Source organism: Hibiscus syriacus, unplaced genomic scaffold (genome assembly GCF_006381635.1).
Source record: "Hibiscus syriacus cultivar Baekdansim isolate YM2019G1 unplaced genomic scaffold, ASM638163v2 tig00013142_pilon, whole genome shotgun sequence".
In the NCBI taxonomy this organism is placed as follows: domain Eukaryota; kingdom Viridiplantae; phylum Streptophyta; class Magnoliopsida; order Malvales; family Malvaceae; genus Hibiscus; species Hibiscus syriacus.
In genome coordinates, this window is record NW_024062297.1 from 199789 (window position 1) to 343967 (window position 144179).

The 144179-nt window shown below is 34.7% G+C and overlaps 1 protein-coding gene across 1 annotated transcript; it reads right to left on the reverse strand.

The window, feature by feature from the left end:
• Positions 1-39854: 39854 nt before the first annotated feature.
• On the reverse strand, positions 39855-101809 carry LOC120205810. The gene is given in 64 exon segments (XM_039205607.1): positions 39855-40297; positions 40554-40838; positions 40947-41105; positions 41284-41640; positions 46841-47062; positions 47451-47577; positions 47675-47817; positions 47905-48091; positions 48786-49316; positions 50200-50384; positions 50480-50632; positions 51408-51494; positions 51634-52090; positions 52587-52663; positions 52754-53584; positions 53723-54220; positions 54328-54458; positions 54915-54969; positions 55277-55483; positions 55583-55849; positions 55951-56125; positions 56247-56410; positions 56567-56722; positions 56919-57237; positions 57350-58054; positions 65358-65442; positions 65553-65848; positions 67044-67147; positions 69925-70140; positions 71402-72073; positions 72265-72540; positions 73134-73201; positions 73204-73275; positions 73337-73458; positions 74110-74294; positions 74504-74617; positions 74704-74835; positions 78603-78923; positions 79012-79452; positions 80409-80477; positions 80609-80749; positions 80832-80930; positions 89492-89588; positions 89766-89875; positions 89967-90194; positions 90297-90521; positions 90600-90720; positions 92239-92306; positions 92634-92729; positions 93377-93490; positions 93723-94074; positions 94186-94278; positions 96170-96328; positions 96512-96672; positions 96859-97059; positions 97193-97294; positions 98455-98572; positions 98732-98832; positions 99178-99228; positions 99781-99828; positions 99915-100010; positions 100668-100771; positions 100930-101011; positions 101628-101809. Coding segments are annotated over 64 exon segments (12798 nt in total). The 5' UTR covers positions 101643-101809; the 3' UTR covers positions 39855-40132.
• Between the last annotated feature and the right edge of the window lie 42370 nt (positions 101810-144179).

Here is a 144179-nt window from a genome sequence, read left to right on the forward strand (position 1 = left end):
ATATAACATAAGGAAAAAAATTAAAAGGAATAAGAATCAGAAGAAGAATAAATGTTACACATGCAAAGTTACAACTAAAATAAAATAAAACTTACAAGATTCGATGAATAAGGTGCGATCCAAAATAAAAACAAAGTAGAAGAAAAGAAATTGAATGAAGAAATAATTCTCTCAATAAACTTTTGTTGCCCCCACATTGTAAAATAAGAGTGCCTATTTATAGGCTCCTAAAACCCTAAAAGTAAAAAAGCCTAGCATGTTTTCATTAATGCTAGATACAATAATTAAGAAAAGTAATATTGAAATAATGAAAAGATCTGAAATTACCCTAAATAAATATTTGAAAGTAATATTAAGGCTATATACACTAATAAGAGTGCATATCAAATGTATGATTGAATTGTTTCAAAATGTGTTACAAAGCTAAATGAAAGCAAATTCTATCTCAAGAAGACATCATGCCCTGAAAACGTTTGGATCTTGCTTGAAAATTTGTTGCAAGTCAAGTAATTTCCACGACTTTAAAATCAACTTCAATAAAATGTTTGGGCGTTGGGAAAAAACTAGGCAAATGAAAATTGGGTTTGAAAATATTCGTATAGTTCGTCTTGGTCCCAAAATAGTCGAATATGAAAAATTCAATATAACTATTGGTTAGTGTGTCTGTGAATGTTAAAGTTAGTTTGGATGATTAGTTCCTCTGTTCGAGGAAGTGAAGTTGAGGATGACTCTTCCTGTGTGAGTTAAGTCAATTTGTGGGTGACACTTATTTGCCAGTTAAGTGGAATATTAAATGTTCTTTGAGTCCAATATCCTTCTTCGTGAAGTTAAAATTTAACTTGAGAACTTTGACTGGAAAATATCTCCTCGCTATTGATTTAATATAGATTGAAGATGATTCTTTTGATTTTGAATTTTGTTTCAAACCCAAATATCCTTCATCCTGAGGTTGAAATTTGACTTGAAAATCTGTTGGAAAATAGATCCACACTATTAAGTTAAGCTATTGATAACTCTCCAAAAGAGTTATATTTTATATCCTTCTTACTTAGGTTAAGTTTGCACTGTAGCATTTTTAGGATCATATTTATATTTATTTTAGAATATTTTACAACATTAGCATATTGAGAGTGAATTGCAAGTACTTAGGCCGAATTTAATATTTTTTTACTGCAAAACTGATGTTGTGACATTGTTAATGTTGTAGTTGTTGTTGTACTCTAATGTTAGTTTTAATTGTCACACCTATTCTACAGCACTGCTGAGTCACCAGGCAACAGGAGAAATTTTAAGAATTGATAGCTATTCACAGCTGTTGTAGGATAAAGGCTGGAATTTAAATTTAATGAATTAGTTTTCATAAAAAGGGGAACTTTTCTATTGGTGGAAAGTTTGACTTTGACTGGCTATAAATATAACATTTTATACACACTTTAGGGCCTAAAAACCTCTAATCATCTTTTATTTTTTTCTCTCCTACCATCACCACGGCCGCCTAATCCATTTCATTGAGGAGTGTACCAGTAGCATGGAGTGATTGTGTAGCAACGACGACCGATCGGGAGTCAAGCTTTCCTTAGTATTCTTTCCTTTAAAAGGGGAGACACTTTTCTAAGTTTGAATTATTTATTTTTATGTTGTTATTCGGATTTGAACACAAAGTGTTCAAATGAAAGGTCAACCTTATGATTTTGCTTAAAACAATATTCTTATGAGTTGAGTTCTTTTTAAGATATGTTTTTAGAGACGAATTGATCCTTATGTATGTCAATCTTCATTGTTTTTAGAAATATAAATCGTTGAGATTACATGCTGTTGAGCTCTAACGAACGACTGAAAATCACCAAGAATGGGTGAATTGGCCTTTGAAAAAATTATGGTGGATGCAATCGAAAATAAAACTTTGCATAATGATTTAGTGTGGTTCGACTTCTAAACCAAGACTACGTCCACTACCTTAGTTATCCACACTGAGGATTTCTCAAACCCACTAGATTTACAATCCTTTAAGGACAGGTGTAACCTTACAATAACACACAAGGTTTGTACCCCAAAACCCTACTTACACTCTCTCCCAAAGAGAAATTACAAATTTAGCAAACAAAAGAAAACCTTACAAAGGAAAATGTGTTTGCAACTAATTAAGAACACACCCAAATTACATTTAAGCAATAATAAACAAGAAGCTCACAAGTGTATTACAAAGAATTTGACAATTGAACACTAAAAACTCTTTTCATGTTGAATTCATCTTGCAATAGGGTTTCTTGTTCTTCTCCATTTGAATCTTGGTACCTTTTATGTCTTCTAACATCAATCTAGCCGTTTGGAGTCGTTGAGGATTAAATAGATTCATTGATTTCATTAATTTTGAGCATTCAATGTTCAACTGCACATTTGGTATTGAAAGTTGGTATCAAGACCAAGCCTTCCAATGGTCAAATTTATAGTCGTTGAGCCTTTAGTATCAAGATTGTTTGAATCAGTATCGATCGATACCCACCCTTTGGTCTCGAGACTGGGGCCTTGGTATCGAGACCAAAAACAATCTAGAATTTGGTATCGTGATTACATAATTGGTCTCGATACTGGATGATGTTTTGGCTAAAAATTGAGTGTTTTGAGCTTTAGAAAAATGTTTATAAAATGTGGATTAACTCAAAAAATATTTGGGATTATTTTTCACACTTAAAAATACTTTAAAATTGTCTATGAAAAATTATTTATAAAATTGAGAAATTTCAAATTTTAACAACTAAAATCATTTAAAAATAATGTTATATCAAAATCAAATGTTGGTTCAACAATCTCCCCCTTTTTGATATAACAAAACCTTTTGTGAAAATTTGCTCTTACAAATTTGCCTTGATATAATAAAATTGATAAATTGCACATTTTAACAACTTAAATCATTTAAAAATAATGTTCTATCAAAATCAAATGTTTGTTGAACAGTCTTCCCGTTTTTGATATAACAAAACCTTTTGTGAAAAACTGCTTTTAGAAATTTTTGTCATATTTTGTGAAAAAAAGTCTCCCCCTTAGAAAAACAAGTTTTGACTAAAATGATTTTTGGCTAGCAATTTTGCAAATTTTACACGTATACATATTTCTCTCCCCTTTTTGTTATTGCAAAATCAAATTAAGCTTCAAAAGAGAAAATATGTTAGTGTAATAGGGAACTCAAATATTCAACATAAATTAATAAAAAAATCAAATTATGCTTATCATAAAATAATTAAGTTCAAAAGCATAATATCAACATCAATAATTCAAACATAAATCAATAAAGTACTAAATTAATCAACTTTCAAACATAAAATAACATAAAGTTCCAAAATAAGTCATAAAGTGCATAAGTCCAAATTTAAAAGCAAATGTCCTAAAAAGCCAAATAAATGCCTACTTTTTTGAGGCGGTGGAGAAGGAGAGGGAGGCAGCAAGTTATGACGTATTAAGCGAACGCCATTCTCAAGCGTATCCAAGTGACGATCTGTGGTAGACGTAAACGAGTCCAAGCCATGATCCATGGAAGCCATGTGAACACGTAAGTCCCTGATGTTTTGGACCATGTAATCATACATGGTCTTCATCGATATCTCCTCTTGAGGGGGGGAAATGGTTTCTCTTCCATTTCGTCCTCTTCCTCCTAGATGTCATCCATGTTTGGTCTAAAAGGATGCCACTCACCAGACATGATATTAAAATCCCAATTAGCCTTGTGGGCCGATTTGATGTTGATAACACAAACAAGTAGAATACAAGGATCAAAGGTGGTAGACACTAAGTTTATCCTTAAAGATGTAGCTAAGAATGCAAGCATAGGGAAGTGTCCTAAAGTAGTTGAACCCTTTATGAACAACATCAACAAGTTTTAAGAATATGACCTTTGCAAAGTTTGGGCGAATGTTGTTCTTAATGTATAAAACCACCAATAGTCGCAAGTGCGCATATAGGTATCCTTACAACTAGAAGGACGAAAGAACCAACTAATGAGGAGTAGTAAGAGACAATCCGAGAAATCAAGATTAGTAGGGCTATCATATGGGAATCTCTCGACATTAGTAATGAAAACTTATTTGAAAGGAGCATTATCGCTATCAATGATATTAAGTGGCCAGTGATGGAGGATGGACTAAGAGTAAAGGTTTGACCCATGAGATAAGAATCGATCCCTACTATACGATCCTCATTTGCTTAGGCATGAACAAGAATGACATTCGTGAAGAAAGCATAAATGAGGTTTAGATAAACCTTGAGAGGAATGAAAAACAAGTTCAATCATCCCACAAGATGAAGGTTTCAAAATAGGAAATTGATACACTCTGGACATGAGAAAATTAGGGTCTATGGTACACTCAGAATGAATTTTACTATTTTTTGTAAAAACTATTAAACAAGTAAAGAGCATCGAGATTCCTAAAACAAGCGTTTTCAAAGCTAAAAGGATTTAAAGATTAACCTTGGAGGATATCCTAGTAGGACGCCTGGGATTTGTTCTAGGAGACATTATGTATAAAAATCGAGGCTAAAGATAAGTAAAAAAAATCTTTTAGGAATTTTATCAAACACTTAGTGGACAATCCAAAAACAAGGGTTCTAGGCTAAATATAGTGAATGGGTTGACCTCCTACAAGAAAAACATTTAAAATGAAACCCAATAAACCAATCAATATCATCAATTTTGTTAAAAGATGCATGATTTTCAAAAAAAAAAACCCTATTTTAACCCATTTAAAAGAGATTTGTGTGATAATAATAAATTGTAAATAAAAGGATAGTGTTCAAACACATTATAAACAAATTTAAAGATTAAAACTATCTTGAAAACATGATTATCATGAAAAATTTAGCATGAATTTCGGAAAATAAAAGTGAATTTAGAATTAGTTTGTAACACCCATAACTCGTATACGCGAACCAATACGAGTTACGGATGGCACATCAGAAATTCAAAACATTTGTTTAATTGAACTGAGTAAAATTTTGTTTTAAAACTTGAACAATTATTATAAAATAATTATTCAGAGAAAATCATAATATTTATTCGTACTATTAATTATATTTAATACTAACTATATTAAGAAATTTCATACATTTTATTCTCGTATACATGACAGCTAAAACTTTTCGAACACAATAAGATGTCATCATTGTTACCTGTAAATATTTCCTTGGTGATTGATGCCAAGCTCAGCTTTTTACTCCTTTTCTTCCCTTTTTCCTACGCGTTAAAATCATCACATGCTAAGTATATACTTAGTGAGGCAATCTTAATATTTGAAGCAATGTATCAAATAAATTAAAATGAATAACCATATTTAAGGCCATATGATCACTTTACATGTATTCCAACCATGTTACCATATATTAACATGATATAACCGGATATTAAGTTTCTTACAAAAATACTTTCCATTTATCTCATAAGCTCGTAAGCTTATTTGCATGTTTACTATTTATTAACCAATAAACCATAGCCCAAAGTATAACTGTATGAAGACCCCAGTATAGGAGTCAAATATTACACCGCAGTGCTGAGGTCGAGCTTTGATGACCTAATAATGCATCGTAGTGCTAAGGTTGGGCTTTACCCACCTTGTACACCATAGTTTTTTGTATCGTGTGTCTTTGTTAGACACTTTGAGGCCTGCACTATGTGCCTTCTCTAGACACTCTAGTGCTACCTAATTTGCAGCTGCTAGAGTCTATGGCATGCCATTAATACCATTGACCCTCAATAACATACTTGGCATATAGTCTACTTTCATTTGATCCATCCATGGGAAAGTATATCAATATCATTTAACATTGGGTAGTTCATACCCTAAATATCATTCATGATAAATATCATATGTAAGGATTAGTGATCAATCCATTTATATTCAACCTTTGATATATTTAGAGTATGTCAAATATATGATAAATGACATAAATATCAAGTCAACATAAACAAGGTAGACTTATTACCAGTCCTACCCAATGATGTATAAAACATTCATTTATAATGTTATGCATGCATTGCACTCATTTTTACATTATTTGCAAGTCAAAATATAAGCCACACTAAGCTTTAACTTGATCATTTGTTTCTAATTTGGTCAAATCCCTAAATTTGGCATAATTTCATATCCTGACAGTTTGCACTACCTTTAAAGAAATATTATTTTGTATTAATATAATCCTTTAAAAAGTATTCCATTTATACCAATGGAAATTATATGCAAATACAAATCTATCCATATAAATAACTCCTTCTAGTTCTATTTGTACAATTTATGGTGAATTTTCAAAGTTGACCGACATAATTTGTTTTGAGCAGAATCTGCTCTGACCCATCTTCAGTTAAAAATTCATATCTTTTCGTATACACCTTGAAATCAGTTTTCGTTTGTCCTAACCAAAATTATACTGGAATATTAGTCCAAAAATATAAAAATCATCCTCTACTAATGCTTTTATAATTTATGGTAATTTTCTAAACTTACTGTCAAGAACATAAATTCTAATCAGGATTCACCTATTTGCATTTTCAACTTGTTAACAAATTCTATTAACTCACCAAATGCACATATATGCATTCATCACAAATAACATAACATTTTAGGAGTCACTCCATACAACAGTAACTCCGTCACTGGCTCATCGCAAGCCAATGTTTGTTCAATAACATCAGTACAAATTAAATTTGCACTCACCTGTTGTCCTTAGCTTGCAAACTTCCCTTAAGATTTCACATTCCATCCTTAAGCTTTTCATTAGCTTTGATATTGCTTGATCTTGATTTCAAGCACTCAATCTAAATGGACATCATTACAAAACATACACAAATTCAAACCAAATGTGAGAATCTTACTAACATAGGCATACTTTGGAAAAAAATTCCTAATAAATTTTTTCTCATGCTTATTCGATATAATTTCATGTCACAACATAAATGTTGACCTTAATACTTCTAATTGACCACTCAAGTTCCATTTAATCCAAATTCACATAACATTTTCACTTGAGCTCCCAAACTTTCCATATTTGTGATATAATCCTCAACTTTTACAAGTTTTCCAAAATAATCAAATTTCACATCCTAACTTCAATTTAAAAACTCAAACATTAATTTCCATCATAGTGCATCAACTACTAAACAATTACACAACCATTCTAAACTTTTCCAAAATTGTTGATTTTATCCCCCTAACTTTTCAAAAATTACATAATAGTCCCGAATTTTTTCTAAGGCTTGTTGAATACTTCCTACAACATTTTCAGCCCTTACATAAATTTTCCATAATTTCCTCAATCAAACATACCATGGTCGAATGTTTTAAGCGTTTAAAACTAGGTTTTCATGATTTTGCTCAATTTTGATTCGGTTCAAATACGAAATCAACTTCCAATCAATATTACTACATCTCTACCATCAAAACCCTAATCAACTCTCATCAAAACACAAAGTTCTACAATTTCTTCATTTGGCCGAAAATCATAGAAGCATTTCTAGGAAGTTTGAAGATGTTTTAATAATAAATCAAGCTAGAAAATGAATCTACAACCTCAAAAACATCAAAATTCATCATCAATTTCATGAACTCTAGTGTGACCACAAACTCTAGGATTTAGGATCTTTGAAATCAAGCAAGTTTAGCAATCATAAACGGTACAAAAAGATAGCATTTCTAGCGTAAAACACTTTTCTAGTTCACAGCATAATCCAAAATCCAAAGGAAATGGCTCAAAAAAAATTCTTCATCTTTCTTTATAAATTAATGAATTAAAAATTCATTAAATGCTAAGTTACCAATTTACCCTTAAAAATAAAATATATTTACTAATTTACCCTTAATGAAACTTGATATTTACCATCAAACTAAGACACCGCAACCTTATCATATTCTTTAAGTCAAAGATGAACAAATAAAATCTTACTTCAATTTGCCCTTTCCTTTTTTCAAAAATCACAATCTTGCCACTTTAATCCAACGGTCCAAATTAAACATGGAATTAAATCCTAAAATCCAAAGATTTATATTATTTTCTATCATTTAAAAATGTGGAAATAATTATTTTTAGATCTAATTTATCATCCTTCAAAATTTTCCAAAATTTATATTCGATCCTATTTACCGAATATTTGCTAGACTTTATCACTTTATAGCTTTTAATACCAAATCCGTATGAAAAATATGATTCCCACATAAATGTCATTCTTCTGGTAAACTACTCATTTACAGGACCGGATTACACATATTTTTAAAATTACACTTTAGTCCCTAAACTTTTTTAAAGTTTTACTTTGGCCACTTAACTTTCAACTTTTACAATTTGGTCACTAACCAATTCCATTTATGGAATAAAAATTCTTTTTCGTAAAACTACCACTTAGGTCCTTAAACTTTTCCCAATTTTTACTTTGTCCATCAAACTTTCAAAATATACATTTTGGTCACTAACCAAAATTTTGGGGTATTACATAGTTACCTCCAATTTTTGAAGAAATATTTTGATGATGATGAAGATAATCCACTATAGATGATGGAGTGAGGATTTTGGCTCAAATTTGCAACAAAAAAATGAATAGAGATAGGAAAATTTATAGAGGGTTCTCGGGTTAGGGTTTTAAAATTGGATAAAAGAGATAATTTTGATGGAAAACAACCCTTTTTAACACGCACAGTGACCCCAGTCTCGATACCGAGACTGGCGATCTTGAGACTCACAGACAAGTATCGATACTACACAAGCGGTATCAATACTTATTTTGGCTACTGGATTTTCGATTTTTGTACTGATTTACTCGTCTCGAGACTGACAACATGGAAATGCTAAATTTGGCATTTTAGTCCTTCAAAAGCTTATAGATGAAGCACATAATGATTTTAAGACTATACAATGCACTAGAAACTTATTTAAGCACTAACAAATATAATTTGATGCTAAAATTTAGTGTTCTTCTAGGTACTTTACTAGAGTTTATATTATGGACTTTTTAAAGAGTTTTCTACTTAGAACAAACAAGGTCCAAAACATACCTCAAGGATTAATTAAAGCCAAATAACATTAAATTAAGCATATAAGGACATAAAAATATAATTCATGTAATATTGATTATCCCTTACTAATTTTAATTAAACATAAATTGGGGACACACAATAATGCACAAAAACACATGTAATCACATAAATGCATAAAAATTGAATGAAATTAAAACATTTACCACTTGAATTAAGATTGATTTGTTAAATCTCCTTTTCTTCTAGTGTCATTCCTTAGTGTGTCTAGAGCCTTTTAATTCTTTGACATTGTTCACCATTGCTCCAACACACCTACAATAGACAATTAAGCAACTTTTGGTACCCAAATCGTTTTGGGTCTATTAATGATAGTTTGAAGCAATTTAGTCCCCTTAGGTATCCATGAAGATAGGATATCCTTGTCTTTAGTAGTAATGAGTCCTTTTGGGACCCATATACTTTTAACCATTTTTCCTTTAAAAAATTTAGGGAATAAAAATGTCTAATGTAAAAACTATTTTTGACAAAATTTGATTTTAAGTAATGTTTTCTTTCAAATTTATTTTTAATTTTGTTAAAATTAGTCTTTTTTATCAAGATCATCAATTTCTTTTGATGATCCTCGTGAACTTTGGAAATAACATTTTGCAAGTCTAATTGTTTTTCTCAAAAATATTTAATTTCTCTTGCAAATCCTTGACTTTGCTTTCAAGTTCACTATTAGCCTTAGAAAGTGAGTCATTTTCAATTTTAAATGAATATTTTTGTGTTTTGAAATCTTAACTTCACATTCTAATACTAATTCATCGTAGACATCTTGTAAGTCATAAAATGAATATGAATTTGAATGAGATAAGTTTGAGGATACCTTTAAATCTTCTTGGATGGCCATGAGGCAAAAGTTTGCTACTTTTTCATTTTCATCATCAGTGATATCTTCATCACTCCATGTAGTCACAAAAGCCTTCTTATTGCTTGATCCCTTTTTCTTTAGAAGATGACATTCATATTTGACATGCCCCTTTTTTTGGCATTCATAACACTCTAGAGAACCTTTTTTCTTGCTCGATTCATGTTTATTGTCTTCTTTGGATGTCATGAATTATTTGAATTTCTTGAAGAGCTTGGTCATCTCTTCATCTTCAATCACTTCTTCACTTAAGTCTTGATTACTCTCATTGGTGGATTTGAAGGTGATTCCAACCTCATTCATTTTCTTCCTTTTTTCTTTGAGCTTCACCTCATAAGTGAGTAAAGAACTAATAAGCTTACTAAGGGTGTATAACTCCAAATCCTTGGCTTCTTTAATGGAATTTTCTTTGCCTTCCCATGTTGTAGGCAAAGAGGCAAGCATCTTTCTCACCATATCTTCATTGGGATATACCTTCCCAAAGTTCTTCAAATCTTTGATGATCGTGTTAAATCCATATGACATTGTCTTGATGTCTTCATCAGTCTTCATTTTGAAGTTCTCATAGTTGAGAGTGAGAATGTCGATCTTTGACTTCTTCACTTGGCATGTTCCTTCGTGGGTCACATCCAATTTGTCCCAAATATCCTTAGTATTAGAGCATGAAGATACTCCACTACACTCGTCCGGGCCATGAGCACAAAAGAGGATGTGCATGGCTTTGGCATTGAGTTGGGCAAGCTTCTTATCTTCACTTTTCCACCCCTTTCGATTTCTTGGAGGCAGGGGAGAACCTTCTACGATGACATCCCAAACCTCAAGGTTGATGGATTGGATAAACAACATCATCCTATTTTTCAATAGGAAAATTTTACTCCATTGAAGTAGGGTGGTCTATGGATAGAGTGAAAATCCTGAAAGTAGTATTGATCGGATGTGGAAGTCATCTTCTCTGTCGCTTCAGGAATTTGATAGAGAGCTTCAAGGATCTTTACAAGGTTGTCAACCCATCAATTTAACCCACTCTAATACTAATTGTTGACTCTAACGAACAATCAAAAGCCACCAAGAGGGGGTGAATTGGCTTTTGAAAAATTTATGGTAGATGCAATGAAAAAATAAAACTTTTTACAATGGTTTAGAGTGGTCCGACTTCTAAACCAAGTCTACATCCACTACCTTATTTATCCACACTATGGATTTCTCAAATCCACTAGATTTGAAAACCTTTAAGGATAATACACACAAAGTTTATACCTCAAAAACTTACTTACACTTTCTCCCAAAGAGAGATTACAAATTTAGAAAACAAAATAAAACCTCACAAAGGCAAATGTGTTTGCAACTAATTAAGCACACACCCAAATTACACTTGAGCAAGAATAAACAAGAAGCTCACAAGTTTATTACGAAGAAATTGACAATTTAGCACTAAAAACTCTTTTGATAATGAATTGATCTTGCAATTGACTTTTGTGTTCTTCTCCATTTGAATCATGGTCCCTTTTATGTCCTCTAACATCAATCTAGCCATTTGGAGCCATTGAGAATTGAACAGAGCCATTGAAATAATTAATTTTGACCATTTAATGCTCACTTTCACATTTTGTATCGATACCAACAAGTTTGTATCGAGATCAACCTTCCAGCGGTCAAATTTATAGCCGTTGAGCCTTTAGTATCGAAACTGTTTGAATTAGTATCGATACCCACCCTTTGGTCTCGAGACTAGAATCTTGGTATCGAGACCAAAAACCAATCTGGAATATTGGTATCTAGACTACATAATTTCTTGAGACTGGATGATGATTTGGCTAAAAAATGAGTGTTTTGAGCTTTAGAAGTTTATAAAATATGTATTAACTCAAAAAACACTTGGGATTATTTTTCACACTTAAAAATACTTTAAAATTTTTTATGAGAAATTATTTATAAAATTGAGAAATTGCAAATTTTAATAACTTAAATCATTTAAAAATAATATTATATCAAAATTGAATGTTCGTTTAACACATGTTACTTTAGTTTCAAGATCGGTGTTCATGAAAGTAAATTTAACCATATGTAGATGTATGTTGCTGATTGTCTTTGATTTATTAGTTGTTTTATCTATTGCATTAATGAAAGTTAATTCCAATTGGTTAAGTGTTTAATTCTTGGAGAAGGATTAATGTGTTAATTGTTACACGACTCATAATTGTATTGTCGCAACGTAATGATAGCTACCTTATAACAACAATATTATTTTGTTACCTTCTTAAAATACACATTACTTAACTTACATTTTTGCTATCAACAACTCTTTTGTGACATACACAATATCTGGGTTCAACATTCAAAGCTTTTATAGATTCCATTTTATTACTTAGATACGATAGTGTATGCTTTCACTTTACTGTAGAATTATCATAGCATCAACTATGTCTTAGATGACTCCTCCATTGCGAGTTAAGACAATCTTGGATGACTTGAGGCTGATATCCTTCATAGTCAGGTTAAAATTTGACTCATAATTTATTAAAAAATAGCTTTTCATTGTTAAGTTAAGCTATGTTGTAAATGAATCCTCTATTATGAGTTGGTCAATCTTGAATGACTTGAGCTTGATATCATTCGTCGTGAAGTTAAGATCTGACTCAAAATCTAGGCTGAAAAATAGCTCCACGTTGTTGAGTTAAGCTAAATTGTAAACGGCTAGTCCATTGCGAGTTAAGTCAATTTTGGATTACTCGAGCCTGATATCCTTCAACGTGAAGTTGAAATTTGACTAAAAAACTGTTAGAAAATAACCCATCATTGTTAAGATATGTTGTAGATGATTTATCTATTGTGAGTTAAGACAATCTTGGATGACTTGAGACTGATATCATTCATCTTGAAGTTAAAATCTGACTCATAATCTTTTGAAAAATAGCTCCTCGTTGTTGAGTTAAGTTATATTTTAGGTGACTCCATTGTGAGTTAAGCCAATCTTTGATGACTCGAGCATGATATCCTTCATCGTGAAGTTGAAATCTGACTCGAAATCTAGGTTGGAAAATAGCTCCTCATTATTGAGTTAAGCTAAATTACAAACAACTTCTCCATTGCAAATTAAGTCGATTTTGGATGACTTGAGTCTGATATCCTTCATGGTGAAGTTGAAATCAGACTCAAAATATGTTAGAAAATAGCTCCTCATTGTTAAGTTAAGCTATGTTGTAAATGACTACCCCTTTACGAGATAAGTCAATCTGGAATGACACGAGACTAATATCCTTCTTCGTGAAGTTAAAATCTGACTCGAAATCTTAGTTGTAAAATATCTCATCGATGTTGAGTTAAGCTAAATTAAATATGACTCATACATTGTGAGTTAAGTCAATTTTGGAAATACTTTCAGACCCAATATCCTTCTTTGTAAAGTTGAAATTGGATTTCAAAAACAATGACTAGAAAATAGCTCTTAACTATTGAGTTAATCTAGATTACAAACGATTTTAACTCTTCTTCTAGTCCAATATCCTTCATCATGAAGTTGAAATTTGACTTTAAGACTTCGTTAGAAGATAGCTCCTCACTATTGAGTTAAGCTATGTTGCGGATGACTCCCCCATTGTGAGTTAAGTTGATCATGGGCGTCTTTTAAGTTCAATATCCTTCATCATGAAGTTGAAATTGAATAAAAAATCTACAAAATTTTTAATGTGTGTAATGTTTATGAATGTAATGTCCTTAAGTATGACTAAAATGCACGTGCAAGTGTGTTTTGTTTTATAAAATTCTCAATATTCTTTTATCAATCTTATCCTCTCCAATCTTCAGAAATTTTTATGTTTTGTAAACAACTTCAATTATTGCTGCCTATGGAATCGTGATTTTTTCTTGAACCCCAATGAAGAATCTCTTTAGGTAATGGGAAACACTAATATAATTGTATTTTTTCCAAATATTCATTTTCTTTTGACAATCATAAAATAAGGGCCATCAAAATGGAATTTGAGCCATTCACATGGGTCTCGTATCAAAACCCCTGTTAGGCTTTAAAACACATACATTTTCTAGATTTTTTATACAATAATACATAATGATTTCTTCCAAAGTGAATAAGTTACTCATACTTAATTCCTACTCAAGATGTGAGAAAATTAGGCTTTCAGAAAAAAGAGGCATCTATTTCATTTATAAGTGAAAATATTTTTTTAACAAGTACATGGCAAACATTTTGGAAAATTGAAAGCAATAAGGTGCAAATAGGTGCCACAAATATCAATGATATGGACTCTTTTAAACTGGCATACCATCGAATGACTCGTGCGTAGATTCTACCACAAGGACCTCAAAAGTTGTGATAATGTGTTAAGGCTGTGGAATTATTTCCCAAATCGTCAAGTCTCATAAGATTCTAGATGCCACATTCAATTTCAATCTGATGATATCATCTTGACTATGGTATTTCGGTGCACGAATCCTGGATTGTTACTCAAGTCGCCCTCATAAGTTTTCAACTTGAGACCTTATTTGGTTTCAAGACGCCATTTGCGGGTTTTCATCTTGAACTCCTATTTATATCTTTATTTCATTTTTTCAAGTCATTCATTAATTTTTTTAAATGGAAATCAAAGATGTTTTATTTGATTATAGTCTCTTCCACTTAGAAATTCATGTTGTCGAAACAGATTTTCACCAAGGGGGAAGTGAGTCTCGTTTCGAAATAATTCTTTGGTGACCAGCTAATGAAAAAGGTGGTTCGAGGAGTCGCCACCAATATTTGATTAGGTATGATTGGGCACCCAAATACGTATTTGCCATTTTAATAAAATATTAATTTTAATTAAAACAACAAAGTTGTAGTATGCGTTACCAAAATTCAAGTTCGGATGGTTACGTGTGGGGAAGGATTAAAACTCCCACAATGCCCTAAATCGGTTCGATTAATTAATTGTCTTTGCAATGAAATTTACAGGTTCAAGTCTAATTTAATTTAAGATCCCCTAAAATAACATTCTCTGAGTTTTTGGATGAAACATAATAATATTTAATTATTTTCTGTCAAGAAGAATATATCACTCATACCTTGAAGCAACTGATTCTTACTCAATCGAAATAAATAAATATTAAAATTCCATTATAAATTTCACTATCAATTTCAAAATAATAACACTCAAAATAATTTTAGGAGTGAAAACGATAATATCTAATTATTTCCAATTGAGAATAAATGACCTTTTGTGTATTAAAACAATCATCTATTACCCCAATTGAAATAAAGAGAGATTACTATTCGTTTTAAAATTCAACAACGATTCAAGTGAAAACAATAATATCTAATGATTTCCAATCGAGAATAAATAATATATCATACCTTAAACCAATCTTTATCTCAAACTGAAATAAAAAGATATTATTATTCTCAATATCTATTCGAATGTTATTGTTTACAAAATCTATCAGAAAACACATGCAAAAAAACAAATAAAAAAAACATAATAAACAAGTAATTAATTATTTACCACTATTTAACGAAAATAATGATGTTCAATTATTTAAATATCTCGAGACGAGACCTTAGATTCAATCTAACAATCTTTTCTCGATGAATTTAATTAACATAACATTATCTTTTTCTCGATCTCCAAATTTTAAATGAATTCAATTTAATTCATGTCACTAAATTGGATAGACATTCATTTTAAAATTATCGAAAGTAAATTTCTTATACATTAAGACAGTCACTTTACGACAATATTAAAATGATCGAATATTACTCTTAGTCAATTTATTTTGAATCGAGTCAAGGTATGCTTATGAGGCTATCATACAAAATTAATTAGGACTAAAATGAATTAATATGCAAACAACATGAAAAAATTAAAATATAAATAAAAGTAGGACTAAAACATAAATAATCAAACTATCAAGCCAAAATTAAAATAAAATAGAACATAAAAAAAATTCTACCCATTTCGGAAACCTAGCTACTTTTAAGAAGCCATCATCAAATTGCTTCTTTACTTCTTCTTTAAATTTTAGTAGCATTTCGGGTCGCATCCTTCTTAGCTTTTGCTCTAATGGTTTACATTCTGGCTTTATCGGTAGTTTATATACCACTAACTCAGTATCTAAACCTGGCATGTTCTCATATGACCATGAAAACACATCTCTGTACTCTTGGAGCCACTCAATCAAACTTTGTCGTCCCTCAGCAGATATGATGGTGCCAATTTTTATCTATTTCTTATCTTCCTCAGAACTCATATTCAAGATTTCAACGGGTTTTCATGAGGCAGAATCTGTTTATCTTCTCTCTCTACCATTTTTAGCAGTCAGAAGGTAAGTCACCTCCCTCATCATTATCATAACCCTCAACTTCTACCTAACATATAAGCAACTCAAAATCTATCTCCAGATCAGAGTCATCAGCATTCATACTATTGATACCGGAGGTCCTGAAGGTATAACGAACGAGAGTATATATATACATATATATATACAGCAGACTCTATCCCATATCAAAATAGAATGAAATAATAATATATAATAAATAAAGAATAAAAAATAAAAAATGCAAGGGAGAATGTTTGTCATTTTGTGAGTTAACAGGAATGCATCTTTCATTAAATATAACAAAAATAGATAGATTAACCCCTTACAATAGATCACCTATTGCCACGGGGTTTAGACAATAGGAAAGTTTTTGTGCATTACTCTGAAAAAGTTTTGTAAACTATAGATAATTCTTTTACAATCCAATTATTTAGCACAAAGCCTGGTGGTACGAGTTAGATGCACGTAGCTCTTTCTTCTTCGATCTCTTCATCCGATATCATATTTATGCCCAAATCCCTTAAGGCATTCTAAATAACTGGCTTTTTAGATGACTAGACCCTGAAACATATGGCCCCCAGATATGAAAGTGTCACGCAGCAGTGGAAAATCATGGGCTCCCAGTTAATATCTTCCTCGACTAGCTTGGCTTTCCTTCTTTCTGGTTCTTCTGAACACCTTTTAATTTTTCCCTAAAGGTCAGGCTATATCCCAAGCCAAAATGGTCTTGCTTGATGATGGTGCCACTGTATAACTCCTTCATATGGGACTAATGGAAGTTTACTTGCTCTTCTTTGAAAATCTTGAACCAAGGCCTCAAGTTCATTCACACACTTCATCAAGTTTTCAACTTCCGTACGATTTTGATTGTTTTCTCGACTTTGGTATCGTCGCAAAGCTGTCTCTAAAATCAATACTCTACCCTTAAATTTATCATTCTGGGCCTCACTCTCTTGCAACTGTTGCTCTAGAGCACTCTTTTCTCTCGAGAGTAGCTTTACTTGATGTCTGCTCTACTTAAGTTCTTTACTGCTTTCCCCGACTTTTTTTAACTCACCACTTCCTGTCTCCATTCAGCTGGAGACTTACTTGAGCTAGTGGCCACCTGAGCCTTGACCATTCACTGGTAGGATAACTGTAGATCATCGAAGTCCAATCTGAGTTGATTATCTACTTTTTCGATATGGTCAGCTCAACCCTTTTGGATATCAATTTCTAAGCTCATCTGGTATGAATCATACTTCAACCTCTGTAACATCTCCTTCCACTGCTTCCTCTCGGCCTCAAATCACGCCTAGCTTGTTTTAACAGAGATAATACCACTTTGAGATGTTCTTCCATAGGCTGAGTATTCTCCAGGTTGTCCATCAGGATATTACCATTGACTCTGTTTCTTCTCCATTCGTCGTACTCTCGTTACAGCCTTAAGTCAAAAGTAAAGAGATTTACCCTATGGGTGTGCTTCCAAGCATCGATAACCTCTTTCACTTTATTCTTGTATTCTTATCCTCTGAATGCGAACTCACGCCCAAATAAATCCAAGTTGCCAGAATAAACTGTCTCGACCTATACTACCTGAAAATCAGTAAATGAGCATATCCAACAGAATCCCAATGCCTGGTAACGGAACCCAATCTCTTTCTCTGCATCTATACAGCATGTCTCAGATATCTTTGAAAATGACATCCACTTCTCCTCAATGAAACTACTAGGCCAATCTCGAGAAAGAAAATCCTTCAAAGGTGAAAATCCTCTTAAGAAGACTTGATCGGGTGCCCTCTCGACGTGTTTGAAGTGACTAAGGATCCAAACTAGCAACAGCGGTGCATACCCTATAAGGCATCCTTCTTAAGCATTATATGTTCTTTAATATTTAGATCATGCTTGAATACTTGCAAATCATATGATTATCATGCATATTACATCTTTACTTAAGCATATGTCATGGTTATGTTAGCTTATGCATTCATTTTTAGCTCAATTCGTTTTATTCTTAGCTCATTTTATGCTTAAGCCATGTTTATGCATCATTCCTTAGCTCATTCAATACATATGCATTCATATTCAGTTCATTTACATTTGTAACATATGTTACATCATCCATTCATCATTCTTCTAGCTCAATTCCTATCTAATTACTTGTTTACATACTTTGTCTAGGTACATTGGATGCTAAGACAAGCTATAACAGCTCGGGGTTAAAAGATGCATGCTTTGGCAGATCATATCAGCTCACAAACATCAAAAGATAGCTCACCTAGCTCAATATCAGCTCATTGCAAGTAAAATATAGCTCAAAGAGCTGAAGGGAAGCTAAACTTAGCTAGAAAGTAGCGAAGAAGACTAAAGGCAGCTGAAGTGTTGGTTAGACAGTTCACATCAGTTAGATTGATCGCTAATTTTGAACAGACTCCAAAAATATTTGGGAGCTGAAGTCTTCTTGGAATTTAATCTCCTATCTCTTATCTTTCCAATGCAGTTTTAATCGTATCAATCCAATAGCGGGAGCTCGAGATATGCTTATATTACTGAAGACAGTGCAGGCTGAAGATTTATATGGGATTTACAACCAAATGAAGAGCCATGTTCACACATGATGAATTTCCACCTTCATGAATCCATTTATGGCGTGTACATTCATACAAGGGGCTAAATAATTTTTTCACATTCAAGGGAGATGGATGAATTATTTTCGAGCTCATTGACCAAATCCAAGTGCATGAAGGGAGCCTATGAGTCACGTTCACACTTGGTGCAAGCATTCCAAAGGGGGCCGAACCTACAATGATACCTTCCTCCAAATTCATGCAAGGAAATGAACCAATATTTTCACACCAGGAGAGGATAATTTCGGCTATGAAGATGCATTCACTTAAATGGATGAACATTCATTTATTTAATTAGTCCATGAACTTGCATAGGGTCCGTACATTGTATCTACTAAGGAAGAACATTCATCCATGAAAGTTCAGTCATTAAAAGTTTTGTATTCACACCATGCACTCTTAGGCCTATATATAGCTTTCCATTTCATTTTTAAGAACCAATTTACTTTGTTTAATCAAATATTTATGAGAGTTTCTTTCTTTAATTCTTAAGTGAACTGTATCGACTTATCAAGCTTATGTGTGTGGCGTTACCCCTATCTATTTCAACCTGATACTTCTGGTTCCTATCTCTTTATAGATAATGGGTTCCTTGTTTACAACCCCTTAATGAAGTAATATAAAGTTTGGGTCTTTGTTCTTTAACATTGGTTCTTCTTTGAGTGTTCTTTGAGATACTTCCTTTCATATTCATCTCCATCACCTTCATTCTACTTCCTTTACCATACTTCATCATTTTCTTTAAACATATCACCAAATTATATATATATATATATATATTTCACTTCCATATTTATCTTTCCATTTAATTACTTCCATTCAACCATTTTTTTAGCTTTCTTGTTTGTGCATTATCCTTGTTGCTTTCCTAGATCAAAATAATCAAAGGTACAACCTTGATTTCACCATCCATCCAATTAAGGCTAGGTTGAACTTTATCATATGGTAATCAGAGCTAAGGTGGATTGCAACAATAACAAGCAAAAGGATCATCCTACCATTCAAAAAAAAGAAAATTAAAAAGAGAAGTGCCAAAAGAAAAAAATCAGCAAGTTAATCCCAACATCAACAAGGGATTCCAAGTGAATAAAAACTAAAGAAAGGAAACAAAGAAGCAAAATGCAAATAAGTTTCAAAGGTAACAAGAAACATCATCATTCCAACCGATCCTAAAGAAGTCTTCAAGACCTTTAATTGTTTGTTCTAGAAAGGTGGTGAGTATCTTTGCATAGTAAGCGAACCTTTCTTTCTTTTCTTCATTTTATAAGACCACCCTTCATTATTTAATATTTCTACCTTTCTATTTTTCCCTCAACACTATCAAACTTTTCAGCTGACATCCATAGCACTTGAAAGATCTCGATTTAGTTCTTTTAAGAAATTTGCAAGAGAGGAACGAATGAAAAAAGGCTAAACGAGTGCGTGAGATCAGAAGGGGAATTACAAAAGCCAATTTATATTCCTGAGTGCAAACAGAGCGTTGAGTGGAGCATCATCATTTTTTTGGAGTGATAGTGAGTATTTGTGGGTGATTATTGGTAAGGTCCTTTCATCTTATTCAATTATTAATTTTTCACTAACAATTCTCCCATTTTTCCAATGGAATATGGACAGCATAGGAGGAATACATTTCATACTCGCTTTCTTGTGAATTAAAAAGTATGCCATGTAGCCATTGATGGTGGAAGTTGTGTAAATCTTGCAAGCACATACATGATCGAGAAGTTGGGGCTTATAACGTTCAAATATAACAGTCCATATGTTTTGCAAGGATTAAATGAAGATGAAGAGTTAGAAGTTATAGAGCAAGTACTTGTGCCATTTTCAATTGGGAGATATAAAGATGAAGTCTTGTGTGATGTTGTTTCCATGAATTCAAGCCATCTACTTCTAGGATGTCCTTGGAAGTTTGATAAACGAGCATTGTATGATGGGTTCTTAAATCATTATTCATTCATCCATGGGAGAAGAAGAATCACATTAGTATCAATGCCATCACACCAAGTACTTCAAGATCAACAACAACTTAAGAAAAACATTGATGCTATGCAAAAAAGAACATTGTGAGAAAATAAAGCCATTTGGAGTAGTTAAAAATGAAAACATTGAAGAGATTGAGTGTGAAGAAAAACATGAGTGTGAGAATGGAACTAAAAAAGAACAAGAGTGTAAAGAGAGCATAAGAGAAGAGTATGAAGAAGAGAAATTTCAACAAGGACATGAGCATGAGAGAAACAAATGTGAGGAGAAGGAAGTTTTTCTTCCTACATATCAATTTTTTCTTCTATTTGTTCTTTAAGTTTGCAGGTTATTCCAAGGGACATACAAGATGATTCAAGCACCATTTCTTTTGAAATTCCAAAAGATGTGTCACTTGAAATTACAAAGAACATGTTCATTAACCTTCAAAATACATTAACCTTATACTCAAGATCGAATGAACCTTATGAAAGGGTCAAAACTCATTAAGAGTTAAAACTCATTCATTCATGAATTTAATCCTTTCATTTTCTTTAATTCTAAGTTATCTACTTCTAACTTTGCTTTATTTTTCAGATTGTTGATTCAAAAGCAAAGATTTGAAAATGTGAAGTATTTTGAGCAAAGAAAATGGTGCAAGATGAAAATGAAAGAATTTCCAATCCAACGAAAATTAAAGTTATTCCCTTATATACCAATTATTGATTTAGGGTCAAATCGCCTTAAACAAGGGGGGATAATGTGATCCTACTAAGAACCAAATTCACACTGAACGATCTTACAACTTCGAAGTTCTTCCAAGTTCTATCTGAGGGAGTTCTTCCTTATACCATTGTTTATTTACTTGTATATGCTTTACATGTGCTTTAATATTTAGATCATGCTTGAATACTTGCAAATCACATGCGCACACATTTATTCTTAGCTCATTCAATACATATGCATTCATAGTCAGCTCATTTGCATTTATAATATATGTTGCAGTATGCACTCATCATTCTTCTAGTTCAATTCCTATCTAATTACTTGTTTACATACTTTGTCTAGGTACATTGGATGCTAAGACAAGCTATAGCAGCTCGAGGTTAAAAGATGCATGCTTTGGCAGCTCATATCAGCTCACAAACATCAAAAGATAGCTCACTTATCTCAATATCAGCTCATTTCATGTAAAATATAGCTCAAATAGCTGAAGGGCAACTAAACTTAGCTAGAGAGTAGCGAATAATACTAAAGGCAGCTGAAGTGTTAGTTGGATAGTTCACGTCAGTTAGATTGATCACCAATTTTTAACATACTCCAAACATATTTGGGTAATGAAGTCTACTTAGAATTTAATCTCCTATCTCTTATCTTTCCAATGCACTTTGAATCGCATCAATCCAATATCGGGAGCTCGATATATTCTCATATTACTGAAGAAAGTGCAGGCTAAAGATTTATACGGGATTTACAACCAAGTGAATAGCCATGTTCACACATGATGCATTTCCACCTTCATGAATCCATTTATTGCGTGTACATTCATAAAAGGAGGCTAAAGGACTTGTTCACATTCAAGGGAGATGGATGCATTATTTTCGAGCTCATTAACCAAATCCAAGTGCATGAAGGGAGCCTATGAGTCACGTTTACACTTGGTGCATGTATTCCAAAAGGGGTTGAACCTGCAATGATACATTCTTCCAAATTCATGCAATGAAATGAACCAACATGTTCACACCAAGAGAGGATGAATTCGGCTATGAAAATGCATTCACTTCAATGGATGAACATTCATTTATTTAATTAGTCCATGAAATTGCATAAGGGTCGTACATTATATCTACTTAAGGATGAACATTCATCCATGAAGGTTCACTCATTAAATGTTTTGTATTCACAACATGCACTCTTGGGCCTATAAATAGTTGTTCATTTCATTTATAAGAACCAATTGACTTTGTTTAATCATATATTTTTGAGAGTTTCTCTTTTGTTTTGAAGTGAACTTTATCGACTTATCAAGCTTATGCTTGTGGCGTCACCCCTATCTATTTCACCCTGATACTTCTGGTTCCTATCTCTTTATAGATAGTGGGTTAAAGTCCTTGTTTACCACCCTTTAAAGATGCAATATAAAGTCTGGGTCTTTGTTCTTTAACATTGGTTCTTCTTTGAGTCTTCTTTGAGATACTACCTTTCATATTCATCTCCATCACCTTCATTCTTCTTCCATTACCATACTTCATCTTTTCCTTTAAACATTTCACCCCGCTGTCATATGTATCTTTCCATTTCATTACTTCCATTTAACCATTTTTTTAGCTTTCTTGTTTGTGTAGGATCCTTGTTGCTTTCCTAGATTGAAACAATCAAAGGTACAACCTTGATTTCACCATTCATTCAAGAGAGGCTTGGTTGAACTATATCATACAGTAATCAGAGCTAAGGTGGATTACAACATGAAAAAGTAAAAGTAACATCCTATTATTCAATAAAAAGAAAATCAAAAAGATGAGTGCCAAAAGAAAAAATCAGCAAGTTAGTCCCAACATCAATAAGGGATTCCAAGTGAAGAAAAACTAAGGAAAGGAAACAAAGAATGCTAAATGCATATAAGTGTCAAAGGTAACAAGCAACATCATCATTCTAACAGATCCTAAATAAGTCTTCAAGACCTTTGATTGTTTCTTCTCGGAAGGTGGTGAGTATATTTGCATATTAAGTGAACCTTTCTTTCTTTTCTTCCTTTTATAAGACCACCCTTCATTATTTAATCTTCTACCTTTCTATTTTTCCCTCTACACTAACGAACTTTTCAGCCGACGTCCATAGCACTTGAAAGGTCTCGAGCTAGTTCTTTTAAGAACTTTGCAAGAGAATAACGAGTGGAAAAAGGCTAAACAAGTGCGTGAGATCATAAGGGGAATTGTAAAACCAATTTATATTCCCGAGTGCAAACACAAGCGTTGAATGGAGCCTCATCATTTTTTTTTGGAGTGGACGTAAGGATTTGTTAGTGATTATTGGTAAGGTCCTTTTATCTTATTCAATTATTAACCTTCAAAGTACATTCACCTCATACTCAAGATTGAATGAACCTTATGAAAGGGAAGATTCAATGAAGCTAACCATGGAGAACTTTAAGAGTCCAAACTCATTCATTCATGGATTTAATCATTTCCTTTTCTTTGATTCTAAATTACCTACTTCTAACTTTTCTTTAATTTTCATATTGTTGATTAAAAAGCAAAGACTTGAACATGTGAAGCATTTTGAGCAAAGAAAATGTTGCAAGATGAGAATGAAAGAATTTCTAATCCAACGAAAATCAAAGTTATTCCCTTATGTACCAATTATCAATTTAGGGTCAAATCACCTTAAAGAAGGGGGGATGATGTGATCCTTCCAAGCACCAAATTCACACTGAACGATCTTAAAACTTTGAAGTCCTTCCAAGTTCTATCTAAGGGAGTTCTTCTTTATATCATTGTTTATTTACTTGTATATGCATTATGTGCTTTCATATTTAAAACATTCTTGAATACTTACAAATAACATGATGATCATGCATATTACATATTTACTTAAGCATATGTCATGGTTATGTTAGCTTATGCATTCATTCTTACCTCAATTCATGCGTACACATTTATTCTTAGCTCATTTTATGCTTAGGCCATGTTTATGCATCATTCCTTAGCTCATTCAATACATATGCATTCATAGTCAGCTCATTTGCATTTATAACATATGTTACAGCATGCATTCATCATTCTTCTAGCTCAATTCCTATCTAATTATCTGTTTACATACTTTGTCTAGGTACATTGGATGCTAAGACAAGATATAGTAGCTCGAGGTTAAAAGATGCATGTTTTGGCAGCTCATATATGCTCACAAACATCAAAAGATAGCTCACCTAGCTCAATTTTAGCTCATTGCACGTAAAATATAGCTTAAAGAGCTGAAGGGCATCTAAACTTAGCTAGAGAGTAGTGAAGAAGACTAAAGGAAGCTGAAATGTTAGCTTGACAGTTCACGTAAGTTATATTCATCGCCAATTTTGAACAGACTCCAAACATATTTGGGTGATTAAGTCTTCTTGTAATTTACTCTCCTGCCTCTTATCTTTCTAATGCACTTTGAATCACATCAATCCAATATCGGGAGCTCAAGATATGCACAGATAATTGAAGACAATGCAAGCTAAAGATTTATATGGAATTTACAACCAAATGAACAACCATGTTCACACATTATGCATTTCCACCTTCATGAATCCATTTATGGCGTGTACATTCATACAAGGGGGCTAAATGACTTTTTCACATTCAAGGGAGATGGATGCAGTATTTTCGAACTCATTCACAAAATCCAAGTGCATGAAGGGAGCCTATGAGACACGTTCATACTTGGTGCATGCATTCCAAAGGGGGCCGAACCTACAATGATACATTCCTCCAAATTCATGCAAGGAAATGAACCAACATGTTCACACCAAGAGAGGATTAATTCGGTTATGAAGATGCATTCACTTAAATGGATGAACATTCATTTATTTTTTTAGTCCATGAATTTGCATAGGGGTCGTACATTGTATCTACTTAAGGATGAACATTCATCCATGAAGGTTCACTCATTAAATGTTTTGTATTCACACCATGCACTCTTAGGCCTATAAATAACTTTCCATTTCATTTATAAGAACCAATTGACTTTGTTTAATCAAATATTAGTGAGAGTTTCTCTCTTTAGTTCTTAAGTGAACTTTATCGACTTATCAAGCTTATGTTAGTGGCGTCACCCCTATCTATTTCACCCTGATACTTATGGTTCTTATCTCGTTATATATACTGGGTCAAATTCCTTGTTTACCACCCCTTAAATAAGAAATAAAAAGTTTGGGTCTTTGTTCTTTAACTTTGGTTTTTCTTTGAGTCTTCTTTGAAATATTGCCTTTCATATTCATCTCCATCACCTTCATTCTACTTCCATTACCATACTTCATCATTTCCTTTAAACTTTTCACCAACTTATATATATATATATATATATATATATATATATATATATATATCACTGCCATATTTATCTTTCCATTTCATTACTTCCATTCAACCATTTTTTTAGTTTTCTTGTTTGTGGATGATCCTTGTTGCTTTCCTAGTTCGAAACAATTAAAGGTACAACCTTGATTTCACTATCCATCCAAGTGAGGCTAGGTTGAACTGTATTACTACCCCACATGATGGCTACCCAATCATGCTTTAATAGATCATACCCAAACAAGATTTCTACCCACATACTTCGTTTATAGAAAATCCTAACCTCATGTTATCTAGTTCGCATGCGTATTAGAAAAAGTAAACCTAACCGCATGATCTCTAGTTCGCATACATTTGGGAATTAAAATTAAACTACAAAAATTAAAAGGCTCAATCAAGCTTTTCCATGTGTACTCTCCTCACGGGATTCTTATGATTTGGGTAAGGCTCTATTTGGGTTCTAAGTTTACTACAAGCTGGGTTCGGTTCTAAAGTAAGAGGTCCTCGAATTGTCCTTGTCGATGCCCCTTGGGCTATCGAACCCTCAATCTCGGCCCATCATAGGCTTTTGGATCAAGTTCAATTCGAGGGGACACACCTCCTTATGTCCATACGGAGGTGAAAACAATCATGAGGACTGTAAGGCGTGAGCCCCATGAGCGATTCACTATCCCATACGGAGGTAAAAATCACACGAGGGAGTAGTTTCTCACTCCTACTTAAATAGGACAGAGCAGGGTTTTAGCTCATGTTATGTAAATACGGTTGTGCATTGTGTGAGGAAAAGAAAAAATAACAGAGACAACATCAAACATAAAATTCAAAACCCTAAACAATTATTTACTCTAAAATCATTAGCAAATGAATCAGTACAACTATTTAGTGGTTAATCCAAATCACAAGTGAAAAACTATTCAAACCACATAAGTGATCAAAAATCAAATTAGAGCGAACTTGTAATTTTCATTTGCAAAGATAATTAATTAGTCGACTAATAGCCTGACTCTCTAAAAACTGTCCCCAGTAGAGTCGCTAAGCTGTCGAAATGGTTTTTTCGGAGGGAGGGAAAAGGGGATCTCGTTTCGAAATAATTCTTTGGTGATTGGTTAATGAAAAACATGGTTCGAGGAGTCACCACCAATCTTTGATTAGGTATGATTGGGCACCCAAAAACTTATTTTCCATTTTAATAAAATATTAATTTTAATTATAACAACAAATTTATGGTATTCGTTATCAAAATTCGAGTTCGGGAGTCGGTTATGTGTAGGGAAGGATTATCACCCCCACAACGCCCTACATCGGTACATAGTAGATTAATTAATTGTCTTTGCAATGAAATTTACAAGTTCGAGTCTAATTTAATTTAACACCCTTAAAATAACATTCTCTAAATTTTTGGATGAAACATAATAATATTTAATTATTTCATATCGAGAAGAATTGATCTCTCATACCTTGAAGCAACTGATTCTTACTCCAATCGAAATAAAGAAATATTAAAATTTCATTCTAAATGTCACTATCAATTTCAAAATAATAACACAAAATAATTTTAGGAGTGAAAATGATAATATCTAATTATTTCCAATTGAGAATAAATGACCTTTTGTGCATTAAAACAATCATTTATTACCCCAATTGAAATAAAGAGATATTACTATTTCGTCTTAAAATTCAACAGCGATTAGAGTGAAAACAGTAATATCTAATGATTTCCAATCGAGAATAAATGATCTCTCATACCTTAAAGCAGTCATTTATCACTCAGACCGAAATGAAAAGATATTACTATTCTCAATATCGATTTGAATGTTATTGTTTTGAAAATCTATCGGAAAACACATGCAAAAATAAAACAAATAAAAAACATAATAAACAAGTAATTAATTATTTACTTTAACACTATTTAACGAGAATAAGGATGTTCAATTATTTAAATATCTCGAGAGGAGACCTTAGATTTGATCCAATAGTTTTTTCTTGATGAATTTAATTAACAGAATTTGATCTTTTTTCGGATCCCTAAATTTTAAAATGAATTAAATTTAATTTGTGTCACTAAATGGGATAGAATTTCATTTTAAAATTATCTAAAGTAATTTTCTTATACGTTAAGACAATCACTTTACGACAATATTAAAATGTTCAAAAATTGCCCTTAGTCAATTTATTTCGAATCAAGTCAAGAGATACTTATGAGGCTATCATACAAAATCTTAGGACTAAAATGAATTAATATGTAAAAAATGTAAAAATAAAAATAAAATAAAAGTATGACTAAAACATAAATAATCAAACTATCATGCCAAAATTAAAATAAAATAAAATATACAAGTGACTAAAATAGACATTTTCAATATTAAATTCTAAAATTACATGGAATGAAAAATAAATTAAAATTACATGGCAAAATTAAAATAAATAAAACAATATATTCAGGTTCGAAATACAAACATGCAAAACTATAAGGCTATTTCATAAATATTCCAAAATTTTGCCTAAAATTTACATATATGAGTAAAGAAAGGTAAAATTACTAAAATGGTCCCTAAATATTTTTAAAAATTTATACAGTCACTACACAAGATTAAATGCAAAAACATGCTAAACATATAGGGGCTAAAAAGAAAATATCCCTAAATTTAAATATCATGCATATAAAAGGGTACATTACAGATACAGTCCTTACAAGTGACTAACATGAAAAAAACTAAAAGTAGGGGGACTAAAATGTGATTAGACCAAAAATTGTAAAGCACGAATAAAAATGGGAAATATGATAAAACAGGTCCCTTCTAGTGACCTCCTTGCAAAAATGCGCGTCATTTGCACCCGGTTTTTTAAAAAATAACTTTCTTTTTTTCTATCTCAACTACTTCGGTTACCCAATGCCATTCACCATGAACCACCATCGATCGTCGTCCGGTCGTATCTCCGGTTGCCGCACACGGTGGCCGAAAATCCCAAACTCTCACAAAATCACATAAACGCTCGGATCTAGACCCATAAGCCTATATCTAGGGCTAAAACTCCTTAAAAACAACCCTAATCGAACATAAAATAACCCCAAACATTCGGCTTTTGGACCTCCGACCACCGTGAAGACTCCCTCTGACTCAAGTAACCACTCAATCCTCACGATCCTTGATTTTATTACATGCAAAGCTCTTTTATATTTTTTATTATTTCAAAAACTGTAAAAATAAAAAAAATATACCTCTAACAAATTTCGAATCTCTGTTTCTATTTTATTGCTTTTTGATTTGAAGGGTCTGAACCTTTTTTTACATTTTTGGCCCGAATTTTTACCGCTTGCTTTTCTTATTTTTTTGGATGAAAATGATTACAATTGGAAAAAGTGATTTTTGTGTGTTTGGCTGGTTTTTTTCTGTTTGCTGATTTGTGATTCTGACATTGCAGGGGGCTTGGTTGGTTGCAGCAATGGTGGTTGTCGGTTGGTTGAGAAAGAAGTTGGCCTGGGATTAGGTGAAACAGGCAGTTGCAGGCTTGATCTGGACCGTTGGATGGGTCCAGATCGAATGGTTTAGAGAGCAGTGGTGGCAACTTCATACACATTATGGTGAAAACCCTAATTTTTGAATGATCTAGACCCTTGAATTCAATCTCGATCTGACGATCGAAATTAGGTGGCTGCCTTAGAACATGATGAAACCCTAGTTGGTGTTGGGCTTTCCTCCTTAGGCTTGCTGGGTTGTAATTCGAGCTTGGGGTATTTGTATATAATAATAATAATAATAATAATAATAAAATGATAGTATTTTTAAATAATAATAATAATAATAATAATAATAACAGGACGAAAAATCGAGTGTCGACACATGTATGATTAGGAAAGACGTTTTAGGTACATAACTTAGGAATGACTCACTCTTATGAAAGAAAGGGATAAATATGCCAAAACATGTGTTTAAAGATGAGTGAAACAAGGATCAATGTATTCATTCAACTTTTTCTTAAATCTGCTTCATCGTTGTCGACATCGTTTCCCACCCAGGTGGGGAAAAAATTAGTACGACTTAGGGGTTTTCTTTGAAAAGGTTTAGGAAATGTTGGGAATCGCCACCAATCATTTTTAATTTGAGATTGAAACACCTTAAATTGGGTAATTTTAATAAAAACATTTTATTAGAATAAAAATATCATATTTTGTCTGTGAAAACCAGAAATCGACTTCGGGAGTCAGTTACGCGTGGGGAAGGATTACCACCCCCACAACGCCCAAAAATTACTACCTAGACGATTACCCTATATTTGAAAATTATAAATTTTGAGTTCGAGATTTTATTTAATTTAAAAATCATCATGGATTTCAAGTTTGGAGAATGATGTTGATTTACTTTGGGAATTTCCAGGGGTCACCCCCTTAGCATAATGCAGAGGATACACTATTATCTCCTTGGTAAATGAACATTGTCTTGTTTTGAAGACATGATGCAAACACACAATTTGTTATTAAACCTAATTAAACTAAGGGTTAATTAAGGATTTCCTTTAACCTAAAGTGTCCAATTATTTAATTTAAAGAACCCGGATGTCTAAACCTAAAAATGTATGCTCTAATATTAATCCTAATTTTTTAACCAATTATTGAATCAAATAATCGATTTGGACCATTAGGCATCTTAATGCCAAAGCCAAATCGAATTATCCCCTAAATTAAAGGACTAAGGTGAAATTAAACCTAAAGTAGAGGCTCCAACTGTTAATGCTAATTAATTTTGATCAGTTATTGGATCGAGTACTAACATTAACAAAAAAATAAACAAAATATATTTAATATTTACGAAGATATAAATAATATAAACAAATATCTAATATATAAGTACCCCAACCAACGGCATTGGTTCAAGTGGTAAGCAGTTCGAGTCCTTGTGTATCTATAAAATCCTCTCTAGGAGACTCACCCACCAAAGTTAGGTGTACGACCTGAGTCGATCTATATTAGTCAAGGCAAAGCCTTGGAACTGAAAGGCAACAATATATATATACAAGTACCCCACCATACAAGAAATTAATATTTACGTGATATATATGTGAAATGTCTCATACTACATAAACTAAAGAATACGTAAAAAGTATATATCATATAAAATATTATAAGAGAAATGGAAAAGGCATATAGAGTGCTTAATTACATAAAAAAGAACAAAGTAAACAAATAAAGTAAACAAATCGGTGAAATATTAAAAAATGAAAATAAAGGAAAATAATTTAAATTACACTAAAATCTTAATTAAAATAGAAAACAAATAAAATACGGAAGAAATAAAAAGGCATGATTTAAACTGTTTTAAAAGGAAATTAAATCCAAAAAAGGAAAAAGTTAAAGGAGACAAACAGGAGAATCAACTTAAATTAAGGATAATAGAATGTTAAAGAGGAAGCTAAATTTTATGTAAACGGGAACAAATTTAGAAAATAATAATTAAATGAAGTAGAAAATGGGCATAAAATTAAATTGCACCAAGATAAAAAGAACAATGATCGGGAAGTACGTACGCGTCTAAAGCTTGGAGGACCCGAAAGAAAATAAACTAAAAGTTAATAATAAAATAAAAAAGTGGAAAATAGCAAAATGAGGACAAAACTTCGAAATAAAATGAAATAACGCAAACCCAGTGACCAAAATACAATCTAAAGAAACATGCAATGTATAATACCTAAATCCCACGGATTCGAATGTCACACGAAAATACCGAAATGGTTAACCCAATTTTTTCTTTGAAACCATACTCACTTCAAAATATTTATAAGGTATAAAATCATAACATTTTATAAAAACGGTGACCCAATTTAAAAACTCAATAAATAGATTAAATAATTAAAATATTACAAGCTTACTCATTTTAAATCATGACCATACCCACTAAGTCATCATCATTGTACTCTGCCACTGAGAAAAATCAATAATGATTTTGTTGTTCCATCGCACATCACGAACCTTAAACTTACGAACGAAAACACATTTAGATGCTCGTTTTGTCCAATGGCTCTCCTTTGAATTTTTACTCCATTATATATATATATTACTATTTAGTTATTATTTCCAAGTTTTGTATGTGACTATCTATTATATTATTAAGTGTGTTTAATTATGTAGCGATTGTTTACTTAATTATCTATGTAATTATGCCCGGGATCACATATGTATATATGTATGTATATATATATATATATATGTGAGTGTGTGTTGAAATGAAGTTAGTTCACTAAAACAAGATTTTATGTTTATAGGCCCGAATTAATACAAGTTACAACAGGCCCGAGCCAATGAAAAGTTCAGCTGCCCAACACCAAGCCCGAAATTCGTGAGCCTAGTTCTGCAGCCCGCTTGGAGAAACCCTAGGCCCGTTAGGGTTTCCTGTCGCCAGCCTCCAGCGCCGCAGCATGAAGGCCGTTGGATCTGTCATCAAGATCCAACGGTTCCCAGCCATCTTGTGATCCCCCAGCGTGCACAGGAACCCGAGACAGTGCGTGAACCCATGCTGGTCGACCGCCGTCGAAGCCACGCAGATTTGCCCATGCTTACTCCGCTCAGACCGATACTTCGTATGCACTTGTTTTTGTTCTCGAGAACGCAAGGGTATGGGAAAAACAGAAAAATAAAAGCCATCACATGAAACAAGAAAAAGCAGCAGTTAGCCATCATCAGCGAGAATAAAAGACAGAAACGAAAACACACAGAGGGGGGATCAACGAACGAACAACCAGAACAGAAGCAAAAAAAAATAACGAAACTACCAAGAAATCTATCAGCAAAAAAAGAACCCATTCGAAAAAAAAAAGCCAAATACAAAGCCATAAACAACCAAACAGCCAGAAAACAAAAATAGAGAGAGCAAAAACCCTTACCTTCCCCGTGGATAGAAGTTTACCCTTGTCGCCCGGAGTCTAAATCACCTTGCATCGGCTAAGGTAATCTCATTTGGCTTCAGATCCGTGTGAGTTTTGGGGGTTTAGAGGGGGTCTCGGAAGGGGTCTAGTTCAGCTCTTAGGTTGGTTGCTAGTTGGGGTTTCTTCATCGTGACATAGGGGTTCTCGTCTGGTTTGTATGGAGGTAGCAGCCACGGCGGCTGCTACGGCGGAGGCGGCGGTTTCACGTAGGGTTAGGCGAAAGGAAGAGGGAGAAGTTGAGAGGAAACGGCGGGGGGCAGAGGGTTACCTGGTTTAGGCTGAGATGTAAAATGAAGTTATGGTTCCAAACTTACCCTAGGATACTATATATTAAAACGCCAAAACGTCGTCGTTTAGATAGCCCCCAAAACGGCAGCGTTCTGATAGCTGAGGGAATCCGTGTTTTGAGACGGTTGGAGGGTAATCACGTGTGAGGTCCAGTAGGTTCGACCTGTTATATTTTGGCCCCTAAATCGAGCTCTATAGTAATGATAATTTCGCCTCATAATTTTCAGTTTGTTTCATTTTGGTCCAGTATTTATTATGGTTATTTTATCGTTGTTTTTACATTGTATATGTAGTTTCAGAAATTTTTATTTTGGTCCTATGTAGCATTTTGGTTATATTATGTTTGCAGCACTTGGAAATGACATTTTATGAAAAGATCTTACTGTTTATTTTCTTTATATCTTAGCCATTTGTTTAATATTCCATGCATGTTTGTAGGGCTAATTTAGATTTATTTTGAATGTATGCATGTACATATTATTTCGAGCATGTCGTTAGTACATACTTGTTTAGCCGTAACGTTTTAAGCTTGTAAACCTCATTTGCATGACTTAATCTAATGACATAATCGGACTAAGGGTAATACTCATTTAATTTAAAACTGTCGGAATGACTTCTCCTAACTTACTAGAGAGTCATTTTAACAATTTTAAAATTAAAAGTGTATCATGTCAGTAACACCTCATTAAATTTGGATCTATCACTTTAAAATTTGGGAGTGAAAGAAAAAGAAACATTCGGTTATTTAAACTTGTTGAGAAAAGGTCGTTAGAACTCACCTAAATATTTGGTCTCAATATTTTTAGATAATCGAATATTCTTTATCTTTCTAATTGTTTGGTTAATTTTAATTAAATCTACTTTCTTGCTTTTGAATGTTTTAAAATTTTTGTTTTGTTGTTTTAAGGGATCATAAATCAAATTAAACTCGAACTTGTGAAATTCGTTGCAAAGACATTAATTAATCGACTAGGTACCGATTTAGGACGTTGTGGGGGTGCTAATCCTTCCCAACGCGTAATCGACTCCCGAATCCGGATTTTGGTAACATAGACGGTTGGAGGGTAATCACGTGTGAGGTCCAGTATGTTCGACCTATTATATTTTGGCCCCTAAATCGAGCTCTATAGTAATGATAATTTCGCCTCATAATTTTCAGTTTGTTTCATTTTGGTCCAGTACTTATTATGGTTATTTTAGCGTTGTTTTTACATTGTATATGTAGTTTCAGAAATTTTTATTTTGGTCCTATGTAGCATTTTGGTTACATTATGTTTGCAGCACTTGGAAATGACATTTTATGAAAAAAGCTTACTATTTATTTTCTTTATATCTTAGCCACTTGTTTAATATTCCATGCATGTTTGTAGGGCTAATTTAGATTTATTTTGAATGTGTGCATGTACATATTATTTCGAGCATGTCGTTAGTACATACTTGTTTAGGCGTAACGTTTTAAGCTTGTAAACCTCATTTACCTGACTTAATCTAATGACATTACTCATTTAATTTAAAACTGTCGGAATGACTTCTCCTAACTTACTAGAGAGTCATTTTAACAATTTTAAAATTAAAAGTGTGTCCTGTCAGTAACACCTAATTAAATTTGGATCTATCACTTTAAATTTTGGGAGTGAAAGAAAAAGAAACATTCGGTTATTTAAACTTGTTGAGAAAAGGTCGTTAGAACTCACCTAAAGATCTAGTCTCAATATTTTTAGATAATCGAATATTCTTTATCTTTCTAATGGTTTGGTAAATTTTAATTAAATCTACTTTCTTGCTGTGGGGGTGCTAATCATTCCCAACGCGTAATCGACTCCCGAATCCGAATTTTGGTAACATAGACTACAAATTTATCGTTTTAATTAAAATTAACTTTTTATAAAATGACAACTTTTTTGGGTGCCCAATCACACCCTAATCAAAGATTGGTGGCGACTCCTCGAACCATATGTTTTTATCGTGAAGGAATTTCCAAATTTTCGAAACGAGAGGTTTTCTAAAATCGCATTGTTTTTAATTAAAAATCAACCATAAATAAAATAATTAAAAAATGATGCGATTTTCAAAATCTCGCTCCCCCTCGGATAAAAATCGTTTTGACAATTCCAATCGTTGAGCTCGCAAGCCCCACGTCACACAATACCTCTCACATACTACATGCATTCATTAAATGATCATGCTGAAAACGAAGACATGTGCATACGAATAAACTCAAAACATGTTGAGGTAAGTCTAGTGGTGTGGCCAGAGGAATTTATGTGCATCTCGGGACAACACCCTAACTTACCTCGGATTTGCAAAAGTATATCAACAAACATGAGATAGGTTTGGCAATGTGGTCAGAGGAATTTATATGCATCTCAGTCAACACACTAGCCTATCTAGAACGTGATAGTTTCATGGTAAGAACCAAAATTTACATGCATCGGAACTTAAAGCCCTTAGTCTATCTCGGATACTCGAGAGGTCGGGGTGAGGTCCGAAATTTATGTGCATCGGAAGCTCACATCCCGAGATTCTCGAGAGGTCAGGGTGGGATCCTTAACTTGTCACTGGTATCGATTCCGCCCCTTGAGTATCGAAACCGGACCATGAGTATCGATATTCTTGAGAGAGTATTGATACTACCTTCACAAATGCCTTTCTTTTTACACTACTCAAAGTACAACATCGATATTATTCTTCCAGTACCGATACTCACAAGTGCCCTATTTTGGGTACAAAATGTATCTTAAACTCACCCTTTTCCCCACTGAGGCTCGCAAACGTTATTAGAGTTTTATTTGAGATCTTAGAGGTCAAAAGGAGTTACTTTTCATGCTTACGAACATGCTTCATGAACCCAACTAAAGAAATTAGACATATCAAAGGGTTACAAAAAGCTACATGTGGTATAGACAAACTAGAATTGTGATACTACTTTTCACTTATTGGGTTATCTGTTAGTATGACGTTCTGTTCAGATTAGCTAATTTTGTAGCCATTCTCATTATATTTTCTCTCGATTCACCCTTAAATTGGAGGGACGATTGATACATTCTCGTCATACATAAGTTACTCGTATAGACTATTTTATTCATTGAGGCCCATAAGGGTAAATTGGTATTTGATCAGTTATTGGATCGAGTACTAACATTAACAAAAAAATTCAACAAAATATATTTAATATTTACGAAGATAAAAATAATATAAACAAATATCTAATATATAAGTACCCCAACCAACGGGTTTAATTCAAGTGGTAAGTAACTTGATATAGCTTAAGCAAGGTCTAAAGTTCGAGTCCTTGTGTATCCCGAAAATCCTCGCTAGGTGACTCACCCACCAAAACTAGGTGTACGACCGGAGTCGATCCAGATTAATCAAGGCAAAGCCTTGGAATTAAAAGGCTATATATATATATATATATATATATATATATATATATATATATATATAAGTACCCACCGTACAAGAAACTAATATTTACGTGATATATATGTGAAATGTCTCATACTACATAAACTAAAGAATACGTAAAAAGTATATATCATATAAAATATTATAAGAGAAATGGAAAAGGCATATATAGTGCTTAATTACATAAAAAAGAACAAAGTTAAATCAGGAAGTACGTACGCGTCTAAAGCTTGGAGGACCCGAAAGAAAATAAACCAAAGGTTAATACTAAAATAAAAATATGGGAAATAGCGAAATGAGGACAAAACTTCGAAATAAAATGAAATAAACCCATTAAACAAAATACAATCTAAAGAAGCATGCGATGTATAATACCCAAATCCCATGGATTCGAATGTCACACGAAAATACCGAAGTGGTTAACCCAAATTTTTTTCCTTAAAACCATACTCACTTCAAAAAAATTTTCCTTAAAACCATACTCACTTCAAAATATTTATACAAGGTATAAAATCATAACATTTTATAAAAACGGTGCCCCAATTTAGAAACTCAATGAATAGATTAAATAATTAAAATATTACAAGCTGAATCATTTCAAATCATGACCTCTACATGCCCACTAGGTCGTCATCACTGTACTCTGGTACTCCACTGAGACTCCTCTGATGATTTTGTTATCCCATCGCACGTCACGAACCTGAAACTTGCGAACGTCACATACTACATGCATTCATTAAATGATCATGCTGAAAAATGAAGACATGTGCAAACGAATAAACTCAAAGCATGCTGAGGTAAGTCTAGTGGTGTGGCCGGAGGAATTTACGTGCATCTCGGGACAACACCCTAACTTACCTCGGATATGCAGAAGTATATCAACAAACATGAGATAGGTCTCACAATGTGGTCGGAGAAATTTATATGCATCTCGGTCAACACACTAGCCTATCTAGAATGTGATAGCTTCTTGGTAAGAACCATAATTTACGTGCATCGAAACTTAAAGCCCTTAGTCTATCTCGGATACTCGATAGGTCGGGGTGTGGTTGGGGTGAGGTCCAGAATTTACGTGCATCGGAAGCTCACATCCCGAACCTAGTCGAGCTGAAGATAACAATCCACTAGAAACTCGGATGTCCTTACCGTTTCCTGAGCGTCACACAATGGCAAATCTCATGTCATCCTAACTTGCTTGATTTATATGTGTAATTTCAGTTATCTTGATTGTTTTCACTTTTATTGAATACTAAAGCTTATACGTTCTCAAATCACCTAAGTCCGGACACTCAAACCGATTGAACCAAAATACCCAAAATCAACGGTGGCATCGATAATGTGCCAGCAGTATCAATACTAACCCTTGGGTATCTATACACACCTTGAGTATCGATACCAAAAATAACTTCGATGTTTTGAAAAATATCTCAGTATAGATACCCCTTATGGGGAGTATCGATACTCTACCCTTGGTATTGACACTCCCTTGAGTATCAGTATAAAAAATGGCTACTGAAATCCTTAACTTGTCACCGGTATCGATACCTCCCCTTGAGTATCGAAATTAGACCATGAGTATCGATATTCTTGAGAGAGTATTGATACTAACTTCACAAATGCCTTTGTTTTTACACTACTCAAAGTACAACATCGAAACTATTCTTTCAGTACTAATACTTACGACCTGAAGTACCCTATTTTGGGTACAAAATCTTAAACTCACCCTTTTACCCCACAGAGGCTCGCAAACGTTATTAGAGTTTTATTTGAGATCTTAGAGGTCAAAAGAACTTGCTTTTCATGCTTACAAACATCAAACATAGAATTTACCATAGATTACTTATACATGCTTCATGCACCCAACAAAAGCAATTAGGCATATCAAAGGGCTGCAAAAAGCTACATGTGGCATAGACAAACTAGAATTGTGATAGTACAATTCACTTATTGGGTTATCTGCTCAGATTATATAATTAGTTGCGACATTGTAGCCATTCTCATTATATTTTCCCTTGATTCACCCTTAAATTGGAGGGACGATCCGTCATACATAAGTTACTCATATAGACTATTTTATTCACTGAGGCCCATAAGGGTAAATTGGTATTTGATCAGTTATTGGATCGAGTACTAATATTAACAAAACCTTGGAACTGGAAGGCAACAATATATATATATATATATATATATATATATATATATATATATATATATATATATATAGATATAGATAAGTTCCTCACCGTACAAGATACTAATATTTACGTGATATATATGTGAAATGTCTCATATTACATAAACTAATGAATACGTAAAAAGTATATATCATATAAAATATTATAAGAGAAATGGAAAAGGCATATATAGTGCTTAATTACATAAAAAAGAACAAAGTTAAAAAATAAAGTAAACAAATCGGTGAAATATTAAAAAAATGAAAAGAAAGGAAAATAATTTAAATTACACTAAAATCTTAATTAAAATATAAAACAAATAAAATACGGAAGAAATAAAAGGCATGATTTAAGCTGTTTTAAAAGGAAATTAAATCCAAAAAAGGATAAAGTTAAAGGAGACAAACAGGAGAATCAACGTAAATTAAGGATACTAGAATGTTAAAAGAGGTAGCTAAATTTTATGTAAACGGGAACAAATTTAGAAAATAATAATTAAATGAAGTAGAAAATGGGCATAAAATTAAATTGCACCACGATAAAAAGAACAATGATCAGGAAGTACGTACGCTTCTAAAGCTTAGAGGACCCGAAAGAAAATAAACCAAAAGTTAATACTAAAATATAAATGTGGTAAATAGCTAAATGAGGACAAAACTTCGAAATAAAATGAAATAACGCAAACCCAGTGACCAAAATACAATCTAAAGAAACATGCGATGTATAATACTCAAATCCCACGGATTCGAATGTCACACGAAAATACCAAAGTGGTTAACCCAATTTTTTCCCTTAAGACCATACTCACTTCAAAATATTTATACAAGGTATAAAATCATAACATTTTATAAAAATGTTGCCCCAATTTAGAAACTCGATAAATAGATTAAAATATTACAAGCGGACTCATTTCAAATCATGACTTCCACATGCCCACTAGGTTGTCATCACTGTACTCTGGTACTCCACTGAGACTCTTCTGATGATTTTGTTGTCCCATCGCACATCACGAACCTAAAACTTACGAACGGAAACACATTCCAATCGCTGCGCTCGCAAGCCCCGCGTCACACAATACCTCTCACATACTACATGCATTCATTAAATGATCATGCTGAAAAACGAAGACGTGCATACGAATAAACTCAAAACATGCTGAGGTAAGTCTAGTGGTATGACCGGAGGAATTTACGTGCATCTCGGGACAACACACTAACTTATCTCGGATATGCAGAAGTATATCAACATAAAAAATACATATATACAAGTTCCAAGTCGTTACCCAATTTGGACATTTGGTTCATCATTCCCCCTGAATTTTGAACAAATAATGTGTTATATGAGATATTTGCAGTCCGAAGCTTTCTATGAAGAGAATTGTATTTCATTAATACCGAGGCAGAGTAATCATCCCATTTTTCTAATGTTATCCAACAACCATTTTCTTTCCATGCCATTTAAGCAAAATTTGTCGCACTGCTCCTCCAAAATTGGTGGCTTTAACATCTCACTCCCGAAATAAGCTGCTGTTGCTGCCGCCAAAAGTTGGTCCCGTAGGACTAGAGATTTGTTGTGTAGACCAGGTTGAACCCACTTCCTTTGCATTCACTTCAACAGCATTGCTGTCTCTTACCGGTGAATATGGTTTAGTCACTTTCTTCTTCAACAGTTCCTGTTCCATTCAAACAACATTTCATTTAAAAAAATAATCCCCTTGAATCTTAACAGGGATGACCCAAGGCCATGCTTAGAGATACTCCAACCTATGTTGTACCCATTTCAAGTTCTCAATATCTACGCCTATATTATATTATGTTTCAAACTAACATTACTTGAAAATAGAAAAACAATGTCACATTATAAAGTGTGACGGCCAATGGTCTATATAAGCAAAATAAATAAATAAATAAAATCATCTTGAAACCAACCTTTGAAGAGTTCTGTCCATATGTAATCATTGCTTGTTCGATTGAAGAGTAAACTTGAAGAGCCTGATCGGTATCTCGGTTGCACTTTATGATACGAACTTGTTCTTTTGTATCTGTTGGTCCAGCCTTTAGATAGAGGATGAGTTGTGAAGGTGGAGCTTTGAAGTGGTCTTTCTTTCCCTGAGTCAACTCCATTGTTGCCAGATCTTCCCACGGTACATCCCACAATACTGAACACGGATCCCTCATCGGGTTGAATTTCCTCTGAGTTATATTAGAGTTTTGCTGAAAAAGACAAGACAGTGTGATCCGTTAGTTTGATCTACACAGAAACAATTAACAATAAAAAGGCACCAGACAACCATAAAATATTTCCAACGTTAGTCAACCTACTTGCAACAATATCACTCTTCGATGAGTAACTATAGTAATTTTTCCCTTTGGTAGCATGAAATGATCTTCATATGCATCTGATAATGCAAATTTTCCGCGTACTTTGAATAAATCAACCTGGCCCAAGAAAGAAGTTGACTGCGCCAATTGCAATATTACCTTCAAGATTAACAAAAATGCCAGCAAGTTAAAAGAGTTGTACTCAAAACATAAGCAGGTTAAGTACAAAACTGCAACAGAAATGTGTGGCCAACATATACTAGAAAACGGGTCTTTTTCCACTTAATATACTTAGAGCCAACCGTTCCCTCAGATGAGGATACAAAAACTAAAGTACCTGTCCTCGTGCTTTATACTCATCATATGGTTGAAGCAGATTATCACCACCAACTACACGAGGCAGCCTCCTGCGGAGGAGTTGGTCATCTGAAGCTATAGCAGATGCTATCTTCATTCTCATAGCATTTGCACCTTCAGTAGTTTTTGACAAAAGATCCAGAACCCCACTCACAGGCTGTGCAGCTACACCTATTATGCCTTTTCCAACACCCTGAACGAAGCCTTCAACGCCTGCAGATTTTGCACCTTCAATAGGCTTTGTTAATATTCCAGTAACTCCTCTAAACAGGCCTTTTGCTAGTGCTCCACCCCCTTCTCTGATGACACCACCTAAGTCATCTACACCCTTGCTCTCCTGCCAGAAAATCAAATTGAAAAGAAAAAAATGAATATTCCTGGATGGGCCCATCTGATAAGTATCTACTTTAATTCACAGTAGCATAACATGTATGTAACAGCAGCATGAGTTTTTTTTTTTTGGGGGGGGATTGGGGGGATAAAAAAACAGATTTAACACAACCAATCGGATGATCATATTGCTTTAGGGAGAAATCATTCAGAATTTTCAGAATTCACTTGTTCGCCTTGAATCAAAGCATATTAGCAAGATATAGTAGACACATCCCTTTTGACAGTTATTGTAGGAATTATAGAAATGAGCTGTCAAGAGATTCTGTAATTATTTTCTGTTTTCAAATCCCTTATTTCAAGGGATTACATCTCCTAGGATTAGTATCTTTCCTTAGAGTTTCCTAGTTTAGAGGCATAATTTGTATATAAATATGTAATATGTTTCTATTGAAAGTATGCGAGAATAAAATAACAGACTTGACTGTTTCCTACAGTCTGTTTTCTACTATACAGTCTGTTTTCTTTCTATAGTCTGATTTTCTACATGGTATCAGGTTAGAGCGATCAATCCGATTTCCGCTTCTCTTTAAATCAATTCCTGTTCAACTCTATTTTTTTTCATGGCTAATCGGGATCCCCCAGCATCCGAAATCACTTCCCAGACCATCTCATCTCAATCTGTTTTTTCAGATTTCAGATTTTCAGTGCAGCAGAGGCAAAATCGCCTCTGGTGTGAACATTGTAAGAAACCAGGCCATATGATAGACCAATGTTGGAAGCTGCACGGAAAACCAGCCGACTAGCAGCCCACACGGTCCAGGTTTCAAAAGGAGGCCCATATTTCCTCTCAAGATGATTCCTCAAGCAGTTTTAGCAAGAAACAGATAGAGGAGCTGCAGCAGATTTTGAGCAGTATGACAGTCAAGCCTACCAATGTGACTTATACTGTTATTGATGGGAATAACCCATATGCTTTCTCGGTACAATGGATAATAGACTCGGGTGCATCAGATCATATGACAGGAAATATTGATCTCTTGGAGGAATATAATGAAAGCAGCTTACCAGCTTCTATCAAAATAGCAGATGGCTCTCTCACTACAGTCAAAGGGAGTAGTTCTGTTACATTAAACAAAAATCTAATACTTCATAATGTCCTCTATGTTCCTAGACTTGCATGCAATCTGCTGTCAGTCAGCAAATTAATTATTCTGGTTGTAATGTTGTGTTTGGTACTGGTGGTTGCATTTTTCAGGCACAGGACTCGAAGAGGGTGATTGGCAATGCTAGGCTGGGCAAAGGATTGTACACCCTTGGAGGTAAAACATCTCATAATCATGCCTTATCCAGTGCTCTTAGGAAACCAATTTTATCTTCTGATCTCAATACCGATAAAATTCTGTTATGGCACTCTAGATTAGGTCATCCTAATTTTTACTCTCTTTCCAAAATGTTACCGAACTTATTTATAAATAAAGATCCATCCTTGTTTTCATGTGAAATTTTTCAAATAGCCAAACACACCAGAAAACCATATATTGCAGCCAAATTCGAACCAACACCACCTTTTTCCATCATCCATAGTGACATTTAGGGCCCTTCTCCAGTCAAAAGTATTTCTGGGTATAAGTGGTTTGTGTCTTTTATAGATGATTACTCTAGGACAACATGGGTATTCTTAATGAGAGAAAAGTATGAGGTTGAGTCTCTTTTTAAAAGTTTTTATCAAAAAGTTGAAACCCAATTTGACACAAAAATAAAAATTCTGAGTGACAATGGGAGTGAGTACTTGAATAAAACTCTTGGGTATTTCTTTAAGGAAAAAAGACATTGTTCACCTTACGTCTTGTGTCAACACACCTCAACAAAACGGGGTAGCAGAAAGGAAACATAGACATCTTCTAGAGGTTACCAGGTCTCTTCTGTTTGCTGCTAATGCTCCTAAGTATCTTTGGGGGAAAGCTCTTCTTATAGCCATGTACCTCATCAATAGAATGCTAAGTAAGACTTTAGATTTCAAAATTCCTACTAAGGTTCTGTTTTAACTTTTTCCCCATTTTAAACATTTAAACTCAAGTCTTTCTCCTCGGGTGTTCGGGTGTACAACCTTTGTTCATATCCAAACAGAGGGAAATTAGATCCTAGGTCCATAAAGTGTGTGTTCTTGGGCTATTCTTCGAGTCAGAAGGGTTACAAGTGTTACTCACCTTCCACAAAAAAGACATGTCTCTTTTGATGTTACATTTTTTGAAAACCAACCTTATTTTTCAGGAACAGAAATTCAGGGGGAGAGTTACAAGGAATTTCAGTCTATTCAAACCAATATTTCTTTACAGCCTATCATTTCTTTACCTATTACTGTCTCTCCAAAGCCGGCTAGCACAGTTCCATTTCCTTGTGAGGGTGATGAGAATAACCTAAATAACTCTGATGAATTACCTTTCTTCTTACCTCAGAACTCTAGTCTGTGCAAAACCCCTTCCACCACTATCAAAAATGCAACCTAACAATGACCCTGAAACCATAACTCCCCATCCGAAACAACTCAGTGTTTACTCAAGAAGAAGGAAAGATGCTGCTGAAGAAATTCCTGTTGCCTCTGAAAGCCAAGAACCAGATTCGGATCCTGTTGCATCTGAAACAGAAGGTAATGATGATTACCAAGAGGCTACTACTGTTGATCTTGATGACTTTTCTATTGCTATTAGGAGGGGGATAAGAAAATGTACTGCTCATCCCATAAATAAGTATGTTGCATATGGGAAATTACAGCCTAATTTTAGGGACTTCACTGTCAGCATTAACAGTGTGAAAATCTCAAGAAATGTGACAAAAGCATTTCAATCTCCTGAGTGGAAAAAGGTTGTGGAAGAAGAGATAAAAGCGTTGCAAAAGAATAAGACATGGAGTTTGACAGATTTGCCAGAAGGGAAGAGAGCTGTTGGATGTAGGTGGATATTCACAGTCAAATATCATTCGGATGGGAGTATGGAAAGATACAAGGCAAGGCTGGTTGCTAAAGGTTTTTCTCAGTCCTATGGCATCGACTACCAGGAGACTTTTGCACCGGTTGCAAAATTGAATACCATCTGAATATTATTATCAGTAGCTATTAACATGGACTGGAAATTGCATCAACTAGACATAAAGAATGCTTTTCTGAATGGGAACCTTGAAGAAGAAGTATACATGGAGGTCCCCCCGGATTAGAAGGAAAGGTCACTAAGAAAACTGTGCAAGCTCAATAAATCCTTATATGGCTTAAAGCAGTCTCCCAAGGCTTGGTTTGATCGATTTGCTAAGGCTATGAAACAGAATGGTTTCAAACAAAGCCAAGCGGATCACACATTATTCAGAAAAATTACACCGAGTGGTAAGATAACTCTCCTAATTGTCTATGTAGATGATATGATCATAACTGGCAGTGATATAGAAGAAATAGAAAAGCTAAAGATGAATCTTGCAAAGGAGTTTGAAGCCAAGGATTTAGGGAGTATGAGGTATTTTTTGGGTATGGAAGTTGCAAGGTCCGAAGAAGGGCTAGTCATAAACTAGCGTAAGTATGTTTTGGATCTTCTTGCAGAAACAGAGATGCTCGACTGCAAACCAGCTGAAACTCCAATGGAGGAAGGCTTGAAATTTTGCAAGGACCGGACTGGAAATCCAGTAAACAAGGAAACCTACCAAAGGTTAGTTGGGAAGTTGATCTACCTTTAACTGACCAGGCCTGATATTGCATACTCAGTGAGCATTGTCAGCCAACATATGAGTGATCCTCGAGAAGAACATTTGGAAGCTGCAAATTTTAAGATTCTTGAAGTTTACCCCGGGAGCTAGACTTATATTTAGAAAAAATCAAGACAGAACAGTGAAGGTTTATACAGATGCAAGCTGGGGAGGTGAATTAACTGATAGAAGGTCAGTTAGTGGCTACTGTGCCTACGTTTGGGGTAATTTGATGACTTGGAGAAGTAAGAAACAAGCCGTTGTCTCTCGAAGTAGTGTTGAGTCAGAGTTTAGAGCAATGGATCTCGAAATATGTGAAAGAATGTGGATTAAAAGACTGCTCACAGAATTGGACTTAGATGACAAGAAGAATTTTGAGATTTTTGTGACAAGAAGAATTTTGAGATTTTTAGTGACAGTCAATCAACTATGAGTATAGCAAAAAACCCAGTACAACATGATGTAACGAAACACATTGAGATAGACAGACATTTTATTTACGGGAAGGTCAACAATGGAGTTGCACAATTGCAGTACATTCCGACGAAGAAACAGCTTGCAGATATCTTCACCAAAGCCCTTCCACGAGTGACTTTTGATGAGCTGTCATTCAAACTGGGAATATACAACATATATACACCATTTAAGCGTACAGCGGATCAACAGCAGGAGCCTTCTTGTCACCAGTGATGTAACCGATATTCCCTTGCCCACGAATATACACGCCATTTAAGCGGATGGTGGTGATTTGGACAGAATGAGAATTGGAGTGGTGCTGCGGAGTGGCCGCAACAGGGGTTGAGGTGATTTCTGACGCGACTTTGGACATGGCTACAGTGATTTTGGAACTGTTGTGTTTTAGGGTTAAGACACGATTATGGCTCTGACACCAAATTAGAAAAGAATGAAGAAATAATGTGTCTTATTTCTTGAATGAGTATAAGGCTCCTTTTATACAAAGAGAAATTACAACAAAAAAAAAAAAGAAACTAATTAGAGTCAATATTTGACAGCTTCTACTTTCTACTTTTTCTTGATTTACATCTTTTACTTTCTATATTTACATATAAAACAAATCCTAGAATATCTCATAGATTATGACTAAATCAAGGCTTTCAATGACCAAATTTCCAACATGTTTCTATTGAAAGTATGCAAGAATAAAATAACAGACTTGATTGTTTCCTACAGTCTGTTTTCTACTATATAGTCTGTTTTCTTTCTATAGTCTGATTTTCTACAGTTATTATACAGTTGTACGTATCTTTCAGGGTTAAGGGTTATTACACACACCTTCAAGTAGATCAAGCACCAAAGAAGCAAACGAGGTACAAAATAGCTTTATACAGTTATTTGCAGACCCATGATAAACATAAATGAGAAAGAAAATATTCTGCAAATAATTACTGCAGTACGAACAAAAAGTACAAGCTTGAAAAATGAATGCTTATTAATCCAAATTTGGGTTTGTGACACACCTGTCTCTGTCGGCCTTGAATGAATTTCTTATCCATTGATAAAGCAGCCACTCCTTTACTCATATGATCAAGAGCACTACTTGCGTTGCCCAATATATCAAGGCCTGAGAGCAACTGAAGTGGTTGACTCAGAAGATCCTTTTTGATGTTTGCAATTGCATTACTAATCATAGTACTCTGCCTCATGCACACATTCTCATGAAATCTTTGATTTATCTTAACCTGTTAATTCAACAGTTGGTATCACAATGAGCATAACCAACCATGAATAGCTCATGAAAATTTAGAATATCTTGAGATATGCATGGCTCAAAGAGTTGCCAGTGCAACTTCATCCATAGAATGGTACTTAACTAACCGAAACATAGTTATTATTAGTCACAGTTCAGTCTTACACAGCCAAACACTTGCAATTACCAAAACAAGTTCCATCAACCATTTAACTGCAACTTCGAGATATGCATTTGGAAGTCATGATACAGCATGTAATTTTTTAGCTTCCGTATACCAACATAAGTGGCTTTTCGGATCCATCCAGAGAACTGAAGGTCAAACTATTGAATGATCTACAAATGAGGAAAAAAATAAGGGGATTAAATGTAAAACTTACAGTCATATTCTCAGTGTTCCCTAGTGCAGTCATTAGGGATGCCCAAAAACCAAGTACTCCCCTAGGCCGTTGACTAGGCGACATAGTCATCGACACTTTTAGTCGAACTTCTGAGATATTGAGAACCCTGAATTTCCAGTAAAATACAGGTGATAAGTGCCAAGCAATCAAGTTCTGGGCAAAGCACATTATTGAATATATAAATTGTAGAAAGGTTCACATACCCAATTTGAATGATTGGATCAACTGACACGGCTGTAGCTTGAGTATCCTTTAATCTACCGAAATTGACCTGCTGTATCATCTCATGTATGCGCCATATTATAGGTTCATGAATGTTTATCAAAAATGCAGAATTATCAGGCCCCTGGTCATAAGCCAATCAAAATTAATGACTATAAAAGTGACAGATGGGAAAAAGAAGATAAACTCTGCTCATGATGTTGAGATTTACCATGTTCACATCAAAACCAATATATGGATAGACACACAGATCCAGTGATCCATTTGTCTGCAGAGTCGCAGAAATTTTCATGATATGATCAGTCTCCTGCCCAATTTTCTGTGGCCTGAAGAGAACTGGTGTTGGAGTTAATGGCAATTGGTTATCCATTTGAATTCCTCTCATTCTTAATTTGAACCTGAAATATCAATATAATCCACTAAAGAATCACATATAGTTAGAAAACAGGAAAATCTTCCAGTACAAGAAATTACTATTTTGGATTTCTATTCTGCCTACATGATAAGTAGACTGCAGAGTTCAGCTAAATCTAAATTTTTGACTAAACAATTCAGAGCCTTCTTTGAGGTGCGAAAGGAGAAAAAAGGTATGGAACCCCCCTATTACCATTTAATATACACGAGTTTAGAACTTTTACACTCTACTTGAAAATAAAAAGAATTCGTGCATGAGAAAGACAACTGTATAACATATACACAAGTGTACTTGGAATAAGCAAACATATACGGTTATGAAAGGGGTTTTTTAATGAGGCTTCCCATTTTTACCAAAAAACTGGGAATAAGCAAACATATATCAATTGAACTTAACACGGAAAATCCATAATGAGTTGATACATACAGTTTATCACTTGAAATATAACTCCCAACAAAAGCAGGGCATCATTAAATAAATGGTACACACTAATCGAATGAATAAAACCAAGGTTAAACTTTTACATATGTTATGTATGAATGGCTCTAACAAAATATTTACAGTTATTTATTTATTTATTTTCTGGGAGCAATTTTCTGTGGGGCAAGAAAAATTTATAGTGACAACATAAATCTTGCTGCATTGTGGCATTGCAGAACCTATTAAAGCAGACATACCTGCTACAACCAGAGCCCAAGCCAGTTGAATATGCCAAATGAAGATTTTGCACTGACAGGTATAATAGCTCCTCAGGTGTATGATCAACAATGGACACGCCAAGCTCAGCAAGCTCGAAAATGAAATGGAACTCACATTCTGATGTAGAATACAGTTCATGAGACCCCTTTCTAGAGAAATCTGATAATGAGGCCGGAATCTTTCGGTCAGTGACTGCTGAAGGCTCACTTTCAGGCATCCAGTCACTGATCTTAACAACATTTACTTTTTCTTCTTTTAGGATGGTAACCCGTAAAGCTCTAGCAGGGCCTGTAACATCAACTGGCAGGTGGTCGGAAATCTCATCAATGTTGTAATTTTTTGACCTTGATGGGTCAGTCCCATCTGCAAGGATTTCCAACAAATGCTGTCGACCAAGATTTTCCCATAAGAAAGAAACAGCAGTGTTGGGAAGAAGAAAGTGCCATGAATCACTGGTACCATCCACTTGCCGACAGCGAATTGGTAAATAGATGGAACGATTTTCAATCCTGTTCCCAGACAATAATATTAGAAATGAACAAAAGAGAAACACAAAAGAAAATTGGCTAAAGGCCCTGATCCAACCTCAGTTGACTCTAATAGTCACGACCCAAACTTGAACAAAATATGTTAGAAGTAAATGTACCTAAATAATCCAGAACTTCAATTGACCATAAGTTTTATTCTTCTCTCTTTTTAAACTAGAACTTGTGAAGTAATATAAATCAAGTGGGTTATTCCACATTTATTTAGTCTTGGGTTGCTTGTGATCTTATATTCAAGTTGATCATCTTGACTTATAATTGGTTTTAAGTTGGATATTTAACAAGATATCAGAGCCAAAGTGTTCCGTTCTTACTAGCTATTACCTCATTTGAGGTCATCCACATGTATGGCATTGATAAACTATAAGTGACGGGGGTGTTAAATAGTGTTATCCCACATCTATTAACTGAGATTTCTATGAACCCATCTGTGGTTCACGTGTGGACCTATGACTACACATAAGGGGAAGTGCTAAAGTGGTGTGATGCCACATCTGTAAAGTATTAGGGTTCTTGTGGTCATATAATAAAGTTTGGCCCACCTGTTGATTCTAGGTTGAGATGCTTAATATAATTATCTTAAAAAGTTTACGACCCAAAACTAGGCAATTTGTCAAAAATGACAAATCAAGATGACCATACCATAAACAAATCTCAAAATGACTTAACTTGAACTACAGCCAACCAGAACCCAACTCGACCACCAAATTGCCACCCTTGTATGCTTGGAAAACAAGAAGTAAATGAAAGAGAAGAAAAGGAAAAAAAATCCCCCCTAGACCATCAACTATTCAGTAAGTATTTAAGAAGTTTTAAATGTATATATAACATAGGTGTATCATGTAACCTGTAAGGACTTGATGAGGAATTAGGGCGGAAGATAACTTCATATCGTGAGCTTTTTGTTCCACTCCTTACTTCAACCTTAAAAAATAACTGATCCCTGCCATTGTCCTTTTTCAAAGAAACACGCATCACACCTTCACTGGAGACACTAAAAGGTGTGCTCCAGTTGTACCCATCAACATGCAACTGGAAGAAGAAAGGTCTTCCATTTAGTTAAATAATAATAATAAATATATGCAGGAATATATACTGAAACATTGGTATGGCTGATTTATACCAACCTTCAATAACTCAAGCTTAGAACTCCGCCATTGAAAGGGTTTTGGAGGATCAGTGGGATGGATCCATTCCACAGTATGAGAATCACACTGCTGCAGGCAAAGGCTTAAACCAATCCTGTTGACAAACAGCATGTACGGCTGAATATGAATGACCTGAACAGAAGCCATTTTTAGTAGTTATTCGCCAAAGAAAGTATCTATAAATAAATATTGATTAACTATTTTCCAAGCTGTTTCAAAACCTAAATCATTATAACATCTTTTATACACTGATTCAGTACTAGTAGTACCAAAACTTTATTCCGATCAGTTATCAAATATATTCTGGTTTGTCAGTTTGAGTCCAGTTAGTTATCAGAGCTTGTGATGATTAATTATGAATTTATGATATATTTGGACCGTAATAGCTATTTTTTAAAAAAAGTACTGTAATAGCTAATATAGTTGTAAGTTGTAACTTCAGGAGGGAAACAGCGTAGATCAGGCCGACTAATGATGTCTTACAAATCTATATATTACTAAGATGATCAACAGTTAAGAACACAGTTTGAACCAGATTTGCCAAGTCAGAAAATGCCAACGCAAGGACAGATCAACAATACATAAGGCAAGAACTGTTTCTGAGATCAAGGTTGCAATGATCTTAATGCATACTGCCAGTTATATATATGCCAGAAGAGGGAAACTGAAAGTATAGCCTATGAAATTTCGACTAAGCGTGAAACAAAGTGAAGGTCAAAGTTTATGAGAATCGTTAAATTTTCCACAAGCAGAAACACTATTACTGGACTAGAGAGAAGAAGAAGAATTAGCCCAATGACGAAAACAATGTGTAAGAAATAACAGGGTAAAACTACTAGGCTTATTACCAGACGATGGAACCACAATAAAACATCTTTCATCAACCTTTTAAAGAATAGTTTTCTACCTTCGTTCTGTCTGAAGTCATGTTCACTAGAGCTGAAAGCTTATAGTATGACTCATCTGAACTGAATGCTTTTACAGCAACACGTTCCTGGAATAGAAGTTACATGTCAGTTAGAAACCAAATTTCTGAGACACCACCAACAGTATATCAGAAGCATTGCACCTCTCCACCAAGCCCCACAAAAGAGAAGATGGAAACAAGATTCACATGTATGCACTTGGCCTACCTTCTTTTCAAGCTCAAGAAGAGAAATGCCAGGACTGTAAATTTCAGAATCGCGAATAGCCACAGAAATGCCGACCCGTGGGGAAACATATGTATCCTTTTGTGATGGAAACAGCTTAACACCATTACGACCAGCAGAGTCTTGTGGGGAAAGCATGCTAGCTACTGGACTGGTGTCCTCAAAAGCTTCAAGAACTTGGATGTTTCTCCTCAGATCGGAGTTTCTCCTTTCCATCGAGTGAGAAGTGGTCCTCAAAACAGTTCTTGCAGATTTAACTGCTCTAGAGAGAGAGCGTGAATCAGTGTCTGCAGTAGTATCTGAACCTTCTATTTCTACCACTTGATAAGCTAGAGGCAGAGATGAATCATTGATGATCCAATATGGAACAAAAAACCTTAATGTTTTTGGTGCAGCATTTGTTCCCCCCGTATCACTTTCAATACTCACACGCAATCTCCTGTAAAACCATGTGATAAGATCATGGAATGCATAAGCCAGAGTTTTAGGTTTTTGTTTTTTTTACACAAAAAAACCCTTAAAAGAATGACAATCCAGTTCCAATTATCCCTTTATTGTGAAAATTTCATCAAAGTTACTTTTCTCAGCAAATAAATTTGAACATATATGATCGAGAATCATATACTATTTCCTTTCATGAATCATATGCATCATTGCTGTTAAAAGATATAGAGAACCATCGAATCAACTTTGCACTATTCACTAGGTTTCTATACGCTTTGAACTAACCATTATCAAAGAGCAACACATGAGAGAAAAAATGTATAGTTTCTTTCCATTTCTTTTCTAAGTAAGCAACGCAGGAAAAAAATATCAATTTATGCAGTATCCTCCCATACTGACAAATCAATAAGAGATGAAGGAAAAGTTTTAGATGTGGCCACCCATGAAGAGGAAAAGAAAAAAAAAGGAGGGGGAAAAAAAGAAGCCACAACCTTTTACTTCGCTGGTGGAACATCCAGAAAGATGAAATGTGAGCACCAGAAGAAAGATCCAGAACAAGAATTGGGTCCTGCAAGTATTGGTGCATTCACCACAAAGCTCAATTGACTCGTAGATGAGGAAAAACAATACACAATCAGATTAAAGTAAAACCCGTTACCTTTTCCAAAACCCAACCACCCTGTACACGAAATGTAAGATATACAGGTCTCCGAATGTCCACTGAATATATATGAGCACTACTGCGTGAAAATATCATACCATGATCTCGCTCAATATAGTTCCCTTCTTTTTCTTTTTCCCATACTGTGAATGCAGCAGGACAGGACAGTCGATTTTCCAACTTCAAAGGAGAATTAACAGATATCTTCCAATCATAAACAGGATGATTGAGCTCTGTCTGAAGGGCCGATGCATCTGCACTTACACTGAGCCATATTTGTCTACTCCCAACAGTAGGAGAACAACAAAGAAGTACATCCTTCTTCTCAAGTTGACTTAAGTTAAGAGCAAAATTGGGCATTTTGCTTCCCCGTGGAAAAGAATTTTGTCTATATAGTGAACTCTGATCTAAGAAAGGCTGGTCCTTCTCACCAACAAAACTAGAATTGACAGCAGCAACAATGGCACGACCCCATATGTATGTGGGATGTGGATAATCAATATAAGGACGAATACGTAAACACTGATTAGATCCTTTAGATGTACTTCCCCATGGTAAAACAGCAGAAGACCCCGGGTTTATGATAGTGAAGTCACTCTTTATGCAACTTTTTCCTTGCTCAGCAATTTGTTGTCTTTTTCGGATCCAACGCCTCCTGCGCACACCATGACCAGATTTAACATGTGACTTTGAAGAAGTTAGAGGCCATCTCAGACTTTGATAGTCAGGACCATAAGCCCAGCCATCTTCATCAACAAATCGGGATTTATCGAGAGCCCATGTTGATATCCATTGCCACCCATTGGGGAGAGGAGGCTCAAAAAAATCCTTCAAGATAAAGGTGAGATGAGAATATACATAATGTCAAAGCAGAATGGATGGGAATAGAAGGGACAATACATTTGGAAGTTATGCAAGAAATAAATCCCAAGAATATGGAAACTATTAGTACACAGAATTACTAACCTTCGATGAATATGAGAAGTCTTTGGTGCTCCAGAGCGGAGGATCATTACCTTGAAAGCTAGACCATTTACTGCCCCAACCAGCATTTGGTTGATAGCGCTGATTCTCAAAGATTTCTTCGACCACTATGTTATGATTGATTGATCCTGAATCCTGAATCATTGATTCATGGCAAACTGAAATATCCAAATTAACATCAGAATCATTTACAACTGTTGCAAGACCCCTGAAAATAGCATGCTTCTTTCCATTTTTCATCACAACTTCCATTGCAATAAATTCTCTCTGTAATGATTTGGGAACTACGGACAATGGAAGCAATGAACGAACGCTCTCCCATGAACCATCTTTCCCTAACCTAATCCAGAAACCAATATCCTTATGAGAAGCATCCTTGCTTTCTGCATCTCTTTCAAAATTTGCAGTTGTGCTCCTCTCAAAATAAGAAGTGGAAACAGAGAGGTATCCATGGTCATGCATATCTTCAACACTGTTGAGCTGGACCATTAATAGAGAGACAGTAAATAAATCAAAGATACTAATATTCCATTGAAACAAAGAAACATGAAACTATCAGACCAAAGATGCAGAAAAGCGAAACTTACCTTTCTCCGCAATGGATATGATTCAATATGCTGAATATCAGTTCGTTGAGGCAGAATCCTTGCTGAAGATACCTTCTTTAAAGTACTCGCACCATGTCCAACAGGTAAAGAAAGTGCACCAACAACTTCACCTGCTTTATTAAATTACAAGATGAAGAGACTACAGAGAACATATACATATTCAAGTTTGAGGAAGGAGAATGACTGGATATTTTATGAATATAAAAAATAAAATAATAAAACAATAATATAATAAATCTAGAAGAATATTAGTCACTTAGAAAGATTTCGAGACAAAACTACATTAAAAAAAATAACAAATTAATACATAGAAGAGAACAAACAAAGAGTAGAATAACAAGTGAGCCACAATGTAATGAATAGAAAAGAAAAAAAAAACATACAAATTAATATGCCTATATAAATAGTGTTCTTAACGAACATCAACTCATAAAAATATTAGATGCACACAGATTTAGCATCTTAAGCAATCAAAAACAGGTGGAAAAAACCCTTCAAAATATCTAGTTTTTTTTTTTTACGTGAATTCCAACTTTAAATCAAGTGGATGCACCAATAAAACATACCTTTGCCAGCTTTTGCAGAAAGATTTGTTATCTCCACCTCCAATTTAGCAACTCCCTGTGACAGCAGATGCAGAAATACCTTAGTAACTGGGAAATTAACAGATACTGCTTACCAGCCCTTGCATTACAGAACAACTTCAGAAATTTCACTTAATTGTGTTTATTATAACATGATATTTTACTATGATGGAATATTGAACTACTCTTAATTAACTTACACCTTAATTCCAGAGAAATAAGAATAGATTAACAATTTTTACTGATCCACAAAGAAAACCATGCCTACTTTTAACAGTAAAGAAGTGAAAACTAAAGATATAAAACAACAAAAATGAAAAAAAATTGATGAATATACAACAGACCCTATGAGGAACATCAAATATGAATATTTCATTCCACTTAGCAATGCCTTTGTTTTGGTACTCGATATCTGAAACTAAGGGCTTCACACATCTTGTCCGTGCACTCTGAGGGAAAAACTTTTGCTGATCTGTTGCTTGACTATCAATCACAAGGCGCAAAGCACAAAAGAAGTTATGGCTATTACCATCATTGATTAAAGTTAAATCCTGCCAAATAATACCAAGTCATATTTCTGTTTGGAAGAAACTAGAATACAAAGAATAAAAGGGAAACATATGCAGCAAAAGCTTCAATCATAATAGAACCTTAGCAAAAAGAATCTGCACAGAAACAGAATAGCGTGGTTCCCTAGATTCCTCTGCAACATTTAACCTGTCCGAGAACCTTGGAGGTGGAACCCAAACCAAAGCACAGTCACCATGATGAAGTTGGTCAACCACATTTGAATCTTGCTCAATCTTTTTCAGGAACAGATCATCCCCAAGCTTATTCTCTACTGTCAAAGTTTGTAAGTCATCTTCATCCAGAGCAGAAAAGGCTCGATCTTCATGTCCAGAATGAGCACAAGCCTCCTGACAAAGAAACTAGTCAGATGTTTGAAAGAACATACAGAAGTATAGAAATCAGCTCAGCATCTTCTTAAACCAAATTCAAAGCTCAAATTCCAGTTGACCTCGATCAGTTTGTTTGTTTTTTGTTCAAGCTCTATCAGTCGTCTCCATGAAAGAACAGTCCCCACAAAAGTTTCAAGATTTGCTGCACTGATATTTATATTCACAATATTGGTGGCAGCAATCCGCATCCTCTTCCCAAGTCTTGACGTCACATCGGTATCATATGTTTCAAACCTTGAAAAAGAAAAGATCAATAATTACTACACTGGACATCAAACTCATTAAAAGCTAGTGCACTTTTCCTGCTCTCTTTTCTCATTAGGCAAATAATAACTAAAATGAGGTAGAAACTAACTTGAATATGCCATCAAATGGCTCCACCAAGGGCTCCCATGCTTCCAGCTGTGTATTAAAGGTTGAAGCAGCAATAGATGCAATGAGAACTGCATTCATAGCCTCCAGCCGACCTTGTGTTGCCAACTTGATATTAGCAATAGCCATGTCAAACAACGGTGTCATCTGAAAAGGAACAAATGTATCATATGCAGAAGGCAATATTTTTTTTAATGTTAAAATAGCAGAGGGAATTCATTAGAAAGGCAATCACAACAAAGATTACAACACAGAAGGCAATATCATGTCAAGAGGACCAGGTCATTATTTTAGAGAACATACCATTCCATGTAGGTTGTCTAAAACAGTTAGAGAGAAGTATCTTAGTTTAATCTCAGCTGTAACATTTTCCTGTGTCTTTGGCTTCACAAAATCACCAATAGTGTAAGCCAACTGTGTTGGCTTCTTTGTATCAGAGCAAGCAAGAAAAGTACAAGCCTGCAGAGAAACAGGAAGCGAAAAAATTATTATTTTCCTTTTCCTCCCAATAAAAATTCAGACGATAGAGAACCATAGACTAAGATTACATCAGACCATATTGACATTGTTTCATATTTAAAAAAATGATTGTATCTTAGAGAACCAAAACCAAATGTAATAATCATGGACCGAGTTTAATGAGCATTCTATTAACCTGATTTTCAACTTTCCAAATGCTCCAGCACTGGTGTGCCTTTGAGCTTGAAGATTTTAAAATTGGCACTTCGAGAATGTTGGCAGGGTTAACAAGATTCATCCTTGGGCAGCGCAAAGAATCCACGGACGGGGTTTCATCTGTTCTGGAAACCACACACCCCAAAGAAGCATAACCGGGGGGAGCAATTGGGTACCAGAAGAAAACTTCATCAAAACCTTTCCCTCTAATTTGGGCTATTTTTACAAATTTCACTGGCTTTGCAGAGATTTCTGGATCATCAGACTTAAAACTGATACTCTGAGGAGGTGGTTCTAAGCTGGTAAGGGAAAAATACAATGCAGAATGTTAACAGAAAGTCATAAAAAGATCAAATGATACCTAAGATAAGAGTTTGAAAAAAAAAACATTCCAAGACAAAAAGAACCAACCCTTCAACTATGCAATCACCCACTATGGCATAACCACGATGCGAAACAGGCCGCCAAATTGACAGCGGTCTACGATGTTCATTGCCCATGTCCCACCACATTCTCTCAAAGTGAGGGGTTGACACATAACAACTACATGCTTTTGAAATTGACCTGAGAAAGTTCCAACCAGATGAACTAGCAGTCTGGTCACTTGTTTGCTGACTAGCATGATTATTATCCACAGCAAACCCAGGAACAGATTCCTTAAGAGACGCATAGGACCAAAATGAATTCCATAGTAGAAGATGACTCAGATCAGAACTTATTTTTTTGGAAGGGCGTGTGGTTGAAGAATGAGCATAAAATGATCCAATAACATTGTCCAAACGCCAGATGCTAAATCCAGAAGTAAAGTGCTGATTGGATGGTGCAATCAGCATGCATTCTGAATAAGCAGCAGATGTTACAAGGTCAGAGCGCAGGCAACATACAGCATCGTTTGGGGGCGGATGCTTCCCTATATTTGCTACACAACCCATTGATGTATAACCTTGGGGTGGAATGGGAATCCAAAGGAAACAGTCACTGTCAACATCAGAATGGTCATCCACTACTGATCCAAGGACATGAGAAAGAGAGCCAATAAGATCAAAACCTACTGGCTTCCGCACACGGCCATATGTATTACTTACTGCTAGTACTGCCTGTGAAGGAGGAATTGGCCTGGAGAACAACAGATCGAAAAGCATGTTAATAATAAAAGATTGAGATATTGATTGAAGGAAAAAAGTAAATTTTGCAGATACAGAAATAACCATATGAAAAACACAATTTGCATTTAGGAAAAGTAGATAATTTTTTTTTGATAAGAATTGAAGGCCTCATTAAAAAACCCCTTCTTAATTAATGGAGCTTGAAAGAAAGCTCCTTAATCATTGGAAGGAGGAAAAGAGTGCCTTAGAGTTTCATTCAATAACTTAATTACAAAAGATACAACCAGGAGAACACCCCTATCTAAAGAAAAAAAACCAAACAGAGCCCTTAAACAACGAAAAACAACAACACTAACTAAGACTTGACCTCCTAAGCTAGGTCCCCATCAACTGATGGTGAGTCCTGATTGTCAAACCGGCGAAATTAATACAAAGTAAGAGCCTATACAACCCAAAGAACAGACAGAAAACAAACAACAAAAGGCCTTCTACACTCAACCAATCCCCTGCTTAGCTAGCCTGTCAGCCTCCAAATTACAGCTCCTAGGAATCCATTTAAGAACACAGCCCTTATCATAAATTGCAGCCCCGATTTCCTCCACCAGATCACTGAAAAAGATCGGAACAGAATGCAGTTTTAAAATCCATTCCACTGCATTTTGCAATCACTCTCTATAATTAGCCTTCCCTTATTAGCCCAATCAAACGAAAAGAAAAAATCAATTCCTTCCTTAATAGCTTTCAATTCTGCCAAAGTAGAAAGACCAGGCCCTACAGCAGTAGAGAAAGAGGCTAAGGGACAGCTGTTAGAATCTCTCAAAATACCCCCAATTCCACCTTGCATGCCATCTCCATTGACTGCCCCATCCACATTAAATTTAAACGCACCCGTTGGTGGAGGAGTCCAGCCAATAATCTTCTTAGGAGTAGAAGGACGATGAAAATTATCAGCCCGCGTAGGATCCCCTACGAGTAGGTCAGTCTGAATCTGAATAGTAGGGTGCTTAGCTAAATACCATTTAGCCAAACTGAATCTAATTATAAAGTACAGACCCGAGCTGTCAAGTTTCCCATTTTCGAACACAACCAGATTCCTTGCGTTCCAGATTGACCATAAAACAACTGAACTTCCAAATGGTAGATTTCTGCCTTAGGTTCGGCCAAGAACAGAGAAGGGAAGAAGGATCTTGCGGCAGAACAGCAGAGATATCCCAAAGCCTTAGAAATTTAGTTCAGATTTCCCTAGCAACAGAACACAAGAGGAACATGTGTTCTATTGATTCTTCCCAGGAGTGGCATAAGGACACAGCACATCCACCATAGGAATACCTCTTTTTACTAGTTCTACTCTCACTGCTAACTTGCGATGACAGAGCTGCCACAAGAAGGTTTGAACTTTGGGAGGGGCCTACCCCGCCCAAACCCACTTATTCCATTTAAAACTCCCTTCATAACTGCCAGATAACGTCAATCTACAAGACTTGACCGAGAACATGCCATCCCCCTTTCCCGACCAACCCAGAAAATCATCCATCGAATCAGAAAGCTTAATAGAGTCAATCAACGACATTAAAACGATCCACTGGTCCAACTCCCAATCACATAGATTTCTTCTAAGTTGATTATTCCAGACCCAAACGTTATTTACAAACTCACCAAACTCAGAAACCTTCCCCCATTTATTGATCGACAAAGCAAAAATTCTGGAGAATTGATTTTTTAGAGACAGATTAGTAACCCAAACATCAATCCAGAAAGCTATCGACCTACCATTCCCCACTTGAATCTTTGAATAATCTCTCAAACAGTTTCCAATCGTATAATTTTTCGCATAGCTATTTTGAATACCTCTCCATATCCAGGAATCTAAAGGAGAAGCATCACTTGAAATAGAAAGGGGCAGGTTACTAATGTTGTTTCTGCAGCAAATCAACCTTTTCCATTGACTATTCTTTTCATTCGCAAATTTCCAAAGCAGAACTCTATTAATCAAACTTAAATCAAGGATTCCCAAACCTCCCTCTTAGAGAGGTTGAAAAACTGATTTCCAATTCACCCAATGAATTCGTTTCTTAACATGGTCTTCTCCCCAAAGGAAATTAGCCATCAAAGAGTTCAACTTCTTGGTAACTTTGAAAGGTATTTTGAAAATAGATAGAAAAAAAATCGGCAAGGAGGACAGCACAGATTTAACCAAAGCGAGTCTTCCCGCCAACGACAATGAATTAGCTTTCCAACCTGCTAGTCTCTTATTAAAATTCTGGATTACAAGTTCCCACATGCCCTCAGAATTCTTCCTTGTACCTATCGGCAAACCAAGGTAGGTCATGGGAAAAGATCCCACACCAGAGCCCGCTTTCTTAGCCCACTCCTTTATCGTGTCAACATCCATATTAACGCCAAACAAAGTGCTCTTAGACATGTTTAGATGCAACCCCGACATCACACCGAACACCCTCAAAACTCTCCTAATATTTAAAATCTGCATCGGAGAATCTCTGCAGAAAAGGATTAGATCATCTGCAAACTGCAGATGTGTCAAATGGAAAGAATTGTCAACCCTACCAATGCTAAACCCTTGAAAAAGACCTAAATCAACAGCCTTAATCAGCATTAAATTTAGAAGTTCCCCAACTAAATTAAACAGGAGAGGGGACAAGCTGCAACCTTGTCTCAACCGTTTACTGATTTGGAATTCCTCAGTAGGAGAGCCATTCACTAGCACCGAATTGAGGTTGTAGAAACACAACACTCAATCCATTTTTCCCCAAAACCCATAACCTTCAAAACTCTCAATAAGATATGCCATTCAACCGAATCATAAGCCCTACGGAAATCGACTTTGAAAACAACTCCTTTCCTCCCTAATTTTCTCCAATACTCAATGCCTTCATTTGCCAAAAGAGCACATTCAATCAATTGCCTACCCGGAATAAATGCAAACTGCGAAGGACTCATCAAACCATTGATAACCGCAACAAGCCTTTTGGATAGTATTTTGGAAATAATCTTGTATAAACTGCCAACAAGACTAATGGGTCTGAAATCTTCAATGCCTACTGGGTTCACTTTCTTGGGGATTAGAGTAATAAAAGAGTGATTAACCCCATTTTCCCATTTTTTACCTTTGTGAAAATCTTGAACAAATTTCATGATATGATCCTTCAATCTATGCCAGAATTTTTTTGAAAAAACCTATAGTATACCCATCCAGACCCGGTGCCTTGGCACTATCCGATTAAAAAACTGCTTCCCACACTTCCTGTTCAGATAATTCAACCTCTAAGCCCTCCTTTTGGCCATCAGTCAATTTAGCAAAATTCAGATTGATTTCCTCCACCTCCATAGTTGATTTCGCATTGTATTTAACTCTAAAATAATCTGCGATAGCCGCTCTAATCAAACTCGGATCAGCAATAACTTCCCCATCCACTTTCAGCGTCGAAATGGCATTCACTCTATTCCTATTGAGGGCACATAAATGATAAAATCTGGTATTTCTATCCCTGTCCTTTATCCACTTGAGACGTGACTTTTGTGCCACATGCTTTCCTCCTTCCTAGGTAGCTCTCACAATTCATTCCTCCAAAGCAATAATTGGTCCCAATCTTGAGCAGAAAACCCCCCACCCTGAAGCCTCAATTCCAAATCATTAATCTTTTTTCCAGATCTGAAATATGTTCTGAAATCCCCCTTTTAATATTGTTTGTCCACTTTTTAATAACTTTCTTTGTTCCTTGAAGAATACTCAGCAGTGCCATTTGGCCATTCTTCATTTTTAAATTATTAACTGTATTCTGGACCACCCCATCAAACCCATCTTCCTCTAGCAAATAGTTGAAAAAACGAAAAAGCTTAGGACTCCAATTTTTGAATTCTTCTTCTAGCACCTGGGGATTATGATTAAATAGGGATTTCAACAATAATTTTTGGATAACTTTTGGAATTTCTGAAAAAAGGCTTCACTAATTAAAAACCGGTCTAATCTTATCCAGGTGGAAGAACTCGTCCTTATCAACTTCGACGGTTGGACCATACACGCTAATAATCACACATTCAAAGTTTAACACCTTAAACCTCCCTGATAATGCAATGAATCTGTTATGAGTATGTTCACTGCTGACTTCAAATAAATCCTCATTCCATAGACAAATTAAGCGAACCAACAGCTGGCTGAACACATTTACCTCTCAGTGAACTGCCCCCCATCTTTCTCAATAATCCACTTTTGCACTTACTCAATTTACTTTCCTGAAGAAGCAAAATGATCGGCTTGCATCTTCTAACTAACCTAGCTACTGCTCGGATCTTTTCCTTTTTCCCTAGCCCCCTAATATTCCAGGAAATTATATTAAAAAGAGACAATTAAAAAGATCAAAAAACCCCAATCCACCAGATAGCAACAATCAAGAAGCCCTTAAAGACCCTTCCAACTCCAACTTCATAATCTCATTTTCCAGAACATGTTGCCCCCCTTTAAAAGAAATCCCTAACATATCACAAACCTCCCTGGTGGCCATGGCCTCGTTTCTAGCAATATCTGCTGGATTTGAATTATCTTCATTAACGCTGTCTTGATCCCAAGAATCTATGACCAGACTCCTATCCACCCTTGTATAAACTCTATCGTGAAAACTAACAGAGACTTCATGTTCCGAGCAATCACTCCCAGACCTACTTGAAGAAACCTTAAACTTCCTATGATTGTCAAGACTTCTTGGCCGAGATAAAAATTGAACCGAGTTTTTAAAACAAATCCCCATATTTGCCACTGATTTGTGTGCATTGACCAAAGGTAAGATTGAGCTAATCCCCCCTAACTTCACCACTGAATCTCTACCAATCGAGCTGAAGGTTTTATTGGCGTTAATGACCAAATGATTATCATCTTGTACCACCTTCGTCTTATCAAATTCAACCTTTTGATCATTAGTTTTAACCCCCAACAGTTGAGTTCCATTAATTAGTGAATTGGGAACATGATTCCAGTCCTCACTACTCTGTCCTATAGATAGCCTTTGATTCAAGTCATCACCCTGTACACTTCTACACCCTGTACACTTCTACACCCTTCATATGAGTGCATCTCCATTGATGACAAAACTGCATTATCAGCCGATTAAAATAATCCTCACTAACACCTGACAACCCATTTACTGCTACCAGATCCAAATTAACAAATAACCCATTATCTAGGTTAGCACTTCCGTGCCCCAAGGCAACATCCCCCATGCTCAGGCCCCTATCTCTTCCATCAAGAAACTCCCCCAACACTTCCTGCCGACCTGGATCTCCACCTGGTACTGTCTCCACCGAGCATAAATTAATAGCCCCACTACTGAAAAAAAACACCTTTCTCGACACACCCATCGCCAAGCATGCCTCCCCCACATGGAGATTCCCGGACCCATGCTTCCACTCTGGTCTGTGAGCCTGGCATCGTTTGGCTACCCAATAGCCCATCCTGCCCCTGAACGTCATCCCCTTGACTCCAGTCCGATGAGTTCTCCGCCCAAGGAACCGCTAATCCGACCTCTTGCTCCACCTCGTCCAGCACCGGGAAAATATCCTCACTTCCTTCCACCTTGATTTTAACAGTAAACGACCTATCAAACGTATTCATAAAGACCTTGGGAGGTATATCAAACGGACTTGCAACCCTTAACAACATGCGAGCACTCTGCAATCCGATCTCTGAGCAGATTGATCTGAATCTTCACAAGATTGCCCCATCTCAAAGCCAAACTTGTGAAAAAAGAAACTGACCAGCAGTTTAAAGGCACACCAATCAAAGAAACCGCACAGAACATCAGAGGAACATTATTCACATCCAAGATAGGTTCCAACTTGTCAAACCAAAACGGTAACGCCTCCCATTTCTCATCCAACATTGCAACTTTCTCCTCTATTGAGCGGAAAACTACCAAGCAGGCATTGTGAGCATGACCCCAACGAACTACCTCGGCATTGATTCTATCATTTCTTAGCGCCCTCTGCACGAACTCAACTTCAAAGGTCTCCATACAAATTCTTGTTAAAGACGCTTTCAACCAAGAACTTTCCTCCTTTGGAATGAAAACTTCCAGATTTTTCTTCCCCTCCCTAAAAACTCCATAACTTTTCGCTTCCCTGTTGACTCCAAAACTACCCACCTTCGGGCCCTCAACTCTCTTAACTCCCACAACCGTGTCCATATATGACCTCCCATCATAAAGCTTATTTAGCCACTTCTTTCAACCATCTTCAACATGGGATTTTGAACTTATTCCGCACTGCTCCTCACCTCTTGCACCCTAGCCCCCGCCATGCTATTTCGCTCTGAACTCCTCGAACTACTCTTCCTCTGATATCTTGCAATCGACACCGAGATTATCCTCCCATCAATTAAAACATTATTCATCCTATCCTTTTCACAAAGGCAAACGTACAATACTTATAATTTGGTCTTCTATTAACAACTGGAATGAACACCTTAATCACTTTGCCATGAAGACTAAAGCGATCCCATAACACATTTCTATTCACTCTCCTACTATGGTTGTCCACAAAAGCAACCCAAGAACCTCCTCCAGCCAAAGATCTACCTTTGTCTGAAGAAGCATTAACAAACGACCTCTCACTCTCTCTCTAAAATTCTCACTCATCTTTTTTGTTGAAATTATAATGATTTAGGAAAAGTAGATAATATTCGGAACAAAGTGCACAAGTAAAAAGGCTCAAAGACTAAATTAGTAAAGAAAAATTAAAAAAAGAAAAAGAGAGTCATCGGAGATTAAGAAGTGCATCAAATTCGAAGAGAAGACAAATAGTAGTTCCAATTTTGAAATTCTTCTAAACCTAAGGCTCGTACTAGTATATATTAAAACTGACGAGCATTAAAGAATAATAAATACTCTCTTCAAAGACACCTTCCTAGTCTAAGAGGGAGGTTTTTAATGAGGTCTCCAATTCCTATATAAAAAAAAGACACCTTCCTAGTTTCACTTCCTAGTCAGAACCTATCTCAGCCAAAAACCGTTTCCCCAGGACCTGAAATGAACAAAAGGCCCAAAGAAAGATATTCAGCCTAAAAACAAACTGAAAAAGCCCATTGAAACCCAACTCATACTCAGAAAAATGCCCATATATCAGTCCCATAAAGATAGGAATCAACAGCATAAGACCAGAATTCTATTTTAATTTAAATATATGCCATTGATGATAACCATAATTACTAACTGAAAAAGAATTCTAGTTTGGAAGAAAAGAGAAACGGAGAACCATGAACCTCAGATTCTTTAACCATAAATGTAACATGGAAAATCAACTTTTACCTAGATGTCACACAATCTCCCAATATAACATAGTTTGTTGGAGCTTGTGGCCTCCAAATAGTAAGATTGTTATGAGATCCATTTTCTGCAGACAGGATAAAACAAGGTGGAAAGAGAACCCAAAAAGTTAAAATAAATAAATAGAAAGAGAAAGCATCATACTTCTTCAAATGAATTGGAAAAACAAAACAAAACCTTTAGGTGACACCCAAATTCTGTCAAAATTGATGCAGGGAGCAAGAGGAATTGCATTTCCAAACTGTAATGCTGCAGTTGCTTGGTTCAATAGGTTAAGTATAAGAGATATTGCACCTAATGAAAGATGAATACAAATATCGGTTAACATCAGAGACATGTTTGTTTTGTCTTTAATGGAAGTATATCCCCCAGAAATATCCAGTGGATCCAGAATGGTAAGGCCAGAACCAGCCTCCACAGTAAGATCCTTCACTAGAGCACGGATCCAGGTATCATTTTCCTTTGATGCAAACCTGTTCATAAGATAAATACACAAAAGAAAACACAATTGTATTATTCTCATCAAAACCTAGATTTACATTAAAATACCAAAAGGATATTATTCAAAAGCCATATATGATAAAAAAAATAAAAAGACATGACCATTTGGAGAAACTAAAGGGGAAAAAGGTAAAGAGGGGCAGAGAGAGAGAATACTGACTAAAATAGAAACAACAAAAAGTAATACATAGAAGTTTCATAACATTCACGTCACTAGCAACCTAACATTGGTCAGGTACATGAATAGTTTTTGCACAAGGTATTATTCACAACTGGCAATGTTAAGTTCTGTAAAGAAAAAAGTTCTAGTACTGTTAGTTATAGTTACTTTTCTTTCAACATAGCATAAAACTCAAACTGAAAGTAGTGTCTTCTTAGTTTAATAAATATGCTATTTTTGTGCAACAAACTATACTTGCCAAACAATGTCAATGAAAAGAGGGAAAACATCAATACGTACTGGTTTGTTTCACATATTAATATTCCTTGAAAGGAAATTGATACATACTGTCAGAAAAATCCGTGTAGTAGTAGTAATCCTATTTTGCTTATAAGTCTTTTAGGATAAGAAAAATAAGTAATAGGAGTATTCATAATCTACATAGAAGCTTATATTTATTAGAAAAGTCCTAGTAGAAGTAGGCAACTCAATCTATTTAAACTCTGGTAAACTCCTACTTCAATTATCAGATATTTTGTTCTTGCATTAACTCTTTATTCTTTCCTTCTCTCTCCAACTATTCTCTTAGATTTAAACACATACAAACACAAGATAAATTAGATTGCATGGATCCACACATGAGTAAGTCAAGACATGCATACATATATTATGGTATGGTCATGTACACATCCTTACCTACCAATCTGATGTCGCAGACACACATATGTTGAGAGAAAGAGAGAAAGAGCAAATCTTGTGTGATTTAGATCATTTTGCAACAATATACCAAATCTTCACTGCAAACATCTTTAAATTTTCTTTCAAATTCAGACCAAATAAAATGGGAGCTACAAATTTATCTTTCTTCTACCAGTTTTTCATACATAAAAGCAGAAAGAAAAAACCATTTGAGAAGCCATTTATGCTTCTTATTACACACCAGTAAAATGAAAATAACCATGAGTAGATACAAATTATATAGAAGCAAGATTTAATGATACTCTTACATGAAGTTCAAATCCATTTTTGCACGCAAAAGCTTTTCACCATAAGATGAATCATCCAAGTAAGACTTGGTACCATCAAAGAACGTAAACTCCGAAGAAACAACCTAACCACAAATAAGTAATGTTAATCAGATATTATCATATCAGAGAAATGAAATTTCAGAAATGATGAGGATGGATCCCAATTAACCAAATAATGTAATCAGATCAAAGACCACGTCAAGAAAAACATACAATTCAACTATAAATGTATTCCAAAATGTTGAACCAATGAATCAACACTTGGACAATCTGAGTAAAAGGGTAACATGGAGAACAGTAAAGGAAATATTTCAACAGCAGGGAAGTGTTTTTCGTGTCTTTATTCCGAGCAGTTCTAACAAGCCGAATTATAGAAACCATACTTTTGCTTTCGTTCAGTTTGCAAAGGAGGAAGGGTTGAAGAAGGCAATAGCAAATGTCAATGGTATATGGTTAGATGGTAAGAAAATCTCGGTAGGAGTAGCTAAGTATCAGAAGCATAAACTTAGGCAAGCTGTTAGGAGCAATGTCAGAAGGGATGAAGACAATTTGATTAAGGGAGGGTATCGGAGTAGAAGAGTTGGACCTGAGTATTTCAATCGGTTGAGAGACGAGAGATCGTATAAAGATGCGGTAGTATCTTTTGATGGGCAAAATGAAGGTCTGGCGTGTAAAGAGATTCGGGAGGGTCCTCCAGGCAAGATCGCAGGGTTGAGGAATCTGTAGGAGATGCATATTCCAACAGATGAATATGACTGGGTGAAAAGATCATTAACTGGGATTATCAAATCCTATTTAGATTTGGAAATAGTAGTGAAGGGGCTGGCTAGCGATGGGATCAAGGTCAAGGGAGCTAAATGGGTTATGCATGGAATTCGTGTATCTTAACTTTTGGTTCGATGGAAGAGTTCGAGGAGGTGTGGTCGAGCAGACGAGAGGAAGTGGCCTCCTGGTTTGATTGGCTGGATCCACTTATGAGTGGTGAAGGTGTCCCAATGGCATTTTGTTCGGTGGAACTGCTTGGAATGCCCTTGCTATGCTGGAACGCTTCTTTTATGGAAAAGATGGTATCAAGATGGGGGAAGCTGGTGTGTATTCACGAGTCGACGACCAGAAGAGAAGATTTGGCGGTGGCTCGGGTTTTGCTGAGGGTGGCCAGTCCTTTTGACATCCAGGAAACTGTTACATTGGGTTCATATGAGAGATCCTTTGGTCTATTTGGAAAGTTAGGAATGCTGTGGTTTTTGAAGGTTCTCTTCTTGACAGATTGTCTTTGTTTTTCATTGTTAGATTCAGGCTTTTTAAATGGTTCCTAGCCAAATTCCCTAAGATTTCCATTCATGAGGATGTGCTGATTGGTAATCCATCTTTGGCAGATGGAGTTACACCTTCTAAAGACAAAGTTTGTGATGTTTTTAGATGGATTCCCCCTCCGGTCGATTTCCTTAAATTGAATGTCAATGAAGCTGTCAGATTAGATGGTTCGGGTGGAGGAATTGGAGGTATTTTAAGAGATTGGAATGGTTGTATCCTTTTGACTTTTTCAGAGAATGTTGGCGTAGGAACTCCTCCGCTTGCTGAATTAAAGACTATTAAAAGAGGCATTGAAATATTTTTGTCATCTAGTTGGGAATCTATTGGTAGGTTGATCGTTGAAAGTGATTGCTCTTCTGCAGTGGAGTGGATTCAATCCCCGGTTTTGGCTCCTGTCTTCTTCTCTCCTCTAGTTTATCAGATTTCGACTCTTATCACTGGCAAGGTTCATTCGGTGAGGTTGATTCCAAGGTCGTGCAATGGGGAGGCGGACATCTAGCTAAGAAAGGGATAGGTTGATTGTAAGGTTTATAATGTGGTTTTTATGTTTTCAGTGAGTAGTTTGTTTCTGCCAGGAGGAGTGGCTTTGTTTTATGGATAGTTTTGTAGTGTAATTGTTAAATCTTATGTAAATGTTCTCCTTTAATAAAAGTTCTAAGGCACTCTTTTCCTCCTTTCGCTGATTAAGGAGCTTTATTTCAAGCTCCTTTAATCAAGAGGGGGTTTTTAACGAGGCCTGTCATTCTTATAAAAAAAAACTAATTGATAATACTAAAGCAAGCATAATGCAAGAATCATTATGTTGAGAACTCTAGCAATAAGGAGAACTAAGAAAGATATTAGATAAAGCTCAAAGTCAAGGCTAGCTACACAACTAGTCCATTCCTAAGTTACTCGGACTCGGCTATAATGTCGGACACGGGTAAGACAAGATTTTCTAAGTTTTTCTATATATTTTGAGGACCCTTGGAGGTCATATCCCCTTATTCAAATGTCAGACACAAGTAATTCATGAGAATGTAGAGTCCGAGCAACATAGGTCCATACTGCCACTCTGCCATAAACGGATACTTCCAGAAATACAAACATGTTGACATTTGGTAAACTCAGTTCCATAAACAAAAGCAAGCAAGGAGCTCTCTGTAAACCACCGCTACTTTTTTTAGGAAGTGCGGTTTACAACATTGTTAAGATTAGCACATTCACACTGAAGCAACAATTAAGGAAGTTCTAGATTAGCACAAATAATCATATGCTGATACATTACAAAAAGTTTAAGATCAAAACTCATTTATTTAATTATCGAATTTAAAAGAAGAGAAAACTAGCATAAAACTGAAAAAAAAGGATCACATAATTCATTGTTTTAAAAGAGGGGCATGGGTGGTAAGGACATGCTTGCAGCAGAGTGGAACCAGAGTTCTAATCAGGAAAAATATGAATGCCAACGATAAAGGCTTTAATGTGAGAAGCCAACAACTATAGGTTTTCCTTTCACACTCCATCAAGGATTTAAAATACATAGATTTTAAGGAATTACACCGACCTGAGCTTCAAAAGTGAAACTCTGCACAGCATTCTGGTTATCTTGTAAATCTGAAGAAGCCTTTGAAGAGTTTATTAAATCCATATTTTTTGCTTTCTTCATATCTCCATCAGAACTTATATTATCCATCAACAATATGTCAACATCATCTTCTGGTGAGAATGAATAGCTGCTATCATTGCTCAAGTATGTACGCTTTCTCAAAAGCGAACCATTCTGATGAAGAAGTTTTCAAAAATAGAAAGGTAAAATGGTGAAAAAGATAGCATTTACAATCAAGATGCTTTTAAACTACAGATAATTCTAAAGAAAATTGCATATGACAGCAAGTCTCAGTCATGACCATCAAGTACCCAAGTAGAAGAAACATCGCGTATAAATATAGAGTATGACAACATTCAATAAATAACGCAACCATAAGACAAAGCCATAAGATTCTCTATTTATATGGGGAACATCTTTCTACATTACAACAATTCAAGAACAGCATGTTCTTGAAGTCAAACCATATTTTCAGAATGTAAAATTCATCAATTTCATACTTTAGAGGCATATCAAGCAAATAAGAAAATGAGAAATGATGGCAAAGACAACTTTGTCAGTGCCCATACACTTTGTCATTGGCAGAAGGGTGGTATAGGTGGTTTGGTTCGGGACGAAAATGGTGTAATGCTGGATTCTTTTTCTGAGAAAGTTGGTTCTGGTCTTCCAATTTTGGCAGAATTGTTGGCTATTAAGAGGGGTTTGCAGCTATTTTTGGAATCAGAGTGGGCATCAAGGGGAAGGCTAATTTTAGAGTCCGACTATTTAGTTGTTTTAGACTGGATCAATAATCCAGTTTCTTGTACTCCTTTGTTTAAAGCAGTGGTGAATGACATTGCTAATATTGTGTCAAGTAGGGGTGTTGTTATTAGGCATATTAAGAGAGCTGCCAATTACAAGGCAGATGAGTATGATAAATTGGGGATTGGTTAGTTGTTATGTACTGGGTTGTTTTGTTGTTCGGTGGTAGGTGATGTTTGGATATATTTTGGTCTTTTATACTCATGTTGTATCTGGTTTTTAGTAATAAAATTTTAAGACACTCCTTTCCTCCTTCCAATGTCCGTTAAGCTACCTTTGTAGCTTGACAATTACGAAGGGGGTTTTAAATGAGGCCTATCTTTTCAATCAAAAAGAAATGAGTGCCCATAAATATTCTGATCTAGCAGGATTAGAACATAAAATGGAACTACTACTAATTTACTACTTTAGTGTGATCATTTAGGATTAGTTGTGAAATGCAAAGGAATTTATTCATAATCATTATGTGGTTGCTTATTTTCTATGATAATAAAAAAAGCAATAAAAAAAAAGAAACAAACAAACAAACATTTCTGCTCAGAAATATTTCCAGTTAATGTCTCTTAGCATCTTATTTACGCAAAGCAGCTAAATGACATCTAATCAAAACATAAAAGATTAGAAGCACAAATACCTCGATTTTCACGTTGACAAATCGCAACCTCTTACCACATCCAATAATCACAATAGGACGAAAACTTGTAGAATGAGACTCCTTTGCATCATTCTCTTCACTTAAAATGACAGTTTTTCCACAACCATCATATGTATACTCATCAATACCATGGGTATCCGCAATCAGCTGTCTACTCGGTGACAAGATCACAACATCTTCATCCTGTTTATAAATACTATCATAAAGCACGATGCTATTGGTCTTATTTATCGGATCATTCTTTGGGTCCATTGTTTCTTCCCTTCCAGTTATAGCCCCCAGTGCTGGCACAAAAAACTCACCCAAAGCAAGAAGGAAATCTGGCACAACAAGTACTCGAGGCTGCTGAACTCGAAGAACAATTGATTGGGAGGACAATCGCGATCTGTAATCCATCAAGAACATAGTTGAAATTGATACATCATCAATACCAGCTTCAGAATTCACTCTGCTAGAGCTGCTCTTGTTCAAGGAGTGTGGAAAGGTCCCAATGGAAGCTTGTTTGGAAGTATCAGCAGAAGAACCAAGCATGAGTCGCATTTCAGGCTTCGTATTAGAGCGGATATCCAGAACAGAAAAAGTGGGTATTGTCACATACAAATCTGTTTCTGATAATGAAGTCATTCGGAATGATACCCAAAGGCCTTCTAGCTAGAAAAAATCAAGATTACGTGTAAGTGAAGCCATAAAACATTCAGTTAATTAAAATATCCAATTAAGGCTATTGGTTTTTCCTTAATTACAAACAATACATGCCTAGCCAAGAGCACAACACAAGAAAACAAAATAGTTCGCCCCAAAAAGAAACAATAACAATAATATTAGTAAATATCAATACTCACAGCTATACGAGCTAAAGGTGATTCCTCATGAATGCCGTTACACAACTCTAACAATGCATAATCAACTTCAACTGCCACAATAGTTACACTACGTGATAGAATCATTTGACTATTCATGTTGACCTTTTCAACCAGTAGCTGCAGTGTATCTCCAGAACCAGATTTGCTGCCACGGAAACTTGGAGGGAGGCTTGGGGCTTCATTCAAATTCATAGTTGTACAATTCAGAACAACATCATATTCTTTATCAGACATTACACCATGCAAGAAACCAACCTGCAAAGAATACCATCAAAAGGAATTAACTGAAAAATTATAATGTAAAAAGGAATCACTAGCAAGGTACTCCAATCCAACAAAGTAGGATTCATCAAACGAGATCAACATACAGTATGAACTTAAGAAATGAAACTAAATAATATAAAGAGTTTAAAATCAAGAAAAAGAAAGCAAGGGAAATACCTCCTCGTATATGACAATATATAATGCAAAAACATTTTCGCATAATGTAGCCTCCATTAGTTCAAAGCTGGCAGCCAAATATGGCCATCACAGTTTTCAGTGTGAAAGAGAAATTAACCCACATGCACACAATATTACTAAGTACATCAAGGCCATCACAGTTATTTTGTAAGGGGTCATTCTAGGTGTTGTAATCGTTTTGTATCTTTTTGATATTAATGAAATATAAGGCACTCTTTTCCTCCTTCCGCTGATTAAGGAGCTTCTCTACGAGCTCCATTAATCATGAAGGGGGGTTTTTAACGAGGCCTTCAACTCTTATAAGTACATCAATCTAACAAAATGAAGCAGCCACTACAATACTTTGACAATTATAGAAGACCAAAAATATCAAGTTCAAGGAATACCTTAACTTCCAAAGAAAATGTTGGGACTTTTCTAAAGACATCCCTCAAACTCCGTCTAACATAAACATGAGTCCTCTACCTTCACGAATCAAAGGCTTACCAATACAACCATCAATTCCCACATACATGTTTACCCAAGAATCTGCACATTTAACACAAATTTAACCATAGCTTAATACTCAAACTTGTGACACTGTATAAACATAAGGAATATACCTCAGCATGAAGAATATCGAGATGAACAGCTGAAGGGTCTTCTTCAGGAGATCCATGCCAAGTTATTTCATTTGTGACCTTTAACAAACCCATATCAAGTTGAATGAAGCTGCAAGCAGAAAATATATCACTAATATTCACACTATTCAGAAATAAAAAAGCTTGGAAAGTTCATTTTCTAAATAAAAATAGTCTTCTAATCAAGTGCTAGCTTAAAAGTCCTATATGTACATTCTTAGGCATGAAACAAAATTTGGCTACATAGGATGGAAGCAAGGCAGTCAATTTTCAGTATATTCAGGCTCAATGCGCTGCTTTTCATTTTACTTATCCCAAATAAAAAGTTTATGAAGAATAAGTAGAGAGAAAAGAACACATGAAAGGTCTAATGACATTCAAACTTAGACTTAAGAAATAGAAACAAAAATACTTTCAAAGAGATTTCTTTTTCCTTTTTTTTTGGGGGGGGGGGCTGCGTAGGAAGACCAATAAATGTGCTGATAATGCTACAAAGCCAACTGAAAGTTACTCACAGTTCAAGAAAAACATCAATCATATTGACAAGTAAATAGTTAATTATATATCCCATGTAAATTTATGCCCATATGAATTGCCATAAAGTAAACAGATCAGAGGAAAGCAGTTCTCAATCTTTCAATTTTTTACTATACAGAATTGAAACTTTTTAGGGAAAACTTTTAGAGAAATTGGCCAATCGAATGAATACTAAATAACAAGAGCTAATGGAGTATAAACTGACTCTTTGCTCATTGAATTCCTTGGAACTATAATTATAGGATTGTCAAGTGTGAGATCCAGCTTCAAAGCAGTGGTCCCATCAATTTCTGATTTCTGAATTAACCACTCAAAATCACCAACTTTATCAACTAGTTTTATTGCTTCTTCACTATGTGGGGTGGCAAGCTCCATGAAATAAACTGTTATCTGCATAATCAAGTTTCCAGTTATTTATAGACACAGGATATCGAACATGAGGAATATGTTATGAAAAAGTGAACATCTAGGCTTTAGAGCAATTCAAAAATATTAAATTGCTATTTCTGAATAAGTAAACTTCAAATGTTAAAATGTTAACAATAATAAATTATGCAAATGCTAAAACTGCATACAATTCAAACTGTATCCCAGCATACCTCCTGAACAAACCTATATAGGAAAACAATTCGAACAGCAGAAAGTCGCCCAAACAAGCTGTAATCATACCCTTCATAATCATCATCTCCAGCACCAAAAGAAATAAATTTGAACTGGAGAAAGGAAAAGTGTGAAATAAGTAAACACGTATGCAACCTTATATGCCAGCAAACATATATTAGAGGACACAACAACGCACCTTTATAAGGGATTCAACCCCTGGATAACGTATATCACATAAACAACCTAAGAAGTTATCCGCACCAAGTGACATATCACGAAGTCTCAAATTTCCCAATGTGCCTTCAATAGAAAGGGATGTTGGATAGACCTAAATAGGAAAAGCTTTAAAAACTTGACAGAAACAAGAAATTTGTGCAAACAAAACTTAAGTTGCATATGCACAAGAAATTTAAACATACAATCGAGCTTAAAAACGGGAAATGGGGAGTCTGTGCTTTTTTGGCAGGATTCTTGGGTGGGTTCCATTCCGTTAAAAGATCGGTTTCCTAGGATATTTGCTCTTTCGATTAATAAAGGGGGTAAAGTTGCAGAGTTTCGGGTGAATTCTTCTTCAGGCTGTTGGTGGGATATTCAATTGAGAAGAAATTTGGTGGATTGGGAGGTGGAACAATGGCTCCAGCTTATGTCCTTGTTGAATAGTATCTCATTGTCATCTTTTCAAGAAGATTGTTGGGAATGGACAGGGAATGGGGAGGGTTGTTTTACAGCTAAATCATGCATTAAGAGAGATTTTTATGGGGTTGGTAATGAGGATAATGAAGATTCTTGGGACAGCCTTGTTTGGGTAGGGGTTGCTCCGCCCCGTGTGGAAACATGTCTGGTAGGTTGTACATCAGAGAGTGGCAGTTAGAGAGGAATTGTTGAAGCGAGGAGTGATAGGGATTGATGACTCGTTCTGTCCGTTGTGTGGAAAGTGTGCGGAGTCGGTTTCTCATCTTTTCTTGCATTATGGGGTTTGTGGAATAGATTCTTGATTTCTTGGAATGTCTCCTTTGTGGTTCCTCAGAGTTTGTTTGCATTCATCACAGTTTGGGATGATCTAGTTCCGAGCTCCATTATTTGGAAATTCATTCCAAGGGCGATGTTGTGGTCGGTTTGGAAGTGTAGAAATGAAATAATTTTTGAGAAAGGGAAGGTGGATGGTACGTTGTTGTTCTTCCTTGTTCGTTTTAGAATTGCTTCATGGTTTGTGGTGAGATTTAAAGATGTGCAGATTTATTTTGATTCCCTAGTGGGTGATATTAGACTAACAGATTTTGTGGGAAGAAAGAAGAAGGGTTGTACTTCCTCCTCGTGCTGGGTTCCTCCTTCAGGGTTTGTAAAATTAAATGTAGATGGTGCGATGTCTAAGGGGTGGGATAAAGGAGGCATAGGTGGTTTGATAAGGGATTCTGAAGGTTTGTTGCTTGGTTCGTTTTCTGAGAGGATTGGGAGTAGTCCTCCTATACTTTTTGGTGTTAACATTGATGAGGATATCTTATCAGATTAGGCATTGGAAGTGGGTTGTTCTGTTGATTGCTTTCCCACAGATTACTTGGGACTTCCAATCGGTGCTAAGATGAATTTTGAAGCCTTATGGGATCCAGTCTTTAAAAATTTTAACTCCAAACTAGCTGGGTGGAAAGCCTCTTGTCTTTCGTTGGCTGGCAGGACAGTTTTGTTGAAGTCTGTGTTATCTTCCCTACCAATTTTTTTCCTATCATTCTTTAAAATGCCTTGCAAAGTTGGGAAGAAATTAAATTCTTTAATGGCCAGTTTTTTGTGGGGTGACAGTGCGGAAAAAAGGAAGATTCATTAGGTTAGTTGGAGTACTGTTTGTAAACCTTTGAACAGCGGTGGCCTAGGGGTTCTTGACTTGAATCTTTCTAATCGAGCATTGTTGGGAAAATGGGCGTGGAAGTTTGCAAACGAAAAGAATTCCCTATGGAAAAGAGTGTTATGTAGCAAGCAAAAGGTTAGTTGCAATGCTATGTCTATTAGTAAGGTTATCTCTCTAAAATCTTCTTGAAATTTGAGAAGTATTGCTAATAATTTTTTGAGGAATGATTCGGGGGGAGAGTGTCTCAGATCTTTTTCGAAGTTACAAGTAGGAAATGGAAAGTCCATATCATTTTGGATTGATTCATGGGTGGATGAGGTTCCTCTAAAAAATCTTTTCCCTAGAATTTTTGCACTCTCTACTAACAAATGGGGTAAGGTTGCTGAATTTGGAAGTTTTGAGTTGAATGGTTGGGTATGGAACATTCTTACTAGGAGGAATTTGTCGGATTGGGAATTGGATCAATGGATGGATTTGATGGTGAAGTTAAAAGATATAAAACTCACTGATGCGGTTGAAGACTTTCTCTCTTGGTCTGCAAGTGGTGATGGGTTATTCTCAGTAAAATCGTGCAGGAAAGCTCTTGGAGGGGAAGATGGGGGTAATGATTTGTGGTCAAAAGGGGTGTGGTTGGGTTTGTCACCGCCTCGTGTTGAAGCTTTTCTTTGGCAGTTAGCTCATCAGAAAGTTGCAGTTAAAGTGGAGTTAACGAGAAGAGGAATATCTTTAGAAGAAGATATCCTCTGTCCGTTTTGCAAGGAACATGAGGAATCAGTGCAACACTTGTTTATTACGTGTTTTGTAGTGTGGGAATTATGGAATAGTGTGGTTAGATTCTGGGATTTATCTATAGTGTTACCACAGGACCCTGCTTCTTTACTATCTCGTGGGGGAATTTGAGGGTAAATTCATTGATTTGGAAGTTTATCCCGGGAGTTGTTTTTTGGTCTATTTGGAAAGCAAGGAATGCGATTGTGTTTGAAGGATTAAACCTTGATAGGCTGTCTCTCTTTTTCCTCGTGAGATTTAGGCTATCCAAATGGTTCCTAGCTAAGTATCCTAAATTCCATATACAAGAGGATCTGCTTATTAGGGATCCGTCACTTGCTGATGGTATTTCTGTTCCTAAACCTAAGGATTATTCTATGATTTGCTGGCTCCCTCCCCCTATTGATTTCTTGAAGATGAATATTGATGGAGCTAAGGTTAAATGACTCGGCTGGAGGTATTGGAGGCATTTTAAGAGACTGGAATAGCTGTACTCTTCTGACTTTTTCAGAGAATATTGGCTAAGGTCCTCCACCAGTTGCTGAATTAAAGGCTATTAAAAGAGGTATTGAAATTTTTTTGGCATCACGTTGGTCTACTGTCAATAGGTTGGTTGTTGAGAGCGATTGCAAGTCAACTGTGGAGTGGATCCATTCCCCCTCTTTGGCTCCAGTTTTCATATTGCCTTTAGTTAAAGAAATTTTGTTGATCATTTCTGAAAAGGTGGTGTTAATTAGGTTGATTCCAAGGCTTGTAATGGGGAGGCAGATAGTTTAGCAAAGAAGGGGATAGGTTGATTATATGATTTTAGTTGTATGTTTCATTTTATGGTCAGTAGGATTTTGAAGTAGGTGAAGTTGTAAAGTCTTATGTAATCTCTTCGGATGTAACTGTTAAGGCTTATGTAATTCTGGTTAAGTAATAAAATGAGGCACTCTTTTCCTCCCTCCACTACTTGATCCTTTCTGTTAGGAAAGGGTTATTTATGAGGGAGGTTTTTAATGAGGCCTCCTATTTCTATAAAAAAAATGTCTTTGGTGAAAGATATTGCTTCCCTAGTGGATAGTAAAGATATTATTAGGCATATTTTGAGAGCTGCTAATTGGGAATCAGATAAATTAGCTAAAGAAGGAATAGGTTGATTTATAGGTTGTGTGTTTAGGTTTTTCTGTTTCTGAGTTGGGTTTATTAGTGTAGTTAGTTTGGTGTTTAAGTGTTATGTTGTAACAGAAGTTTGTAAGGATCTGTCTTTGTATTATTCTTATATTAATAAATTCTTAGGCACTCTTTTCCTCCTTCCAATGTCCTTCACGTTACTGTTGTAACATGGAGGTTATGAAGGGGGTTTTTAATGAAGCCTACTCTAGTTCTATCAAAAACTAAATGTAACAAAATCAAAATAAATATGAGAATCAAATTTCTATTGCAACAGAGAAACCAGAAGATACAAAGCATTATTGGGTGGTTAAAAAGATGCTGCACTTCACCTTAAGATGTAACTGGAAACTTTCTTGCACAAACATTGCCAGCTGAGATCCATCCTCCTTGTTAAGAAACACAGTGACACTGTCAACATTTATGTTCAAATAGAATACAACACGAGTTTTACCATGGCCTAGTAACCCATCAACACGACCACTTTCTTCAGCCTTTTCTTTATTCATCAAAGATTCATCATCCAAAGCTTCATTTACATCTGTATCACTTGCTGCAGAACTCATAGAGCCTAAATCTAAGCCAAAACCAATCAAAGCAACCAGAGTGGGTCTGTTGCAAAAAAACTCCATCTTGGACAGGCGAATACTCATCTGATGATTTCAACTGAACCAATTAGTTGTGTAATTCACTCAAGTGAAGGATATTCAACTGAAAATCAATGATGCAAATTTTAAATACCTGTGTGTCTATGCCTTCATAAAATGGTGAACCAGAACCCCTCTTTGAGAAATTAACAGATACAAAATCCAATTCTTCATCAGCTTGAGCTTCATAAAATATCTCTCCAGAAACTCCCTTTCCTTGAAACAAATTGTTTTCATCAAATCCAGAAGGATCATTCATATCCATATAATGTGAGAGAGCACCGGGATCTGTCAGAGACATAAATTCAGGCAGAGCATCCTTGAAAATATCATCATCATCTGGGTGATACCCAGACATCTGATTTCCAAGCGAACCACAAGTTTGATGGGATTGAAGTGAATTGTCATTTTTCAGCACAGAGCATGCTAAGTACTGTGTATCGCCTGACAGACGACCTTGAAACTCATCCTTTATTTTTAAAGAATGCAGCTTTGTCCTCAACATTAGGTCACTTCCCAAACTAATCATTGTCACCTGTTAGAAGATATTGATGAATAGGTAATAGCAACAAATAGACCAAAAGAAAATTCAAAGGCCTAAACAGAGTGGCATTGTGGCTCGCTGATGGAGGGACAAATGAACATTTGTTATTGCTTCTTCGCATTCAATCATTAAGGGGAAGACTAACACTGTTGGTGTGACTGAACCGGCAAGCCCAGTTTGAACAATACCACAAGCAACGAGATGTTATTCAACTCTGGGATGATTGGGTGGACAGAATTTACAATAACAAGCTTAATACACAAGATAAATATCCCTAAAAGAGAACCGGAAGAGCATATTATGAATTCGAAATTGCTAAAGAAAAAATGATAGATCCCCTTTTCAAGGCCGTTGGAAAAAGCTTCCAGTATGACAGCAAGCTATAAATCACCAATGAGGCCTACAAAATATCTATGTCAGAGCTTAAAGTGAATAAACTGCTCCCACTGCAATTCTTCCATGGTTCAATAAGAGTTATTCTAAGAGCAATAGTGTTCACATGTCATCTGCACCTACTATGCCAGTAAGAGTTACAAGCACGATGGCAGGATGTTTACTGCTACTTTTTCCAGTTTTACATCAATAAAAGGAGAGGTGTCCTCCAGATTATTGTAAATAAATTTGGAGCATATTTTACTCCATGAAGTTCCATCCTTATCATACCACGCGGTAATATTAGGGATAGGATGGTTTCTTCAATCATCACTACAATTCAAAGATGTAGCACCCTAGATGACAATAGAATAAACCTAACTTTCTCAGATATTTTGATGCTACACATTCATGCCATAATTTTGTTTGATAGAAGTTGGAGGTCTCATTAAAAACTCCCTTCGTATACATGCATGCCATAATGAACCTCAACAATTTATTGCATTAGAAATTCCAAATTGGTTTACATTATACCACCACAAGATAATGCCAAATAGTAACAGAAAGTTGCAAACCTTTCCACCACTAGCAAGAACCTCAAGAATCAGTTGCTCTTCTAGTTTCTCTGCAACAACCTCGCTTGTCTACAAAATGGTGTAAAATTTGGTTTCTCAATAAGTAAACATTGTACCGGACATTAAAACAAAAATATTCATTAAATGCCTAAAGTTCTAGCACAAATCCATCATTTTTTTAGAATCATATAACCACTAACCTTTCCATATAGGCATAATTTGGTCTCCAAAACAGCCCCATTAATAACAAGGTCGGCAGCTTTCGAATCACTTGTTTGAGGATCATCAGACTCACTGATACCACCACTTGTTTCTCCAAGTATATCAACAGATGGAGGAGCCTACATGAATACAAAGTAATAAAAACCTAGAAAAATAAATAAATACAAGGAATGAGAAAGAAATTTTATATAATCGTCATACAGAAGCTCGATATGTGGCTTGTATAAGTCCCCTCAACCAAGTTGTCTTCTCTTCCTCCCCTCGAAACTCAATAACCCAGGTACCTGAAGACTCTAAAGCCTGGAGAAGACATTCATGTCAGAAACAAGGAAAGAACAATTATTCAAGATCATCAGAAAGCAAAAGAACATAAAGCATAGGTATAACAGTGTGCATGATATAAAATCAAGCACGGTAACGATTTTGTTTTACCTACACAAAATTAAGAAAATGCAAGTTATGCTTTTCCATATAGATAACCAAACACTGATTCACATTGGCTTGTAAAAGCATTACAACTAATAAGCTCATCATTTTTTTTGATAAGAAATGGAGGCCTCGTTAAAAACCCCTTCATAATTTCTAGAACTCCATAGGGTATTCCAGTAAACATCGGAAGGAGGAAAAGAGTACGTCAAATTTAATTAATTAAAAGAATAATACAAAGCATACGAGTACAACCAAACTTTTAACCCAGTACAGTAAACATAAAACAAAAGAAGAGAAAAAACAAAACCCAACCAAAACACCCTATCTTAACCTATTACTGCCATAGCTAAAACGTCTGCCTCTAAGTTTGCTCGCCTAGCTATCCAACGTAGAATACCCTCCAAATTTCTGATCTTATCTGCAAATTCTTTAGAAATTGAAGCATACATACTTGGGCACGTATCCAAGTTCTTAAACTACTCCACACAGAACTTGCTATCGCTCTCAATAATCAGCCGCCCCTTAAAGCACCAGCTAGAAGATTCAAAAAAATTAAACCAGATTTAATGGCCTTCAATTCCATTAAAGGTGGAGGACCTGGACCAGCAGTTTCTTGAAATGATCCTAGCACTGTGTCGGAGCTATCTCTTAGAATCCCACCTATACCATTTCCCTTCCAATCACCTTTGACAGCAACATCCACATTCAATATTAGAAACCCCACAAGGGGAGGGGACCAGGAAATCTGATTTGCTAGCTGACTTTTTGAGACAAAGCACAGGTCTCCAAGAGAGGGGATGAGGGAATCCATCGAAATGGGAATATTAGTGAATTTTGCTAGCAACCAAGCTGCAAATGTGAACCTTGCTGTGAAAAACAACTGAACCGGATCGAACACGCCCTTCTCGATAACAATGGCATTCCTACATTTCCAAATCATCCACATAACTACACCGGGAATATATCTCCAAATAGTTGAATGAGGCACCAACTCCTCCCAAGCTGAAAGAAAACAGTACGCATTTTCATGTATAACAGCCGAAATTTTCCACAAATGCATAAACCTATTCCACAATCTGTGCACAGCAGTGCAGGACAAGAGTAAATGCGAATAGGTCTATTTCCAGCTTGCATAGAGGGCACAGTGGATCCAATATCCCAACAACACCTCTCTTTATTAATTCAGCCCTTACAACCAATTATTGATGAATTGCTTGCCACATGAAAGTCTCCACCCTTAGGCACCAAACCCCTCCAAAGATAACTTTTCCAAAAATGATATGAATCCAACTCGATGGAGCAAGTTTTTATACAAGATCTTACTGAGTAAAGACCATCCCCATTTCCTCTCCAAATTAGACCATCTCTCGAATTTTCCACAAGACTTATATTATTAATTGTTACCAACAATTTGACCCACTGATCTAACTCTCAATCACTCAAATTCCTTCTCATCTTTACAAGCCAAAACTAGATAGAAGCTCCAAATTCACCAAACTCCAGTATCCTTCCATTTTGATTAGTAGAGAGGGCAAATAGCCTAGGGAAAAATTCTTTGAGGGGGTCCCATAACCCAAATGTCATGCCAAAAACTAATATTCTTGCCATTTTCCAACCTGATTTGAAAATGGTTGCAAAATCTGGAGCCAAAAGAATCATTTTTAAAATGATTATTCAACACAGATCTCAAATCCAGGAAGCCTGAGTTGGTATTCGATTATCGAGTAGCAACGAACTTTTATCTAAATTGTATTTACTACAAATCAACCTCCTCCACTCAGAGTCCTTTTCATTTGCAAACTTCCAAGACCATTTCCCTAAAAGGGTTCTATTCATTAAATTGAGATCTCTCACTCCTAGACCTCCATTTGCTTTAGATTTGCATACAGTCATCCAATTTACCCAATGTATCTTATTCCTTTCTGATTCCTCCCTCTATAAGAATCTTGCCATTATGGAATTAAGCTTCTTGTTCACACTGGATGGGATCTCAAAAATTGAGAAATAAGTTGGGAGAGAACATAAAACAACATTTAGCAGAACCAGTTTTCCAGCCAAAGAGAGAGATGTTGCCTTCCAACCAGCAAGTTTACTGTAAAATTTCTGAATGACATGTTCCAAAAAAATTGTTGAATTTCTCTTAGCTTCAAGCGGAAGACCAAGGTAATCAGACAAAAAGGTACCAACTGCACGCCGATAGAAGACGCCCAATCTTTCACCTCTTCTTCGCTTGTATTAATACCAAATAATTTGCTTTTGGAGCATAATTTCGAAAACATGTAATACTCTTTTCACATTTCTAATCTGAATCTACGAAGCATTGCAGAAAATTATGAGATCGTCTGCAAATTACATATGCGACAGTTTAAAGGATCCCTCATTCCCGCCAATATTCAAACCACAAAACACCCCAATAGAATCTGCCTTCAATAGAAATAAAATAAGGATTTCCCCAATCAAATTAAAGAGCAATGGAGAGAGAGAGCATCCCTGTCTAAGTCCCTTAGCCATTGGAAATTCCTCAGTAGGGACACCATTTACCAAAATCGAGACAGAAGTCGAAGAAACACATTTACTCATCCAACTACGTCATCTCACCCAAAGCCCATTTTCTCCATAACTTTGAGCAAAATTTACCAATTCATTGTGTCATAAGCCTTCCTAAAATCCATCTTGAACACAACTCCCTTGAGGACTTTTTTCCTCCAATAACCTTCCCTTCATTGGCAATGAAAGAGCAATCCAGAATTTGACGACCTGGAATGAAAGCGAATTGGGAGGGATTGATTATATCGCTAATACAAATTCTTAACCTTCTTGAGAGACACTCCGAGAGTATCTTATACATTCCTCCATCCAAACTGATGTGTCTGTAGTAATCTAGACTTTCTGGATTAGATCTCTTCGGGATGAGAGTAATGAAAGTATGGTTGAGTCCATGCTCCCAAGCTTTTCTCGAGAAAAAATTCTTAAAGAATTTCGTTATGAATTCTTTAAGGAATGACCAAAACTTTTTAAAAACCCTATATTCAAACCATCTGGCCCTGGAGCTTTGTTGCTATCACAAGAATTAATAGCTTCCCATATTTCTTCCTCCGATAATTCCTTTTCCAACAATAGGCACTGTTCCAAGGTAATTTTGGCGAAATTCAGCTCCATATCTTCTACTTTCGAAGTCGATCTAGAATTATAAATCTCAAAAAAATTGATCTCGAACACTTGCCTTAATGAGTGAAGGTTCTTGAATGGGATTACCCTTTACCCTCAGAGCAACCATAGAAGTCGTTCTCTTTCTATTAGATGCACATATATGGAAGAATCTGGAATTTCGATCTCCTTTCACCCATTTAGATCTAGATTTTTGGTACCAAATTTGCTCTCAATTTTGTACAGTCTCCATAATTCCTTCCTCAGTTCAGCCAATAAAGTGACTATACCAGACGAATCAAGATTCTTTTATACTTCTCATTCCAGATTGTGTATTTTCCCCTCTACAACAGAAATTTAATCAACCGGTTGCATATCTCTATTTCCATATCAATCTTTTATGGCTGCTTTAGTTCTTCTCAAGGTGCTTAAAATTCTTGCTCTTTTCTTTTTTTTTTCTTTTATGATCTATGATTGTCGATTGCACCATCTCTTCAAAACTCTCGTCCTCCATTAAGTAATTAAAAATTTAAAAGGTCCCTTACCCCAATTGACACCACCATTCTAAGTAAAACAACATTGTGGTCTGAGATTGATTTTGGGAGAAGATACTGAGTGATATCTGGGAAAGCAATCATAAAATTTACATCAACCAAGAACATGTCAAGCCTTACAAAAGTTGGGATCTCCAAGTTATTACACCATGTGAAATTTCCCCCGATTAGAAGAAGGTCCATAAGACCTAATTAATGAATGAAGGACCTAAAAAGCTCCATCGAATTCCAATTTTGAGATATGCCTTCTTTCTCTTCTTGAGATAAGTACACATTGAAATCACCACACACACATAAAGGAATCCTCTAACTACCCAGGTAGAAAGATAACTTTTCAAAAAAAACTTATTTCTCATCCTCCATAGTCGGCCCGTACACATTGATGAAACCACAATTGAATTGGTTCTCTCTAAATTGCCCAAAAATGGCAATGAAGCTTTTGTTTACAAATTGTTCTTTGACTTCAAAAATATTTTCATCCCAACAACTCAGCAACCTTCTTGCCAATCCTTCAGCTGGAGAAAACACGTAACCCTGTAGATTCTTTCCCCCAATTCTTCTTAAGACAGATTGCAGTGAAATGTCAACCTTGATTTCTTGTAAAAAGAGAGAGGACGGATTCTTCTTAGATAACAAGCTCTGTACTGCACGTTTCTCTTTTCTTCCCAGGCCCCTTATATTCCAAGTGACGATGGATAATTTTGGCATTATGAAAAATAACAAGAAAACCCTACTAAAAGACACTAGGGGATTATTTTTCCCTATCTCCTCCCGACCCTTTCTCAAGGTTGTTTATTTTCTCCAGAAAAGCCTTCTTCCCATCCTTAAAAGAGATTCCCAGCAACTTACTAATTTCCCATGTAGCCAAGGCTTCCTCCAAGTACACCGAGAAGGAAAAGGAAGAAACAGTAGAAGTACTGACCTGGTCTAGTGCATCCCTTATCATCATTCTTCTATTTCTTCTAGTATCTTTCCCACGGACTTTAAAAAATCAATCATCTCCCGATGGTCTCCCTTCAAAAGGAATTATTTGAATTTGATTCTCTGTTGAAACCTGAAGATTAATATCACCGTCTTCGCTAATATCACTTTCATCTCCTAAATCTTCCAAAGAGTTGTTCTGACTCATACTCGCACCATCTACCTTATCCCCGTGTCCAAGTGATCCACGTTTTCTATCACAAGAGCACCAGTTGTCTGAAAAATACCATTTCTCTTCCAAAGAGTTGATATAATCACCCACATTAATATCCCCTCCCAACAACTGCTCCTTAGAAGTTGGCCCAATCTACCCTCTATGATTAAATTAATTGCAGCCTCAACCTTTTCATTCTTCAGGCCTCTCGTCTCACTATTGTGGATCACACATACCAGTGGGCCCCAAAGGTCATATAAAGAAGCATTGACAAGTCTTTTCTCCTCAAGGTTATGCATGGAACTCTTGCATAATAATTTTCTCCTCGGAGGAGAGCTTGAAGGAGGCGTGGCAGAACAAAAAAGATGAATTATCTTACTGGTTTGAATGGACTAATCGGCTGGTGATGGAGATTTGTGTTCCAATGGCATATTGCTCTGTTGAGCTAAGCGGAGTTCCTTTAAATTGTTAGCATGAAACCTTCTTCACAACTTTGGCGAGTCGGTGGGGTTTACTGGTTGGCATTCATGACAAGACCTTGAGGAGAAAGGACTTGTCAATGCTTCTTTATATGACCTTCCATCGATAAACTTGATGAAAAACTCCCTTCTGTTGTCAATGCTTCTTTATATGACCCTTTATCGTTAAACTTGTTGAAAAACTCCCTTTTGTTGTCGGCGTTCCTAATCTGCACGTTCAAGTTATTCCTTGACCTTCCAACTGCCAACCCACGACTTGCTCCAGAATCCTTTTTCGCGAACTTTGCTACACTAACTGAAACCCTTTTCTGATCGATCATCGTATTGTTAACCTTCGCTATGGCATTTGCCATGTCTTCCTGGCAACCAAAATGAACAAAGGCGAAAGTAGAATACTTGTACTTTGACCTTCTGTTTAATAAAGGAATGAAAACCTTCACATCACCATGATGGTTGAATAGTTCCCAAATAGCTCTTCTAGAAACCCTTATGCTGAGATTATCGACGAAAACCACCCATTCTGAACCACTAGAAATTGCAAAGATTGCTCCAATAGGGAGCAAAGTGACTCTAGACATTATTCGTAGGAAAAAACTTGTCTGTCTAATAATAAGCTCATAATAGATGATGAGTAAATAATTTAATCTTATAATCCAACATACAATATAAGAATCCACACTAATACCGAGAGAAACAAGAACTCACTACCATAGACAGTCTCCTTTTATGAAGCACACAATAAATGCATAGTAATCTTATGACATATAGGTTCATCTGATTTTAATTGTTTTATTTTTCTTTAAGATCTATTTTCCATAAATACTACTCATAAATTAATCTTTACCACCCAAATATGTGCTAGTTATTGATAAAACTATTTTGTGATAGCCAAAAAGAAAAGCAAATATACCACAAATCCTTAATGCCGTATGAAGGCAACATACAATGAACCTTTTTAAGAATTATCAGTAGAATTAAACTCTATCCTCCACTTCATTTTTTTAAAGTTAATGTTGATGGGGCAGTTAGTGGGGATGGGCTGCTGGGGGGTATTGGGGGCATTTTAAGAGACTCGGATAGTAAAATTCTAGGGTCTTTCTCGCACGTTGTTGGTCCAGGTCCCCCTACACTCGCTGAGCTGAAAGCCATTGAGAAAGGCATTGATTTCTTCCTTTCGACGGATTGGGCATTGAAAGGAAGGTTAATTATAGAAAGTGATTGTAAGTCAGTGGTGGATTGGATTTTGTTGCCGACTACATCTCCTCGTTTTCTTAGTTCGTTGGTTCAAAAAATTGCTTTCATAATCTTGGAGAGGGAAATCATTATTAGACATATCCCGAGGAGTTGCAATTGTGAGGCTTATTCTCTAGCTAAATAGGGGATTGGTTGAATATTATTAAGTGTCATAGAGGTTTTCTAGCAGGTTCTTGGTCTATTGAGGCTGAAGGGGCTGGGAAAGTTTTGTTATTGTTTAAGGAAGGTTTGGTCGTTTAGGGAGTTTTGTTTAAATATTCTGTAATTTTTATGGCTTTGACAGTGTGTCTTGGTTGTATTTTATGTAATGAGTCCCTGATCAATAAAATCCTAAGGCACTCTTTTCCTCCCTCCAATGATTAAGGAACTTTCCCAAGAATTCCTTTAATCAAGAAGGGGGTTTTTAATGAGGCCTGTAATTTCTATCAAAAAAAAAGTTCTTGATATAGAATTCGTTAATCATTGTTGATTCTTGCTATCATGTTAAATACTGAAGGTTTAAGGGGAAAAAGAAGGTAGCAAGAACCTTTATATTAAAACTTTTGAACTTCATGGAAACTGATAAATGGAAGGGAGATAACTTGCAAAGCATTTCAGAATGTACTTACCATAGATAACTTAGGATCTGTGAGTTTAATAACCATGAATGAACAAGCTAGAAGATTTTCAAAGCAATCAAAACCCAACATGAATGTGTTAATTAAAATCTTCAAGAATTTTTTTTTTTTGATAAGAATGACAGGCCTCCTTAAAAACCTCCTTCTTGATTAAAGGAGGAAAAGAGTTCCTTAGAAACTTTATTACTCCTCCGAAATTTCATAAGATTTAACATAAACACCATACTGAAAAAACACAACAGACTAAGCTACTCAACAGACAACCAAAAACCTAAACTCAAACGATACAACGCACTGGAAACGACTAAACATCAACCAATTCCCATCTTTGCTAACCTGTTAGCCTCCCCATTACACACCCTTGGAATCAGTCTAATTGAGTGCACCCTGTCCGAGATAAAAGATGAAATCTCTTTAACTATGGGAGGATAAAAACAGGGGCCAAAGCTGGGGTATGGGCCCATTCCACAGCCGACTTACAGTCACTTTCCACAATCAACCTTCCAACCTTAACCCAACAAGAAGACATATAGATTTCAATGCCTCTCTTAATAGCCTTTAACTCAGCAACCGGCGGGGGACCCTGACCTACATTTTCTGAAAATGTCAGAAGGGAATTACTATTCCAGTCTCTCAAAATACCTCCTATACCTCCATTTGAGCCATCTAGTCTAACAGCTCCATCGACATTTATCTTCAAAAAATCCATAGGGGGTGGAATCCAGCGAGAAACTTGAAAATTGTTAATGTTGAGAGCTTTAATACCATCTGCAAGAGATGGATCACCAATCAGCACATCCTCCTGAATAGGAAACTTAGGATACTTGGCTAGAAACCATTTAGATAACCTGAATCTAGCAATAAAAAACAGAGACATCCTATCCAAGGGGGAACCTTCGAACACCATTGCATTCCTAGCTTTCCAAATCGACCAAAATACTACTCCCGGGATAAATTTCCAAATCAACGATTTCCCCCTCAGCTCACCCCAAGAACATAGCAAAGAAGGTGGATCCTTTGGAAGGACTAAGGCTATATCCCAAAAGCTTGCTATCTTGTTCCAAAGTTCCCAAACAACATCACACGAAATATAGAAAGGGAGGAAAAAAAACACACACACACACCTATAGTACTTTCAGACAACACTATAACAGAGAGGCAGGGATTATTCTAGTTCGGTTTAATGAAGTATCTTGCAAAAAAAAAAAACATTACTTGTCATTAGTTACAATGCTAAATCGCCCACCTTCTTAGTGTCCATTCCTCTTGGACCCACAACAATACAAAATGGGGAGCCACTAATATTTTCTGATGGAACCTCATGCACTTGTCTTCCAGCCATGCTGCAGGATTCCAAAAGTAACATTTAGATTAGATTTCCTAAAAATGGCATTGGGGCTATCAAAGAAAAAAAGGATATCAGGTAAATTCAAGAAAATTGAGGCTGCAAAACTACCATCCTACAGATTAACACCAATTAACCAAGTAACAAAGTCAAAGAGAAAAGGAAAGCCCCACACCTTAAGTACCGCTGATAGTTCTGAGATTTTTCAGATTCCAATACATAAAGATAGAATCCAGATAATACAACAAAACAGGGCTGCCATGAAGCAACAGAGTTTCCAATACCCTGAACCAACAAAGTTAATTATGGTTAAAATCAGTGCATACAGTCAAGTACCAGTATAGATCTAGCTTTAACAATGGAGTTAAGAGCAAACCCGCCAAACTAGGATTTTAGCATCAGTAGCAAGATCTGCAACACTCCAAGGAGTCAGTCCAGCTTGCAAATCAACACCAGCAGGCTGAACACAGGGGTCCATAGCAACATATAATATGTCCAACAGTTCTATAAGCTTGCAGTATCTTGCTGGAGAGAAGTGAATGCCAAGATTTGGTACTTGGACAGACACAATCATTGACGGGTAACCCCGGCGAGGAAATTTAATCTGCAATACCAATACACAAGTAGAAATGATGAGAGTTCTAGAATTTCAAAATGAAAATCTAGTGATATTGTTGCATAAGAACTAAAAATAAATAAATCATACCTGATCAACAACTACTTCCATTCCACACTTATCAACGAGAGAATAGAAATTGCCAGACTTCTCCAACCCAGGAGACATCAAGATTGATTGATTACTAGAACTTGGTTCACCAGAAGTGTAGTTCTGGCAATCAGAAGCACAATCTGCAAAAAAAGCAGTAATATCCCTTCCAGATATGTACACACGAGAATATATATTCTGCCTCTGTTCATCAGACTGACTCTCCTGCCATAATGATTAATTGTTTAAGCAAATAAATTTTAATTAATGGAAATTTGAGAGGTCAATAGTTAATACACATACCATGGTATGCAATGTAAAATGACCAAAATCCAAAAGAAAATAGCTCTGATATTTGGAAGACGCATGTTTCCTCAGAGGAATCCTAACTTTGGGAGCATCAAGATCAATGTCCAGAGCAAATCTGAGAAAGAAAGCAAAAAGAAAATAACCATTAAAAAAATTGCCATGTTTTTCTCTTTGCTGAAACTAGAAAATAGAAGCAAAAATAAAATACAGCATAGAAATAGTTACTCAAAGCTATTTCCCAAGTTAACAATTTGAATTCTACCATATTTTATTTTTTTCTGCACCACGTCACCCTAGCTTAACATCATGAAAACAAGACATAACAAACTAAAAATGTCTGAATTGTATCTGAAACATAACCTCAATTATTTACCCATCACGACAATAAATAATAAAAAAACTAAGAATCATCTTACGTCTCAAGGTTTGCAAGGAAAAGATATCAAAAGCCATGGATCTCCTTATTCTTCACTTTTTGGGGGATATTAAATGAACAGTTTGTTCTAGAGTTATCTTACTTTTCATTGCAAGACTAGTTTCATATTGTTTTATATTTAAATATTCTTTTTGTCAAGATACAATGATATTGACTTCATGCCATCTTAAATGCCCCAAAATATTCAATCAATACCAGGTCCATACTGGTCAAATCATGAAAACAAGACATAACAAAGTAAAAATGACTGAATTGTATCTAAAACATAACCTCAATTATTTACCCATCACGACAATAAATAATAAAGAAACTAAGAATCATCCTACATCTCAAGGTTTGCAAGGAAAAGATATCAAAAGACATGGAGATACTCTTTATTCTTCACTTTTTGAGGGATATTAAAAGACCGGTTCATTCTCGAGCTATCTTCCTTTTCATTGCAGGACTCATTATGTTTTATATTTAAATATCATTTTTGTCAAGATACAATGATATCGACTTCATGCCATCTTAAATGTCCCCTAAATATTTAATTGATACCAAGTCCATACTGACCAAACCATGCGTCAATTTAGGTTCTCACTTCAATCATATGAAACTTAGCCTGACTTGCTTGAAGAATATACCAGTCAATTCTGAGTTTAAACCAAGAAATTGACCCAACCAACCCAAAACTAAACCCTTTCAACCCGATTTGAAAGAAAAAAAGTCAACAATCAAAATCCATTTAACCTGAATCCCAAATAACCCAAACACGAAGTGACCCAAGGAAGTAACCCAAAATAACCCACACCTAAACTAACCAACTCCCAAAGTAATCAAAACGGTAATGACTTGACTCAAAAAACACAAGCCTCAAACCTAAATGAATCGGACCAAAACGAACCAAAATTCAAAAGCAAACTGAATCACTATGACCGAAAATTATATAACCCCAACAGAAACATGACCTGTACCGACATGAATTACATAAAAAAGAAAACCCTTGAAAACAATGGTTTCATAGACAAGTTTCTCAACTTAAAGTCTTTTCACCAGAATGCATCACCTGCCTAATGCCCATTGTACATCTTCCAATTGGTATATTGAATGAGATACAAAGAATAAAACATAATATCAAGTAAAAAAGAAACTAATAAAATGATCAAACAACTGATAAATGAAGAGCACAATTGATAGTAGAAACAATCATTTAACCTGCTTTGTTCCTCTAACACTGTTTGAAACTGCTCCTGTGCTTTTCGCGTCACTTTTTCTATCTTTGTCTAACAATGGTTTAAAATAATTAGCAGCACAAAGTGGAAATAGTTTCTAAGATCATTATTCTACAGAGTGACAAACTGAGTTTGGTGAGTGGCACCAACCCAGTGAATTGGCCCAAAATTCAAATTATATCATAGTAAATATATATAATAAAAGATAAAATATTAATCTTCAACATTTTTTATGAATTTGTTTTGAAATTACATCCCCCTACTTTTATAGTTAATATAAATTTAATTAGAAAGAGTGGGCCAATGTTTGGGCTGCAATGCTTGCATAAAAATTCCTTCACCTAGTTTTTCTTATGCTAGTTCTATTAATGTCATTACCTGCAATGCAGTGGCAGTTTCCAAAGCAACAGTTGGACTAACTGCCTTACTTCTCTTCAAAAACTCAAAAAAGCGATCACAGCTTTCCTTCAAAACCTGCAAAAAAGCTTAAGAAGTTATCAAGCTTTATGTGCTAAGAGATGACAAAACGAACTAAAAAAGGCAGAAAAAGTAAATAAAGGACCACTTGCCAAATGCATTCACAACTAAAGTGCTAATAATGGACCATCCCAATAGAAAAAATACTACAGCATATAATAAAACATCAGGCCAGGGGGTGCAAAAAATTGACAATAAATTTTGCCACCCCACACTCATACCTTAGACCAGGAACTAGGTACTTTCAACCAGAATTAGAATGACATTGGCATGCTAGGAAACTAAGGACCTCCAGAGAAGGCCTCAAAAGGAGATAAAAAGTTTGTTCCATTACCTCCAACGGGATTTGAACATAAACTATGTCACTCCTCAACCAAGTTTTCATTAATTGTCTTTCCTCAAACCAAGATGAGAAATTTTATGGATCTATGGGATTATTACTACCTCATACTAGTTGTCCCCCACCCCCAATGAAAATTCTTGGAACCAATTTTGGGCATCATTAAAAAAGCATTATTATGGTTACTGATCAGAAATATACAATCAATGGTACAAGACAGAAAAAGCAAGTCAGGATGAATCCCCATTTGTAAATTGATGCAGACCCAGTCATCTCCTTTTCCTTCTAGGATCAATGAAATTACCATAACATAACAGGGGGAAATTGTAGCTGACAACCTCCAATCAACATTCTCTCCTACCGGTGAGTGGACAAAACTAGCGGTTAATGCATTCACCTTTTGCTCACTGCAGACACTCTGCAGAAAAAATCCGACATAAGGAAACACACATATTATATGTATGTATGTATATATCATCCAATCTGGCAATAACATACAGTTTGAATCCATTAAAGCTATCTTAAAAATTAGAAAAGTAGGTTGATATACGTATAAACTCCATGGTATTCATTTTAGTTCGAAGCCTTTAGTTATCATCAACAAAGGACATCTCAGAAAGAAACAGCTCAAACATGCTACTCAAACAAACCTGAGCAAGTGAACCTTCAGGGGCTGACACACCATAGAATCTTAACCTTACATCACAATGGGTACTGCGGTGTTTAAACTTAGCAGACACATGAAGTTGTTCAAATCTACCGCAAAGTATCTCTGTCTGGTTTTTATCGATAATCCTCGCAGCAGCTTGACTTATAGATACAGTTACCATAAAGCGGATCATGCTTTGCAATTCCTTCCCAGAATGTGACATCAAATCCTCATCAGGCTGGTAACTGAGTAACTTATTGATTGCCTGCCACTCTTCTTTACTCAACCCTTCCTCTGTTAACTGTGATTCACCCAAAGCATCCCCATCAGACACATCTTCAGATTGTGTTTGCCTGAAATTAAAGGTGAATCGAATTTGCAAAAGTTAAAGTTTGGAGGGAAAGCTCAAAACAAGATGATAACAAAAACTAACATATAACCTTCTCATATTTATTTCCACATACCAAATCGATGAAAACCAACTTTTCTTCTTAAGCCTTCTCTGTTCAGCTGCTTCCTTTGACTTTACAGATTCAACCTTCGCATGTGCAAGTAACCTAATTGGTCCAAATAGAAATGAAAAATGAAGGAACATTTGACCAGTGAAGAAAGAAATTGTTGAACTATGAATAGTACATTAACATCCTTGACCACTTTTTTTTTTATAGAAATTGGATAGGCCTCGTTAAAAACCCTCTTCTTAACCTCCATGTTACAACAATAACATGAAGGGCATAGAAGGAGGAAAAGAGTGCCTAAAAATTCATTAATACCAGAATAATACATATCCATCCTACGAAGTTCTGTTACAACATAAAACTTAAACCAAACACATAACATAAATAACCAGCTCAAAAATTGTGCAACCTAGTCAATAATCTAATATTCATCCTATTCCTTCTTTAGCTAGTTTATTCGCTTCACAATTAGCAGCTCTCAAAATATGCCTAACAATTACCCCTCTACTCTCCACTAATGCAGCAATGTCTTTCACCAACGGCTGGAACATAGGAGTACATACACCCGGATTTTTAATCCATTTCAGTGCATTAAGGGAATCTGATTCCAAGATGACCCTTGGAAATGAAACCAAAGATTTCTCCTCAATATACATCAGTCCTCTTTTTATAGCCAATAGCTCTGAAAGAATAGGAGGACCCACCCCCCCCCAATCCTTTCGGAAAACGAATCCTGCTGCAACCCTTAACATATGGTAATACAACAATTCCTAATCATTCAAGTATTGAACATAAAGAAAAATTATGGCCAACAGAAAAAACTGATAATTGTGCATCTCTCTCCCTTTGGTAAACCATGACAGATTCTGTAGCTTGACTGGCCATACCAGTCCTTGGTCTAAAATCATTTTTTAAAACATTCCTGGTGCATCTGGAGGCATCCAACATATGTCCACCCATTTCAAATGCATATTCATATTATGGTAGGACATGCACTGAAACATAGTGAATGTCGTTATGTCCAACTTTCACTGCAGAAAACATGACTGTTGGTTTCACTATCATCTAATTTTAAGCAATAAGAACTTGAGCATAGTTCATCATTGATAGCAGCAGTTACTACTTACATCATACACCGAGTATAGGACTTCAAAAACTAATTTACCTAAAACAACCCCAAAGTTATCAGCCTCCAAGACTAAAAACTTCATGCAATAATTACTTGGATAATGCACTGCTAGGAATTTTTGCTTGGGGACTGAGAATTTTTTTGGGGGTGGGCAGAGGTAAAAATAATTTGATTTAAAATGTTTTCAATTGAATTATTAATTCTTGAGAGGGGCCAATACTACTTACGTCATACACCAAATATAGGACATCAAAATTTAATTTACCTAAAACAAACCTAAAGTTATCAGCCTCCAAGGCTAATAACTTCATGCAATAATTACTTAAATTATGCAAAAGGGAAAAACTACGAATTTTTGCTTGGGGACTGAGTTTTTTTTTAGGGTGGGCAGAGGTAAAAAAATTGATTTAAAATGTCTTCAATTGAATTATTAATTCTTGAGAGGGGCCAAAAATGAAACTTCCCATTAATTGAAGGGCTAATATTTGAACTAATTAAATTTTGAAGGGACTAGAATTGTGTTTTTACAATTATTCATTAATTTCTATTCATTAATTTCTCCAAGGTCTCACCCCCCCCCCCAAAAAAAAAATTCCTTGAGGATTTGCCCCTGATAATGCATGATCATGCTCGATCGCAATAAGAAACCCTGTCTAGTTGCCACTTGCCAGTTGAGCTTAGATAAGTTTTTGTAATAATTACCAAACAAAACAGCAACTCAACTAAACCATGTTTTTCCCCTTCAAAACTAGAGAAAGATTGGGGCGTGCAACATGCAGATCATTGTCTCAGTAATGAACAAGTTTTACTTCATTTCAGAGAGAGAGAGCACAGAGTTTAGGCAAAGCTAAGCATTCTTACCTCCATAGCAGAATTACTTTTGAGTCAAGATCCTTCTCAATTTCTCTAACTTCTGACTTGTCAACACTTGATGACTGTTGCAGCAAACTGGCATACAAGTGAACATAATGCCGACGAAGCTTGCACATAAGCAAAATTCGATCCCAAGAGAACCGATAGCTGAAACAAAGAAACATTTTAATGGGGAAAACATTTACTCAAACAGCAGATGAGAAAGAGAAGCAACAGATAACAAAGAAAAAGGTTAACTTCAAGACAAATATTCAGATTATCAAACAAGAGGTACTCCTAGAATAATTATTAAATGCAAATATTTATAAATGATTACTCTGTAGTTTATACCACATTTTCCTCTGTTGCAGTGTAGCCTGAGCAGCATAATGCCACCATAAGAAATAAGACTCCTTTGAAACTGGCACCACGGGTCTTAAATAGGAAATTTCAATATATGTCCTATATCTTGAAATAACTTCTAAAAGTTTTATCCAATCATGATATTGTGCCTGTAAAAGGGGAAGAAGGTCAATTTCAAGGGGAGAAGGCCAATTTCAAGATCGAGTAGAAGAATCATTTCCCTTTCTCATTATTTCTTGATTGACAATGCAAAGGAAACAAAACCTTAAATCCATCTTATTCAAGAAATAGAAATTAAATATATATATATACGGGAAAAAGTTAAAGTATAGGACCTCAGTGATAGTTAAGGAGACATCACTTAGGACAAGAGAAGCCTTCTCAAAAGGAATATCTGGATCATTTCTTTCTTGATTTCCAAGCCGATGATACTTAAGTATTCCATTGATTGGTGACACCATGTAATTACGATTCATTGCCCACTTAGACACTACTACACAGTCAGCAGCTGGTTCATTTATACCATCTTCAAATACCTGGATTAACAACAATTGAGCAAGAAGATGAGACATTTAAATTTTTTTTCAGTTAACCTTCATCATATTACCACAATGAAAATTATGAAACTATGGAAGTGAATGAGATTATGATGCCACACAAGAGCCAAACCTCAATCCATTCTTTGGGACTAAGATCCTCCCATTTCTTCTCCATCTTCCAAGGCGGCTTATCTGAATCATGATACACAGCAAGCCTCTCCAGTTGCAAAGACTGAGAATAAACTTCACAAGCATTAGTGAATCATATTTTTCTTGTCACTCAAAAACAAAAAGCAGCAGCAGCAGCAATTACGACAAACCAACAAAGGGATAAATTGAGTTGCAAGAATTCTAAAGAAAACTATAAAAGAAAAATAAATTCACATCATCTCATGAAAAAAAAATTCACATCATCTCATGATTGTCCAGCCCCATAATTTACAGATGAATTTCTATTACAATGAAGGTTAACTAAAGTCTACATTCAAAAAGAAACATATCATCCTCATTGAAACTATATTTCTTATACTAAATAATCATAAAAATGGGGATCAACAACTCGGATCTTTGCCCGGTTCCCTATGTTGATTTGGTCAGAGTTATTCAGAAGATTGTGTTGCATTTTAATGTTATAACTAGGCATGTTAACAGATGTATTAATGGGGAAGCTGATTGTTTAGCTAAATCAGGAATAGGATAGTGTGAGGACAGGTTTTTGTATAGGTGAGTAAGGGGGTGGTGGGTTGTTGTAATGGATGTCTTTGTATTGTTTATGTTTGGTTTTGGTTGTATTTCTTATGTTTGGCAATAAAATTCTGGGCACTGTTTTCCCCCTTCCAATGACTATGGAGTTCTACTAAACTTAATAGTTATGAAGGGGGGTTTTAACGAGGCCTTATTCCTATCAAAATAAATAAATAAAAATGCATTTAATCTCACAACTTAGGGGGGCATATCATATATTAATTGATTCATATATTTGTTTCAACGCATTTGAATTCAAGGCAAAGTCCTAGTCATGCATGCAAGACAAAATTAGAAACATCAAAAACTGAAACTTTTACCATCATGACTAGTAAAGTAGATTACCCTTTAACAAACTGGAATGATGTTTATTCAAACATGTTCCTCTCTTGAGGAATTCTGAGAATAATTCAGAACTTCAAAACAAGGAGAAACAATTCAACCAGTTACCAAACATAATAATCACCATTCCCAAAGTTTGAGATGCAACTTCATGCCACACTATTTGGATGAAATACCCTCTATTTCAAGAAACAACCGTAGTGTTTTACCATTGACATGTTTTATCAAATTATTTATACCCTTCTCAAATGTTTCTAAGGACGGTCGAATATGTTAATAGGGCAGGAAAATAAAAAAAGAGCTAACCTTAAGCAACTTATCTAAAGCACCACTGGTATCAAAGGTCTCATTTCCTTGCTCATCCATTGTAACAGCAGCAAGCTTAGCCAGTGTAACACCAGAAGCAAATGGAAGGCCAGGATTGCTACAATGTTACAGCCCATTTATACAAAAGCAAACCAGTCAGTAAAGAAAGAAAAATATGCATTTGAGAGTTAGAAGGAAACACTATCTTAGCTTACAAAAACTACAAATCCAAAAACAGGCAGAATTTAAACCATAAAAAAAAGCACATGATCCCCACCTGATGCAATCCTCATATCTGATATGTACATTACTAATAGTTATCTTCAAGTTTCCAATAATTGTAGAAATCAGAGAACCAAGCCACGAATTTCCAGCAAGCTGCAAACACAACTCAAACAGGAGGGGGAAAGAAAGAGCTAACAATGAGTGACTAAAATTTGCAAAAAGCAACAATTTCTCCAATATCATAAACTGGTAGAAGAAACAAAACATAATCAAATTAGTCAAACTAGCATTAACTAATGAAGGATATATGTGTAACACAATTAACATATCAAGATCCATCCATCAAGATTTTAGTAGGGAGAACATAAAAGTAACTATTAGCAATACAAAAAGTAGGCAATAGCCTCAAATGTATTTCAAAGTACATTAATCAATAATAAAAACAAAACAAAAGAGTATTGGGAGAAAGTAAAACATTTTTAGCATCCATAGCCATACATTTCCCTCCTTTGACCCAGATATTGCTTCAATAGTTGCAGATTCTGTCTCCTGCAGGCAATAGAATAAGTGTAAAATATCATGTACTCATGCATCATGCATGACTAAAATTCAAAATATATAGCATGCCAACTGTTACAGAATCTTAGGCTAATTGTTAGGCTGATTATTAGGCAGATTCTTAGGGTGATTATTATGCTACCTAGTTTAGCATGATTAGGGTTGTATATATACCCCTCTCTACTAATCAATAAAATATCTGAGAATTACATTCTCTACTGATTTCTACACCAACAAGTTACAAAAATGCTTGTGTGATATAACTTTTTGAGCACACAACTCTACATGATTGCACAACAATCAAGCAGGAATAGAATAATTAGTTCAGGAATACCTAATCTGCTATAAATACAGGAAACATCACAAATTCGTGAGCGTTTTAAGCATTTGATATAACCAGTACAAAAATGCTTGTGTGATATAACCAGTACAATTTCCCAATCAGTACATTTTCAACAAGAATATACTCGAAGGAATCAAAATAATAGCATGCAAACATTCTATAAGATGAAGATCATATCTGATAGAATGCTAAAGGTTTACCTCAATTTGTTGAATCTTAGCTTCAAGAAGTTTCTCCCTATCATCCTCCTATACAAAATTGAAATAAGATCCCAAATCAAAGTAGAAGAAAATTAAAATGAAATTCCCTCTCTTCAAATAGAAAATCATTCTACCTTGAGAGTCCGGCCATCAAGAACTGGGTGAGCAAGAACAAATACACGATCAATAAGAACAATTACAGGTTCTTTACCTAATCTGTTCCAAGGAACCTACAACATAAAAAATCCAAAAGAAGAATAAGAACATTAATAATCAGAACAAAAAACACATTTCAAAAGAGGGAAAAAACGTTTTTTGTCCAAGTACAATTAAAAACTATCATATCAAAAAAGGAATTATTTTTCCAAGCTGTCCAATGGAAGAAGTGACAGAAATAAACCTAATAGGGTTTACTTTTCTTTGTCTCTTTTCGAGGGCTTGTTAAGGATCATTTGATTATTGAGAGTGATAGTAAGGTGGCAGTGGACTGGATCAAGAATGTTGAACTATTTACAGATGTGTAAGCTTTTATTGTAAAAGACATCGTTAATAGGCTCAAAGATTTTGAGGGTGTGGTTAGATGGGTTGCTAGGATAGCTAACTTAGAGGCTGATGCCTTAGCTAAGGCTGGAATAGGCGGAGTTCAGTGTTGATGTTAAGGGCTGTTTTTTGGGTTTAAGTTTTTTATGTAAGGGAACTTTCTAGGTGTTGTAATTGTTATGTATCTTATCTTGTTATTAATGAAATTTTAAGGCACTCTTTTCTTCCTTCCGCTGATTAAGGAGTTTCTTTACAAGCCCCATTAATCATGAAAGGGGTTTTTAACGAGGCCTATAACTCTTATAAAAAAATAGAAAATAAAACATATACTATTGAAAAACAGTCACCTTTAGAGTTATGGTGCCCACAAAACCAGCTTTGACAGTAACTGGAAGATTTAAAGAGTTTAGGGCCTCTGCCTTCAAATTTAAATTTTTGAGGACAACGTCACCTGTAAAAAAAAGGAAAATTTGTAAAAAGAAGGTGACAGCATGTTCATGTCCCAAGCTGCTTTCATAAAAAGCTTCATTTAACAATCGTAGCTCAAACAGATGATAAAAAAGATCAGCAAGAAAAGAAAACAATATCAAATAATATTGCAGAAGAAACCTTTCCAAACACTGATCTTTAAAGTCTCTAATGAGAGACCATGAACATACTCCCCCAAGTATCTTCGAAGCAAATGCAGAACCTATTAACATAGAACAATATGAACAAATTCAGAAGCCCCAGAAGAAATGGGTAAACACAGGATACTTGCAGAAAGGATTAATTGTCTAGAAGATCGATTACAAGTAATAAAAAAATATAATCTCAAAGGCTCAACAGTTACAAAAGTAAATAAATATCTCGAGGAAATATGATGATTAAATGAAAGAACCCAGACATCAAATAAAAACCAAAATCCCACATATCCTTAACCAAGTTACTTAAATCGGATACATTGATATCATTTAGAAACAAACATTCCGACTGGAAAACTTTATAAATTTATGCCTAATTTAAGTATGTTTCGTCACTCTTCTCTTCTCTTATTATGTACACTGCTATTATAACGCCCTGTGTGATGATAACCTCGCAACCACATATCACTGTAAAAACTATTTTTCTTAAGATAAACCCCATAAATTAGATTCCTCCGATCTAAATCATTAACATACATACTCACCAACCTATAAAAATATGATTGCTGACAAAATTTATAGGCTTCCAAAAACTTATGATGCTATATAAACAAAGTAAATAAATCACTAATTCAATCGAGAAAGAAATGTAATCAAAAGGAAAACAAAATAATAGAAGCTTACATGAGCTTCAAACATGGCGATGATCGAAATAGTGCCTCACTCCAGCCTGATTATTCGATCCGGTACCTAACAAAAACCATATTTCAGGGTATTGATTTGGGAGAATGGTGGGGAATTAGGGTTTTCAAGGAAAAGCCAAAACTTTGACCGATTGCCGTATGCATACAGCAGGAGAAGCGGACGTTTTATTCGAAGACAGACTGGAGAAATGTGAAAACAGAAACTGTTTTTATAGAAAATAACATATAATAAGGGAGTAAAATAGCGTAATAAAAGGAAATTAAAATTACATTTTTTCCAAAGGGGGAATGGTTTGCCTTTTCATAACACGTTTGTAGCGTAAGCTATAGAAAATGAGTTAATTACGTCATACATCCTTAAATTATAGTTCTCATTTCAAATTGATTTTTAACCTTTAAAACATTTAAATTTTATCTATATTTTAAATTAATCCTTAATCTTTTGAATATTTTAGATTCATCCTTAAATTATATCCTTCATTCTAAATTAGTTTTTAAACTTTCGAATATTTTAGATTCATCCTTAAATCGTAACCTTCATTCTAAATTGATCCCCAAACATATTCAACATTTCAATTTCATCCCAAATTATATGTACATACTAATCACATTCCATTTTATATTATTTTATGTTTGAAAAAAATAAAGTTTAGGTTAAACTATGGTTAAAATTAATTACATATTTGGACGAATTTGGGAATGAAATTGCAAAACTTTAGGGATCAATTTAGAATAAGGGTCATAGTTTGGAATGAAATTGGAATGTTCAAAAGTTTAAGGACTAATTTAGAATAAGTCTCATAGTTTAAGGATAAAATTAGAATACTCAAAAGTTTAAGGACCAATTTAAAATGAGAGTAATAATCTAGGGACATATGAGGTAATTAACTCTTAGAAAATATTTAATTGAATTCTTATATATTACAAATTTTAAAAATAAATCAAATCAAACTGGAAATATATAATTTACGCTTAATTTTTTTTAAATAAATTTAATAGTTTAGGACAAATAAGTAGCAATTTAAACTTTAAGAGGTAATTCGATACATAATATATAGTTTAAAAGGAAATGATAAATTTAACCTATATATATTAATGTTTTTAATGATAATATAATATACTTATTTAAATAAGAGATTAATATAATCAATAATATTTATTATTTTAATAAAACATATTATACTAAATATTTTATTTATAAAATTGTAAAAAATAATATTTAAATAATAGTATTGATGTAAACAATATTAACTAATTATTATGATATCTTAAAAATAAGATTTTTTAGGTTTTATAATAATATATTTAGTATTCGTGATGAATAAAAAATTTCGTCAATAACTAAAAATATTTATATTATTATAAATATTTATTTATATGGATGTCTATTATTAGAATATTATGTATTAAATAGGATTTTGACATCCTTTATTATCATGACTTTGATATACTTTATTATCATGACTTTGATATATATTAGGATTAAAGTTTTATATGGTTGATAACTACCTAAAATGACTTATATTAGACAACTTTATATTTAGGAATTTGCTAAAACTTAGGTTATTTTAGTGAAAACACTTAGGATTGACACAACATTTTATAATACATCATACTTCATCCAATAAACTGAGTTTCTTGTCTATTTTACTTAAGCACTATGTGAGAAACAAAGAGAGACATATAACGTGAACAATCCAACTTTAGTTGATGGTCAAATTAATGGTTAGATTACTGACCAAGGTAATCACGGTGTACAACAAAGAATACATTCAGTATTATTACCACAATACCCTTTTAAAGATCAAAATCAAACGATTCAAGGTCATGCGGTGATCTTAATTAGGCATTGTCAGACATATTGTTCGAATCGCATAATTTAAGCTTAAACTAGTTATATTCTAAATCATTTAATCAATGAGACAATTTAGTGGTTTACCTCCCTTGATTACATTTACGATTATTTTTAAAAGTATATGACTCATTCATACAACAGGGTATGCCTAAGAAAGCTTTAAAGTTAAAGTATTTCATTGTTCTTTGGAAGATAGAGAAAAGGTATGGATCAACTCATTGCCTTCTAGTTCCATTGCAACATTGATATTACATCATTTTACCAACTGGATTATGAAAAATTATATAAGGCGTGGGAAAGATTTAGAGAGTTATTTCTAAAATGTATATTGCATGGTTTTAAAGGTTCGACATAACCCAAAATGTTTTATAATAGATTGAATGCTCACACTCGAATAATTGTCTACACATCTATCAACGAAACATTGTTAGATCATTCTTGTAATGAAGCAATTGACATTTTAGATATGATAGCTAACAATGACTATCAATACCCTAATGTAAGAATTGTTCCCATAATAATGTTAGAGCCATTGAAGTAGATGCAATCACAACATTGATAGCCCAAATATATTCACTAGCTATTATTGTTAAATCAATGAAATAACCATCTAATTTTCACGAGATTAAAGTTGTTACATTGAATTATGTATATTGTGGAGACAACCAACATTTTGAGGAATGCACTCTAGAATCTAAAAATTGGTATACTGTGTGAATAACCAAAACTGAAAAAAAAATTTGTATTTGAAGACCTATAACACTAGATGGAGGTAACGCCTTAACTTTAGTTGGGGTAATTTAAATTTCAATAATGTCACCATAAATTTGAAATAGAATGTCATGAAAAACTCTTGTTTTAATTGGTATCAATTAATACAGTAACAACTTATGTGATATTTTATGCAACGACTGTTATCGACACATCAGTTATGTCATAGCACCAGACGATGCAACTAGGGACAAAACTACATTTTGTCTTGGGGCCACTGTTCCCTTATTTTTTTATTATTAAAAAATATATGGAAAAAATATTAAATTAGGGCTCCAAATTTTAGTTTATTTTGATTTTCCCCCTATTTTTATGGTTATTTTTACTTTGACCCCTCATTTTTTATGATTAATTATACTTTACCCGCTTAAATTGGAATCATGGCTCCGTCTCTAGATGCGACCATAAAACTGAATGCATAATAAGCATGTCTCTAATTCATTATCTACATATTCTGAGGACATGATGAAAGAATATATGTCTCGTAAAAGAACCATCATCCATAGTCAATATGCATTTGTAAGACCCCCAAATTTTGGGTAGTGACCAAATGCAAGTTTTGAAAGTTTTGTAGTTAAAGTATAAATTTAGAAAAGTTTAGGGACCAAAAATATAATTTTTAAAAGTTATATATTTTGGCATCTAAATGAATATTTTTTCTCAAAATTAAGGTTTTTTTGGTAATCAAAATTTTGATTATGGATTTGTATTAAAAGTTGTAAAGCAGTAAAGTTCGGTAAGAAATCGAATAATCGGATCGAACTAAAATTTCACAAAAATTTGAAGTTCTAGAGAAAGGTTGGAGATATTATTTTCATATTTTAAAACAGTGAAAATTAGCAATGATTAGTGGAATTGAAAAGTAGAAAGTCAACTTTAAGTTGGTTCATCTTTGACTATGAGATATTTTAATGGAAGTTATTTCAATGGTATTTGGTAATTATCGTGATTCATCAAGAGTTAAATTAGAATTTATCATTATTAGAGTTTAAAATCCAATTATATTAAAAGGTGACAAGTGTTTTAATTGATAATTACGAAGGAAATTAGATGAAAAAAACAGCTCCTTTCTTCTTGCTCTAGTCGTCAACCTCCATAGCTAAATTGGTAAGATTTTCAAATTGATTTTTGAAGTTTTATGGTTGATTTTTGGACTAAACTGTTAGATAGAGAATTAATCATCTTGAAATTCTCTATCATTTGGTATAAAAATTACATGGAAATCATGCTTAAATGTTAAGATTCATGAATTGGGTGATTGAAGAATATGTTTGATTTTGAAGATTTAATGGAAGATTTTTATGTTATTGAGGTTGTAGATTAATTATAAAGCATGAATGATGATTAAAATCAAGTATAAAAGCTTATGTGGTTTTTTCCATGTTAGGGTATATGAAGAATGATTTAATTTTGATTGAATTTGATGTTAGGATGATTGGAATAACATGAATTTGATGTTTGAAGGTTGAATTCATGCTTGAAATTGAATGAAAATCAAGCCCTATGTTACTAATAATATTCAGCCATAAAAGGAAAAATGTTGGGAAAATGTTAAAATTTTTTCTATGGTATATAATTGATATTAGATGTATTCTATATGCTTTGGAAATCGAATTGGAACAATTTAAAACCTTCAGATAGTAAAAAGGGTTATTTTGCAAGTTTCAAGAATTGTGAGACATTAATGGAAAAATGTGTTAATTAGGGTGTTCAATGTTGAATTTTAATTATGGAATGTCGGATTTTAAGTTATGCTGATGATTTAGGTCAAAGTGAAAATTTGGTAAATTTTTAGGGTGAATTTTAAAGGTCTTGGAAATTTAGGGACTTGAATGTAAGTTTGTAAATGTGAAGGTATTAGTTGGGTAAGAAATTACAATACTGGAAATTATTATAAGACTGCTGATTTTTAAGTTTAAATATTGGTTTGGGATCAAATTATAAGTTTGCTAAAGTTGATGGTTGAATTCGAAAAGACTAAGGAAATTGAGGATTAAATTGCAAGTTTTTAAATGTTGAAGTATTGGATTGAGTAAATTATTTATGTGCTAGAAATTTTAACGTTTGATGTGAAGTAAGTTAATTGGTGAAGGAATATTGTGACTTAAATGCAAGGATTTTTTAAAAGTTGAAGGGTTAATGGTGGAAATGAATATTTATGGATTTGAATGACTATTTTGAGAAGTTTGAAGTTGTGATGGAAATTATGATCTAGTTTTATATAGAGTTAGTATTGATTATGTTTTATAGAATTTATTTTATCGGAATTAAATTATGTTAGTATAATATTATGTAGTTGAAAACGAGGTTATGTATGCGATGTCGTACAAATTACAACAAATCTTGTGATTTTGGTGACTCGAAAGTGAAAGACAAAGCACTTGAGTAAAAGAGTATCGTATTAAAAGTTCAATAGTAAGGCAAAGGTGAGTGCAGTTTATTTATTTAAATATTTTAATTGAGGAAAACTTGCAATGAGTCAACCTCATATTATTTTAAAATATGGATTTTAAAGTATGATTTAATTTTTAGTTGTGGAATATTTCCATAATGCTAAAGGAATTATGATTGTTTTTGGGTATGAAATTACCCAATATGTTTTTATATAATATCTTTTGAAAAGGTATTTCTAAATGATTCTAAAGAATGATCTAAATATTTTTATGAATGGAATACTTCCTTGATGATTTTAGAAAAGTTATTTGAATTATTTTGGGTATGAAATGCCCAAGTTATGATGTTTATGATAATGAATTGAAATTGAATCTGATATGGAAATGTTTATTATTATATGAGTATAATATGTTATGAAAACCCATATTTTGTTGCATTGAGAGTCGTAGGTACACTTGGCATGCTAGGAAGTCGAGTAAAGTTCAAGTTAAGTTATGGTATATTCATGTACATTACGTATGGCACCATTGGAACATATGATATGATTTGTACTTGGAGTGCATCTTATGATGATGATTGGCACCGTGAAGTGCTTAGTGCGCACATTATGTATGACTCACATACCTTGCATTCTCTTATATATACATTGGGCTATAAAAGTAAATATGAAAGTTATGACAAGTATCTGAAAGAAAATAATATCAAAATGAAATGAAAAAGAATATAAAATATTTGTTATATCTGATGTTGATGTAGATTTTGATAAAATAATGAGATGTTGATGTAGTTTTAATGTTTTTATTTAAATAACAATTTTATGTTTTAAAGTATTTTACGATATTTATGTTTTATCTATCCTTAGTTATGTTACTACCTCACTAAGTTTTAGTTAGCACGTGATGATTTTCATGCGTATGTTTGGATAAAGAAACAAACATGAAGTCAGGAGTACTGAGAGCATCTCTTCTTGGAAAATCAAGCCAACCTATAGTATCAGTAAGACATCTTTTACTCATTAGTGGCATGTATGTTATAAATGTCTTGAATGGATTTAGTCGACTAACTTAAAATGGTCTGTAGTAAATATAATTTTAAGGGAAATTAAGTGATTTTAAATTGGACAATATTTTTTGTAGTTTTATATATGTTGGGAAACAATATTGAACTACTTAGTTGTTGCCTAAAATCATATTCAAATGGTAGATGAAAATATTATTTTATTATTTGATGTGATTAATTAAATAATTTAAATTGTTAAACGAAAGATTTTAAATGAAACAAAATTTTAGAGGTTTATGTACAAAGAAAGTTTCATAATGTTAATGTGACATCTTTAACACGTATTTCAAGGCATATATGAGTTATGGGTGTTACAACATCCATCATGTAACACCCCAAATTCTAGGCTAGTAGTTTCGAGTTTACCCGAGAGGTAAGTGGGCCTCGTGAAATTCATAAGTAAAGTCGTTGGGCTTAATTTGGTTTGGATTTGGGGCTAATTAGCCTTAAAATGGGGATTTTAAATTGTAAAAAAAATAAGCAATTTCCCTATTTTGCAAAGATAAGGGTTTTATATTTTATCATATTTCTCTTCTCTTCATTCTCTACTTCTTAATTTCATCTTCTCTAAGAAGCCATAGTTCCAAGGTAAGGTCTTGAACCTTTTTCTTATTTCATTTTCGTTCTTAATCCCCTTGCAATATAGTTTTAAAAAATCAAAGTCTTGGATTATTCCTAGCTAAAGAAAAGTAGGGGTTTTCATCTATATCACCAAGGAGAAGAGTGTGGCTAAGCAAAGAGGTTCATTTTAGGATTCAAACATCAAGGTAGTGTATTTTTAATCCTTTGTAGTATTAAGTTCTCATAAATTTAGAGATTTTCCTAAAGTTTGGTGATTTGAGCATTTTAGGGTTTATCTTTGATTTCTCAAGCAAATCACATTTAGGTGTTAATAACACGCTTTTATGATACCTTAAACAACTTACTTAAGCTTTAGAATAAGTCTAGAAACCATACCAATTCATTTAGGATGATTTTTGAATGATTCTCGAGCCTAAATAAACCTTTTCAAGGTTCGAGTATAGATATTGGGATGAATAGTATCGATGCTGGTTAAATTGGGCTAAAATTCGAGTTTTCAAGAGGAAATATTGATGCTTCCAAGGGGAGTATCGATATTGTATCGATACTCAAGTGACAGTATCAATATTGTGGCCCCATTTTCATAACAAAATGTATTTTTGGTACCGATACTACGAGTATCGATACTACTAGCTTTGGATGGCTATATTTGACCCATTTAAGGCCTATAAGAGCTAAGTACGATCCGTAATAGTAAGACTTAGTCCATGAGGGATACAAATGACCAAGCATAAATAAAAACACTCGTAAGAGCAGGTTAAATCAGGTGTAACCATACTAAGCGTAATACGTCGAAATACCTTTAGTCAAGTATGCATATGGATTATTAAGGACGAGGATCGTTTCAGAGGATATAGCGATGAGCGTTCAGGAGATATCGAAGGAAAGTACGATTGTCGTAGCCGTCTTTCGGGTTGGGCCCGAAATTGGGCTTTGACTTGAATAAAACAAGTTGGAGTCGCCACCGATCATTTTTTAAAAGGGTTGATCAGATACCTTAATCTACCATCTTACATGATTTGCGTTTTACGAGAAATATGTGAGATTCGAGAGTCGGTTACATTCAAGGAAGGATTAGTACCCTTGAACTGCCCTTTTGGTACCATTTTAATTTATTTGTTGTCTTAATTGGGAAAATTAAAGTTTAAATGAAAATTTAAAGACTCGATTCAAATTACTTACCTTTGATTGGTTAAAATTGTCCCTAAAAAGTCAAAGGAATTATTCAATTATGAAATAAAAAAATTAAAATAAAAAAGAATTAATAGAACAATATTAAAAGAAAAAAATAAATTTCAAAATATTAAAACTAAAAAAAATGAATAAAACAAAATAAAAAAGATGTTAATTTAAAAAAAAAAAAAAATATTAAATAAGAAAAGTAAATAAATAAAAATTAAAAGATCAAATTGAACTAAATTGAAATTTATGGATCTAATTAATACTAGAAAATGAGCTGCAAAAAAATGTTAGGGGACTAAATCTCAAAATATAATAAATATAATGAAGGATTAAATTAAATTAATTGAAAATTCATAGGCAAAATTAAGGTGAGTGACCAAAACGAATTACACATCAAAATATAAGGGACTGCAGAAATAATTTAACTATTATCTAATTACAACATAGTCCCTTGGTTATAAATACCCCAAAACACAAAAAAATATCATTTTAAACCAAAACCCCCAAAAAACTCCCCCACTTTCTGAAAATCTCTCAACGTAAGAATTGGTCGGTCGAAGATCGTCTACTCGCCAGTGCTAAATCGCTGCTCCGACTGCTGCCTCATGTGGCCGAAAAAAACCAAACTTCTCCAAAATGTTACCCTCAACACCCTAAACTCGAATCCGAAACCTAAATCCTTGACGCACTCCGATGACTCGAAAGTTAAATGTTCTTGTTGATTTCCTTGTTTTGCTTTCTTGTTTGGCTGTGTATTGGTTGTCGTTTGCTTGTTCATCGATTTTTTGTCAAAAGTTACAAGTATTTTGCTTCAATTTCTTTTCCCCTTTTGTTTTACAATTACATGAATTTATATCTCTGTGAACCTATTATTTTTGGGTTGATTAAGAGTTCTATTTTGATTGAATCATTGATTTGTTTTGTTGTGATTTGTGTTGTTGTTGCTGTTGGAATGAGGACTCTCTAAGAGTTCTCGGGCTGATCGGTGTTTCCCCTGAACGTTCGACGTTAAAACCCTAATAATTGGCCCATCTGGACCATTGGATTGGTTCAGATCCAATAGATTTGGTGCTGCGGTGCGGATGTCATAAGATGAAACCATAACGCGTGTTGGGCTCTTGGCCGAGTCAGGCCGATTTGATGGGTCATCGGGTTGGTTTGCTGGGTCAGGCTTGCCACCCGATTTTGCTGGGTCTGGCCTGCCACTCGGTTGGGCTCTTTCTTTTGGATTTTGACTTGAACATATTTGGACCAAAATAAATTAAATAAATTAAATAAAAAGGAAATAAATAATAATATAATAAAATAATAAAATATAATACATAAAAATTTTATATAATATATATTTTCAAAATATTTTCAAAAATTATATATTACATATATTTTCAAATTGTTTTCAAAAAACTATATATTATATATATTTTCAAAATGTTTCCAGAAACTATATATTATATATATTTTCAAAATATTTTTAAAACTATATATTATATATGTTATGAAAAATTATTTTTCGAAACTATATATTATATATATTAATAAAACCCCAAAGGAAAATGAGTGACTACAACTGCTCTTCTTTGCCCATTATCGTGTGATGAAAATAGGGCAAAGACGAAAATACACAAATTTTCATTCGACATATGGGCTTGGAAACAAGCATGTTCTTGTGGGAGTCGTCGACTTCTGAGTCTGAGATCCAACTCGATGTTGCCGTTGAATCTTTATTAACTACCAACTGTTGTGAAGTTGAGATTTGAAGAAAAAGGATGGCTCCATGTTGTTGCGTCGTGCTGCTGGGTGACTCTTGTGATGTTTTTGAACATGATATCCTTCGTTTTGAAGTTGAAATCGTAGCTCAAAATTGAATCGGAAAGTGGATCCTTGTTGCTACATCGTAGTCAACCTTGGTCCTCTTTTCGATTTAAGGATCTTGGTGTGAAAATTTTGACCATAAAGTAGTCTCTTGCTGCTACCTTATGGTAAATATGTCTTGACAGATAACTCTCCTGATGACCACGAAGCCTAACAACTTTCCAGATGTCACCCCGAAGGTACACTTGCTGGGGTTTAATTTTAGCTGGAACTTTCTTAATATTTGAATGAGCTTTCTCAGATTCTCAACATGTTCATTTTCGGTTTGTGCTTTGACAATCATGTCATCTATATAATCCTCAATTTCTTTGCATCATGTCATGAAACAAAGTTACCATAGCTCTTTGATATGTTACCCCATCATTCTTTAATTCGAAGGGCATCACCTTGTAGCAGAAAGTTCCCTACATTTTGATGAATGTGGTCTTTTCCATGTCTTCAGGATGTATCTTAATCTTGTTATATCCTGAGAATCCGTCCATGAACGAAAAGAAGGCATTCCCTGACAGTATTATCCACTAGAGTGTCTATGTGCGATAGAGGAAAGTTATCTTTGGGACTTACCTTGTTAAGGTCTCTGTAATCGACACACATACGTATTTTCCCATCTTTCTTTGGAACAAACACTATGTTTGCCACCCATTCTGGATACTTGGCCACCTGAAGGAAGCCGACATCGAATTGTTTCTTGACATCTTCCTTGATCTTAAGGAGCCTTTCAGGTCTCATTCTCCTTAGCTTTTGTTGCACTATTTTACATTATGGCTTGATAGGCAGTTTGTGGACTACCATATATGTATCTAGCTCTGACATGTCTTGATATGACCATGTAAACACATCTCTTTATTCTTGAAGTAAGAATATTAGGTTTTATCTAGCTTCAGTCGAGAGAGTTGTGCCAATTTTGACTTCCTTTCTTTTCTCTTCTATACTAGATTCAGGATTTTGATTTTCTCTTCATGTGGCAATATTTGCTTGTTTTCTCTTTCTATAATCTTTAACAATTCGGAATGTAAACTACACTCGTCTTCATTGTCATATTCATCAACTTCCCCAAGACAAACGAATTGTTCAAAACTCACTTCCGGGTCAGTATCATCAGCGCCTGCATTATCATTATCTTTGGACCTGAAGAGAAATGAAACGTGTATATGTGAGAGGAAAATATATCACACGGAATAACCAAAAATTAAATCCAAAGAGAATGAAACGAAGTACTGAATGAAAGAAAATTGAATTCAAAATAAAAGTACTGAATGAAAGAAAATTGAGTCCAAAAGAAATGAAGTAAAAAATGTTTGTCGTGAAAGAAACTACATCTTTTATTAAATTTAAAAAAACATTTATTCACCCTTACGAAAGATCACCTATTGTCTGGGTGTAAGCGAATAGGGATAGTTTGAGTATTACTCTAAAAGAAATTTGAAAACCACACGTAATTTTTCAGCCGTCCAGTTGCTATGCACTGATCCAGGAGGCAATGGGCAGATTCCTGACCTATCTGTATTTTCAGCATTCTCCGTGGTTATATTATTAATATTCCAATCTTTCAAAGTAGCCTCCAAATCTGGTGAGGTGGTCCCAAACTCATAACCACCATATTTAAATGTTTCATAAAGATGTGGAATAACCATGGGTTCCCATTGAAAATCTTTCCCGTTTAATCTGGCCAACCTTCTGCCTCGACCTTTTTAGATTTCCTTCTTCTTCTGTTGTTGACTGGGCTGAAAACCCAGCCTGAACTGGTCTAGCTTTGTTATAAGAAGAACGGGGCTGATCCTTCCTTACAACAGACTCGTGAATCCTTTTCCTGCCTTGGCACCTCTTCCCAAGGTTTGTTTGATCTCCATTTTAGTGCATTCAGAGAGCCGTGGTTTGGAAATCTTTCCTCCTTCAGCCACAAATGTGGCATTGACAAACATTAAGGAGTGGAATGAATATTCTATCGCTTCATCATTTGCTTCTATGTTTGGGGCATCAGTGGTCACAATTGCCACGATATCTTCTTCGACATTAACAATTACAAGAGCCCCGTAAATGACAAACTTGACTTTTTGGTGCAGCGTAGATGGTACTGCTCCAGCTCGATGGATCCAAGGCCTTCCCAAAAGGCAGTTGTAGGAAGGCATGATATACATTACCAAGAATTCAATGTTATAAGTAACAAGTCCGATGGTTAAAGGCATGATATTCATTACCAAGAATTCAATGTTGGAAGTATCCATTGCCAACATTTTCAATGTAACCAAAATCATCACATTAAGGGTTGAACCATTGTCAATTAATACACTCAGTAAGGCGTGCCCCTTACAATGAGTGGTTATGTGTAATGCCTTAGCTCGATCTCTTCCTCCAGACGGAATCTCACCATCTGAAAATGAGATGAGATTATCAGCTTGAATTTTTTAACCAGTCGATCCATCTTGTTGAATGGTATGTCTTGTGGTACATATGTCTAATTTAGGACCTTCAAAAGTGCTTCCCTGTGTGCCTCTAAACTTAGCAGTATTGCCAATATTGAAACTTGTGTCGGCAGGCTATGTAATTGGTCTATTATACTGTACTCACTGTGCTTTAAAAATTTCAGGAACTCTATAGCTTATTCCTCATTTATTGGATGATTTATTTTGAGATATCCCATTTTAAGGGTTCAAGTGGTCTCTGGGGGACTTAGCCTCTTGAAGTAGCATTTCCCCACGGCATGCCCCATTTTGTTGTCATCCTCATTTTTGGTACTTACTTGGCATTCATATTTCCAATGCACTTGCTTGTTGTCTTTGTAGGAAAAAGGTCTGGTGCTATGATCACCACTTTTTCTTGTGTTTTCTTTGTTATCACTTTAGGGTAATTACCAAAGGACAACCCCCGCCATATCCATTTTCGGATGACTCTTCAGACGCACAAACATCTGCTTCTGGAGAGTCTTGGATTTCATCATAGAATTCCAGCTCATTCCTATCCACCATGACCTGGATCAAATCTTTAAACTCCAGGAAATCTTGCACTTTATCTTATTTTTAATTATGGTAACAACAATGATTACCATCTTCACTCCTCGATGTATCAAAATGTGTTGCAAGAAACTCTGTTTTTACCATTTGTCTCCACACCCAAGCCAAATGAGACTTTATTTCAGAAATATCAGTCTTAACTTTCCTGTCTTTATCTGTAGTAACTGCATTAATCCCATCCTCTTGATGGTTAGGCAAAGAATTTTGTGCAACATTCAGTGCTCCTAAGTCGAAGTGGATCCAATTCTTGTTATGCATTCTTTGCATGATCCTCTTGAATGCGAGGAAATTCTCAATAGTTTACCCCGACACACTACTATGATATTTGCAGTGGGTGTTTTTATCATACCATATGGGGTATAGGGGTTTCATAAGTTCCACTGGGTATGGTGACACTACATGAGTGTCAAAGAGTTGTTGATACAATTCCTTGTGTGTCATGGGAATAAGATCGAAATACTTTTTTTATCTTTCTTTCCAAGGTTCCCTCAGATTTTGACTAGAAGTACCTGATGGTACAGTTGTAGTTATTTTTGATTTGGAGATTGTAATACCTTTATTGGCGTTGTAGGTGTTGTTTTTATTAATCTCTTCCTCTTTCTTCTTAATAGGAGGTTTCTTGCTTGATTCCCCTCCTTCGATCTTACCTTTTTTTATGGCCATTTCAATTATTTCCCCAGACATAACTAAGTTAGAGAAATTTCCTGATGTGATAGTAACAAGGTGCCCGAAGTAAGGAGTCTTCATGGTTTTCATGAAGAGCTTTCTGGTTTCCTTTTCATATAAGGGTGGATGAACTTGCACAGCTAAATCCTTCCATCTCTGTGCATATTGTTTGAAGCTCTCATTATGTTTTTTCTCAATGCTTTGTAACACGACTTGTTAAATGTTTGTACTGTTCCAAGAATGAATTGGCTAGATCTTTCTAAGTCTTGATATGAGATTGATTCAACTGATTGTACCATCGGATGAATGAGCCATACATACTTTCTTTGAAGCAATGAATCATGAGCTGATCATTTCCTACATATCCTGTCATTTTCTGACATAACATGGTAATGTGAGCTTAAGGGAAACTGTTCCCATCAAATTTCTCAAATTCGGGGACTTTGAATTTTGTTGGGAGTACCAAACCCAGGACTAAACTCAGCTCTAGAACATTGACTCCATAATAATTATGGTCCCTCTTAATCACCTTCATTTGGTCCTCTAGCAATTTGATGTTTATTCCATTTTCTTTGCCTTGTCTTCTTCATCAAAATATGGTATAAGGTAATCATCCAGATTATTCTTAGGGTTAGATACATAAGTCTATACCTTTACAGTAAATGAGGCTTTCGCTTTTACAGTGGATAAGTCCCCTTGTTGCCCTGGTAAGATTCCAGGTGAGATAACCACTTGTGGGGTGGGTGGCATAGCTACCCCTTCAGATAACCCTGTCCCGGGTGCGCTTGCCTGATTCAAGCCAGATAACCTGGCAATAATTTGATAAACCAAAGACTTGGCTTTTAATGAATGTTTCCAGAGTACTTTGGTTATTATGGCTTATCTTTTATTCTAACTCCCTCTGCAACCTTAACATGTTCTTTTCGAGTTGAGCAATTTTGGCTTCCATTTGTCTTTTCTTTGTGCGGGTGTTGTAAGGATGTGTGTGTCCAAGGCTTGTGGAGGTATAACCGATGCATGTTCCCTCTTCTAATAAGACATTTTCTGTTAGTTAATGTGAACGTAAAAACATGGAAAATAAAAAATGAAATGCATGATATGAAAATAATGCATGATGCATTAGAATTTGTTGAGTTAATCGATCAATGGAATCAGCCAAGAGGGGGTGAATTGGCAATAAAAATTTTGGTGGAAGCTTTTGCAGAAAATTGAAAGTAATTGCACAACGATTTACAGTGGTTCAACTTTCTCAACAAAGTCTACGTCCACTACCTTAGCTTCCACACTAAGGATTTTCCAACAAATTCACTAATTTGTTCTTTCTTTTGAGGCCAAAGAGATAACCTTACAACTCCCTCAAGAATTATACCCCAATTATTGAGAACACTCTTTCTCAAAGAGAAGATTACAATTTTCGCAAACTTACAAGAAATCCTCACAAGGTAAGATGTTTTCACAATTCTAGAACAAAGAAAGAACACTCAAGAATAAATATAATTGAGCATAATAAGTGTTCTTGAAAGAAAAAGGAACACTGAATGAAAAATAGGCTTGAAATGCTCAAACTTGAGGTTTGATGCTTTCTCTTTGATTCTCTCTTGATTCTAGTTGATTGTTGTTTCTTGTTATTGATCAATGGCTTCTAAGCTTGTTTAAATACACCTTGAATCACTTCTGAACGTTGGGGATCATTAAGAAGTTTATTGGAGCCGTTTAAGTGTGAAAACAATTAATATTTCTGCTTGGAGCGTGGGGGGAATCGGTACCCCCTCTTGGGGAATCGATTCCCTAAGTGTAAATTTCAAATATTTCGACCGTTGATCAGGGGGAATTGGTACCCCCTTGGGGGGGAATCGGTTCCCTCCGAGCATACTGGAATTTCTCGGAGCCAAACCATTCAGGGGGAATCGGTACCCCCTTGGGGGGGAATCGGTTCCCTCTGGACATTCTGGAAGTTTTGGCTTTGAAATGGTTCGAAATACTTTGTAAAATTATTTTGAAATTATTTTAAGATTAAAACTTAATTTTACACTTGAGTAAGGATTAAAAATGACTTTTGAAAGATTTGGAGTAATATTTTGATATTCGAATAATTATATCAAATATAGTTAGAAAATCTTTAGAAAAATCTTAAAATTCATTTATCTTAATTTGTTATATCGAAATATCAAAATGTATTCAACATTCTCCCCCTTTTTGATAAAAAAAATTATGGTAATTTTAAGATTTTGAAATCAAGTTTTGAAATTACTCCCCCTTACTCTAACACTACTCCTCTTTAAAACGCTTTTAACATTTCTCCCCCTTTTTGTTAAATCAAAAAGACTCGTAAAAGATTTTAAACAAGGTTCTGAAATCATTTAGCAAATTGATTAATATATATATATCTTAAGCTGCTAAGATCACAATCAAGAGAAATGTTAGCCATTAGTTTCATAATCAATATTCATAAACAATGTGACATGGCAAAATTGGTCATGTAGCTATCATGATGTAAATGATGCAATAATGAATAAATTTAACCACACCAAATATATAGAAATATATGTTCAAACCATCTATAAATCCAAACAAATTCAAAGTCAATCAATCCACAAATTCAAAATATTCAAAATGTTAAAATAATAAGCTTTAAGTTCAAAGTACTAAAGCATAACACAAAATCAAGCATCCGTAGGAGGATCGGGAGGAGGAAAATGAGCTCACATAGCGGCCATCTCATGTGAGAGTGCATCAATGCGTTCATTCATTGAAGCGTTGTTTGTGCGCATCTCCCGGAGAATTTCCAATTGTTGAGCTCCCATTGTGGATAAATGAGATTCTATGGAAGTGAAGCGAGAATCCATGGAAGCATATCGGAAATCGAATGTCTCCATAAAGGATCGAAAGTATGGAGGCATTTGATCCTCTAGCTGTGCTTCTTTCTCTGCTCGTGCTTGTTCCTCGTGCTGTTCTGGTTCATCGTCGGAGTCGTCAACTTCATGCGGTTGCTTACCGGTACGAACCCAAAGACCAGTTTCTTCATTGATCTTCCATCCCGATTTAGTTAAAGAGAATATATTGATTTAGGTTTTGAGGGGAAAGGAAGCATCAAGACCAACTCTAATCCCAACCTTCTTAAACAGATTACTAAGAATACAACCGTAAACTAAAGAAGAACACAGTTTCTTATTGGGAATAAGATTTACGGTTTCGACAAGTTCAAAAAAAATAATCTATGGAAGGTTAATTTTGTGATTATTTTGGATACAATGAAGCCAAAATAGATCTAAGGCTCTAAGAGTAGAGTAACGGCCTCCGGATGGTCGAAACCACCAAGAGATCATTAGGTGAAGAAAACGGTCATGAAGGTCTAGAACACTTGCACTATCCCTTCGCTTATATTGAGATCCTACCGTAAGTTTTTCATTTTCTAACCCTTCATTATCTAATCCTAATGCTTTGGCAATGGATTCCGAGTCAAGATGAAAGAATCGTCCTAGAAGATAGGATCGGATCCCTACGGTTAAGGTTTTCTCTCGGTTTTTAATGCAAACAACATTAGAGTAGAAGATACGAACAAGTTGATGGTAGAAAATAGGTTCAAGCTCAAAGAGTTTGTCAAATTTCCACTCAAGAAGAGTAGGAAGATGATGAAAATTGATGTCTAGCATGGTCATGTTTAGATCATCGGGATTAAGAATAGGAATTTGTGGGATAGGTGGAGGATTTGGAGGTGAGTTTGGAGGTTGGCTAGAACGACTAGAGGAGGCCCTAGAACGTTTATGAGACATAGTTTAAGATAATCGGAATGGAAAGATAACCTGCATTTTTAAAAACATATGTATGCAAAATAATCAATCCCAAAACTCAATTGAGTCCTCAATATTTCAAGGTTCTCTAAACCAATCCTAATGGGCAAAGTTTTTGAAAAACTTATTGAAAAATAAGGTTTTGAAAATCAATATATGTATAGTTTTCATAACAACAACGTAATTCAATCAAAACACAATAATTTGAATTTTTTTATTTCAAAAATTTCAAAGAATTTTGGAAAATTCTTGTGTTTTTGATGAAATTAGTTGTAAAATCTAGTTTCTAATCACTAAATAATCAATGCCCGATCTAAAGTTCAACCTAGAACTAATTAAAACTAGTTCTAAAATCAAAAATTGATGAAAGAGAGGTTTTAAAAAAATACCTTGAAGAATTTCAGATTTGAGTGAAATTAGATGAAGTTTGCACGTTTTTGATGATTCGAACAGGTTTAGGAGATGATATTTGAATAGAATTCTGATTAAAAACGTTTTTTGATGAAATATGGAGATTTGAGAGATAGAGAGAGTGATAGGTGACAAAGGAAGAAAAAGAAGAGGGCTTGAGCAAAAAGGGGTTCTACCCGTGTTATATCCAGAACCTCCATGGGGTATCGATTCCCCTACAGGGGGAATCGGTTCCCCTTCAAAGGGGGAATCGGTTCCACTTCAAGGGGGTATCGATTCCCTCTATACTAAAATGCTAAAATCTGATTTTTAAATACTCAAAATGCTAAATTAATTTTCTCTAGTGGTATTGGCAACTCATATATTGAAAATTAATCATGTTCAATCAATCAAATTTATCATTAAAAATTATTTGAACATAAAGTTAATTTTCACCAAAAATCATAAACTCCCCCTGACTAAAAACAATGAATTAAAAACAATTACTATTATATACATTTTTCATTTATTCTTAAAAGTGCTAAAATTATTTTAAACACTAAGTGAAGATAGGTTGGTCAAACATAATTCTCTCCTAACTATCCAAAATCTTTCCTTGTCTAAAGGCTTTGTAAAGATATCCGCTAATTGATGCAAAGTATCAACAAATTCTAGAACTACATCTTCCTTAGTGACATGGTCTCTAATGAAGTGATGTCTTATTTCAATGTGCTTAGTCCTAAAGTGTTGGATGGGATTTTTAGTGAGACAAATAGAACTAGTATTGTCACACTTGATAGGAATAGTACCTACTTCAATTCCATAATCAAAAAGTTATTGTTTCATCCATAAAACTTGTGCACAACAACTACCGGTTGAAATGTATTCCGCTTCAGTGGTAGATAATGCAACACAATTTTGTTTCTTTGAAAACCAAGAAATCAACATATTTCCAAGGAATTGGCAAGTATCGGAGGTGCTTTTCCTATCTAATTTGTATCCTCCATAATCCGTATCAGAAAAGAAATGCAAGCTAAAGCTAGAGTCTCTAGGATACTAAAGTCCTAAACTAGGAGTGTCCTTAAGGTATCTAAAGATTCTCTTAACAGCTAGTAAATGTGATTCCTTAGGGCATGATTGAAATATAGCACATAAGCAAACACTAAACATAATGTCCGGTCTACTTGCTGTTTGATAAAGTAAAGATCCAATCATTGACCTATATAATTTAACATCTACACATTTACCTCCTTCATCTAAGTCAAGCTTTGTTGAAGAGCTCATTGGAGTGTCATGAGGCTTGTCATTTTCTAGTCCAAATTTCTTGAGCATATCTTTGACATACTTAGCTTGATTGATGAAGATGCCATCTTTTCTTTGCTTGATTTGGAGTCTCAAGAAAAATGAGAGCTCCCCCATCATGCTCATTTCGAATTCGCTTTGCATTAGCTTAGAAAATTCTTGGCAAAGAACATCATTAGTAGAACCAAATATTATATCATCAACATAAATTTGAACTGCTAATAAATCTTTACCTTTATGCTTTAAAAACAATGTAGTGTCAACCTTCCCTTTTGAAAAACCTTTTTCAATTAAAAAGTTTAACAATCTTTTATACCAAGCTCTAGGAGCTTGTTTTAAACCATAAAGTGCTTTTGTCAATTTAAGAACATGATCCAAAAATTTTGAATGTTCAAAACCTGGATGTTGTTCCACATACACTTCTTCTTTTATAAAACCATTTAAAAATGCACTTTTAACATCCATTTGATATAATTTAAATTCATGAAAACATGCAAATGCTAATAACATTCTAATTGCTTCCATCGTAGCTACATGAGTGTATTTTCATCATAGTCTATGCCCTCTTCTTGAGTATACCCTTGAGCAACAAGTCTAGCCTTGTTTCTCACTATATTACCACTCTCATCAAGCTTATTCCTAAATACCCATCTAGTACCTACAGTAGATTTATTACTAGGCCTTTCAACTAATGTCCATACTTTACTTCTCTCAAATTGATTTAACTCTTCTTGCATAGCCATATTACAATGTTCATCTTTTAACGCTTCTTTAATATTCTTAGGCTCTATGCATGAGATAAATACAACATAATTACAAATATTTCTAAGAGAAGATCGAGTTGTTACCCCTTTGGATGGATCACCTATAATCTCACCATCCTTGACATAGTTGTACTCTCTTGGATAAGATACTTCCCTTTCTTCAATGGTTGGATTCTCGAGAGAATCATGAGTTTCCTCATCTTTCATTTCTTCCTTTGATGATGATTCTCCAACGTCATGTCTAACGTCATTTGTAGTTATAATACCTACATCATCATTCAAACAAGAATCCTTCCTCGGAAGGAGATTATCATAAAAAACATGTATAGACTCTTCTACAACCAAAGTTCTTTTATTAAATACTCGATAAGCTTTAAAATTTAAGGAATAACCCAGAAAAATTCCTTCATCACTTTTAGCATCAAATTTGCCAAGATTGTCTTTACCGTTGTTTAAAACAAAACACTTGCATCCAAAAGGATGAAAATAACTAATGTTAGGCTTTTTATTTTTGAAAAGTTCATATGAAGTTTTCTTTAAAATAGGCCTAATCATTACTCGATTAATAACATAACAAGCGATATTTTGGCTTCCGCCCAAAAATACTTTGGCAGATTGTTTTCACAAAGCATGGTTCTATCCATTTCTTATAAAGTTCAATTTTTCCTTTCAACAACTCCATTTTGTTGAGGGGTTCTAGGTGCTGAAAAATTATGGCTAATACCATTAGAATTACAAAACTCAGTAAATCCAAGATTTTCAAACTCAGTTCCATGATCACTCCTAACACTAGTTATAGAGTAACCTTTTTCGTTTTGGATTACTTTTAAAAACGTGATGAATTTTTCTAATGCTTCATCTTTAGTACTTAAGAATAGATCCCAAGTATATCTAGAATAGTCATCTACCAAGACAAATGCATATTGTTTTCCACCCAAGCTAGTAGTTCTAGATGGCCCAAAAAGATCTAAGTGGATCAATTGTAATACTCTACTAGTTGACACATCATTAATGGATTTAAAAGAAACTCGCTTTTGTTTTCCTTTAGCACAAGCATCACAGATTTTATCATTATCAAATTTTAGTTTAGGCAGCCCTCGAACCAATTCTCCTTGAACTAACCTTTATAAAACACTCATACTAGCATGTCCTAGTCTCCTATTCCATAACCACTATCATGCTCATCCTTAGCAACTAGGCATAAATTAGTTATTTCTATAGAGTCTAAATGCACCATGTATATGTTTCCTATTCTATGACCAACAAGCATAATCCTATTAGATGCAATGTCAATGACTTTACAACCATTAGTTTCAAATATGACATTAAATCCCTTATCACATAATTGACTAATACTCAAGAGATTATGCTTTAATCCGTTCACATATAACACATTTTTAATTTGTATGGGATGGTATTACCTATTGCACCTATACCTTCAATGTGACATTTTGAATTATCACCAAAAGTCACTTCTCCTCCATTTTTGGCGTTAAGATCTATGAACTGGCTTTTGTCTCCGGTCATATGTCTTGAGCATCCACTATCAAGGTACCATGAATTTGAATTTGTTTCCCGTGACTTATAGCAATGCTCCTTTCCCTACAAACATAGATTAATTTTTGATTTTTGGTACCCAAATTCTTTTGGGTCCATATTCATTAGTTTCTAAAATCCTTGTCCCCTTTGGTATCCTTTTATGAAGGACATCCTTATCTTTAGTAGTAATGAATTCTTTAGGAACCCATATACTCCTAACAATTTTACCATTCAAGGTTTGTTGAGGACTTCTATGATTGTAGCTTCTAAAACTTTTCTTAATAAAGTTGGATTTTGAATTCTCACCTTTTTCAAAACTTTTTGTTCCAACCTTATTAAAAGAAGTTTTAAGATCATCAATCTTCTTTTGATGATCATCATGAACTTTTGAAACTAAGTTATGCAAATTGGCATTTTTCTTTTCAAAATCATTAATTTTGATTTGCAATTCTTTGATCTTACTTTCAAGCTCATTATTGGTCTTGGATATAAGACTATTTTCGTTTTTCAATTTTGAAATATCATTTTTGTATTTTGAAAATAGAGTCTTATAATCTGAAGCCAACCCATTATAATCATCTAATAACTCATCATAAGATAATTCATCCAAATCGAATGAGTTAGAGGTTACCTTAGAATCTTCCCCGATAGCCATCAAGCACAAGTTTGCAACTTGTTGTTCCTCTTCATCGGAACCTTCTTCATCGCTCCATGTAGCTACATGAGCGTTGTTCTTCTTTTTATATTGACCATTTTTCTTCAATTGTGGGCAATCATATTTGACATGCCCTGACTTTTTGAATTCATAGCAAATGATCGGGTCTTTCTCCTTCGATTCAGTTTTGAAGCCTTCAAGATGTTTGAATTTTCTTCCTCGGTTGGGCATCATCAACTTTATGAATCTTTTGGAAAATAATGTCATTTCCTCGTCATCATCATTGTCATTCGAATCACTCTTATCTTTTGTGGATTTGAGAGTATCTCTAATGTTTTTCTTCTTCTCCTTCTCCTTTGGTGTCTCGTCAATCTTATCGAGGTTCACTTCATCTTCAAGCATCATTTCATGAGTGAGAAGGGAACCGATTAGTTCTTCAAGAGATAAGGATGTTATATCCTTAGACTCGATGATTGTCGTCTTCTTTGATTACCACGATTTTGGAAGGGAGTAGACTAACTTCCTCACAAGCTTTTCATTTGAAATGATCTCTCCATATGATTTGAGACCATTGACAATCGTTGAGAATCTATCCGTCGTAGCTTTTATATCTTTATTAGGTTTCATCCTGAAATTTTCATAGCTATGCGTTAGAATACTAATTTTAGATTTCTTTACCTCATCGGTACCTTCATGAGTGACTTGAATTTTGTCCATATTTCTTTGATGGTTGTACAAGATGAAACTCTTCCGTATTCATCTGGTCCAAGAGCACAAAATATGATATGGATAGCTTTGGAGTTGAGCTGGAACATTCTTGTCTCTCCTTCACTCCACAATCTTGGATGAGCGAGAGGCTTGATGTATCCTTCTTCTATGACATTCCATGCTCCCATGTCACTTTCTTGAATGAAGTACATCATCCTATTCTTCCAATAGGCATAGTTAGCTCCATTGAAGAAAGGAGGCTTATTGGCGAGCATTGAATCGAGACCAGAGTCGAAATTTGAAGTGGAGGCCATTGATGACTTTGATTATCGATGTAACTCTTCCCGAATTGACTCAAGAGGCGATTAAACCTTCAAATGAGTTAGGCTCTGATGCCAATTGTTGAGTTAATCGATCGATAGAATCGGCCAAGAGGGGGTGAATTGGCAATTAAAATTTTGGTGGAAGTTTTTGCAGAAAATTGAAAGTAATTGCACAGCGATTTACAATGGTTCGACTTTCTCAACAAAGTCTATGTCCACTACCTTAGCTATCCACACTAAGGATTTTCCAACAAATTCACTAATTTGTTCTTTCTTTTGAGGCCAAAGAGATAACCTTACAACTCCCTCAAGAATTGTACCCCAATTCTTGAGAACACTCTTTCTCAAAGAGAAGAATACAAATTTCGCAAACTTACAAGAAATCATCACAAGGTAAGATGTTTGCACAATTCTAGAACAAAGAGAGAACACTCAAGAATAAATATAATTGAGAACAATAAGTGTTCTTGAAAGAAAAATGAATATTGAATGAAAAATAGGTTTGAAATGCTCAAACTTGAGGTTTGATGCTTTCTCTTTGATTCTCTCTTGATTCTAGTTGCTTGTTGTTTCTTGTTATTGATCAATGGCTTCTAAGCTTGTTTAAATACACCTTGAATCACTTCTGAATGTTGGGGATCATTAATGAAGTTTATTGGGGCCGTTTAAGTGTGAAAACAATTAATATTTCTGCTTGGAGCGTGGGGGGGATCAGTACCCCCTCTTGGGAATCTGTTCCCTAAGTGTAAAATTCAAATATTTCGACCATTGATCAGGGGAATCGATACCCCCTTGGGGGGGAAACGATTCCCTCCGAGCATACTGGAATTTCTCGGAGCCAAACCATTCAGGGGGAATCGGTACCCCCTTGGGGGGGAATCCGTTCCCTCTGGACATACTGGAATTTTTGGCTTTGAAATGGTTCGAAATACTTTGTAAAATTATTTTGAAATTATTATAAGATTAAAACTTAATTTTACACTTGAGTAAGGATTAAAAATGACTTTTGAAAGATTTGGAGTAATATTTTGATATTCGAATAATTATATCGAATATACTTAGAAAATCTTTAGGAAAATCTTAAAATTCATTTATCTTAATTTGTTATATCGAAATATCAAAATGTATTCAACAGAATTAGAGGCATTGATCTAGGAAATGTGTCTCTTATTATATATAATATTTATTGAGACAAAAGAGATTTATTTTTTAAGAGAGAAAAATACCTTAAAGGTACATTCTGACTAAATCCTATAAACCCCGTACAGCTTCTAACAGGTTGACAAGTCTTCTTCCTTCATCTGTCACTGGTTGAATACCATATCGGACCACTCCAACTTCCGTTGCTAAGCCGTGCAAGTGACGAGTTATTTTTTTTACTTGTTTCAAGAAATCTCGGATGACTGTATCTTAGCTTTCACCTTTTGTTGGGCCTGTTCCCAACGAAAGCGCCACTGAAATCCTCCATCAAGGGGAACTATCTGAAGATCAATTTCTTGTTTCTTGAACCCATCCACAATGGCTTCCAACTCAGCTATAGATTTGCCATGTTGCTCTTACTGCTCCTGAAGAGATTTCACTAAATCAGTTATTTGAATCCTCAAACACTTATTCTGGTGCTGGTTGTCTAACAAACATCTTTGAGAAGGCTTTATTTGTTCTTTCAAGGTCTCTTTCATCATGCCTTCAAACTTCCTTTTCAGGCTGCTAGCTTCACTTTTCCAGTACTCAGAAGACATTTTTATATTGGAATTGCTTTGGACTTGTTCTTGATATCCTGTTCTTAAATCCTCAAGCTCAAAACAAATTTTCTTCTGTTCCCTCTCCAACTTGTCTGCCCGATCATTCTGGGTATCGGCATCCAACTTTCAATGGAATCTTTCAGCCTCATAATTCTTTAGGCTTTGTTTCAGCTCAAGCTTTTCGGCTTCAAATTCTTTCCTTGTATCTCTAGCTCGGAGAGAACATGCTTAAGATTTTCTTCCATGGTTCGAGTGTCTTCATAGTTTGGCACTCGGATGGTGTCATTTTTCTTTAATCTCTGTCATTCCAAATAGTCTGAAGAAGCATGTCCTTAGTGGCCACAACATGCATACGGAACATTTTCTTCCATGAGTCAATTACTTCTTTGACTTTTTTCTTGTAGTTGTCCCCATGATATGCAAATTCCGATCCAAATATTCCATGTGTTATTGGGACAAACTGGCGTGCCTCATACTGTCGAAGTGCCAAAAGTAGAGAGTATCCGACTCCTCCCCATAATTCGAGTAATGTCATAGTTTCTGAGTCTCCACATCGAAAAAGAATGTCATTTTTGGATAACTAGGGGGCTCTCTAGACAATATCCCTATCTTGATGGTGTGTGAATACCTTAATCCATTTTTTGGGACACTTTCTTTTCATTTTAGGGTGAGGAATTCCCCCAAAGGAGAATAAGTGGTGTTGAATCGCGGTAAGAAATCCGTTAGTCTTCTAAAAGTGACTATGGATCCAAACTTAGAAAAGCTATGCACACCCTATAAATCTTCCTCCACCAGTCTTTCTGCAATGGTTGAGAGAGCGAAAGGTTTTAGCTAAAATTGTCGGTGCTGGATTTACTCGTTTCAGGAGTTGTTCGAATAGTTCCACTATAGCTTCTTCAATGTATCCCAAATTCTTTAGGAAGATAATTAAACCATAAATGCCGAGTGCAAAAAGGTCAATTGCCTTCTATTCATCGGGGTAATTTTTCATTAGTTGTTTGATATGGGTCCAAGCAATTCCTTCCCCACTACCTTTATGTTGAATCCTGTCAGTTACCCATTTCTCATCTACCCTGCTACTTTCTCCAATCCATTCTTGAGAGGCTGGCTCTTGATGTGCTTGATGTAAACCAGATCCATTCTGATTCTTTCACAATGCAACAAAGCAATGTATTCTTCGATTGTGGGTACCATGTCTTCTTGGTTAAATGTGAAACAACTGTATCCCGGATTCCAAAATTGTACTAGGGCTCGAATTAGAGGCTCATCTTCTTGACATAGAGTAGTAGTGCAATATCACCATACCACTGACAGAACCTCCTTTTCTAGTCACTTTTCAAGTTGTCCCAAATACTCCGTAATTATTGAACATCATTCCGCTTTAGGCTGATAGAAGCATAGCCAACCAGATCTGACACATAGTTTCTTTGCATACTGTCTCCCTTTTCTTTCTGAGTCTTTTTGGACCATAGTCGTACCTCGGCGTTTTTCATCTCATGCATTTCATCCCCTTTCTCCATTAATACATATTATTTGTGTGTAACAAACACTTTTTTATAGATCAATTACCTCTTTTTATGATGTAAATGATAAAAATAAAAAATAAAAAATAAACATGAAAGAAAAACTAGTTAGTAAGATAGAAATAATATAATAATAAAAGTAAAAAAAGATAAGGAAGTAAAACATCCTAGGTTTTGAAATAGAGTTTCGGGGTGGGCTCTAATTCCTTGTAGTCTCCCGGTTCAGGTTCTAAAAAAGGTACCCGAGTTCTCCTTATTGGTGCCCACTTGGGTTTGCCAGACCCTTAGTCATAAGCTCATTACAAGCTCATGTGGACCAAGTTAAACTTGAGAGGATACATTCCCTTATGTCCATACGGAGAATAAATTCACACGAAGGCATAAGGTATATGAATCCCAAAGGTTACTTGCTAGGCCTATACGGAGAATAAATTCCCACGAATGCGTTGCTTTCACCTCCACTTAAAAGGATTTGGAGCTCGGATAAAGAGCCTGAGAAGATAAAATTTTTAAAAATTTGAAATCATTGAAAAATCATTTAAAAAGATAACCAGAAATTAATTCTGGCCTGACTCACTTACCTGTCCCTAGTGGAGTCGCCAAGCTGTCGTAGCCGTCTTTCGGGTTGGGCCCAAAATTGGGCTTTGACTTGAATAAAACACGTTGGAGTCACCACCGATCATTTAATAAAAGGGTTGATCGGATACCTTAATCTATCATCTTACCTGATTTGCGTTTTACCATAAATATATCGGATTCGGGAGTTAGTTACAGCCAAGGAATGATTAGCACCCTTGAACTGTCCTTTCGATATCGTTTTAATTTATCGCATTGAAAAATCATTTAAAAAGATAACCAGAAATTAATTCTGGCCTGACTCACTTACCTGTCCCTAGTGGAGTTGCCAAGCTGTCGTAGCCGTCTTTCGGGTTGGGCCCAAAATTGGGCTTTGACTTGAATAAAACACGTTGGAGTCACCACCGATCATTTAATAAAAGGGTTGATCGGATACCTTAATCTATCATCTTACCTGATTTGCGTTTTACCATAAATATATCGGATTCGGGAGTTAGTTACAGTCAAGGAATGATTAGCACCCTTGAACTGTCCTTTCGATATCGTTTTAATTTATCGGTTGTCTTAATTGTGAAAATTAAAGTTTAAATGAGAATTTAAAGACTCGATTCGAATTACTTACCTTTGATTGGTTAAAATTATCCTTAAAAAGTCAAAGAAATTATTCAATTGTGAAATAAAAAGGTTAAAATAAAAAAGAATTAAATAGAACAATATTGAAAAAAATAAAAATAAAAATTAATATTAAATAAAAAAATATTTAAATAAAAAACGAATAAAACAAAATAAAAAAAAAGATTTTAAATTTTGAAATAAATAAAAATAAGGATAAAATAAAGAATAAATGCTAAATTAGAAAAGTAAATAAATAAATAAATAAAAATTAAAGGATCAAATTGAAATTTATGGATCTAATTAATACTAAAGAATGGGCCACAAAAAAATGGTGAGGGACTAAATCACAAAATATAATAAATATAATGAAGGATTAAATTGATTAATTGAAAATTCAGAGGTAAAATTAAGGTGAGTGACCAAAACAAATTACATATCAAAATATATGGGATTGCGGAAATAATTTAACTATTAGCTAATTACAACCTAGTCTGTCGGTTATAAATACCTCGAAACCCAAAAAATATAATTTTAAACAAAACCCCAAAAAAAACTCTCCCCCTTTCCAAAAATCTCTCAACCTAAGCATTGGTCGGTCGAAGACCGTCCACCCGTCGGTGCCAAACCGTCGCCCGAACAGCCGTTCAGGTCGCCTCCTCCGGTGGCTTAAAAAAACCAAACTTCCCCCAAAATATTCCCCTCAACACCCTAAACCCGAATTCGAAACCCAAATCCTCTAAAATCGTTCTCCCTGGCGTAGATCTAACTCGAAAGATTCAGGTTTTACATTTTCCAATGGCTTCTTGTTTTTTCTACGATCCTTCCTCTTCCTTGACGCACTCCGATGACTTTGAAGTTAAACATTCTTGTTGATTTCCTTTTTTTGCTTTCTTGTTTGGTTGTGTATTGGTTGCCGTTTGCTTGTTCACTGATTTCTTGTCAAAATTTACAAGTATTTTGCTTCGATTTCTTACCCCCCCTTTTGTTTTTACAATTACATGAATTTATATCTTTGTGAACCCACTATTTTTGGGTTAATTTAGAGTTCTATTTCAATTGAATCATTGATTTGTTTGTTGTGATTTGTGTTGTTGTTGCTGTTGGAATGATGACTCTCTAAGAGTCCTCGAGCTGATCGGTGTTTCCCCCTGAACGTTCGACGCTGAAACCTTAACATTTGGCCCATCTCGACCGTTGGATTGGTTCAGATCCAACGGATCTGGTGCTGCGACGCGGATGTCATAAGATGAAACCCTAACGCGCGTTGGTCTCTTGGCCGGGTCGGGTCGAGTCGGTTTGCTGGGTTCTCATGTTGGTTTGCTGGGTCAGGCTTGCCACCCTGTTTGTTGGGTCTGACATGCCATTCGGTTGGGATCTTTCTTCTAGATTTGGACTTGAACTTATTTGGACCAAAAAATAAAAAATAAATAAAATAAAATAAAATAAAATATAATAATATAATAAATAATAAAATATAATACATAAATATTTATATAATATATATTTTAAAAATATTTTCTAAAATTATATATTATATATATTTTTTCAAAATGTTTTTAAAAAACTATATATTATATATATTTCCTATATATCATATATATTTTCAAAATATTTTTAAAAACTATATATAATATATAGTTTTAAAAATAATCTAAAAAAATATATAATATATAGTTTTTGAAAACATTTTGAAAATATATATATAATATATATATTTTTAAAAGGTTTTTCAAAAACTATATATATTATATATATATTTTCAAAATGTTTTCAAAAACTATATATTATATTTTTTTAGATTATTTTTAAAACTATATATTATATATGTTATGAAAAAATATTTTTCAAAACTATATATTATATATTATATATATACTAAATAAAATCCCGGACTTAAATGAGTGACTACAACGATAAGAACGACCCGAGTGCCGTTACTCAATAATGAACTCGAGTCAAAGAGACTTCCGTTGAATCAAAGAGACAAAAACATTATTAAGTAACGAATGATCTGAATGGAACTAGCTAGATAATAGCTAGTGAGAAGATAACCACTCTTTAGTGAGTCCAACTATGCTAAGGTATAGCTAGGATACCTTAGTTGCCCTAATGGGGCATTGTCAGTGCGCGAGGCACTTCAGAAGCTAACTAGGAGCGAGGCTCAAACGCTCGCGAGGAGTGGGTTAGAGATGTCAGTGAAGTGTGGCCTTTAGGCCTTAAGTATGCATGGGTAGTAATGATTATGAATTTCCTTAAGGGCATAAGACACTAAAATACTGTTAAGATTTTGCATAACGTTATAGGAGAGAGAACGGTTAAAATATTAGTAAGTGAGGGAGTGTTCTAACCTACTTGTGTTGTAAATGATTACAATGACAAGATAATAATATTATATGCGTGATAACCATAAGAGCCTTATGAGGTCAGATTCCATAAGACTTATGCATTTGTTTGCTGCTTGGGAAACGATAAGGACACCCTGGCTACTTGAATGTATGATGATCGTCTAAATTATATATATGTGAAATATCCGAATATATGCCTGCAGTGCTAAGGCACTTTAGTATCAGTGCGAATGCACTTTCATATTAGTGTTGAGGCACTTTAGTACTAGTACTAAGGCATTTCTGTGTATTGATGGTAATGCTAATAAACATATGTATATTTGATGTTTGGTTATATCATGCTTATTGCATTATGTCATTTTGGTATTACGGTTAGAGACCCAATATTTGTATACTCATGGCGAGGCTCTTAATAAAAGACTAAGAGAAGTATGAGACTCAAACTATAGCGATAGAACTGTTGAACCATGAGAAGGTAGCATTTGATATAGATGTTACATATACCTATTTCTTAGTACCATGTCTTTAGCATGCTTTGTAATACCCCAAATTTGGTTAGTGACCAAAATGTAAATTTCTAAAGTTTGGTGAGAAATTATAAAGTTGGAAAAGTTTAGGGACCAAAAATGTAATTTTTAAAAAGTTAGGTAATTTAACCTCGTAAATAAATAGTTCACCCTTAAGTTTGGGGTTTCATGGGATTCATATTTTTGATCTGAAATTTATGTTAAAAGCAATAAATTGTTAAAGTCCAGTAAAAATTCAGGAAATCGAATAAATAATTCGGGAAAAATTGAAGGTTATTAAATCAAGCTTAAAAATATTATTTCCACATGTTAAAATGATGGAAAATAATATGGATCATTGGATTTGAGAAATTATTGCCAAGTTTAATTTGGACTGTTGGATGAAAAATTGTAAGATTAAAATTTTGGAAAGATTGCATGGGCAAAGTTGGAACGGGTGAATTAATTGGTTCATCTTTGACTTTATAAAGATGATAAGGGTTATATGGCTTGGAATAAATGTAAATATCAAGTTCATTATGGGTAAAATGGATATTTCTCATTAAATGAATACTATATTCATTTAAGCTTAAATAAATGCCAAATTAACATGAAATTAAAGGAAAATTTCATGAAACCAAGCTATTTTTCAGCTCCATTTTGTGATTCCCCATACTTTGGTAAGAGAAATTTTATTTTCCAATTTTGAGCAATTTCCTTTGGATTTTGGATCGAGTTGTGAACTAGAAAATTGTTCTATTCGAAAAATACTATCATTTGGTACAATTTTTGCATGTAATTTTGTCTGCGTTCAAAGATTTCAAATTTTATGTTTTATGCTCATATTAGGGTTTCATGATTTGATGGAGGATTTAGATTTTTTGAGGTTGTATAATTATTTCCTAGCATGATTGATAATTAAAATCAACTATACATGGCTACATAAGTTAATTCAAGTTTCAGCCTAACCCTAGCTTATGGGAAAAGATGTGTTTTGATGAAATTAATTTAGGGGTTTGATTGTATAGGGCTGAAATGTTTAATAGAGGTTGATTTCATGCTTGAATCAAGTGAAAATCATGAGATTTACACCCTAAAACATTCGACCTGGAAGGAAATATTGGGGGAAAATTTTAAAAAAATTCCCATGGCTTATAAATGATATTTGGAAGGTTCTACAAGCCTTAGAAAAAAACTTTTAGGTTATTTTGTAATTTTTCAAAAGTCAGGGGATCATTTTGGTAATTTTGAAAAGTTATGAGTTAATTGTGTAATTACTCAATAATTGATGTACATTACTGGAAATTATTGTTTGAGGGTTGAAATTGAAGTTAGAATGTAAAATTAAGCCATTTTGAAAAGTTGGCAAAGTTTAAGTACAAAATGAAAAGTTAGTGGCTTAAGTCGTAATTATAGTATTGTTAAAATATTAGGCTTGAAATTTACTGCTGGAAATTTATTGGATTAAAAGTGATCGAGAACTAATTCGAAGATGTTTGTGCCTAATGAGGAATTAATTCAAGTGACATTGGGGGAATTGATGGAGGATGAATAATAAAATTATGCATTTGGTTAATGAGAGAATTAGGAAACTTTGGGTGCTTAATTGGGTTGTAATCATATATGTTCATTTTGGAATTTGAGATCCAAATTAAAGTCCAAATTAAATCATTCATTGTTAGATGCCTAAACATAATCCAAAATCCAAAATAAGTGTCCAAAGTCCATTTACCTTATACACCCAAACTACATCAACTCAACCCAAATTAATCCAACTGCAGGCCCAAATCACTAGCTAGACAAGAAACCCTAGCCTAAACAAGTTGGTGTCACCGCCAAGCTCACCATTCGGGTTCTCGTCCACGTGAGCAGCTCCACGTGAAGCTCCAACCATCAAACTATAGCCCCAGCTACCAATGACTCTTCAGTGCCTCCACGCATGCACGAGTTAGCAAGCATCAAGATAGTACAATGGCCTCTACTCCAACACATGCCAGTTATGCCCCATCAACTCCGTGCCAACAACCACCTGGCTGTACCAAGTTAGCTCCACGGCAGCCCCCCAAATGCCTCATCATCACATGCAGAAAGCACCAAAATAAAGAAGATTATAATTTTCTGGGTTTTTGTCATTTTGTAAACAGGGATATATAAATCCCAAAAAGTGAAAAATAGGTTTCTTCTCTTCCCTGATGAAAGAAGAAGAGGAAGCAAAAAATGTAACCCTCCCCCCATATTCGAAACAGAAGCAATAGAACAAAAGAATTAGACCTTTTCAAAGGATTTTTTACCTTTGCATTTTGGGGTAGCATTTCTCAATATTTTCTTTTTCTTTCGTGAACCAAACAAAACATAGAGCAACAAGGGGCTCTTTTCCATGTTCCGGAAAAGAAAGAAGACATTGTAACATTTTTTGGGTTCATCTCCCCCTTCAAAAAACGATAGCCCACGTTCTCTCCTTCCCCGATTCCAAGCAAAACGAGCAATACAACAACAAAAAAGAGAACTTTCAAAGGTATCAACCTTAATCTTTCATTTCCAACAATCTTTTTTTATTCGAACTAAAAGCAGAGAGTAAAAGAGAGATGGGGTTTTACCTTAGTCGGTTGGGTTTCTATCATCGGAGCTGTCAGGCTAGAGAGTCTGGGGTCTTCTTTCTTTTCTTCAGTCGTATAGTGTCTTGCATTGTGAATTTTGAGGGTTGTTTTAGGATTAATAATCAGAGGAAGAGGCGGCATTGGTTTATTTGGTGTATGGAGTTTAGTTCTAGGGCCAATGTACGGCCAAAAGAGGCGGCGGTTGGGTTCTAGGTGGCTCCCGTCGAAGTGAAGAGAGTGATTAGAGGATGAGATATAGTGACGATAGGGCTTTCCTGATCGGAAACGTTGCCGTTCGAAGCAAGAAAGGGCCACCAAGGCGGTAGCAGGCATCATCGAGCTTTGGGTTTCATCGGGTGTGGCGGTCGCACATTGGTAGAAAGGGTTGAGAGAGCTTTTTTTAGGTTTAAGGTTAGAATGAACAAAAAAATAGGTTGTGGATTTTAACTTGAGTTTAAGGGTAAATCACTATTTAGTCCTCCTAACTTAGGCACGTTTTTATAAAATAGTGTCTGTTTCATCTTTTCTTTTTATTTGTTTCGAGTTTTGCTCGCAATTTGCTTTCATTTTATTTTGGTCACCTCAATTTCTGTCATTTTGCTCGAATTTGACACTGATTTCCATTTTATTTGATTCTAGTCACTGAATTATTTATAATTTACCTATTTATTTGTTTTATTTTACATTTTAATGCTTTATATTTAAATTGTTAATTTTAAACGTTAATACGACCTTGTGGTGACCCGCCTTAGGGTACGATATGCATTATTGTGATCTAGGTAAAATTCTAATTTAATCGCTAACTTTGTTAATTTATTAACTACTAACCGCTAACTTTGCTAATTTACTAACATCTAACTTTCTAATTTCTAACCACTAACCGCTAATTTTTATATTTACGTTCGAATAATTTTACGATCTCATGATGACCCGCCTTAGGTTATGATTCTCCTATTTATGGTCCGAGTAACAATTTAAAATTAACCCCTTACTCTAATTATATTCAATTTCTTTTAATTTCTATCATTTACATTTTTGCACTTTAATTTATGTTATTTACATTTCTTCCCTTTAATTTTTTTATTCTAATTTCAACATTTAAATTTCAACATTTACATTTTAGTCATTTGATTTTTTCACTTTACTTTATGTTTTCTTTTATTTTGCTCCTTTATTTAATGAGTTTTAATTTCAACCTTATTTTTTTAATTTATTTCGATTTACTCCCTTTATATTTGTTAATTGCTTTTAATTTTCTCCTAGTTTAGATTACTTTATCTTTTAGATTTAGGTTTCAAATATTTTAGTCCTAATTTAGATTTCTTTATCTTTTAGATTTAGCATTAAATTTAGATTTCTTTTAATTTAGTCCCTTGTTAGGTAATTCCCTTCTTTAATTAGTTGTATAAATTTGTTTTGTATGTAGATATGTTTTCATATGTATGAGTATGCAAATTGTTTATTTACGAATCACATGAGATCATTTTCACATAATATGTATGATACCCTCACAATCATCACTCGACTTGATTCAAATAATTGGTCTAAGGATAATACCCTTTCATTTTAAGATCGTCGTGGAGTGATTGTCTTAACGTATAAGAAAGTCAGTTCTGATAATCAGAAAATGAAAGTGTATCCTGTCAAGTGAAAACCTAAAAATTCGACTACACTTAATACTTGGGAACGAGAGAAAAAGAAATGTTCGTCTATTTAAAATCTTCGAGAGAAGATCGTCAGAACTTATAAAAGGTTTGATCTCGACGTCTTTAAATAATCAAACATACTTCTTCTTTATAAAAGGATTGGTAATTTGTATTTAATTAATCTTTATTTTATTTTATTCATGCATTTGAAAATTGAATCAGTAATGAATTTTCAAAGGGGATAATGAGATTTCTTTATTTTGATTGGAGTAAGAACTGATTGCTTTAAGGCATGAAAGGTCTTTTCTTCTCGACAGGAAATAATTAAATATTGTCGTTTTCCATATCAAAATTCAAAGAATATTATTTAAAAGGATCTTAAATTAAATTAAATTAAATTCAAACTCATAAATTTCATTGCAAAGATAACTAATTAATCGACTAGGTATCAAATTAGGCTCTATGGGTGGTGCTAATCCTTCCCCACGCGTAATTGACTCCTGAACTCAATTTTTGGTACGTAGACCTAAGACATTGTTTTAATAAAATTAAAATTATTTTTCTTAAAATGAAAACCATTTTGGGTTTTCCAATCACACCCTAATCAAAATTGGTGGTGACTCCACGAACCCTTTTTTACTTTAAAAAGGAAACACCAAATTTTTTGAAGCAAGTTTTTTTTAAATAACACTTATTTAAAAAATTAAATTTATTATTTCGACAGCGTGGCGACTCTGCTGGGGACGTTTTTTTAGAGAGTCAGTCCATTAGTCAATTAATTAATTATCTTTGCAATGAAAATTACAAGTTTGTTTTAATTTAGTTTTTGATCCCTTGTCTAGTTTAAATAAAGTTGTTGTTTGTAATTTGATTAACCACTAAATAGTTGGACTGGTTTGTTTGCTAATGTTCTCAGATTAAATGTGTCTTAAAGGGAATTGAGAAATGAGTTTTGTGTGATTGTGTGTTTTCTTTTGTTTTTTCTCATACACTATGCACTTGTATTATCATAACATGAGCTAGAACCCTGCTCTGTGTTATTTAAGTAGGAGTGAGAAATTACTCCCTCGTGTGGTTTTCACATCTGTATAGGATAGTAGATCACTCCTGGGGCTCACGACTTATGGTTCTCATGATGATTTTCACCTCCGTATGGACATAAGGAGGTGTGTTCCCTCGAATTAAACTCGATCTGAAAGCCTGTGATGTGTTAGGATTAAGGGTCTGGCACCCAAGGGGCACCGACAACGATAGTTTGAGAATCTTTTACTTTAGAGTCAAACCCAACATATAGTGAACCTAAAACCCGAACCTAAGTAGAGCCTAACTCAAACCTTAAGAATCATGTCAGTAGAGCATACAAGGAAAACACTTTTGAGTCTTTTAATTTTTGTAGTGTAATTTACTTTTTGAATAAATGTATGAGAACTAGAGATCATGCAGTTAGGTTTATTTTTTTCAAACAAGCATGTGAACTCGATGGCATGAGGTTAGGATTTATACATTGAACAAAGCATGGGGGTAGAAAATATGTCTGGCTAGGACTGTTATAAAAGCATGTTAGGGTAGATACCATGTTGGTAGGATATATTATTTTCATAAATTGTTTTATGCTTTTTATGGTTGAGTGGTACTAATAATTTCTTTTGCTTTATCTTATTTTTTTGTATTTTGTTTGCATTTGCATTTTCTTATTTTTCTGTATTTTGTTTGCATTTGCATTTTCACATCATAACCAAACAAGGTGTTAATTCACAAGTGATTGACCAAATTAGAAGGTTTTTATATCGACATAAGAGTTCCAAAATTAGGTAGTCAAATTCGTAAGGGCGACGACTTACAAACAAAGTTGATTGACAAAATAAGAGCTCAAAGTTGATCGAAGACTCCTATTAAATTAACAAAGATCGAGATGGTACCAAATAGTCATATGCTAGTTGTAATACCCCAAACATCAGGTTAGTGACTATAGTGAAAGGATTTAAAATTTGGAGGATTAAATTAAATAAATGGTAAAGTACAAGAAATGATTTAGGTAATTGTGTTTAAGACTAGTTATTAAGAATGAAGAATGGAGGGACATTTTGGTCTTTTAGAAGGAATGAATTTAATATTCAATTCCTAGGGATATTTATTAAGGGTTGGAAAATGGGAAAATGGTTAAGCTAAGAAACTGGGTCTCTTCTACTTTTTCTTCCCGTCGTCCCCGTGCCCTTCATTGCAAAGATAAGATCACTTCAAGTTGGTTTTTCCTTTCGCTTTTTGGTTAATTTTTAATCCTTAAGTGATATAAAGGCTTAAGGAAAGTTCAAGGATGATTAAAACTAAGAGATTAGTGATTTATTATAGATTTAATAAAATGTGTTTTTAAGTGATTTGATGAAACATGGTCATTTACTGGAGTTTAAAGGCATATTTGACTTGTCAAAGAAGTAAATAAGAGATTTGGAGCATTAGAAGTGTTTAATAACATGTTTGTAAATTTGATGTGATTCTTAGTTTTGAGTGTTCTTTGGAGATTTTGGATGTTATAAGGAGATTTATGGATGTAAGTTAGTTTGGATTAGTGATAACGAGTTTAATGTTTAGTTGGGGAAAATAGTAAGAGATTTAGGTGGAATTTGTGTAAAATTTGAAGTAAAAGAGGTAAAATATGGGTAAGGGTATAAGTACTGGAAGAATAATACCGATACTATAAGGTTAAATTGGAGGATTCAGATGAACAACATAGATACCATTTAAAGAAGTTTCGATAATGAGGTGTAGGTATCGATACCAAGAGGAAGATATCGATACCATAATCAAAAATGAAATTCCAAAATGCTAAAATGATATCGATACCGAAGTGGGTATCGGTACCGAAGTGGGTATCGGTACCATAGAAGAGAATATCAATACTATAGGAGGGGTATCGATACTATTCAGTCTGAAATGTTAAGTTAGGGTGAATTTTAATATAATTCTAAATTAATAGTACTTTTGAGTATTATTACTTTGTATAAATGTTAGAATATGATTATTGATGCTTGTGTAGATCCTAATGAAGCTCCAGAGTCACGCAGACAGAAATGTAAGGATAAAGTCACAGAATAGTCAGAATACATTAGGGCATAATAGTGAGGCAAATCAGATGAGTGCATTTATTATGTACGTATATGTTATGAGGATGAACTTTTATATTGTTTAACTGATGTTTCAGAATAGATGTATTGTATGTACATTGAGAGTCATAGGCGCATTTTGTTTAATTCATATGTTGCATTGTTGTATCAGTACTATGTGTGCAACCCACATAATTCATAATGAGTTAGTCAATTACCGTATCGACACTATGTGTGCAGCCCACAAAATTCATAATGAGCTTGTTAATTACCATATCATCATTATGTGTGTAACCCACAAAATTCATAATGAGTTTGTGAATTACCGTATCAGCACTATGTGTGCAACTCACGAAATTCATAATGAGTTTGTGAATTACTGTATCGACACTACATTTACAACCCAAGGAAATTATAGTGTGTTGTAATAGTTAATTCGTATTTTGATAGTTATGATATATTTATGTTTTGATTTCACCTCATTATTATTAAGCCTCACTAAGTGAATACTTAGAGTGTGTTGATTTCACGCGTAGGTATTAACAAGTGGAGTAAGGAGTGCAACTGACATCGTTAATCAAAGGTTACCTCATTAATAACTGTACGACAAACATGTATACTTTTGATATTATTAGATGGCATGTAATATACTTATGATAATGCTCTTGAAAGTATTTGACTTATGATGATTGTAAAAATTTAATATGTTAGAATTTGTAAGACTATTTTACATAATATAAGTTAATGAATGTTTTATTATTATTACATTAAAATGTTTTATGTATAGAAACAAAATTTTATGGGTTTTCAAAAGAGAAAATGTTTTTAAAAGTCATGTGACATCTGTGACTTGTGTACGGAAATGTATACGGGAAATGAGTGTTACACTAGTTGAGTCAAGAATGAGAAGATCCTTCACGAGATATCAATGTCGGTTTTCTTTTGGAAAATCCCATGGAAATGGAGCTCTAGAGATCCAAAAATAATAGTAGGTAAATTAAAATGAATATAGGTGGATCAAAACTTTTAGAAGTCCAACAACGACTATAAAGATAACATCAAATCACGAGAAATACCTATATCAAGTAAACGAAGAAAATGAAGCTCGTCTATCTATTGTAAGGAGAACTTATGGTCTGATGAAGGTTGTTCTATGGTGGTCGGTTTTGGAATTAACACCTTGTGCATTTGCATTATTGTTTTGCATTAGCTCATTAATTAATTTATTTTTATATTATTTATCTTATAATAATTCGTGACATTTTGTTATCTTATTTGTACTAACTTGTTTTTATGTTGATTTCATTTTTCTTGCATCGCATGATCTTGACATAATCAAAAGGTGTTGATTTGTGAGTGGTCATTAGAGTAAAAGGTTTTCATGATAGAAAAAAGGTTTCATGATCAAATAGACTATAACATAACTAGGGAATGGCGTCTTGAGGAAGCTCTGAGAATAGTGGAGAGCTATGCACCCAAAGATCGTATGTCCGATGAAGAGCAAAAGGAGATAAGAGAGATGAGAGAGAAAATATCCAAGTTGATGGATAGAATAGATGCTTTGACAAAGGAAAAGAGACTTCTACAAAAGAAAAGAAAGAGTTCGATGAAAACAATCCCACAGTGTATGAAAAATCAAGCACAATCTAAGAAATCACGCACAATCACCATTCTTATTAACAAGTTATCTGGAGACACCAAGGAAATAGTGACAACTGTATAAGTTTAGAAAGATGAAAAGAACCCATGCATTCACAACTTGTTGGTATTTGAGAGTCTACTCCCAACTACAGGAGAAATAAACCTGGAGACTCCAGTTTAATCCAAGCCGAGAGGTGACTTTCATTTTGATTCTATCCCTATATCATATAACAAGTTGTATGATAAGCTTTTAGAAGCCCAAGAGGTGGCTCCACATTATGTGAAACCTTGGAAACCTCCATATCCAAATTGGTATGACGTTAATGTTCATTGTGAATATCATGCAGGAGTTCAAGGAAATTCCATTGAGAATTGCACCGCCTTCAAACATCGTGTCCAACATCTTTTAGATCATGGAATATTGGTGTTCAAGATGAAATGTCGACCTAGTTTTGTAATTGATTGTCCTATTAAGATTGAGCCAAAAATGTTCAAAGGTAAGGGTATTAGTGGGGGTATCCAGGAGGAAGAATGTTTGCTAAAGTATGAAGCTCAAATGCGTCATTTGAAGATTGAAAATGATAAACTGAATAGAGAGATGGAAACCATGCATGATGGTTTTCAAAGGAACAGTCAAGCCTTTAAAAAGTTGGTATAGGAAATGCCCCAGAAGAGTTGGCAAAAGGGGTCACTAAACAGAAAAACGATGCTAAACAGTGGAGAAAGAATTGCAAGGTGCATGAAGGTTGAGCAAAGAAGTTCTCTTATGATTTACAGATTGTAGAAAAAGGCGCAATACAACCGTTAATGATTTGGGAAGATGTCAAACTGAAAATCAGATGTTTAATATGTCCATAGCCAATATGTAGCTTCATATCAGCGCCACAAGCGTGAGAATGATGCTAAGCTAGAAGTCACTAGAGCCAAGAATAAGAAATTGTTGAAGCTTGTAGATGATTATGGAGATCTTGTAGGAGAACTTCATAACCACAAATACTTTCTTACAAGGAAAAATGAACAACATTGTCTACAGCTTCGAGAATTGACACATAAGATGGAGGAAAAAGACAACATCATGAAAGAAGCTATTACCTAAGCAAACAATGTGGCTCACAAATTAGTTTATTTTGCTGGCTTTGCAAGAGAATTGAAGAAGATTGAGAACTCAACACTTGAGCATGAGTGGAAGTTAACTTGGATTTTGAGAGAGATAATAAAGTTAGGAGTTAAAGCTATTCATTATATGTAAAGTTTGTTTTATGTACCGAAACCCTTTGTGTTCAATGAAAGTTGTTTTAAGATAGTCACTATGGAATGACAACTTTTGCATACATGCATTTGCATCACATTTGTTTATTTAAGCATTTTACATGTATTAGTAATGAAAACATGAAAACAACTTATGGAGGGGTTATGTGACAGTAATACCAAGATCATTCATTCATGCTACTTCGTTATCATCATGAACAAATAAATGGAAACAATGGAGCAATCTCATGAGGAATCACAAGATCAGTTGTAAGAGTAGTAGACCGAGTTACAATAAGATATGAGGAATCAAGCATCGAGTTCTTTACAAGATGTATCAAATCAAATGATCCAGGTGCTAACAACCAGGGCTACTGATAGAGGGAAAATAACAGCTAAAAGATATCAGTGTTATCAGACTAATGCATCGAGAATGATAACCTACCTTGGGGCATCCCACTCAAACATAGGGAATATCCTCATTAATCATAAGTAATTTGAAGATAAATTCAAGCAGTTGAAAGAAGCAATTGGAGCTATGAAAAGTGTTAATGCCTCCTACAAAGAACTTGAAGTGAAAGAACTCAGCCTGGTCCCTGATTTGGTCATCCCACATGAATTTAAGGTGCCTAATTTTGAGAAATATGTTGGCAATAGTTGTCCCCTAATTCATTTGAAATGTTTTGTAGAAAGATTCAAGAGTATTTAAATAATGATAATATACTTATTCATTACTTCCATGATAGTCTTGCTGGGTAGTTGTAGTATGGTATAACCATTTGAATAGAGAGCATATCAAGATGTGGGTTGATATAGTTTATGCTTTTCTGGGGTATTATGTTAAAGGCTTAGCCCTAAAACATCAAGATGTTCACAGAATAAGGATGAAAGCTACTGAAAGCTTTAAAGAATATTCCCTAAGATGGAGAGGGGTGGCAGCACAAGTTCAACCTCCCATGTTAGAAGAAGAAATATCATACATGTTTCATAATTCTCTTCCATCTCCTTTTTGTGAGTTAATGCTGGAAAATTCAACAAAAGGCTTCGAGGATCTTGTGACATATGGGGAGTTAATTGAAAATACAATCAACAAAGAAACTTGAAAGTCACTTCCAAAAGGCCAACCGATCAAGAAGCGAAAGTTGACGAGGTGAATGAATGTCACGTCTAGAGCCCCTATAACTGTAAAAGAAAAAAAGCAAATAATCGTTCAAATTGACCAAAGAAAGTCTGATGATCAAGAAGTACTTTGAAGGTTTTCCAAACCCCTATATCAAATATGTACCCCCATTTGATTAAAGGTCAATACCTCACACCAAGGCCAAACCCTTCTGGCCACAATTATGATCAAGATAGTGTATGTGATTTACACTTGGGGGCATCTGGGCATTCTACGAGGAATTGCAGGCCGCTGTTAAAGGAGATAAAAATGTTTGTTGAAAATGGAATATTGACACAAGATTTGGTGGAGCAATGGATGACAAACTCGAGTGGGGCATTAAATCATAATATGTAGCATCCGATCGAGTCAAGTATCACTACATTAGATGAAAAGTAGGGGGCATTCTTGAATCAACATATGATGACGTTATTCACCCGATAGGGAGCTTAGTTATACCTTTGTAAAACTAGCATGTTTTGTTTGGATTGTTTTCTGACATTTCTTTATTTTTGGATTATATTAAAGTTTTTAGATAAATGAACACTAATCTTTTTTAGACTATGGGTAATGAGACAAATTTCTTTTTGAAGTTTAGTAAATACAATAAAAAGTTCATAGCTTTTGACAAGTGATAAGATTGAATCCCTGAAAAACCAAAATCGTGATCAAGCTTCAGAGGTTACACCCGAATATCATACCCTTATCTTGCAGGGACCAATATAGCCTTCTCCTCTCACGAAGAGACAATCAAGAGGCTTGGCTTTCAGGTATGTATAGGAGCAGAAAACTTGGGGTATCTCCTACGTATGACATTACGAAACCAATTAGGCTACATTTCTATTGAAGAAGTTCAGTGACGATCATAGTCTTCACAAATGGAATGATGGAGTGGATGAATTTTGTTTAGGTTAGTTTGGGAACTATACTCTAAATATGAGATTTTCTGATCATCTTCTACACCTATAC